This window comes from Cryptomeria japonica, chromosome 8 (genome assembly GCF_030272615.1).
Source record: "Cryptomeria japonica chromosome 8, Sugi_1.0, whole genome shotgun sequence".
Lineage (NCBI taxonomy): Eukaryota > Viridiplantae > Streptophyta > Pinopsida > Cupressales > Cupressaceae > Cryptomeria > Cryptomeria japonica.
The window spans coordinates 308,768,857-308,913,035 of NC_081412.1; the positions used below are offsets into that span (position 1 = coordinate 308,768,857).

The 144,179-nt window shown below is 35.7% G+C and overlaps 2 protein-coding genes across 2 annotated transcripts; both read left to right on the top strand.

The window, feature by feature from the left end:
- Positions 1–17,790: 17,790 nt before the first annotated feature.
- On the top strand, positions 17,791–102,168 carry LOC131060589 (cullin-1-like). Its single transcript, XM_059210342.1, has 3 exons — positions 17,791–18,021; positions 101,092–101,572; positions 101,693–102,168. The coding sequence occupies exons 1-3, from the start codon at positions 17,791–17,793 to the stop codon at positions 102,166–102,168; spliced, it is 1,188 nt and encodes a 395-aa protein (XP_059066325.1).
- Positions 102,169–102,252: 84 nt separating this feature from the next.
- On the top strand, positions 102,253–103,322 carry LOC131060590 (cullin-1-like). Its single transcript, XM_057993881.2, has 2 exons — positions 102,253–102,720; positions 102,816–103,322. Exons 1-2 carry the CDS (start codon positions 102,253–102,255, stop codon positions 103,320–103,322), a joined length of 975 nt encoding a protein of 324 aa, XP_057849864.2.
- Positions 103,323–144,179: the final 40,857 nt, after the last annotated feature.

Consider the following 144,179-nt stretch of genomic DNA (forward strand, 5'->3'; position numbering starts at 1 on the left):
ATAAATTTTCGATTTAATATAAATTCGATTTAAAAAAAGGGACTGTTTCGGTATCAAGTTTCTTTGGTGATTTTCATCCTTCCCAAATACAAAGGGCTTTCAAACACCCAACAAGAAATGAGGGATAACACACCTCAATTAAATTTATTTATTTATTTATTTTTTTTAACAAAACAAACCAGGCATGGCAAGAAGAACCATTTTAACACAATGATACAGCCATGAATTTTCTTGAAGAACATGAGCTAACAGCATAGATCTAAACCCATAAATCCAAATTTAAATCTGATAACAATATTTAAAAAGATTGGATTTTGACAACAATCAATTTCATTCACCCAACAGACCATTTTCATAACAACAAGGAAGAACAGTTAAGGTAAATCCTACCTCCATACGCATTCTTGGAATAGCTGAAGGAGAGCCCAATCTTGCCAGATCCAGAAGAACTTTCTTCCTCCCCCAAAACCCCCAATTTCCTCCAAAAATGTTTTCCAACCAAAAATTTTCCAAAAATATTCATCCTCCCAATTTTCCCCCAAATTTTAGGTTATAAGGAAGAGTTGACCAAAATTCCATTTTTGGAATTAAAATTTTTATTTAAAAATAATTCTCAAAATTAATTATTTTCTAACTATAACAACAAATTAAACTGCCTTTCAATTTCCAAATTGATTTCCTCATTTAATTCCATTTAACCTTTCTAATTTAATAAGCCAACAGAATACAATTAAATCTATTGCACTTAAATACAAAACTTTCCTTTTTAACAGCATATACAAAATGCATTTAATATTCAAGATCAGTCATTTAATCGAACTTACTCCCAATTTAAAACAAGCAATCCAATATCAATGAAAATCGCATAACGAATTCCTGATTAATTTAGTCCATTAATCTCTAATGCACAAATACATATTTAATCAAGATAATTACTAAGGACTAATCAATCAATTTAACCATACACACCAAGCACACAAATCGAGAAGGTCAACCAAATAGACGACTCGCAAACCCAACCAAAAAGGGAACACCGACGATGACTGACGATGCTCACTTGAGCACGACAATGGTCAACTAGGGTCTTACGACCACCTAATCCAACTCTAAGGATTAAAAGAGGTACACTCAAACCTGCAAATCCAGGTGAAGACGAACCTCACACTCATGCGGCGTTGTACCTAAAATCTCCTGCAACCAAGAGTCATACATGCATATATATATAAACTTAATGAAAGTGTTAGCCTGATATTAATACCACGAAATAGGAACACCGAAAAACTTGCATACAACTAGTGTGAAAACCACATCAACAGCTATGCGTTAAATCAAACATCTGACTATAACATTATATTAAGATAAACTAACCAAGATTAAACCAAGATTAGAGATTGATTAGGGTAGGGGTACTACAACCTAGGTTGATAACCATGCCATTACCTACTACATCCTCCATGCCAAACACTTGACAATAGTGGCTTTACTAATTTCAACCAGGTTCCCATAAATTGATTAATGCACTTTGTATTGGGATTGTATTACTTTAAAATTACTCGAATTAAGTCCACATTTACAAAGACATTTGGGACTACCAATCGATCCAAACCTAGTCTCCAGGGATTACACTTAGGCTCTTCTCTATTTTATTTGCTATAAAAATATATGAAAAATGTTATGGCCTCTAATTGACATATAAGCTTCTTTACAATTCCTTTGAGAGCCATGAAATCTCTCAGCATACCCTAGAGTTCTTGGTCTTTGAGAAGACCTTGATAATTAAGCAATTAGGTCATCATAGAATTTTGACTCCTTTTGTCTTTTTGGTTTAGGGCCCTCTGGTGCAGAGGCTTTCAATGAGGTTGACATGTTTTCTGATTTCTTAATTTTACCGAGGAACCCCAAAGAATAAATCAATGCTATGCCTATGGTTTCTAACTTATTTAGCCTCTAAATTTTGTAAATTATAGAAAAATACAAGAAAATAGGAAAGAAGGCAACTCACTATCCAAATTCCCTTGTCTAAAATTCTTCTTTAGCTTCTTTGCAACACAATCTCTAGAGCTCGAGCTTTCCTTTTCTTTTGCCTTCAATTGAATTTTTGCTCAAAATTGAGAAAATATGCTTGAATTGGTGCTTTTATCAACTATCTATCTGACATGTTTCTACCATTAATATCCTTCATGCTAGCTTTCATTCCTTAGAACAAGCAGTTGAGAAATTTTAAAACTCCACCGTTGATTTGATGTGATCGATGGTCGTTGGAAACAAATGATTTTTTTACCAATGGACAACTTTGTAGCACTTGGCATCATTGGGTACTTGAAACATTTCAAAACCATCACCAATGAGTTTTGATTCTACCAAAACCCAATTAGGAAATGCCACTCTATCTTTTTGTCTTAGCTAGACGTAGAACTTTCCCATATGTGTCATCATTGGTGGCTCATGGGAGTCAAAAATCTCTCCCACTGATCTCCCTCCCAGAATCATTCTATTGATTGCACTCTTTGATGATGTGGATGCCACATATTTGTCATCATTTAGAAACCTCCTCCATCATTGATTGGTTGGGATGTGTAAGAATATTTTGTCGATGGTCATTTCTTTTGATGTGTACATCCATGTATGCATCAACAAGTCAGCAAGATGAAATTTAAATGTCCCTAGGATGCAAAATCTCACCAAAAATATTTCTCTTTTTGAGTGTCCATCCACATGTGCATCAATGAGTCGACAAGATAGAATCAGAGCCTCCCCTAAGCGCAAGATCTCACTAAGAAGCTTTCTATTTTTTAGTGTCCATCCACATGTACATTAGTAAGTCAATAAGATATAATCAAATCCTCCCCTAAGCGCAAGATTTCACCGATAAGAGGTTTATCTTTGAACACTAACAACGTTGGTATCATCAATTTGTTTGGATCGAAGAAATCTCCTAGTGAACCTTTGACATCATTCCTTCATTGACTCCTTATTGAGAGGTGGGCATTGTTAGGTCATTGAGATTTTGAGAAGGATATCATTGATGCCACCAAAAGCTAATTCTGTTATTTATCTATCATGATGTAGACTTCCACATCGTCTCAACGGATTGGTGGAACATGATTTATACTTCTACGACAACTCCACCATGACTTAGGAGTGACTTAAAGCACATGCTTTGAAGATGAAGTGATTAGGACATAATAGGGGACCAATATGTGGTAACACATGAATTAGGAAGAATAAAAGCATGCACACAAAGACTTAAGGAAAATATTTTGATCGACAAAATAACGCTAGCCTAGGCACATGGCCGGTTAATGCAATGACTTAGAACCCTTAAAGATAAATTAAGAGGAAAATGTTACCAGCCAAGTCGATCAACTTAAACATAGATAGAGTGGAATTGAAGGTGATTCGGCTCTAGTTATTGGATATCCTAATTTTGTTTTAGGCATACACCATCAAAATTAGGTAGTATTTTTATTCATTCTCCTCAAAATTCATTTTTTCTCATTTAATGTATGGTTTAACTTCTTACATTCTTACCTTCCCCTCATACATGCCGATGAACAAATGATATACAACATGATTAAGAATGATTATTTTTCCTACAGAGAATTATTTTTCCTACGGAAAGGATATGTTTTCAGATTTCTATGACCTCTACTCATGTCACATTTATTCCACATTTATGATCTCTTTCTCAATTATTTCAGATGAAGGGAGTTAGCCTTCTATATATTTATTCACAACTTCTCTTTTTGCATTCCACTTCAATTCCTTCATTTGCTTGCCATTTGTCCTTGCTTCTTTTTTCTAGTTTGCATCTATGGATTCTCCTATCCGATTGACTTCTACCAAACAACAAATGCCTTTTCTTGGAGAAATTTTAGATAAGTGCCTCTTAGGGGTTTTGAATTATTCCAACCCCCTCATCATTTATGCAATCAAAAAAAATATTGGGGGAGGATTTCATCATGACTTCTCGTAGATACAGAGTGAATACAGACATCCCTATTGTGTTACTAGCTTTGATTATCAAGGCGGGAGAAGAAAAGGTGATGGCAATGCACTTGTGTGAGAAGCTCTTCGACAACACTTTTTTGGGAGAAATTGAAATAGTCATTTCTAATATTGGCAACCATTTCAACATTTCATTCATGTGCAGGAATGAGGCTTCACTTAGTAAACTTGGGTTATATCATGTGTGTTCAAGGCATACTAAAGATTCCCCCTATTTTCAAAAAATATTGCCCTAAACTCCTTTTTTTCACCCCCTTCCAATACATAGCCTGAATTAAAATCCCCCTTTTTGCTGGATATTGTATTTTTTCATAGACCAAATTAAAAAAACCCCTATTTTCATCGATACACAATATATTGTACCCTCATTTTTGGGATATTAAACCCCCCAATATGAATGCATGTGATATAATATTGCCAAGCCAGTGAAGCCTCCATGCATGCAGGACTATTTTGCATCTCATCATGGGGGTCGGCAAGTTCACAAGATGCCTATTCTTTCTGGAGCATTTGTAGATGTGTTTGAAGAAAGAAGATCAATAATTCTCAAGCATATGAGATTCGTACAAAAAAATTGGGTCTGAAGTTCAACAAAGGCAAGGTTTGGTTTGAGGAATACATCAATGAGGAAGGGTTTAGCATAAACTATGAACCTAAGCATCATGGGTTGGTTATTGAAGAACAATTTTGGCTTTCTGATGGTGAACCATAATTGGGCTACTAGGTGTGGCAGGGGCCAACATTCTAGGACCAATCCATCACTAAGGTCTAAGGGATGCTCTGCCCCTTCATTTCTTCTACTTGCATGTCACTAAGAGTTTTAGTATTCATTTTTTTGTTTACAATTTGAAAAATGTATAAGGACTTTTTTGGTTTTCCTTCTGGGTTATGTTAATCAATTTTGTTGACTATGATGTATTTTGATCTAATGTGAACTTTCAAAAAAAATGGAGATACTATAGACTAGGGTGTTTAGTAATTTTTTTGTATATGGTTCAATGGTTATAAAATACTGATCGAGTAGACAATGCACATATCTTAACTTTTGTATACTATTCTCAATATAAAACAAGCATATGGGTTATACAGTAAATCACTTGTTTTGATATGAGTCTTTCCAGAATCCTTACAAAATTTTGTAATACTATTAAAAGTAAACAATATTGCCACTTGACTATGTTTTTCTCATTTAGTATGTATTATGATAACAATATTAGCTCTTATCATGGTAGAAAAAGTAAGTGAAAATGTTTCGCATTCCCTAGTTTATTCAAATTACAAACCTACCTAACTAGTAGTTGTCAATGAGTCTCCCAGCAACTCCATCTACTTTATTCATATATACATATGATATGATCAATGATTATAGATCATTTCTACCATTGATAACTGATAAGCATTATAATAAATCTAACAAGTTTTATTTTTATTGTCTTTATTTAAGGTTTTATCTACTAATTTATAATTACAAATGCCTTAATATATTAAGCCTACTATTATTTTAAAATGGATATTTCTAATAGAAAATAAATTTCATCCCCTACTTCATTTAACTTGTATACCCTACATTTTCTTTCTTCATCTACAAATTCTTTGATCTCATTATTTGGATGTCTCCATCTACTAGTCTCTATTTAAGTAATCTAATTGATTGAAGTGATAAATTTCAATCGAACCTCATTCTCAGTCTAAAAATATACAAAAATTAAATTAAAGGGAAAAAATGCCTTGATACTCTCGGCATACTTTATATAGATTAAAGTGAAGATATAGGCTAGTATATATCTCTTGCAAGTTTGCTACGTATTTCTGATAAAAAACAAGTGAAAAATTACACTGATTGTGAATACTTATATTTTACTTGGACAATTTAGCCCTGTAATGACTGTTGATGTTATCAACCAATAGGAAGATGAAGGAATCCTTTTATTAGAATTATTTAAATGTTTAAAATTTTGGAAACTTTAGGAATGTTAAAGTAATGGAAAAATTGCCTACAATGATTGGTTGATTGAAAAGAAGAATTGTATCCAATGGATGTAATAGTATCTTGCCTATTAGTTGGATCTAATAAAAAAAAATTATGTCAATGGCAATTCCTTCTGATGTGTCCATCCACATGTGCATCAATGAATTAGCAAGATGAATTTTTAACGTCTCCAGAACACATAAGATACAAATATAAAGGGGTATGAAAAATGTTAAAGAAAAAATTGATACATACAATATCTAGTGAAAATAGGGGGGGGGGGGGGGGGGGGTTTAATTCAGGTTGTGTATTGGGAGGGGGTGACAAGAAAGGAGTTTAGTGAAATATTTTTGAAAATAGGGGGATTCTTTAGTATGTCACAAATGCACATGATATAACCCAAGTTCACTAAGTGAAGCCCTATGTATTATTCCCACAACACATGGGTGCCCAACTCTACCCATTTACACATAACAAGGAAAAATATAATAATTATTCATATACACATATAATTAATATAATAAATACATTAGACAAATATTTACAAGGGAGATATCACCTAATCCCAATATGTATTTTGTCTTTGATATAATACAGCCATGAGTCTGTGCAATGGAGAAGCATATTCAACATCAACAAGTTCTTCCAACCATAAAATTTAATTTAATTTTTATGACACAAAACAATGATGAAACAAGTAAATTATCATATAAGTGATCAATATTTTTAAACAGGTGATTGGGTATTTGAAAGCTACAAGCATCCAAATAGGAGTCTCTTAAGTAGTAAAATAATGATAACATGCTTTATAATTTTTAGAGGGTATTATAATATATTGGTAGTGTAGCATACAAATTGAAACTCTTACCATGTTTAAATAAGGGAATAAAATTCTAGTATAAAAGGAGTTTCTAGATCTTATGAAGAAGGAAGAATAGTCTAGGAGTTAGAGATAGTCCCTAAATAAGTAAAGGGGTTGAATACTAATTCAATTATAAAACATCTTATAAAATTCTCAACTTGGACATGAAAATTGAGTATTGTAACCTGTTAAATGTTATAAGTCAGTCCCATATGAGTTGAGTCATGATTTATGATGCCTACCTTGGGATATGGACTGTTATGGGGAGTTACAAGTCAAAGATGCTATCTATTTTTGGTATGAAGGTTTTTTGGTTACTCATGGCTTGATGGGAGTTACATTTACTATTCTTTTAAGAGCCTCTTCATTGTAGACTTGGGGTTTTTTTATTTAATCATGTTTTGATGATACCTTACTTTGAAAAACCATTTATTGAATTCATCTCCCATTTATCTATAAATTGGAGGTTTGAGATAATAATTTTATAAATTTATTCAATAGATATATAAGTATTATTAGAGTGTCGTTAGAATGAAAAAATATTTTAGTGTGCTATATGTATCTCTTTGTTGAATTATATTGTATATACCTTTCTTCTTTCCTAGCACAATTATTTTTTTAAAGGAGATTCTCCATATAAATCTTGCGCTCATATGGTTTGTTGATTTTTTTCTTATTATTGATTTTATGCAATCATATAACCATCACATGGTGGTACTTCAATAGACAATTATATTTTAGTTTTTCTTGCAATTGTAAAGTTTTTTTTTGTTTTTTTTTGATAAAAGTGGAATACTCCACTAAATTTTATTTATATCTTTTTCTTTTTACATAGGATTCAAAGAGCATACCGGAGGAAAGAACCCTGGAAAGAAAACCTCTGGTCATAGCTCGTAAAATAAACCTATACTAAGAGTTTATAAAACCAGCCGCTTTAAAAAATGCGGCCACATATACAAACAGTCGCTTAAAAAATGCGATCACATGTGAGAGATAATTTACATAATATCTTATGGCACATACAAATCCACCGGAGATTTCCTACAAAATAATAACTCTGCTTGCCAAAAGAAGGAAGAAGATAGATTAAACCAGAGCCCTGCTCAAGAACCCGCAGACCAAAACCACCAACTCAAATGCTCTGAGAGGCATGAACAAAGTGCAGAAGCCCAGGAGCATGATGTCAAGGAAAAGAATACCAAGAACTAGGCCCTTCCAATGGTGGAGAAGAGGGAGGCACCATCTGAATAGGAGAGACCCAAACTGGCGAAGAGCGAACAGTGGACATTGATTCTAAGAGGAAATGAATTCCTGCAAATATATTGACAGTTGCAGCCAAATAGTCTGGTGATACATAATTGTAAAGTATTTTTATTATAGTAGTTTTACCATATTTCTCATCATTCCTTTCTTTGCAACAAATTTGTATTGATTATTTTCTTCTAATGTATTTTGTCTTTAGCTTTCATAATTATTATCCAAAGCTATTGAATTTCTAAATATATGAATGTTATGTGCTAGCCATGGTTCCAAGCACTCATAAATCTATAAAACCACTAGGTCAAGAGATTCTACTACACCAAAAACATGTAACACTTCTAAGAAAGATAATTATTTTTAATCAACAAATACATGTAAAAACAAGTGCCACGTAGTGGCTAGTACTTGTCATTTAGATTTGTAATAGTAATTGAGTATGTTTTTTTGCAAACAATTAACAAATAGAAGAGGTTAATAATTTTGTAAACGTAGCTTTAATTGAATCTTAACCCTAATTAAGTTGTAATATTATTTGAACCCTAACTATAATACCAATTGAATGTTAATTATAAATTTAATTGAATCCTAAATTTAATGTAGAATAATCCCTAACTTGAATTGAACACTAATCTTAACCCTTGCCCTAACCCTATTTTAACTCTAATAAAAATATTCTCTAATTCCAATTATACTCTAATCTTAATTGAATTGTATTCCTAACCTCTTTGAATCCTAACCATAATTTAACCCTCCCTAAATCAAATTTTTTACCTATAAACCTAAATGATCCTTAACCCTAACTCCAATTTAACTTTATACCTAACCCTTGCACTAATTAAATCTTTACCCTAACCATGTTTAAACTATATCCATAATTTAATCCAAACTCAAAAATTTATTTTATAATTTTAATTAAACACTAATTGAATCATAGTCCTAACCCTAATTGAACCCTACTCCTAATTAAACTCTAACACTAAGCTATAAATCAAATCCTAATTGAACTATAATCCTAACCTTATTTGTAATAGCAATTGAATATGTTTTTTTTCAAACAATTAGCAAATAGAAGAGATTAATAATTTATATTGTATGAATTATAATGAATGAATAGGTAATCGAAGAACTCAATCAAACTAGTACATATAAATGTAGTAAATAAATCAAAAGCTTCGTAAAACTCTAAATTATATAAACAATATTAAGTTTTTTTCAATTAAGAATACTATAGCTCTTCTAAAATTTAATATTTATTTGAGAATGTGATTTGTGAACAAATCATAAATTATACTTAAATAGTAGTAAAGAAAATTTAAATATTTACTGTAGCAAAAGAGATGGAAGTGAGAACAATTTTTATTTATATTACATTGTATTAATATTCATTATATTATTTCCCATTTGTATGGTTGGAACCATTCTTCCATCTTATTTGAGAGAATCGAATGGTGTAACAAACCAATGAGATAGATAGACCCATTAGGATACACAATTTTATATTACATTGTATTAATATTCATTATATTATTTTTAACTGACATTCATTATATTATTTTGTATTCTCTTACATTAATATTTATTCAATGAAATGATCTTCAATCTTAAGCATAATCTAATCTTATATTTTATTTGTATTATAAAAATGTTAATTTTATTTAATTAATGTTTAAATTATTAGATTATTATTTTTTATTAATCTAATTACTAATATATTATATTGTTGACTTATTATATTATTATCAATATTTTATTTTTATTTTTTGATAAAAGTGAGCAAGCCACTAAACTTATATTTTATTAATTTTGAATTTTGAAAATACAAACGGGTTCAAAGGGCATAACGGCAGGAAAGAACCCGCAAGAAAACCTTCGGTTATGGCCCAAAAAAAGTAAATAAAATTCATATACCCAATTACATATCTGATTTTGATCACCCTCCCATTACATGGCTTTGAAAGATATACATATCATTATCCATTTAAAAACCCCATATACCCAATTACATATTTGATTTTGATCACCCTCCCATTACATTGCTTTTCGAAGATATACATATCATTATCCATATGACCCAAAAAATTATGAGGAGTAATCTGTAGAGGAGACATACAGCCTCAAGGCTTCCCAAGCTTGCCAAAAAACATATCAACCGATCAGAACCCTGCATCAAAAAAAGACATCAACATATCTGCACATATAGTTAATTCTGAAACCAAGAACTTGGGCTCTCAACAGGGGGCTCTATATCCATGATCAAAGGAGGAATGATCTGCAAGGAAGATTCTAACCATGGAGGAACTAAGGCCAAAAAACCAAGAGAGAGAAAAGAATGTAAACCCATAAGCACCACTAATGCTTTATCCACAAACTAAGAGGGAACTGGTTCCAACAAGGATTCAAAAGCATTCAAGGTGTCCCCCAATCTATCACATAATAACCCCATTCTCAACTCGAACAATAAAACTCCACAATGCCCATTATCCAACAGATTAGAGCGAGGAAGAAAACCCCCATAATTAAAAGAGCCCAACTCAAAATGATAATTATCCAATGCAGAACTAACAAGCTGCCAGGAGCAAATCGAGGGAGAGATAAACGTATGAACCAAGAGATGGAGTAAATCCTAATCAAGCAAAATGTCATAGAAAATAGTAAGAAATCAAGACAAAATCTCAGAGCCAGAAAAGGAAGGACCAGACTGCAACTAGAAAGATCCCAACAACCTGCGAACCTCAAAATCCACCTAAGGAGTAAGCAAACAGAACACTTCCCCAAGCATTTCAGAATTATTACTGGGAGCCTCATTTTCCCTCTCAATCGGGCATTCGACAATGACCCTATATCTTGAAAGAGAAAAAGCACTCGACATATGAAACAGAGCTTGAACAAGAATAATTCAAGTATTTACTATTGTATTGAGAATGAAATCAGCTTTTAAAGACCAGTCGCCACCAAAAATATGAACCGAGAAAATCATGGTACTTCATGATTATAAATAAAGCCAATTAAAGAAAGATTAAAGCTCATACAAGATAACACATAAATAATGGACTTCGCATGAGGGTGGCGGCTGAAAAACAATACTTCATATCCTAGCTAGTGCCACATAACAAGCTACATACTCCTATCATAATGGCTTCATAAAAAACTATGAATGATTACAACCGAAGCATGTTTCCTTTGTACTTCATAGAACAATAAAGCCTTTAAAACACAGGAGCGAGGACAAAGTAGATTAAACATACCAAATCATAATAACCCATATCGAAACAAATCTGCTGACAGGGCACCACCTTAATACCATAACAGGTACCCACCCTTGCTTCTTATGACAAATCATAAGCATACTCAATAGCCAACTAGGAATTTCCTACTAAGCATGCTTACCACCTGCGCATAAACCCCAAACATGCTTACCTCTCAAGGCATAAGGGCACTAAAAGATTTTTAATGAGAACATAATTAGGAAAAACCAAGAAGATTTAATGCAAATGTTTCAGAAGGGAAGGCAGGATCTCATCCATACTTATATCCCACAAATTTGCATTAGTGTTAATGGCTAAGTTTTCCAAAAAATCTATTATTATATTAATTTCTTTGAAGCAATGAGTGATCAAGAAGGAATCAAAGAAAGCCAACTATTGTAAAATTAACTCCAGAACATATTGTAATTTCCAACAGTTAGATTTCTTCTTCATAACACATTGGATGGTTACCATCGAATCCCCTTCAATTACAAGATCCTTTATGCCCAAGGATATAGCCATGTCCAAGCCCAGAGACAGGGCCTTAAATTCTGTGAAGTTATTGGACTTATACCCAACAACATGACATCTAGCCTAGACAATATTAGCATAATGATCAAAAATTACCATACCTACTCCTGCCAAACCAAGGTTTCCATGAGAAGCACCGTCAAAATTTAATTTAAAATGCACATAAGGAGGGGGCTTCTAAATAGCTATATGTCTTTTGGTTAAAGCATTACTATTTTTCAAAATGGAACCATGAGAAGGCAAGATAGATAATAGCTTCCAGACCCTAGTCACCCTACTATCCTAGTGCAAAAAAAAAGAGAGATTTTTGAGGTTCTTGAAGATATAAGACAAGACAACTTCTAAAATAGAAGATTCAATTTTTTAGTAAAACCTCCTCAAGAGAAGAGCTAGTCTTTTTAAAGATCCTATTATTCCTTTCTAACCAAATATTCTCTATTAAGATAGAAGGGGAAGCAATCTAAAGACAAGCATAGAAGGATGAAGCAAACAGAATAGGCCAGGCTCTGAAGTGTGAAATAAGATCTTTCCCTATTACAAAAGATAGGTTTAATTTGTCAAAAATCTACTGCCAGCATTGAAATGTAAAATCACAGTGAAGGAAGAGGTGAGAGGAGGTTTCCAAATTTTTTTTGCATAGCACACAAGTAAAAGCATTAGTGATACCAATGATAACTCAATGATGAATAGATAGTACCAAACCAGTACTGAGAGGGAGGGGTGAATCAGTACAGACAAAAACACAATCCTAAACCGGTTTGTCAGCAGACACTGTGCTTTGACAGACAAATAGTAACACCGGTCTTAAACAGAGTACAACCGGCAGAACCCAGAATAACTGAGACAAGCATAAACCGGTTGACACTTATCTTTTCATACAATCTAATACTTCATTTCCATTTCATCCTAGTGCATGAATAGGTAATCTATCATCAAAGTCATATATATAAATAGCTAGATCAACATGATTCACTGCTTGACAGAAAACAACATATCATCTCATGAAAAGGACATCACATATGACACATATATTTTTCACATGGAAACCCAATTGGGAAAAACCACAATGGGGATGAATACCCACAAGTTGTTTTTAAACTCTTTAGAAGTCCGCTCTGTTAGGAGTCGTGTCCAGTTAAAGACTGATACAACAAGTTCTGTTAGGAACTGATCTTGTTAGGGATCACCCGGTTAAGGGATGGCTAGAATACTCGGTTAAGAGTTAAACCCTATTAAAGGTTACCTTGTTAGAGGATTTCAAGAACTCAATGGTTTTGAGTCACCCAGTTAAAGGATTTACAGAAAGCCGATTAAAGCTACCCTGTTAAGGGATTTCCCAACTATTGAAGTGGTTAGAGATCAATAGGTATTACAATGATCTGGTAACAACGCTCAATGCCAATGCAGATTCGCTTTAGCTCCTCTTCACCTTCTACACTTACACTCTGCAGGTATCACTTCTCTCTTCTAGTCTAGTAAGAATCATGTATCTCTTCTCTTGGATACACATAGACAACTTTTGCCAATAACCTCAGAAAGAAACACAACATCAACCTTATAGGAAAACAGATAGGTCGGTAGCATAAACCCTAAACCTATTAGGTTAATGAATTCAAATGGTTCAATCTTGACTGTTGAGCATACTACATTAAATGCAACAGTCTTGATCCAATCTCAAGACATTCTCCATTATTTGTTTTCCATCGATTTCATGGCAGCTGATAACTCATCATGCGTTATCACCATTTACAGACTTCGCACATTCCCAAGGTAGATGGGAACAATCTCCTTCATGCAAGATCCTTTACATGCATAAGGTTGATGTGGCAACACGATCTATTCTTCATTACAATGTTAACTCATCACACAAAGTCACTAGTTGAGCCACACAGGCTTGAAGCACTTCAACCAAAAACCTTGAAGTTGAGACTACCAACCAGTAGTCATACAAAGCTTCCATGTGTCGGTTCCCATAACCATATGCCGGTTCACCTTGAACAAACACACCGCTTCACTTTGCCACAAATGTCGGTTCACAGTGTTATACTGGTTCTCTTCTCTTCATCATATTGACATCAATGACAACACATAATGTCATTATGTCCTCATACCGGTTCACATAATGCCAACAATCTCCCCCTTTGGCATTGATGGTAATATACAAAGATATCTCTCTGCTTCACATCTTCTCCCCCAATTTCTGCAGATATCTTCTCCACTTCTCTTCTTCTCCCCCTTTGACAACAATGCAAAAGTGGAGGCACAAGCTTCCATGTTCCATTATGTTGCTCCCCCTGAGGAGTAGCATCCTTCAACACATCAATCCTGAAGAAAAATTTGACTATGCAATACCTGACTGATGTGGAACATATACCTTTAGTTCACCTCCTGAAGGGGCAACACCCCTAATTCACCTCTTAAGTACATAAATGTAGCCTTTGGGAGAGGCTTGGTGAATATGTCTGCTAACTACTCCTTACTAGAAACATGTTCCAGTGCAATCTCTTTGTTCTGAACTCTTTCCCTCAAGAAATGATACTTAAGCTCAAAGTGCTTGGTTCTAGAATGCAAAACTAGATTCTTGGAGATGTTAATTTCACTAGTATTGTCACAAAATATACTTACCGGTTTAGATACAGGAACTTTGAAGCCATTTAATACATGCTTGATCCAAATTGTCTGAGTCCAGTTCATGAAAGCTGCAACATACTTTGCTTCTGTTGTAGACTGAGAGATACAACTCTGCTTTTTACTCATCCATGAGACCAGTCTACCACCGAGAAAGAATGCACCACTAGTTGTGCTCTTCCGGTCATCTACATTACCAGCCCAATCAGCATCAGTGAACACTCTCAGATTAAAATCATTATTGTATGGATACCATAACCCATAGTCAATAGTTCCCTTCAGATACCTAAGAATCCGCTTGACTGCAACCAAGTGGGATTCTCTTGGACTTTTCTAGAACCTTGCAGTAATGCCAACTACATGTGCAATATATGGTCTGCTATGCATTACATAATGCAACTTACCAATCATTGATCGGTATTCCTTCTCATCAACCAATGTTGAGTCATCCTCTTTGGATAGTTTACAACCGGTCACCATCGGTGTACCAACCGATTTTCTATCTTCCATGCCAAAGGTCTTCAACACCTCTTTGACATACTTGGACTGAGTGATAAAGATTCCATCTCTCATCTGCTAGATCTGCAATCCAATGAAGAACTTAATCTCCCCTATGAGTGACATCTCAAACTCTTTCTTCATCTCATCTGCAAACTCATGACTCATCTTGTCATCAACAAATACCTCATATATCAGGATCTGATCTCCTTCAAACTTCAAGTAGATATTGCTATCTTCACTTGTTCTCTCAAATCCAATTTTCACAATATGGGAATGCAGGCGTTCATACCATGCTCTAGGTGCTTGCTTTAGACCATATAAGGCTTTATGTAGACTACACACCATGCACTATCTTCAGATAGGGCAAACCCATCTGGTTGCTCTATATACAGTTCCTCTTCAAGTACAACATTTAGGAATGTAGATTTTACATCCATTTGATATACTTTGAATCCTTTAAAAGCTGCATATGCAAGAACCATACTAACTCCTTCCAATCTGGCTACAGGAGCAAAGGTTTCTCCATAGTCTTCTCCTTCTTCTTGGGAATATCCTTTGCACACCAGTCTAGCTTTGTTTCTAATCACTGTGCCATCCTCATTCAGCTTATTTCTGAAAACCCATTTGGTACCAATGACATTTTTATGCTCCGATCTGGGTACCAAAGACCATGTACCATTTTTCTCTATCCGGTCAAGTTCCTCTTCCATTGCCTTGATCCAGACTTCATCTTTATGTGCCTCTTTGAATGATTTAGGCTCAAATTCAAAGATCATACATGAGTTTTCTCTGACCTTCCTTCTTGTAAGGATTCCTACATCCTTATCTCCTATGATTTGCTTAGGATCATGATTCAACTTGACATAGTCTTGATAGATTCCTCTTTCTTTTCTTCTTCATCCTCATCTCCATCAGTATCAGCATCTACATCTACCGGTGTAGGAACATTGTTACTGGTACTTGGTTGACTGACAACCAGTTCCTAGAAGGTTACAACCGGTTCATTTATCGCTTGCTCACTGTCGGTTTCCTCAGTTTTCTCAGAGGTTTCATCAACGCTTGCATTGATGTTTTCCATAATTCTCTGAGCCCTAATATTGAAACACTTGAGAGCTTTTCTCTTGGTGGAATACCCTAGGAATATTCCCTCATCACATTTTGCATCAAATTTGCTCTGGTGTTTGCTCCTCTTGATATAAAATTTGCTACAAAACACTCTAAAGTAGCCAACCACAGGTCTCTTACCATTTTAATACTCATAAGGAGTTTTATCCTTACCTTTCTTGATGAGTACTCGGTTCATTGTGTAGACTGCAGTGCTCACCCCTTCTCTCCAAAAGGTGTGAGCTACCTTTCCTTGAATCAACATGGTTCTAGCTACTTCAACCACAGTCCGGTTATTCCTCTCTACTAGGCCATTTTGCTATGGAGTCCGAGGGGAAGATAGTTTCCTCTTGATGCCATGTTCTTCACAGTACTTGTTGAATTCACCGGAAGTGAATTCCCCTCCTTGATCAGTTCTCAGACACTTGATCCTTTTACCGCTTTCCTTCTCCACTAATGCTCTGAAGCTTTGAACTTTACAAAAGCTTCAGACTTATCTTTCAAGAATGTGACCCACATCATTCTTAAGTAGTCATCAGTGAGAATCATGAAGTACCTATCACCCTGCACACTCCTAGTTTTCATAGGACCACACGAATCAGTATGCACAAGATCAAGCAAATTGTCAGCAGTGAAAGGTTTACCTTTAAAGGTTGAGGAAGACATTTTCCCCAATTGACATTCTCTGCACAAGGTATTGTCCAGTTTGCTTAGCACCGACAACCCTCTAACTACCTTGATGTCATGCCCAAACTCTAGGGCAAGAACGAGATGATTTTTTTTTTTAAATCACAACTTAAAACATTAAATTAGCAAATATGAAATGCTCTAACATATCTTGTCTTAACTATGTTTGAGTTAACTTAAACACTAACTCAAGTAGACGAGAATAATTTAGAATTAAATGCGGAATTACTAAAGGATTTAATTTATTATCTCATCGACTTTACTCAATAAACTAACTAAATCAATTAATTGACACAGATAAAATTAATCTTCCATAGCCAATAATTTATTTTAGGAACTAATTAAATTAGTTCTAACACTTAGTTTATAAAAGTCTATGTTTTATTTTAACGTTAATTAAAGTGTTTTAAACCAAATCGTCTAAGCGGTCAATTAAACTCAATATGGAATCTGTCTCATAAGTTTAATCTCAAAATCTATATTTAGGTTAAACTCCAAATTAATAGAAAAATCTAAGACCCCTTTTTTTTTTATATAACCTTATGTTTGTAAGAAAACATATTTAAAACAAAATAAAACCACTAGTAAAATAATAGACCTACCACTTGCCATTAAGCAACATTATTAATAAATGTTTAAACTAAAATAACATTAATTTAAATAATTAATTATGGAACTCTTTAATATATATAATTAAAATATATATTTTTTCCTTAAACAGTATTATTATCAAATTACCCAATTTTGTTTATATTATTTTAGTTCTCTCTATGTTTATATATATATATAAATGTATATATATACATATATATAATTATATAAGTATATATATATATATATATATATTTTTCCATCTAAAAAGTCCATGAAACCCTAATTTTATTTATATACAAATAGAGCCCCTTTTTATTATATTCATTCTTATTTCTTTATTATCTTTCCTTCTTCTTTAACCCTAGCCGGTTAGGCTAGGGTTTTATCTTTTGTTTGCGGGGATGGGCTCATCCAAGGCGGCCATGGTGGAGGATTTTCTTAAGGCAGTGGAGGGCGGTGGCGTTCCCATGGGCGTCGCTCACCGTGGGTTTCCACAGTGGCGGCGACCATTGTGGCCTCCCACAGTGACGACCCTCGAGTCGTTCACTGTGGACGCCACAGTGGCGTTGTCCACTGTGGTCGCCCACAGTGGTGGCTCTAAGCCTGCGCCAACCACTGTGCAAACCATAGTGGTTCGGCTTTCCTGCCGACGACTATGCTGCACACAGTGGGTTCGGCCCGAGCCTAGCCACCGATTTTTATTTTTTTTGTTTAATATTTTTTTTACAAAAAAAAAAATTAATCTTGTTTAATAATATTTATTAACTTATATATATATATATATATATATATATATATATATGTATATATATATATATGTATGTATGTATGTATATATATATATATATGTATGTATGTATGTATATATATTTATATATATACATTTGTATATTTTAATCAGTATGTTTTTCTTTTGAAAGAGTCTCATTTAAACATTTTTAAATGTAAATAAATTTATTTATATATATGTATAAATCTATTTTAATTGAGTATCAGATCTAGGGCATTTTCTTTGTAAATAAATGTTGAAATATCTTTATTTTGAAACATTTTAACAAATCAAATAAATTCTTGAGTTAAATTAATGTATTTAATTCTTTGTAATAACATCCTAGTTGCTTGAATAAAATAGATAGATTGTTTAAATATATATTTACTTTCTACAGGAAGAAAGTAAATAATAGAATTTAATATACTTAGAACAACAACTATAAAAAAAACTAGAAAATTAAAATAAATCTTTATAGATGTTTGTAATAAACTTTTTAGATTTTTAGTTTTTTCAAGTTAATAAAATGACAGAATTTGATAAATCTAACATCAATTATTTAACCTATAATTTATTAAATAAAACCTTAGAGATGGCTATCATATTTTTTATTTCATTTTCTGCAAATAATTTAAATAACAGATCTAAATAAAATAACTTTTACATTTCCATGTATAGATCTAAATGCTTTTATTTTCAGCCTACTTCATGCATGCTAAACCATTCCATTTCCTTTCTAATATATTGTTTTAAATGCATAAGGGAAATAAACAATTTTCTTTCTTTTCAAAATATCCTATACACACAATGTTATTTTTTTTTTTTAGAACCATAGAAAACTAAAACTAGAAAATACTTATTTCTTTTCTGCCATTTAGCATACTAAAATATTACAACTCTTTAAAAAAATGTATTTCAAGGACTTTATTGTCACTTTACAATGAGTCTCTCATTCCTAATAAAAGAGGACTTTTCAAAATAATAAATTACATATGCAAATATTTTTCTACAACAAATTACTTCAGCAAACTTCCACTTGTCCTATTCTTTCCTTCCGACCACCTGCAAATAATCAAAGGATATGATCATGGAGAGCTCACCTCCCAGCCTAGGCTAACTGGTAGCCACCCCCGAGCTTTGAGAACCAAGCCCTAGATAGGTAACACACATGCAACCCCAATAAACAAGGGAAAAAACCAAACACAATCACATTCCCAACCTAGGGCTACACTGCACCACACATTGTGATGTCTTTTCAAGGGTGGTAGTGGACCAAGTACCCTGAGGAGACTACAAGTATGGTAAAACCTATAGCCACCTCATGGAAAATCAAATACATTATAAGTATAACAACCCCACATCCTTATGCCCCCCAAGGCATTCATGCCTTATTTGCCCCTTTATGACCCCCAAATGCATAAACAAGCCTTGTAGCAAGGGTCACATAAAATCCCTTGTGATCACTCTCATAACAAGAGCCTCTCACTCAAGGGCTGTCACTTCTACCACCCACGAGACCATCCTCTCTCCTAAGAGTAGGAGGCCTTGATTACTCCCAAAGCACATAAAATGCATACAAAAAGTAAAACATAGAACACAATAATTTTCCAAGGAAAACATACAAGAAACTAGCCATTTTACACAAGCAAATCCTTTCAACACAACATGCAATATTAAACAATACAAGGAGAAAATATGACCAACCTTCAACTGCCCAAAGGTATGCTAGATTGGTTGAAGATGAGCAGCCCAATTCCATAAACCCTTGCCTCTCTACACTTAGCCAAATTTTCTAAAAACCAAATCTGTCTTTCTTTCAAATTCTTGTCTCCAAAATTGGAGAGTGGGTGATTACCCACAAAATCTCTTATTCTTGCTTAAGAAGACCCTAGTGAGAGTTTTCACAAGTTTCTAAAATTGAAAAGGAAAGGTAGGAGAAAATGGGAAAGGGATCTCACATCCAAAGGGAAAGTTTACAACTTAGATGATCCTTCTAATTTCAATTTTCGCACAACTTAGAAAATTCACTTTTTAGGGTGTCTAAATGGTCACATGAGAGTTGGTACATGCCTAAAATTACTCATAACCCTTAGGTATACCTTATGGGCTTTAGGAAACCCTCTTAAACTACCCCTAGGTGTCCATTTAACCCTTTTTAAACCCATCTGAAGTTAATTTTCGGGTCAAACTTAAGTTGACCATCCCAAAGATTCTTTTCCCAAGGCAATTATGGATTCACATTAAATTAATTGAAAAAGCTATAGTTAAACAACTCCCTCCAAGAGACAAATTAAAAAACTCAAACATAAATCAACACATGTGTCAAGTGACACAAAGAAAATACTTTTACAAAATTATACATGAAATCTTGTCTCTTATTGGATTTCCACAAATAAACAAAATTCAATTTAACATTCATGCAACAATCACTTTCACGAATAAAATACGGTACAAACAGGGTGTTGTCTCTCCAAATAGACAAACCCTGGTTTTACGAACGTACATAGGTCTAGGTTTGGTTCTCCATAATATTTCCATGGTCACATGGATAATTTTCCTGCACATCTCAATTACACATTAGTAATTCCAAATAACCTCATATAATATAAAACATACGAATACGAATACACATCAACAATTTGCATACAATATACACTTAAACAATTCGATACATCTTATATCCAAATAAATCCACATAAGCAATTATCATAATTCTCATAATTTTAATCCATACATAAAACATGCATCCTATTTCTATCATCATAGTAAAGTTCTACAAATCTAGATATAGCTGACATACGTTAGTTCAAGATTATCCAATCAGTGGATCCTTCAGGATTTCAAATTCATAATACATCAAAATGTATACCACAAGGTGAAATAACTCTATAACTTGGTTCAATTACTTTTCTCACCAATCTATCTGTCTAACATAGCCCATTCTATTTAATTATATAACATTTATTAATAGGGTCAAACATGGTCAACTAAGTTAATCAAAGCTTGGTTGGGGAGGGCCTTACACTTGATCTTACTGGCCTTCACAATGTTATCAAAGTTTACATGGCAGAGTCTCCTATGCCACATCCAGCTATCATCAAATTTAGCCATAAGACATGTACTTATATTTGCATTCAGCTGAAATAGGTTACCTTTGGTCTACATGCCGGTGGCCACCAATTCGCCATTCTTTCCTTTGATTCTGCACACTCCATTCTTGAATTCCATAGTGAGACCACTATCATTCAGCTGGGCAACACTCAGAAGGTTGTGCCTGAGACCATCAACCCAATACACATTGTCAGCACTACTCTTTCCATTCATAGAGATGGACCCTCTGCCTTTGACCATGCATGGTGCATCATTTCCAAAGCGAACCACACTACCATCATACTCTTCCAAAGATAGAAACTTGCTCTGTTCACCAGTCATATGGTGAGAACAGCCACTGTCAATAATCCATTCATTGGAATTATCAAACCGGGAGACAAGAGACTTCTTGTCTGACACATCTTCCTTGATAGCAACAAACATAATATCTTCATATTCTTCATCTTCTGATTCCTCATATGTGACACCTTCATCAACTGCCACAAAACAGTTTCTCCAGTTTCCTCCTTTGAATTTCTTGAACCTTTCTGGTTTGTCCTTGTTGTCACCATTAGGACAGTTTACAGCAATATGTCCTATCCGGTTACAAGAAAAGCATTTCAAAGGGAGCTTACCTCTGTATTTGTCGGTTCCTTTAGGAAGTTTCCTGGCAAGAAAAGCTTCAAATGCCATCAAAATCTCCTCATCATCCATTTCTCTACTCTATCTTGGTTCACCACTAGTGCTAGCTTCTTTTCCTTTTTTGGATGGTACAGCAAAAGCTTTAAAAGCTGATTCAGTCTTTTGAACACTGCCATCAAAACTATTTAGCTCATAGGATGTCAACTTTGCAATGATGGAGTCTAGGGATACCTTAGTCTTGTCTATTGATCTCAGCTCCTAAATAGCAACAACCCTTATTGCATAGACCGGTAATAAGGATCTCAGGACTTTTCTTACCACAGTGGAATCTTCCATTTTACCACCTGCACTCTTGATATCTCTAACAATGGTTTTGATTCTTATTCCATACTGTTGAATGGTCTCATCTTCAACCATCCGCATGTCTTCAAACTTCCCTCTAAGGCTTTCTTCCTTAGCTTGTTTTACATGCTCATCACCGCCATAGATATTTTCAAGAGTATCCCATACCTCTTTGGGATTTGCCTTATCTTAGACATCAATAAACTCAATGTCAGATAAACTACTAATTAGGGCTTCCATGACTTGCCCATTCTCCTCCATCTCTCTCTTTTGGTCATCGGTGAGAGTACCGGTAGGAGCAACATAGGCATTCTCAACATAACTCCAGTGTTGAGCACCCATGCTTCTGATGTATATCTTCATTTTGTCTTTCCATATACTAAAATTTTCTCTATTGAACTTTGGACCTTCCCTCTTCATCATTAGATTGGGATCTTTACCTCAAGCGGTTAAGCTTATAACACAGAGGACTTGGAGGATGCTTTGATACCAATTGATAACTCAATGATGAACAGATAGTACCAAACCGGTACTGAGAGGGGGGTGAATCAGTACAGACAAAAACACAGTCCTCAATCAGTTTGTCAGCAGACATCGTGCTTTGACAGACAAACAGTAACACCAGTCTTAAACAAAGTACAACCAATAGAACCCAGAATAACTGAGACAAGCATAAACCGGTTGACACTTATCTTTTCATACAATCTAATACTTCATTTCCATTTCATCCTAGTGCATGAACAAGTAATCTATCATCAAAGACATATATATAAATAGCTAGATCAACATGATTCACCGCTTGATAGAAAACAACATATCATCACATGAAAAGGACATCACATATGACACACATATTTTTCATGTGGAAACCCAACTAGGAAAAACCACAGTGGGGATGAATACCCACAAGTTGTTTTTGAATTCTTTAGAACTCCTCTCTATTAGGAGCCTTGTCCTGTTAAAGACTGATACAACAGGTTTTGTTAGGAACTGATCTTGTTAGGGATCACCCAGTTAAGGGATGGCTAGAATACCCGGTTAAGGGTTAAACCCTATTAAAGGTTACCTTGTTAGAGGATTTCAAGAACTCAATGGTTTTGAGTCACCCTGTTAAAGGATTTACAAAAAGCTGGTTAAAGCTACCCTATTAAGGGATTTCCCAACTGTTGAAGTGGTTAGAGATCAACATGTATTACAATGATCTGGTAATAGCACTCAATGCCAATGCAGATCTGCTTTAGCTCCTCTTCACCTTCTGCACTTACACTCTACAGGTATCACTTCTCTCTTTTGGTCTAGCAAGAATCACGTATCTCTTCTCCTGGATACACACACACAACTTTTGCCAACAACCTCAGAAAGAAACACAACATCAACCTTATAGGAAAACAGATAGGTCTGTAGCATAAACCCTAAACCCTAAACCTGTTAGGTTAAGGAATTCAAATGCTTCAATCCTGACCATTGAGCATACTGCATTAAATGCAACAGTCTTGATCCAATCTCAAGACATTCTCCATTGTTCGTTTTCCACTGATTTCATGGCGGCCGATAACCCATCATGCGTTATCACCGTTTACAGACTTCACACATTCCTGAGGTAGATGGGAACAATCTCCTTCATGAAGATCCTTCACGCACACAAGGCTGACGTGGCAACATGATCTGTTCTTCGTTACAATGCTAACTCATCACACAAAGTCACCGGTTGAGCCACACAGGCTTGAAGCACTTCAAGTGGAAACCCTAAAGTTGAGACTACCAACCGGTAGTCATACAAAGATTCCATGTGCTGGTTCCCATAACCATATGTCGATTCACCTTGAACAAACACACCGCTTCACTTTGACACAAATGTCGGTTCACAGTGTTCTACTGGTTCTCTTCTCTTCATCATATTGACATAAATGACAACACACAATGTCATTATGTCCTCATACCAGTTCACATAATGCCAACAACCAAGTCTATCCAAGCGCATGCTTGTAAGTACCCTATCCTGGATTGCTAACCAAGCGAAAACACTAGCTTTCGGAAGACAGGCTGAATGCCAAAAAGGCTTATGTGGTCAAGAGGAAGAGTCATTGGCCGACACAAGAGAGTTATATCCATCCTTAATCGTATATTTTCCCGAGATGTTCCTAGTCCATACAAGTTCATCTTCAGAGTCAGATAGGATAATCGTTCTTTCTTCCAAAACCTTTGCAAAATGTAGCTTGAGATCTTTCTCAACATCCAAGATTTCAATGGACTTCCATTTAGCCAATTTCAGATCACCATTATGAATTACCTCGAAGTAATCTACCATAATACCCCCAAAGGGAAGAAAGGGTAGATATCAAATGGGACCAATCCCTTATATTTTGTAAGGGAGTATGACCATTCCACATCTCATCCCAAAATCTAACCTTTTTCCCATTATGAACAATCCAAGAAAGATGTGGCAAGATAACGTTCTGACATTTGCAAATAAAATTCCACATAACCGAACCTAAAGGTAGATTTGAAATCTGAAAGACATACTCCCTAGGTCCATTATTCAAGTATTTTGCAAACATTATTTGTGCCCAAAAAGAGTCAAATTTCTCATACAACTTCCAGACCAATTTAGCTCCCAGAGCCATATTTTGTTTATACAAATTTCTAATTCCTGTACCCCCCTGTTCCTTGGGCAAACAGACTTTATCCCAAGCTACTAAGGGTAGTTTTTTCTTCCCATCTTTATTACTATTCCAGAGAAAGGACCTAAGAGTGTTCTACAGGCTTACTAACACCGATTTAGGGGTTCTTACTACTGACATAAGATAAATAGGGACCGAATTCAACACAGTTTTAATCAGTACAATTTTTCCTGCAAGGCTTAACCATTTATGGCTCTAGGATAAAATCCTCTTTGAGATGACCGAAATGAGCTTATCCCAAAAGGATAGATTATTTTGTTTAATGAAAAAAGGTATACCCAGATACTTACAAGGAAGGATACTAGGATCAAAATCCCAAAAGGTTTGGAATCTCTGCTGAACTAATTGTGATGTGTTAAGGAAGAATATTTTTGACTTCTCAATATTGACTTTTTGGCCAGAAAAAGGTGCATACTTTTGGATAATCCCGTTTATAGTATTAGCCTCCCTTAAGGAATCTTGACCAAAAAGCAGAGTGTCATCTGCAAATAAACAATGTGAAATAGGAACATGAATCCCATGGATCGCAATCCCCTTCCATAAACCTTTTGATTTTGCAGCCTTAATTGCCCAGCTAAAAGACTCAGCTAAAAGGATAAATAGGAAAGGGGATAGAAGATCCCCCTGCCTCAATCCTCTTGAAGAGGATAAAAAACCACAAGGAGACCCATTAATTAAAATCAAAAAATCTGGCAGTGGAAATAACAACCTTTATCCATTTGACCCAAGCCTTGGAGAAACCTAATTTGAGAAGAACACAACCTAAAGCCTCCCACTCAACCCTATCATAGGCCTTCATCATATCCAATTTGAGAATCATAGATGGGACCTTCTGAGTATGGATAGAATGCAGCACTTCGTGAGCCACAATGGCTCCCTCTGGTGTTTCCCTACCAAGAACAAACCCACCTTGCTCTAAGGAGATGATTTTGGGAAGAAGTTTTGCCAATCAAAGGGAAATTGCCTTAGTAAATATTTTATACAGAGTATTGCATAAAGCAATAGGATGAAAGTCAGCAAAGGTCTTAGTGACTTCTTTTTTCGGGATAAGGGCAATCAAAGTGGTATTAAGTTCTTTTAAGATTGACCTATTTCTCCTAGCCTCTTCAAGAGCGAAAAGGACGTCTTTGCCCACAAAGTCCCAACACTTTTGGAAGAATAAAGTGGTAAACCCATCAGGTCCCAGAGCCTTGTCAGAATTCATATCAAAAATCTCATATTTAACCTCTTCCAAAGAGAAAGGAGACATCATCATCCTATTATCTTCCAAGGACACTATAGGGGGAATATCTGAAAGAAAACCGTTCGATCCACATCCACCTTCTGAGGTCAATACTGATTTAAAGAAGTTAACTGCTTCTGATGCAATGTCTTCTGATTCAGTAAGAAGCTTCCCATTGGGATCCTCTATGCAAGATATCTATTTCTACTCCTTTTTAGCTTGGTGGAAGAGTGAAAAAACTTTGTATTTTTGTCCCCATCTGAAAGCCACACTTCCCTAGATTTTTGTCTGCAATAAGATTCTTCCCTAGCTAATACTTCCTCTAATTCTGATTTTAAGGATTTTAATTCATCAAACACATGTGAAGCCATACCATGAGTAAGCATGTGCATGTTTAAACATTCAATCATATCCTGGATTCTTTGTTTTTCATGAAAAATATTCTTAAAATGTGAATAATTCCACTCTCTAATATTTTTCTTCAAAAAACTAAGTTTCTTAACAATCTGAAACATTCGAGACCCAGGACAAAAAGGATTATTATCAATATTAATACTTTAATTATTAGAATATTTTTTATTTTAAACTTTATATTACTATTTTATAATTTTATGACTATATTAATATTGTTTTATATTATATTGTGTTATTATTCTATTATTGTTTTAATCTTGTTATGTTATCAAAATTTAATAGTATTAAATTAGGTGAGCATAATGCTAACCTAACCAACCAAGAGCTATTTATAGATTACTTAAAAAGTAAAAGATTTGTTAGGCAAAATTTCTTTGTCGTCATCCTTACTAAAATAAAGCTTTAAAAGATTTAAAGATTTGGATACAGATTCTAAATAATTTGAAAAGAAAATTAAAACATACTAAATATTATTTTAATATACCTAAAAATTTGTCTAAAGAGATTGATGTAGAAAGTGGATTTGGGAAATGCAAATTATTTGAACCAATTAGATTCAAGAAAAACATTTTTGTAACTTGAAAACTTAAAAATCGTGCATCTTAACTATTTAAAAATTGAAAAAAAAAATCAAAAGAAAAAATTCATAGATATAATTGATGGAAAAGCAATTGAATAATAATGAGTTAATGAAAATTGGGTGCAATAGTTGCAATAGTACTAGTCTAAGTACATGGAATACGTGACACTTGCTTAATAATTAAATTGATTGTATATGATTTTTAATATTTTAATTAACATATTTATTGATTTTTTTCTTTAAATTTTAAATTTAGTAAATAAGAAATTATATTAATAATTAAATATATTAATATTATTATAAAAAACTTTTATTTAAATATTATTTAGAAACTAAAAATAAAATTCATATTATATTTTCTTTAAGAAAAAAAATAATTATTTTCAAAAAAGAAATGAAATTGCATGTCTTAACGCAAGTATTTAAAACAATATAAAAATTCCTGTAAAGTAACGGACTTTTAAGAAAAAGTGGATGTTTTATGTGCTTTTTAAAGCACATACCCTATTTTAAAACTAAAATAAAAGTAAAAGCCTAGGCACGTGAGTTTAGAGAAGTTTGTAGAAATTAAATAAAAAAGTGTCACTAAAAATAATATTGTTAAATTCACTAAAAGAAAACATTATGTTAGTTGTTTTTAAACTTAAAAAGTTGAAATCCGCATATACCTAGTGCATTCTACTTAACCTTTATGAATTTTACTTAGTACTTTTCATGCAAGGAGAGGACATCTAGGGAAACCACAAATAAACTAATTCCAAACGGTAAACTAGGGAAATAGAGAAGTTTGTAGATATTAAATAAAAAAGTGCCACTAAAAAATAATATTGTTTTTGATATTAAAAGTAGCCAAAACAAGGGGGCTGACCTAGGTACAGAACAAAGAAACAGTGGCGAGCCAACTATCAGCAAAGCAGCAACAAAATTACAGCCCCCTCAACTTTCCTCTATCAAAAACAATAATCATTCTACGCATGTTCATCAGATATATAAAAGTCTTAATAAACATTTTAAACATTTGCCACGTAGGGCAACAGGTAGATAAGTTCAAACATAAACAAAAATTAAAACTATAAGCCCGGAGGCTACTAGGGCCGAACAAAAAACCAGAGGTCCGATACATAGAAGTGAACTATTTCTTTTTTCCATGGCTCCTCTTGGGGAGGAGCTTCCTAGCCCATTCCTTGGTGAGGAATTTGAAGAGGGACTAGTAGTCATCGTCCTCCTTGCCTTTGCCTTTAATAGTAATTTCCTACAGAAGACACAAAGTGTTCATCGAGCAATGCATACGTTCAAAGAAAACCTGGAGATATCCTGCAGCTTGTTTTCCATGGCCTCCATTCTGCTAGTGATTTCCTGTAAATTATCAAACAAACCCTCCACTTTCTTACCCAACTCCGCTAGGTTGTTGTCCTCTTCCTCCTTTATGCTGCTCACTTCCTCCATCACCATCATCTTATCGAACCTGAGAATCAGGGAAGGAGATTTTGTTTGGGATTTGGGGCCAGCCTCTGGACTCATGGAATTTTTTGGGCTCTCAGAAGCGTGGGTGGAGCTAACAAAGTGGAGGGTCGAGGTAGACTAAAATGGGGCCACATTCTTAGAGGGGATGGAATTCCCAGATTTATGGGATGAGGAGGGGTCTCTTAAGGATTTATCAGGGGGTTTGGAGGCCAATCTCACAGAATGGCGAGGGATGTTGGCCTCATCTATAATCTCCACATCGGAATCAATCTCCTGAATTCTAACTTTCTTTGGGGTTCTAGCATCCTTAGGATGGCACTTTTTGTTCTTCTTATTGCAAGAGCCAATTTCAGGCAGCCGAGGAGAGCTTGTATCGGGTTTATTAGTAGCAATGGCTAGGGGAGAATTTTTAGTCACATTCTGGATAGAGATTGTGCGGGGTGGGAAAAGGGCCAGGTGGAAATTATAGAGGTGAAGGATGAGTCCTTGGTGTAGAATGGGAAAGTCTTTTCCTTTTTTATTGGCCTCGACAATATCTTTAAAATTAGAGTCTAGCGAGTGCAATAGAAAAAAAGGAATGAAGATAAGATCTTTATTCCTAAGATGGTTAAGGAAAGGGAGGTGATAATAGTAAAAGATCCCATGCCATCCTTCTAGAGTGAAGTATTTAATAATGATATAGCAGACCTCGTCCCACGGTGGCAGAAAATCCTCCCCATTGAAGTCGCTTGCCCTCTTCACAAGGTTCTCCCCTTCATGGAAAAATTGGTTCAAACTAGTGGTATCTGAAATGTGGCTTTGTTTCTTCCATTTCCTCCCCTCCATGGACAAACCCATCACTTGAGCGATCACCTCTTTGTTGATTTTGAAGGAAATACCGCACATGGTAACCCTTCTATCCTCCTAGGAAGCCACGAACTTCTTAGACAAACTCTCATCATTTACTTTCATGCTTTCCATAAATTTATCAATCCCGCCTTCCAAATAGACAAACTACACCGTCGGCTTGGCTTTAAATTTGTCTATTTTTCCAGGTTCTATTCTTAGCCTATCACCCCACATGGTCATTTCTTCCAACTTAGTAGAGCAAAAGAGAAACAAGGTATCAAAGAAACAGAGCTGAACCAAAGCAGAGGCAAAGTCAAGAAAAAAACTTAGCCAACTCTCGGATAAAATCATACAATAAACGGTGTGATTATTGCAAGTTGTGCATAAAAAGATTTCACTTTCACAAAATCTATTACACTCATGCCAACCCTCAATCCAACCAATGTGATTTGGCCAATCCCAATTGTCGCCTTTATCACCGCCAATTATATTTATCCGGATGATAATTAGGAAATTACCATTCCCGATATTAGTACTATAACAATAACTATCATCATTATTAAACCCCCTTTGTGGATGATGACAAGGCCATACATAGCTACATGGCAAGCCCAACCCATGATGGGCGGGTTTCCCCTCCAAATTCAAATTTCAAAATTTGGATCTCTTCATCTGGTGATAGTTATATGGGTTCATCATTAGACTTGATTTTTTCAGTCTCCAAGATCTCCTTAGTGATCATTGGCAGAAAATCGGGGTTCCTCCAGCATCGTAAGCCATTTTGCAGCCTTCCCACCATAGCCATAGAGTTAGCAACAACATTCCCTTCTCTGAAGATGTGGCAGATGGTGAAACCATCAAGGTTAGCCAGAAGAATCCTAGCATCCCTCAAAATGGAATCCACTTTCCACCCAGTAGCAGATCTACCACTAACCGCTTCCACAATGATCTGCGAGTCACCTTCAATTTCCATATGTTTAATACCAATAGTAGTAGCAAATCTTAGACCCTAGAGGAGAGCCATTCCCTTGGCTTGACTGATAGTATAGTTCTCTAGGTTGCTCAAATAGGCTACAACAATATTCCCCTGGTAGTCATGGATGACTCCACCTCCCACTTGGCAAGCATTTTGGGCAGACCCATCATAGTTCAATTTGTACCAATGGGGGTTTGGGGCTAACCATTTGGTCTTTTTCCTATCGATCTTTGCACTATTGTTGAAAACTTCAAACTTCGGGGGGAGCTTCCATAGTTTAGCAATTCTTTTGTCCATTGGGTTAGGAGGATTGGGGGGGTTTTCCACTTAGTCACTGATATATTATCCAAAATCATTTTGAAGCAATTGTAGAAGACTTCATTCGAGGGGGATTCAACATCTCTGAAGATTATGTATTTCTTTCTTTCCAGACACCCCAATAGATATGGGAAGGGATCTGCCTCCATAATTGGAGAATCAAGGGGCGGTGGGAGGGAGGTGTCCATTCAGTGACAAACTGATTAATGCTATCCTGAAAAACCCATTGCATACCACATTTTTCAAGGGTTATGGTCCACAAGTGTCCAGCAAAGGGGTAGTGGATGAAAAGATGGTCAATAGTTTTCTCTTCAACTTTACATAAAATACATCTATTGGAAAGTTGGAAACCCCTCCTTTTTAGATTGTCCTGAGTCGGGATTTTTCCATGCATTAGGGACCACCAGAAGAAGTTGACTTTTGGGATCAACTATGAGTTCCATATCTTCCTCCAACACTCAACATTGCCAGTGGGTCTCAGGAGTTGTCTATATGCAGACTTGACCGAGAAAGCCCCCGACTGGGTCCCCTTCCAAATGAATATATTTTCCTGGGGAGCTAAGGGAATTCTGCATTCCAGCATAAGATCCTGCAGCTCCAGAGTAGTGGGTAACAGGTTAGGTCGATTAGAAAATATCTGGGCTATGTTCTTCCATCTTACTCTTCATGGCTCCATGTAATCAACAATGTACTCCCCTAAGTGCTCCTTTAGGGGATACATTATTTGGCAGAATCAAGAATTTGCTAGAGGTTTGTCATCCACCCAAGAGTCTTCCCAGAACCTAATCTTCCTTCCATTTCCAATCTGCCATTTCAATCCTTCTCTGATAACTAGTCTAAGTTTCAAGATGTTGTTCCATAGTTTAGATCCATGAGGTAGGTCACCAGCGCTCAAATTACAATAGAATTGCTTCCTTTCCAAATACTTGGCCCTGATAATGTTACACTAGTCCGCCTCGCCTTTAGCTAGGGCCCATCCCACTTTTGCAATTAAAGCCTTGTTCAAGGCATTTATCTTTTTGATACCAAGTCCTCCTATGGATTTGGGTAAGCAAACAGTGTCCCACTTTACCAGAGAGAGGCATTTCTTTTCCTCTATTCCCGTCCAAAGAAAGGTTCTTTGGATCCTCTCAAGCTTTTCCCCCATAGCACAAGATATTTTGAACAAGGAAAGGAAGTATATCGGGATGCCTTGGAGGGAAGCAACAAGGAGTTGGAGCTTTCCCGCACTACTAAGGAATTTCCCTTTCCAAACAACAAGTTTCTTCTATATTTGCTCAAGGATAGTATTCCAGAATGCAGGAGTAACCTCTTTAACAGTGAGGGGGAGACCCAAGTAAGTCCCTGGAAGAGTAGTAGACTTACACCCCAGTATAGAGAGGATTTTAAGTTGAAGGTCGATAGAGGTGTTGAAGAAGAAGATATTACTCTTATCATAATTGATACATTTCCCCGAGGCATAGGCATAATCCTCCAGTAAATTCTTCTATAGTTTGGCCTCAATTATTGAGGATATACCAAACAGAAAGGTATCATCAACAAATTGTTGGATCACTAAGGGGGGAATAGTAGAAGCTACTTTGAATCCTTGTAGTCTGCCATTGATCATCATATCAACCACATTCCTACTCAAGACTTCAGCAATCATGATGAAAATATAAGGGGAGAGAGGGTCACCCTGTCGAATACCTTTTTCAGCTTTAAAGAAGCCCCTAGGGGTCTCGTTGATCAAGACCGAGAACTGGAGCATAGGAACACATTCCCAAATCATGTCAACAACCTTATGGTTGAAGCCCGGTTTTTAGAGAGTTTTAAATAGGAAGCACTAGTTGACTTTATCATAATCTTTTGAAATGTCGAGCTTGAAAGCTATACCTAGGATTCTGCTCCTATCCATGGAGTGGATTATTTCATGGGTGGCAATGCCTGCATCAAGAATTTGATGACCAAGGACAAAACCTTTCTGGGAGGGTCTGATCAACTTTTCCAGAAGTGGCTTAATTTTATTCATCAAGACCTTAGATATTGTTTTGTAGATAGAATTGCAAAGGCTTATGGGCCAAAAGTCCTTCATGCAACTACGGTTCAAAGACTTGGGGACAAGAACAATGTAGGTGTTATTCAATTTTTTCAATAATTTTTCAGTCTTAAAGAAGTTCTTCACCGCTTTAGTAACATCATAACTAACAATGTCCCAATAATCCTAGAAGAACGTCAGGGGGAAACCATTCGGGCATGGGGTCTTGAAATCACCCATCACAAAGACCACCAAGAAGACCTCCTCTGAGGAGATAGGAGCAAGGAGCTGACAGTTATCCTCCTCCACAATGGCATTAGGGAGCTTACTCAAAAGCCTATCCTAGAGAGATACATTGTTTCTTCCAAATTTAGTATACATACGGATGAAGAAGTCAGTGGCAGTTTGGCCAATTAGGGATTCTGTAGTGATATCCTGATCTGAGTCATCCTTTAGACATTTGATAAAGTTTCTCCTTTTATGGATGCTCACTGAGTAGTGGAAGAAAGTCGAGTTTTTGTCCCCCTCTTTTAGCCACTGAATTTTGGATCTTTGTTTCCAGTAGATTTCCTCCTTAGAAAGGATTTCCTTCCAATTCTTATGGCATTCTTCTTCCTCAACCAATAGAGAGTGAGGGGGTCACCTGCAGCCATATTTCTTTGGAATTGTTCCAGTCTGGAGCACAACTCCTTTTTCTTCTTGAAGATGTCACCAAAGGTTGCCTTATTCCAACCTTTAACTTCCCTGTAGATGAGTTTTAGTTTCTCAGCAATTTTGAACATTGCAGTCCCTTAGATCGGGGTAGCCCACTAGCCCTTGACCATGTCTCTAAAATATGGGTGGGAGTCCAACATAATCTCATAGCAAAAAGGGGGGGGACCCAGGCTAGGTCTATCCTTCCAATGAAGCAAGAGGGGGCTATGATCAGAAGCGATCCTTGGGAGAGTCTTTAGGTAGGAGTTGTGACCAATATCCCAGTTGGTAGAGACAAGAAATCTATCTAGTCTGACTTGAATTAGATGATTTCCTTTCTTGTTTTTCAACCAAGTGTAGGGGACACCCTGAAGATCAAGATCAAAGAGGCTAGTAACATTAATAAGGTTAGCGATATCTCCCATGCTATACTAGGCCTCCACATTTCTCAGAGGGGTAGAGGGGGGTATTAAAGTCTCCTGCCAACATGTAATGAGACTTCTAGTCTGCAAGGATGAGTTCAAAGATTTCCTCCCACACCAGACGCCTTCCCACTTTGGAATTGGGGGCATATATATTGAACAGGTGCTAGTAGTGCTTACCATACTGAAAAGTAAACGCTAGGAAGTTTTGAGTGCTAACATAAATCTTTCCTTGGACTTTGAAGGGGTCCCAGAGGGTAGCGATTCCCCCAGATGCCCCCAAAGCATCCACATACAAAAAGGCAGCCCCCAGCCAAAGTTTACCAGCAATGGTTGCAAAAGTTTGGTAGGACATTTTAACCTCCTAAAGAAGACAAATATCAAGTTTCATTTCCAAGATATATTGTTTAATAGCAATTTGCTTCTGGGGACTGTTAAGACCCCTTATCTTCCAGGAGAGGAACTTCATTTCTTATTTCTATTGATTCCATCAAGAGTCAGTTGTCTGCCCCTTGCAATAATTTTATGTCTCAGCACCCTCTTTGTTGGTCTTCCGACTTTACTTTCAGTACCCACATCTGCCTTCTTAGCCTTGGATTTCTTCTTTTGGGTCAGCCATTCCTTATTATCCACCAAAGGAGATCTGGGTGGTGATAACTTCATAGGAGAAGTCGGTATGGGGAATTTAGCTACTTCAACAGATGACTCCGCCTTGCTAGGGGAACAAGGAGGGGTTGTGATTAACAACTTTTTCTCACCCGAGGGGGTCATAGCACCACAGGGGTTGGAGGGTTGAGGGATTGTGGGGATGGAAATAGCCAGAGGCTTGGGGGAGAGGTAGCCATCACCAGTAGCCAAGGAGGGGGAGGGAGACAGACCAAGGGATAGCCGAAGACTTGTCACTGGGGTGATTTCACCCTCTTCCAAGGGCACAACTAGGTTATCTTTCTTCATTGGATCAACCGGGGTTTTTAAAATGTCAAGGATCTTGTCGGTGTGGGGGTAATCATCGGGGATTTCACTCACATTAGGTAGTCCCAAGGGGGGATGAGGAAGAGGGAGCACTTGGGCTTATGGGTTCATCTACAATAGCCTTTTCTTTCAGCTTGGGTTCTGTAGACACCTGGTTCTTACACTCAGCATACGTGTGCCCTTGTTTAGCACATTTCTAACAAAAAAAAGTAGCATTTTCATAGAGAATGGCCTGAGACCATTTTCCCCACTTCGAGTTAAGAGAAACAAAATTGGGGAGAGCTTTGTTAATCGCAACATTGACACAAAAATGGGTATAAACCAAACTGTATTTAGCAAGAGTGACCGAATCCATTGTAACATAGCTGCCGAACGAGTTTCCAATCTAGTGGAAGATCTGTTCATCCCATAATTCCAGTGGGAGGCCAGGGAGTCTAACCCAAACAACAGCCATGCGATTGAGTTCAGCTGAAGGGTCAAAACTAGGCTTCCATTTAGCCAGAGTTAGAAAATGTTTCCCATAGGCCCAAGATCTTGAGAGGTCAAAACCAAGCTTCCATTTAGCCAGAGTTAGAAAATGTTTCCCATAGGCCCAAGAGCTTGAGAGGATAAAGATCAGGTCTTCCTCCATAGTGAACTTGAAAAGGAAAAGACCTCCTGGCATTGCTGAGATGTCAACACTACCCTTTAGTTTCCATCTTGATTTAGCCTATCTCCTAATCATGTCAATAGATGGCCTAAAGGAGAAGAAGCGTCCAACTATCGCTAGGTGAAGAGATGAAGCAATTTTATCCATGAGACTATCTGGGAGCTTGATCTTTGTTCCTTTGTCAGTTTGGGTAAAGTTAGCCAAAGTCACTTCCAAATTCATATTAGTGGACCCAAGAAGGGCACTTTTCTAGTTGGATTTGGAATCTTTCTTACCAAGCTCCGCATTCTTCTATCTGGTAGCAAATTCCGGCCCGGGGGGGGGGGTATATTCTTCTTATTTGCTTCCAGGTTATCTAATCCTTTGTCTTCATCATTCAAGCCAGAATCCGTCAGTACCAAAGATGAAGAGCAGGAAGGAATATCAATCTTTGCAGTCTTTTCCGTATGATCCGCAGACAGTGGGGTCCCAATAGCGGAACCAGTAACATGTGAACTGACTGTGGTATCGGGGGGAGGGGGGGTCTAGTTGTAGGGAGGAAGGGACCTCCCCAAAGGGGGTGGTCATACAGACGGTTTAGATTCAAACGCTGGCAGAGGTGGGAAAGTTGCAAAGCTCTTTGCAAGCAGAGGCAAGAAAAAAGGCTACAAAAAAAAAAATGATTGTTAAAGTCACTAAAAGAAAACATTATGGTAGTTGTTTTTAAACTTAAGAAGTTGAAAACCACATATACCTAGTGCATTCAACTTAATCTTTATGACTTTTACTTAGTATTTTTCATGCAAGGAGAGGACATCTAGGGAAACCACAAATAAACTAATTCCAAATGGTAAACTCGGGAAAAATGGGTAAATAAAAATAAAACCGAAATATCAATTATTTATATTTATGTCTAAATAGTTGTCATGATAGAAATATTAGAAATAAACTAATACTAATGTTAGAAATATTTGATAAGGAAAAGTAAACATTTTTTACAGATATGTCAAAAAACAAAAATATTTTTCCTGTGATTGGATTAAACATTTTCTCACATGGTATTGATAGTTTATAAATTTAAAGTAATTTTTTTTTTAATTTTCAAACTAAATTGATTGATTTCTTCTCATGTAAAACTAAAATATAGATATTTATTTATTAATATTTATTAATCAATTCAATTTGAAACATTTAAAAAAAATTGTTTTAAATTATATATATATATACCAGAGCATAAAAAATCAATTAAAGAATTATTTTTTATTTTGAATAATTAAATTTAAGCGAAATACATAAGAATTAATAAATAGGGTTTTTTGGTTTTAATAAGTAAAATTAATTTTATTAAAATCATGATAATATTTTACTTTCACCTCCACTTACTTCCAATTATATTTATTAACCATGTTTCATAAAAGTCGTCAATTTAAGTATGATTATTTAAATCAAAATCAAAATCAGTAATAATAATATAATTTTTTCAATAATTAAATTTAAATTGAAATTTAATTCTATGCTCTCCTATGCATCACATGAAAAATAAAAAAATTACTAAAATAAAAAAATAATTTACTTTCACCTCCACTTACCTCTAATTATATTTATTAGTACTTGTCGTTAGGCAAATACTATTGTAATGAGTTTTTATTTTTTACAGTTAACTAGTTATTAAAAAATTTAATTTGAACCAATTACAAACAAGGTTTTATTTTTGTTTTTTAAAATATTTTTATTTTCTAAAGTTACTTGTGCAATTTTTAAGTTTACATATTATAAAAATTATTTTTTTCTATCCTGATTGGCCAATACAACTTTTGTTGTTATGAGCGGTTTTTTCGGAAATCTAAAACAAATAATGTTCTACAACAAATAATGTTCATATAGGTATAGATTATTTTTTTACTTGAGATGGAACTATAAAAAAATAAAAAATAAACCTACAAACATCTGTCCTATTAAATTTTTTTCTGATATGTGAAATGCCCAACAAACTTTGAAGGATTTGAAAACTTTTATGACTTTACCCAGATCATTATTAAATCATAATTATTATTAAAACTATACTAAAAACAAGGCAAGTACTAGCCACTATGTGGCACTTGTTATTACTTGTTGTTAGGCTGGTACTATTGCAATCGGTTGCACTCAATTTTGGTTAACTTGTTATTATTCAATTGTGTTTCCACCAATTAAAACTATTAATTTTTTCTTTTGATATTTTTTTTAATGATTTTTAAGTTTCTAAATTATAGAAATTATTTTTCTCCATTCAATTGTTTTGTTTAAAACAAAAAATATCATGTAAATTAAATCTTATTAAATGAAATACACAAGAAATAATAAATTATTATTCTTTTGTTTTCAATAAGTAAACATAATTTTATTATATGATTATTTAAAATTCAACTATTAAACCTAAAAAAATAAAATATAAAAAATCAATAATAATAATTTTGTTGAGTAATCAAATTTATATTTATTTTAACTATTGAATAAAATTTAATTATAATAATTTTTAAATAATAATAGTAATAATATTACTAATTAAATAGTAATAAATATTAAATTATTATTATTATTATTATTATTATTATTATTATTATTATTATTATTATTATTATTATTATTATTATTATTATTATAAAAATAAATAAATTACTAAAATCATAAAAATATTTTACTTTTACCTCCACTTTTCTCCAATTATATTTATTAACCTGTGTTTAATAATTAAAATGCATCTATAGTCCAAGGGGTTGAGCTTAATTGGTTAAAACATTGGGTTCTCACTGTGGAGACCCAAGTTCAATTCCCAATAAGGACATCTAAAATGAATTCTAAGCTGTGACTCTTGACCTTCCATAAAAATGGGGAAGGTCTAGGGTCAATCTAATCAAACATAATAATAATAATAATAATAATAATTCAAAATACTGCGGCTTCAGCCTATTACCTACCAAAAAAAATAAAAAATTAAAATTAAAATGCATCTATACAAATCTAAAATTCATTTTCATTTAATTTATTTTGTTCATATTATTTGAACAAGTTAATTAATATCTACATTTATTCTCTTCTCAATTTTTTAATTTGTCAAATTCAAATAGCAAAACAATTTTGGTTGTTAGGATTAATGATAGTCCCAAAGATACTTAGAGGGGGGGGGTGAATTAGTATCTAACCGGTTTACAGAATATTTACCCTTATTAAGTATTTTGCATTCCAAAACAGTGTACCGGTAAATAAGAATTAATGCAGTAAATAGGAACAATAAGGACAGCATACAAAACACACCATAACACAAGATGTTTAACAAGGAAACCCGGTGTGGGAAAAACCTCGGTGGGATTTGTGACCCACAATATTCACTCACTGGCCAATGAATAAATATTACTTACAATGAGGGGCCTGCACATGCAGGAAGGCCAACTACCTAGAGCTCGCTGCTCAATCTACAAAATAGAAGTCTCACTGACTTACAAAATGGATTATGAAAATCCAATACAATGTACTGCTTCAAATCAGCATCAACTATGCCAGGTTCAGTACCGGTTTAAGCTCATACTATAACCATAAACCTTATACAAAATATGTCCTATGCATTCACATATATCTTCCTTATTATTTTCTCATTCTTATCTCATCTTCTCTATCTTCTATCAAAATGATTTACAAGATCTCATACATATATGAGTCTATTACAATATGCCATGTCGGCTTTACAAAAGATAATTACAATTAAATACAATAAACAAAAGTTTATTCCTGTTGGTTGGGGTGTTGGTATGCATTGTTGTCGGTGTCGGTGAAGTGTCTGTCGGTGTCGGTGCCTGTCAGTGGTTTGCCAGATGAATGCCACAAGGTTACTTGAAGGTTGCCAGTAGGTTTCCAGTAGGTGACCATCAATGACAACACCATCATTTCTCACTAGAGTGTAGAATGCCAACAATCTCCCCCTTTGGCATTGATGGCAACACTCATGAGAAAAATCCAAAAACTGTTTCCAAAAAGTGAGGTCCAAAAATCTACCAAAAATATGTGCTCCCCCTAAGCAGATTATCTCCTCTAAATAGCCATTTTTCTTTGTACACTACTCCCCCTTTCACATCAATGACAAAGGTTGTCAAAAATTGTCAAACGAGTGCAAAATTTCACCTTAAGGTTTGTAACCGGTTGGTTACAATCTGAAATATATCAGCCAAAACCAAATTTAAACTCTGCATGAATCTATTGCTATCATTCATGGTTGCCTCAGTTTGTTGGATTGTGCCAGTGAGATGATGCATATGTTCCTTCGATGATCTTTCCCCTTGAATTAATGCCTTAGATATCTCATTTCTCAGAGAGATAAGAGTATCCAACTTAGGACTAAGTTTATACTTAAGTTGTCTGGCATTTGCCTTGATGCTTTCTTTTTCCTTCTCAAATTTCTCCAACTTTTCCTCAAATCCTGTTATTTCTTGCTCAATAACTGATATAGGTTTGGATGAACCAATGATGTTATCAGCTATATCATCAATTTCTTTTTGTACTCTGCTTATTTCTTTTTCAATATCTTGGGTCAATAGATGTGGCTTGCATGTTTCTTTGTACAGTTCCTTATACTCCAAAATTGTTGTATTCAGTGCCGATAAAAGTGTGTTAATATGTTTAGTGCACTTCTTTATTGTTTCCTCAAAGAATTTTTCTTTTTCAATTTTCTCTGTGAATGTATCCTCATTTACTTTATCCACTGTTATTACATTTCCAGCAATAAATTTAGACAATGTGTCTAACTTACCTAAAGAATCTTTTACATTATCTACATTGCATTTTGGTGCAATCATCTTAAGAATAGGTATTGTATCATCAATTTCCTTGTAGGCCAATGCATTATAGTCAGTTATCTTCTTAATTGAGTCCAGAAGTACATCTATCACATTAGTAGGTCTGAATTCAAATGTCTGACCAACTACCCTTATTATTTCAGTACTTCCAGTTTTAGTAACCAATTTTCTTGTATCAACCTTTGGTGGATCAGTCTGAGTTTGTGTTTCAACCTGTAGTGGTTTGGGTTTCTCAGTGATTACCGGTTCTACTATCTCAATGTGTACCTATTCTTTTGTCGGTTTCTCTGTTGGTTTCTTTATGTTATCAGTTGTCGGTATCTCTGTCTCTGTCGGTTTCTCAATGCCATCATCTACACTACCAGTATTCATTCCACTGTCCAAAGGTTGCTCTGTATGCTCTATTTGCTTTGTATGCATGTCAACCTCTAGATTTTCTGTCGGTTGCTCAACAATGTTTCCACTACCAGCAATATCATCATGTACCTTTGTGTTGTCCTTGTCCACAATAATGTTCACTTCTTGAGTATCAACATTCATGGTGAATAGAATTTTTGATTCAGGGTTAGTGTCATCATGTTTTATGTCCACATTTTTAGTAGTCGGTGTATCAGTATGTATTGGTGTAGTATCCAAGGGTCGTGGTAAGTTGTCAATTATTTTGATGTTTGGTATTCCACCAACTTTACCTTTCCCTTTTTCCTTGTCCTTCTGATAAACTTTAAATGTTTTTTTGGTTCGGTTTAATTCTTCTTGTTTTTCCTTTTCCACAAAAAAGATATCCCATTTGTCAGTTGTTTCCTCTGCAATTTCATTTACTCTACCAGCCATTAAGCTCACTTGCCGGTGACCACTAGCAAAAATTGATATGTTAGCTTCACAAATTAATTCATCAATCTCCTCTTTTGAGTTAACTAGATGTACAGCTAGAAGTTTTTCAACCTTAAGTTTCTTGTCCAACACCATTACTGCAATCCTCTTTGCATCTAACCTTCTACACAAATCATTTGGCAAGTCATCTTCTACTTCAATTAGCACTTTCTTGTAAATGTCCAGATGTAGAATAATACTATTTTCAACACTTTCCTTTTCTGAATCAGTGAATGTGTTATACAACTTGCTCACATTTGCCAAGTTACCGTCATCCGTGATTTCATTCAATAAATTATCCAAAGGTGGTATCACCTATTTTTGTTTCTTTTTGGGTGTTAATTTCTTTGCCGATTGTCTTACTTCTTGTTGCTTCTTTCTCAGAGTTCTTGTTTTCTTGGGTGGAGGAGAGGGTACCGGTGAAGGTTTTCTCTTCCTATCAACTCTCTTAAATTCAACAGGTATCTCACTGTCAGATGATGTGCCAATCGGTGAGATATGTGCCTCTAGTTCTAATCCTTCTAGTTCACTTTCCTTTATTCCATTAAGGTTCATAACATTTTCTTTTATTTCCTTTACTTGTTTTGATGCACTCCTTATGTACTTTTATCTTTTCTTTCTTTGTTTCATTGTTTGTACATCACTCTCAATTGTTTCTGCACTGCCAAAAACTTTTTCAGTTGGTTCTCTAGGTGCTTCTAACAGGGCTTTAGCATAAGTCTCAATAATATTCACATCAGCCTCATACCCCATTTCAGTTACCCATATAGTTCTAGGAAGAATTGCTTCCATCCATCTTTCATCTTTCTTAATCACAAAAGAAATTTCTTTATCATATTTATCTACTATACTTTGTGGTAGTCTCTCTCTGGTTTTCATTTTGGCTTGGAAAGCTTTGAAATATTCAGTTAAATTGTTTTCCCTAGGAGTACCCATGCCGGTGAAGGCTTCTTGCAATTGTTTGCCTACTGGTATGTCATATCCAAAATCTTGTTGTCCAATACCGGGAATTTGTTTTGAAAAATACAACATAAGGCATACCAAAAGATTACCAAAATGAAATGTCCCTTTCTTGTCTCCTTTTATCTTTTTCAGATTATCAACTATTTCATCCTTCAGCCATTCACACACATCTATTTTTGCATTGTTATTTACCATATCATAAGCACTTTTAATGCAAAGACAAGAAACTAAGTTAAGTCAGTTTGCATGTGTGGTCTTATAGCCTAGAATCATACTTATGAATCTCGCATTAATATCCTTGATGTCATTTACTCTTAGAGATCTACTATCAGATGTTGCTCTTATTAAGGTCATGACTATGTTGTTGGGTACCTTCTTTGTCTTGTCTGGTTTAGTTGTCGGTTGAGGGTAATCATGTCACTGCCCTAATTGCTTGTCGGGTGAATTTGTAGACTGAATCTAACCAAAGAAAGTATCCATGTTCCCTACTTAGGACAATTCTCACTACCTCCTCCGGAAATTCAGGGATGTTCAAGATTTCTACAAAACCTAAAGTCTCAATAATCTGGTGCTCGGGTTTGACATTTCCATTTTCATCACAAATTACAGTTTTAAACATCTTTAATACTACCATAGAACCTAATTCATCAATATTGCAGTGAATATAAATTCTAGAGTCTTCAGCATAAGCTACACCTTTAGGAATTTTTGAGAATGCATCTATGGAATCATCTTGCTTAGCTATCTCGGGAATAATTTTGAAAATGGGCCTAGGGCATTTTATAATTTCCACAACAGTAGCGTTTGCAATAAATTCGAGAGTAGAAGATGAAGCCATTTGAAAAATACCTTAAGTTGCCTGATAATGTTTGAGTGCTTGAAAGAAATCACTTCACTTCTTCGCCTTGAATGCCTTTGCTCAGATTTTCGTGCTCTCTACTAGTTTGAATGTTTGGTGATTCAAAAATGAAGGAAAACAGATGATTTATAATGAAATTTCTCTCAACAACTGCAATAAATGCTCGTCGGTTAAGTGAAAAATTAACACATCTGCTGGTAAAGAAGAAATCTATCATCTTACCATCTACCGAGGGTAATCTGCATGATATTCAACTTGTTGCAATACCCCCAAATGGTTACTTCTCAGTTGGATGAGGAATATCCTGTCGGTGGAGTAATACTCTATTCTACTAGTGAAGAAATAGTCTCATCAACATTCTGATCTATCTTTCTAATCCATTGTTTTGAAAATTCTTGCTTTACCTCATCAACCTTTTCTTTGCCTTTCAAACTAGGTCCTTTATTATTTGTCGGTGAAGTCTTGCTTCTACAAAATTTTGCAATATGTCCAATCTTGTTACAAGCATAACAAGTCACATTATTCTTCTGAATAGCCTTTCCATATCCTATGCTGGTTTGTGTTCTGCATTGATTAGATAAGTGCCCAAATCTTCCACAAACATACATCTTACATTCATTCTCCAATTTTATGAATTATGACTAACTTTGTTACACTTGGAACATTGACCGATGGGTGCATTAATGTTCTGATTGTTTCTAGATCTACACTGATTTTCTCTATGACCATACTTGTTACAGTTAAATCATTTCCCATTAAATTTGTAAGCATTAGGTTGTCTTACTGGTTTACTGTGATCATGATTGTTTGCAGTACCGAAACTTTCTCCAATTTCAAATCCAAGTCCACTAGTATCTCCATTAGGTTTCTGACTTTCTAGCATATCATCAAGTTCTTCTGAACTTTTCTTGAATTTCTCTTTGTGTTGATTTGCAGTAGCCAACTCATTTTCTAGAATTCTCATTTGGCTCATAAGTTTAGTTTTATCATGTTGCATGTGAATCAGATCTATCTTTAACATATCATTTTCATGACTGAGTCTTAGATTTTCATTTCCATCATCATTGAGTCTCCTATTCAAGTCATCTTTATTCTTCTTCCTGTCTTCAATGTCTTTACAAAATCTCATAGTCATATCTTGCATTTCATTTCTCATAGTCATGTTTTCTTGTCTCATTTTGTTCACAAGCTCATTAAGAGTTTCCTTTTCATCATTGTCATTCTGCATCTTCTCATGAAGTTCTTTTCTTTTATTTCTAGCAATAGTAAGATTCTCCTCGAGTCCTTGAATGAATTCCTATGCGGTCCTCAAATCATCTTCAAGTTTGATATTATTCAACTTCTCTGAATCATAGTCTACAAGAGCTCCTTCCAATTTCTTTCTTAAGTTCTCCATCTGTACCAGTGGCAGAATCTTCATCAAGCTGTTAGGCTTTTGAAAATAGAGGACCAGGCTCTAATACCAATTGTTAGGATTAATGATAGTCCCAAAGATATTGAGAGGGGGGGGGATGAATCAGTATCTAACTGATTTACAGAATATTTACCCTTATTAAGTATTTTGCATTCCAAAACAGTGTACCGGTAAATAAGAATTAATGCAGTAAACAGGAACAATAAAGACAATATAGAAAACACACCATAACACAAGATGTTTAACGAGGAAACTCGGTGTGGGAAAAACCTCGGTGGGATTTGTGACCCACAATATTCACTCACTGGCCAATGAATAAATATTACTTACAATGAAGGGCCTGCACATGCAGGAAGGCCAACTGCCTAGAGCTCACTACTCAATCTACAAAATAGAAGTCTCACTGACTTACAAAATGGATTATGAAAATCCAATACAACATACTACTTCAAATCAGCATCAACTATTCCAGGTTCAGTATCGGTTTAAGCTCATACTATAACCATAAACCTTATACAAAATATGTCCTATGCATTCACATATATCTTCCTTATTATTCGCTCATTCCTATCTCATCTTCTCTATCTTCTATAAAAATGATTTACAAGATCTCATACATATATGAGTATATTACAATATGCCATCTCATCTTTACAAAAAATAATTACAATTAAATACAATAAACAAAAGTTTATTCCTGTCGGCTGGGGTGTCGGTATGCATTGTTGCCACTGCCAGTGAAGTGTCTGCCAGTGCCGGTGGTTTCCCAGATGAATGCCACAAGGTTACTTGAAGGTTGCCAGTAGGTTGCTAGTAGGTTGCCATCAATGACAACACCACCATTTCTCACTAGAGTGTAGAATGCCAACATTGGCGAACTTGGCAGGAACTACGTTGCAACATGACCTTGATTATTTTCATATTTCCCCAAAATTTGTCTATAATAGCTAAATTGTTAATTTTTATATATTTTAATTATTATATTGTTAATTTATTATGATTATAATATAATATTACTATATAAATTTTTATATATTATTAAATTTAATAAGGATAATTAAAACTATATATATTTTAAATAATTAGATACATATTTTAAATAATTTGATAAAGAAAATTTAAACTTATTAAAATATTATTTTAATGTACCTAAAAATTTGCCTAAAAAAATTCATTTAGATAGTGTATATGGAAAATCCGGTAATAAGATGCAAATTATTTGAGTCAATTATAGCTTGGAGAAAAATAATTTTGGAAATTTAGAAACTTAAAAATTATGCATGTTAACTATTTAAAATTTGAAAAAAAAAAAACATCAAAAGAAAATTTATAATTCTAATTGGTAGAAAAACAATTGAATAATAACAAGTTAACAAAAACTCATTGCAACCGATTGCAATAGTACTATCCTAACGGCAAGTACTAATAACACCAAAATTTATTTAAAAGAATCATTTAGAGAGAAAAAATACACCACTTAAAAACATTGAACTTATATTATATTAATCAAGAAGAGATCAAAACATTGATACAGTCCACTTTATCTTCTTTAATCTAACTGTAATGCCCGCCAAAATACCCTAGAGAAATAAACATAAACTAACCATAGATAGAGATAAAAAAAAATTAAAAACATCTACTAATCAACATATGCAACTGTGATTAACTACCATATACATATACAATGCATCATTTACTATCCATGAGAATGCATAGAACATCATGTAGGAAGGGAAATGATAATAACATAGCAAATAACATCTCATTACTTATTTTCATTATACATCTATTTCCTAGAGTATCTCAATGTCACTACTTACTAGTAACATCTCAATAGAATACTATGATAATTATCATGTATCCCTATTCACTAAATTTATTTTATTACACCAAACCAAATGTTCCTAATTATTCTTCTCACATTAATCATCTAACATAACATGAATCCACATAACTATCTCTACAAATAGGACTAGTTATCTCCTTAAGAATGCATTACATATCATCAAGATAACTAATCACATGCATATGCATGAATCATAACAACTAGTATTAACCTTTCTAGTCACATGATTCCATTTAAGTTACATATATCAATTCTATCTCAATCTACACATAAGGATGATTTCATAACATAAACCATATAAAGTAACATCCTCTTATTACATTCCAAATCATAGTCTTTACTACATCATATTACATGATACAAGAGTACATAATCTTCTTACAATTACATCGCCATCATAAATACAATATTATTCAAATTACATAGAAATTAGCTCCATATAACATCCGAAGTGGACAATAGAAATCCATATCCACGCATGCTATAGCCAATGAAGAGAATCCCAATGAAAGAAGGCATCAAACCACTCAACCATGTAGAACCAAAGGAATCAGCCCCCATGCTAGGAGATGACATGGAGTTCCAACTCACACTCAAGACCTAGGATGACACCTAACAACTAGGGACTCATCATGGCATAACAAAGGAATACAACACATCAATAACCAAATCACATCAAATGGCTAAAATCAAATTAATAAACTCTTCCAGAGGCACAACAACAAATAAACAAGGCATAAGGACCATGGTCATATGTAGAAGTGGAGTTTCATCACATGTTATCCTCACAAAGAAGGGAATATGGCCAACCCTAATAGACACATCTCTATGTGCTATCCTCACAAAGAAGGTAAATATACACCCCTAGTAGTCATGCATTCTATCTTCACAAAGAAGAGTAATCTGAACTCCTGATAGACACACAAGATACTCTCACAAAGTAGGGTAAAATAAATCCCTTGATATACATGTGTAGCCATCTCAACCTATGTGAGAACAAGGGAGATCAGCTTTCCATCTCAATGGCCTCAATCCAATTATTAATATCTTATTAGGTGAATCCCAAACCAATAATTTTAGTTAATAATATTATCACTTGTTTATATCAAGAAAACTTTCAATGTGCCCTAGCGGTCTAGGTATCAAACAACCTATCTCACTTGACCCTGGTCATCACATGAAAGCACACTCCCTCTACCATATGCCAAGACCTTAGGGTAAAAAACATTAGGTAGAATCATAGACACATAATGAAGGCTCACAAGAAACATAAAAGTGCCCATATCATAACTGAGAACATACTTATCATAATAGAATACATAACCAACAATCAAGGCAAGAGCCTTCACCAAAGCATAACAAATCAAGAGCTAAATCATAAACATCATGTAAAGGCCATTCCATAACCATATCAGATCCTCAATAGTGAGGCATAACACATCCCACTGGAGCTAAAATAAACTATACTCAACAACAAGGAAATTCTCCCTCTTGCTCAAGCAATACAATATATATGCAATCTCCTCTACGGTAAGACACAAAACCTCTTATCGGAGCACAAAATGAACTCATAGAGATCCAAATGAGATCATGTAATGCCCACCAAAATACCCTTGAGAAATAATCAAATATCTACTAACAAATGAAGATAATATTTTTTTAAACATCCATTAGTACTATGTTATCATTAATATGCATTGAATCCAACACTAACTGTTAACAAGATCACATAAATCAACATGAATATAACCATAGAACTATATTATGCAAGCAGAATAAAAACATTTAAACATCAATATATCACCAAGTATCTCTTGCAACCATAATTATTCCCTAGGGTATCTCAAAGTCACTACTTGACATCATACCATCTATCCATCTAGAACATCATAATTACTCATTATTCAATTAACCATTCGCTTCCTTAAGTTCATTTTAAATTAGTAAACAAATGTTTATAACTATTTGTACTATCATCTATCATAAATAATCATAGATCTATTAAACCATTCATTTAGAAAACTCTTATTTACTCAATTAGATTCAAGACAACCATTACTATTCTATCAATCAATCCATAGGATGACATATCTCAATTCCATTTAACTAACTCAATTGCAACACTTTACATATAAGTTAGCTCATTACATTTTCACATAGAACTCATAAACTCATATTACATAAAGAATATCCATTACTTCAAAGAATAATCAATGAATTCTTCTCCTAATCACTACCTCAAGTCCAATTACAATTACACTTACAAATACACAAAGATACATAATACAAGGGTACATATCTCTTTTTCACATACAATACATCATGATGCAATGTTTCCTTTTTCCAATACATATACAATAGCTCCATGATAATATCCACTTAATGAAGAATCCAAGAGTCGAATCCACACACACAAGAATCCAATGAAGAGAATCCCAATGAAAGAAGGCATTCAACCACCCGACCATGTGAAACCAAAAAGGAACCACCCCCCATTCTAGGAGATGACATGAGGTTACAACTCACACTAAAGACCTAGGATAACACCTAACAACCAAGGAACTCAACTCAACAACCGCATGACGACATCAAGAAACCAAGATCAAACACAACAGCTGGCTGAACCACAAGAAATCCTCTAGAGGCAAAATCAATCAAATTGACACTTAAGGAACTAGGACTCACATGTAGGGAAGAGTGTCATCACATGCTATCAAAGGATATCCTAGAATTCAGTCCCGACATCCATGATACACATGCGGAACCGTCTTAACCTTTGAGGAAATCAAGGGAGTTCAGTTTATCTGGTTACCAGATCTGCCACCTCACATGGGTGCACTAGCAATCCAATCATGAGATGGGAATACACACACATAATTCTTATCTTATTAAGGTGAGTTTCCTCTACCAAACCCACCTATGATTAATTTATTATGTTATGACTTGGTCATTACAAATAACCTCCAATGAACTATCCAGACGGTCTAGACCTCGACTCCACAACACAAGGAATCCTAGCAGTCTATTCCTCATGACCTCGGAAGACTCATGGAAGCCCACTCTCCCTAACCATGCTCCTAGGCCTTAGGTTAAAACATAAATCCAAAGAACATAATATAACATCAATAAGGATCACAAATGATATAGAAACAATCATAACAGATTGAGAACAATCTACCCATGAAAGAACACATAAATCCATACACATGGAAGAGAGCCTTCACCAAATCATCACAAGGGAAAAACCAATTATGAATGTAATCCATAAATTGAATCAAAACCATATCAAATACTCTATAGTGAGGCATAGCACATCCCACTAGATTCATACAATCAATCTCTCAACAATGAGGGTCTCCCCTATTGTCAGAGCCACATATCGCATATGAACACCTCAATGGTGAGGAATGAATCCTCCTACTAGAGTACAAGAAACCTCATAAGGGGTCAAAATATATCATGAGAGACTCAAATGGACTCAACACAAACCTCCCATGCCCCTGGAGAATGAAAAATGACCACCTAAACATGCACAAACCTCAAACTGGACCTTTCAGGACCTCCTAAGTAGTTTAGCTCCCTTGGCACATTGATTAGTGCTCCTCGAATGAACATCAACACCCTTGGGATGCAGAGTGACATCCTTGGAATGTTATATAGCATTTTTGGGCTAAACAATGGCGTTCTAAGTGCCAAACTGGACCTGAAACTGATTCAAAACAACTCAAATACAAAATGGAGTTCTCAGACTAAACATTGGCACTCCTAGGGTGTAGAGTGGCACCCCTAGTTTCTAGAATGGTTCCCATAATACCCAGAATATTGGCCTTTGGTGTTTGGGTAGCGCCCTTGGGAGATTGATCCAATTTGCAAGAAAAACATGCTTTCAGGTCAAAACAACTTCCCAGATCTGCTAAGGGGCCAAAAACAACAATCCTAACTCAATCAATGCGCTTGACGAATGCAAAATATAGTATACACAAACAAAAATGGCATGATGCAATCACAGGAAAAGAAAGACAGTTAGAAAACTATCTCCCACAATGCTCAGATTCAACCTTAAGGCACCTAATCACAAGGGGAGATGATCAAATCACCAAAAAAAATTACAAAAGCCACATAATAACCTAAAGGGAATCCAAACATGAATGCAGACACTTTCTAAAGGTTTGTTCTTAGAAATACAAGTCACAATTAAATCACAGAAAGCATAATGAAGACATAGAATCAAATTTGCATATCCCCCATTCCCAAACTTGCATAAACAAATTGAAATCCATAAAGGAAAATCATTTCCTCAATCAATCTAATCGCCAAGAGAAATCAAAACTCAATTTGCAGACACGGAGAAGACAATATTTTCCAGAAATAAAATGCAAAGGAAAGAAGCCACCAATCTGCAATTCATGAAACCAAAACTTGAAGATGAAATCTAAAATTGCCAAGCCTTCCCAAATCCAAATCACAATCCAATCTTCAATCCAAATTCAAAAACCTTTTGCAATGATCTGCAGGATGATTAACCCATGCATAGACCAGCAAGACAAAATAAGTACAAAATTTAAATTATAGACTATAGTTTTTCCCACCAATAGGAAAATTCTATAAACCATATATCATACCTACTATTGCAAAGTTTGAAAAATACATAATATAAATATATATTTCTTACCTTCTCAATCAAGCCGACCAATCAAAAATATAGGTAGGTAAAATACATCAAAACTCAATTACTTTAGTATAGGAATGACAATCAATTAGGAAATACAATTATCTCCTCATAATTAAATGGTAGGTAGAAATAATATTATTTACAAATAATATTCCATATTTTAATTAAATAATTCCCACACAATAATTTATAAGTAATTATCATTATTTATAATAACACTAATAAATAAAAAATATAAAAAAAATAGAACTCAAATAAATAATTAAATTAAAATCAATAAATAAAAGTCATCTCAATAATAAATCAAACAAATTAAATAATTAAATAATAAATGAAGCTTAATTAAATATCAATAAATTAGATGAAATGGATTAATTAATTAATTAAATTCTTAATAAAATGAATAATCCAATCATGCAATAAAGCCAATATCAAAGCCATGATTAGCAAAATAAGAAGCTAGAGAGATTTGACCTCATGATCTATGAAACAAGGTGGAAGAGACTTAACCAATACACCACATCTCTTAGTTGACCCTAAAGGGGAGTCAACCAAGAAAAAGACATCAAGATAAACTAACAAGTGTTGGTATTTTGGTATGGTTTTGTCATTGATGTCAACACCTACTAAACACTTATCAACTCTGGCACTTTGGAGAATCAACAACATTCACCGGCAAGCGACTCATGCACAGTCACCGGTATCTAGTACACCGACAAGATATAATGATCACTGACACTTGGAATGATATGGAAAACACATGGTTATGTCGAAGACATCATTTGGACATCTTGTCCTGGAGTTTTGTTCATTGGTATATTCATATTTGCATATTTGTTGTTACCGGCAAATAGGTCCAGGGTTACACCGACAGTTTTATCTTTTCCAGATCAGCATGGCATGCTATGGAGATGATTAATTATTATTGTAAATGCATTAAGTTGACATGTTTTTGATTAAGTAAAAATAGGTTTTAAGGGACCCAAAACCTGATTACATTCGAAAGATAGACAAGAAGGAAACAAAACAAGACAGCTGCAAAAGACCAGCACAAAAATCAGCAGCAAAGAAAAAGATAGCAAGAGGCCAGCAAGAAATTGGCCCCAAGCCCAACATTACAAGTTAATTAAAAACTTTTAATGGATTCTTTAGCATTCTAAACCAAGAGCATCATCACCTTGGCCGCTTCCCTCAGGTCGTTGCTTTCCTTTCCCAGCTGGCTCTCTTTCATTTTGGTGTCCTTCCCAGTAGTGGTCTGCCTTGTTCTGCGTCTGGGATTCTGGTGGGCGGGGCTAGAGGTTGGAATATCTTCTATGATTACCAGGTTCTTATCCTAATTTTTCCTTTCCAAGTGATCCACCAAAGCATTCATGTTCTGGGATGAAACTTTAAGGACCTGGACACTATGGTTCATGAAGCTTTTCAGAGCCTTCTCAATGCGGGCAACCTGGGTGTTGATGTTGTCTTTGTCCTCCTCCACCCATTCCTTCAGACTTCTGATAACATCCTCTAGGTGTTTCTGGTCCCCTTTGATCAAATCTTTCTCCAGCCAATCCTCCATCTCAATTTTCTCCTCATCTTCACTATTTTTTGTATCATCATTCTATTTCCCAGAGTTTGAATCCTTAATCAGCGTATTAATCTTATTTTCCAGCTCCCTTTTCTTACCTTGCATACTAGTGATGTTGTTGACAACCCATTTCTGGAAATTGAAGGACTCCAGAGTGCAGTTATGGGTAGTGTTCAAAATGGTGTTCATAGAATCCTTGGCCTGTTCAGAGCCCACAAAGTTAGGGTTGTCATCCTTCTTAGAATTCAGAGCAGCATTCTCACTTTCTAAGCCATTAGGGTTAGAGTGAGGGTTTTCAAAGTTACCCCCTTCCTCCCCTTCACCAATGTCCTCATCCTTATCATGCTCCATTTCAGTATCAAAATCCTTACCCTTTTCCTCTTCCTCATCATAGTGCACCTCCATTTCCTCATGCTCTGTTTCAACTTTCCTTTTTTTGCGGGTAGGGGCATTAGGCTGATCCTCATCGGAATCAAAGTCTTTGCAACTCTCAGATATATGAGCATTAGTGATTAGGGGGCCATCTTTGGTTGCCCTAGCCTTGTCCTTTAGATGTTCATAGATTAGCAGAATAAGCCCCTGATGGGCTATAGGGTAAGAGTTAGGCTTTTTAGCATGGTCGGCAAGACTCTCATTTAGAGAGGACACTAAATAGAAAGGCGGGGCTATTTTAGCCCCATGACAGAAATGGTTCAAAATTGAAAAATGATAGTTATAATTTTTTGTAAATCTACCATCCACAGTCAAATACTCCATTAAGACCCTAAAAACTTTTTGCTAGAAGGGCTTTACCTACTGGGGAATGTAGTAGGAGATGTTGTCTTTCTTCACAAGCTTGCCCTTCTCATCCTCCAATTTCGGGAAATTTTTGAAAGCTTCAGTTGCATACTTCCAGTCCCTGTAGAATTTAGTACCCTCCGTCTAAAGCCCCATGACCTCTGCAACCAGGTTTTCATTAATTTTCCATATCTCCCCGAACAAGGTGACTTTATTGTTACTCCAACTTCTGGCAAACCCATGTGACTCAGAGTTTCTGCTTCCATGAAGCTTTTCCATATAATCAGTAAAGTCGTATCTGTGAAGCCTTCTCCAGACCTTTTGTTCACTCTTCCAGTTTTCACATCCTGGAGGCTCGTTCCTGTTTAGGTTACCACCCATTTTAAGCTCCAAGTAGAGATACCCACAACTACAATTCATAGTCCACAGATGAAACCCCAAATGCTTGTAATTTCAGGAATTCCAGTGCAGAGACTCTTTCGTTGTTTTGAAATTAATGTTTTTGGCCGCACAAACCCAACAATTATTAGTATAATCTTCCTCATACATATGATCATGGAAATGATGCAAAAAAACACTCATTAACTGACAGTTAATCCACCCCCAAAATCTGTCTTTGGAACCCATTCCCCAAAACGGAATCATGAGATTAACTTGACCCATTGATACGATCAAAATATAATTGCTCTTTAACCTCCCTTTTAATGTGAATTTCTCCAATGTATTTGACCTCCTTCTCCAAATTGACCCCTTCATTAGCAAGGATATCCACAACCTTATTGCCTTCTCTAAAGGTATGAGTTATGCGAATACTAACATAGTTAATTAATAGATATTTTGCACTTTTGACTAAGTTAGTAACATTCCAAGAAATAGAGCTTGTACCTTTGAGGGCTTGTATGATGTTTAAAGAGTCCCCTTCGAGCCAATTTTTTTTTGAATTTGAATTCCTGAGCTAGCTGGAGGATTTTTAGCATGGCCAGAGCTTTAGCCACATGGTTATTTTGGACCCCAAAAGGAGAAGCAAAAGTAGCAATGCAGATTCCTTGATGTGGAAGGGCATGTGCAGTTTCTAAAGAAGGTTGCTCGATCATGACCTGATGTCTCCCCGAGCACACCCTGATGCTCAATCTGGCGATCATCCCTTGCAACAAATATGTGATGAGAACTCCTTGCATCACCAACAATGGGCTCTGAAGCTGCTGGCCTCTGAACTAACATTTGAGTAGGTTGCCGAGAACAATCCCTCATGTAATTTACCTACTAACCACAAGTGAAACAACTCCCTCTACTAAAACCACGAAGAGTTGGAGGTGCACTAGATTGTTGGAAACTTTCCTTATAACAGTTCTATAGAGAACGTTGTGCTGGCTAATTGGCATGAAAGTAAATAGCACACTACCTACTATGCTCCCTATATGATGATGTCCTATGTCTATGAGCAACATTATGTCCCTAGGAGCTCTCTTTCTGTCAAGAATGTTCATCCTTGGATGATGGAGGATGACTCCTAGAAAATCCTAACACTTGAGATTGTATACCTCTCGCCATTGATCTTAAAACTTGAACAGTAACAAAATGCACTCTTGTGGTTCCTCCTGATGTCATAGACAACTTCTCCTCAACTAACCATTCTTTCTCCACAGCTACCTCCATAGACTTGGGAGAGAAAACCCGAACATTGCCACTGATGCAGTCATTAAGATCTATAACAAAATGTTGCACAAGCATCGCATCATCATCCACTATCCCAGAATATTGTCTAAGCTCAAAGAATTTCTTATCGTACTGCTCAGCTATCATGTCTTATTTCCTCAAGTTGTGAAAATCATCAGACCTACGTTGTCTCCAAAGATCTGATAGTAAGCGAGCACAAAAATGCTCCAAGAACAACTCCCAATAAATCATCACAATGTCCAAATGAAGCTTTTGCTCCTCTATATGCCACCAAGTAGAGTCAAAATAAAGAAGGTGCATAATTGCACACCTAGCCTTGGTGTTAGTACCATACATATGCATGGAAAAACACATACCCATATTAAGCAACCAAGTCTCCACCTCCAATCCACTACTAGAACCATCAAAAGTAGGGGGGTAGACCTAAGGAGATCTCTTATATGACCAACTGCAACAACATCCTAATCAGGTACTATATCAACTCTCCTCTGAGGTGAACATGAGTGCTCCCTCACTCTCTCCTGTTGAACTTCTCTATGAATAGAGTGACAAGATCCCTCTTGTTGATTATCCTCCTGCCTATTCTCCTATTGTCCTAGTCCTAAATGATCAAGATGATTCTGAAATACATTGACCAATTGTGGAATCCCATTACCAACTTGCACTCCTTCCTCCTATTGATCTTGTTGCAGCTCCTCATGATGTGACTCTTCAGAAACCTCAGGATGAGATTCCATCAAGTACCCATATGACCACCATGACCATGACCTCCACCTCTAGCAAGAATCTTGTCTAACCAAGATGCAAAAAGAAACTATGAGCTAAATTCTAATAACAAGCAGGTGTAAACTATTGATCTATCTCGTGCTAAATGCTAATATGCACAATGGGTTAATATAAAACTAGAGTACCTAGTGTATGAACATGGGCTCTTATACTAGATGTAATGCCCGCCAAAGTACCCTAGAGAAATATTCTAAAATCTACTAACAAATGGAGATAAAAAAATTTTAAACATCCATTACTACTATGTTATCATTAACATACATTGAATCCAACACTAACTATTAACAAGATCACATAAATCAACATGAATATAACCATAGAACTATATTATGCAAGCGGAATAAAATCATTTAAACATCAATATACCACCAAGTATCTCTTGCAACCATAACCATTCCCTAGGGCATCTCAACGTCATAATTACTCATTATTCAATTAACCATTCACTTAACATGCATCTAGAATAACACATCCTATTACATTACATCTCCTTAAGTTCATTTTAAATCTCTAAATAAATGTTTATAACTACTCCTACTATCTGTTGGAATCCAAGAACACTAAGAGCGGGGGGTGAATCAATGTTCTACCGGTGAGATCAATTTTAACCTTATTAACAAAGTAATTTAGTAACCGGTAACCATAAAATAATATAACAGTAAGTAGAAATGATGCAACCACAAGAACATACACCATAACACAAATATTTATACGTGAAAAACTCAAAGAGGAAAAACCACGATGGGGTTGGTGACCCACAATATGTATCCATTGGCTAAATGAATAAATATTACAATAGGGGCCTGCACATGCAAGAAGGCCAACAGCCGGGAGCTCATTGCTCATCACAAATGGAGCCTCACTGACTACAAACACCAAATACTAGTTTATAGACAAAATTCTTAACTCAAAGAATGCATCTACTATGCTGGATGAGTTTTGGTTCAAGAACTATCTGTACTAGTTTTCATTGTGTCCTCCCTTACCGGTAACTTACTTCGCATCCCAAATCTCTAAACCAATAACCAAGACTGACTACATAATATTATATTCGCATGTAGTCAATCAATATTGCTCACACAATATCACACCACTATATATTCCTTCTCTCTATATGTATATCCAAACTAACCTAACCGGACATACTTAAACACCCTTCCCAATCATAAACATAAATGACTTATGTCGGATTACAAAGATATTACAATTTATTTACATGTCAGCCTAGACAAAAATAAATACATTGAACTTTGTGACCGATGCCACTGATTGTTTCCGTGTAAGCCTGTCAGATCAATGTCCTATGTTGGCCTCATATACTGGTTCCTAGTTTTTCGGTTTTCCTTATCTGTCGAATGACTTGAATGTTGATTGTCGAATCATGAATACCAGTGAGTACCGGTTAAGTGTCCAACTCAAAATAATGTGTGTTTCCATTAATGGAAACACAACTAAACCATATGAGTGTCAATTTCTAACAATCTCCCCCTTTGGCATTGATGGCAACACTCATGTGAAAAAAATGGATCACTGAAGTGTTGTCTCTGTTCCTCCCAAAACTAACCATGCTCCCCCTGACCTATACATTACTTCTTATGTCCCTTAACATTTTTCACAACAACCACTCCCCCTTTGACATTAATGATGAAGGATGGGGCAAATGAATGAAATAATGAAATCAAAATGTGTTTACTGGATCTATATGTGCTTGAATATATCCGGGTAAGCACCCTTCAAAAATCCTAAGTAAGTATCGCAACCGGTTTTCAATGTTCCCAAAATAGATACAAACCCATTAAGAATGTATGCATGAAGTTATTCTTCAGTTAGGTCTACCGGTGTGGATTTATCCATCAATTCTATACTTTCCTACATATGAAGTAATAAAGTGTTCAACCGGGGACTAGCCAATCCTCTCAATTCCCTTGCATGTCAGATTAATCTGTTCATATCTTTCTCCAAGGCTGATATCTTTTGTAACCAAAATTTGACCATCAATAGCACTGGTCATTGATTGAGTACCATCAAAATTGTTAGCAAGATGTTCCAACCGAGCCTTTGTCGCTTTTATTTTTACCTCTAGGTCGGTTGTAAGTTTGCTGGTGTTAGTACAAGACCTGTATATACAACTGCACTGATTAAGAGCCTCATCAATCTTTGTTAGTCGCTTTGTCATCTTGACCTTGTCTGATGTGATCATATTGTCACGGGTGACCTTTCTAGATACATTGGACCTCTCTATTAACAATCAGTTTGATATCTGTTGAAGAGTTTAAAACTCTTTTGCAATGTGTTCAGTCAAAATCTTAAGCTTACCAGAGGGGCTAGCTACCAGACTAGTGTATCCTGGAACTAGCTGCTGCAGAACCGAAATGGCCTACTCAATGACTTGCTTGTCTTCTCTTCCTTCCTTCCTTAACTTCTAAGCTGCAACATACATCAATTCAAAACTTCTCAGTTTCTCAATATTTCTCTATCTAAAATCAACTTGACCGGATGAGCCAAGTGCCAACAATGAATTACTAGACTCTCCAACCAGTTGACTGGCATCGGTGGCTTCGCCACTTGGTACAGTAACCTACTCAACCTTAACCTCTTCTATATGTACATTTTTTGTCGAAGGTTCAATATCCTCAACCTATTTATTTTTTGTATTCACATCTGGAATGTTCTATTCTGGTGTATCCTTCTTATCATGCACAACTTCAATGTAATCTACCGGTTTCTCTATATTATGTATAGGTGATACTGTCGGAGGAATATCCTCTGTTGGTTTCTGTTCCAAAATTAGTGAATCCAAATCTAATATACCTTTCCCCTTACCATCAATTTAGATGTCTTGAATACCAGACCTTTCATGGTTCCGTTGCCTCCATCAATGTTTCATCCTTCTTTACCATAAAGAAGATTTATGTAGAGTATTTATCAACAATATGCTTAGGCACTCTTTCTCTTTTCTTCATTATCTTCTAAAAATATTTGAAATAACCCCATAAAATGGAGTCTCTCTCATTGTCCTATCCCAAGCCTCTTATAGCATTTTTTATTTGGTTCCCTACCGACATATCAAATGCCCATTGTGTTTTATTGGATCCCAATAACTCATTCAGAAAGAAAAGCATCGGTAAATAACAAGGTTGCCATACCAGAAAATACCTTTCTTCTTACCCTTAATATTCCCTAGGTTTAAAATTAGCTCTTCACGCATCCATTGACATAGATGATACCTATAATTTTCTCTGACCATCTTATGAGCACAACAAATGCATGAACTGGAAACAGAGTTCAATCGGTTTGATTGGGTTACCTTGTAACCGATGATCATACTTGCAAATTGAACAACTTTGTCTTTGATAGTGCTTATCCTCATTGATCGGCTGTCAAAAGTTGCACCAGTTAACTTCTCCACCTCATTGTTAGAGATTTTATTCTTTTTGAGAGTCTGACCAGTCTGGGGCAAACCAGTGATTACCCGAATAGCCTCCTTGGTGATTTTGTAACGTCGATCTAGCCACATGAATGCCCTATGGACACGACTCAACACATACCGGATCATTTCATCTTCAAATTCTGGCATCTCTTAAATGTCTGTGAAACCCTAATGCTTCAGAATTTGGAATTCCGGTTTCATCGATCCCTTCATGTCCAGCATATTTGTCATGTACATTGTTTTGATTTTAGCAGAACCTAAATCCTCTAGAGTGTAGTGGATATATGCATGAACATCTTCAATATACAAAACTTCGTCTGGAACCCTAGAAAATGCATCGACTGAATCATCGACCTTTGCAATCTGAGGGAATTTCTTGAAAATCAGGTGTGGATGATCCTTGATCTCAACAAAAATAGGGGTATCCAAACCTACCGGAGTGGGAGCTAATCCAAAATCCATTGCAAACAAAAGATAGCACGAAAACTGATAAATACCTCACAACCTTTGCCAATGAAATCTCTTGAAAATCCACTCGAAATACACTGAAATTCACTTGAAAATGCTCTTGATCACCTTGAATCACCTTAAACTTGCTCTACTTTTCTTTGAATGCTATGTGATAAGAAATGAACCAATATTTCCCTCTTATTCTATGAAAACCCTAATTTCACATTGACATAAATCCATATTGGCCTATCATACCGGATTCAAAATCCATAATCTTAGTACCGAAAAACCTTTAGACTGGCTTCTCCAAGATCTGAAACAAGATTTCAGACCGCTACCAGGGGTAATGCAATATATATCATTAATTTGCCTCCCCCTAAGACTAATGTCTTAGTTACCGGATGAGTTTCATGCTGGTGCAGGAACATTTTGTTGTGTCGGTTGAGTAACCGAGTTGTTTGTCTTTGTCGGTTGATCTTCAGATTTCTTAACCCATTTCTTCTCATGATCCTTTCGGATATCATCAACCTTTTATTTTATTTTCTCATCATTTCCTACCGGATTATTCTTGCTTCTACAGAATTTAGTAATATGTCCTATTTTGTTGCATGCATAGCAAGTGACATTATTTTTCTAAACTGCTTTATTGTATCCTTGATCATTCCTTGACCTGCATTGATTAACCATATGTCCAAAATTTCCACATGCATGACATTTGACATTCATTCTACAATCTTCTGTCTTGTGACCATACTTCTTACAATTTGAACATTGACCGGGAGCTGCATTATTATCCTGATTTGCTCTATTTCTGCAATGTCTTTCCATATGACCAAATATATTGCAAATAAACATCTGCCATTAAATTTATGTGCATTGGGTTGCCTTACTAGTGATTTGTGGTTCTGGTTGATAGATGGGTTCTCCTTCTGATCAGTTGCTTCAACTTCATTTGCAGTACCAAAGCTTTCTCCATGCTCAAATCTAAGACCTCTAGTGTCTCCCTTGCACCTTTGATCCTTCAATAGCTCATCAAGATTTGCAGAACTATCCTTAAACTTGTCTTTATATTCATTTGCAGTATCCATATATCCCCTTAGCACTATTATCAGTCTTTCCAACTCCTACTCATTATTCTGGGTTCACACCAACTCAGTTCTCAACATATCATTCTCATGTGTCAGCATAATGCATTCCTCAGATCTGTCTTTAAAAGATTTGCCAAGATTTTTTGCATTCTTCTTCCGGTATTCAATCTCCTTGGACATCCTCATAGTTAGGGCTTGCATTTCATTCTTCATGACACTATTCTCTTGACTTAGCTTCTGACATTTTTCTTTAAGGGCATTCTTTTCTTCATCATCCTGATTTTGTAAAACTTCTTTCCTTCTAGCTTGAGAAGATGACAACTTCTCCTATAGGATAAGAATGAATTCCTTTGCAAATTTCAACTCATCTTGCAACTTCAAGCTCTTCATCCTTTCAAAATCATAATCTTCAAGTGCTACTTCAAGTTGTTTCTCCATACTCATCTCCATGGATTTTGGATTCAAGATCTTCCTTAAGCTATTAGACTTACTCAAAGGTACCAAGCTCTAATACCAATTGTTGGAATCCAAGAACACTGAGAGGGGGGGGGGGGGTGAATCAGTGTTCTACCGGTGAGATCAATTTTAACCTTATTAACAAAGTAATTCAGTAACCAGTAACCATAAAAGAATATAACAGTAAGTAGAAATGATGCAACCACAAGAACATACACCATAACACAAAGATTTATATGTGGAAAACCTCAAAGAGGAAAAACCATGGTTAGATTGATGACCCACAATATCTAACCACTGGCCAAAAGAATAAATATTAAAATAGGGGCCTACACATGCAGGAACACCAACAACCTAGAGCACAGTGCTCATCCCAAAAGGAGCCTCATTGACTACAAACACCAAATACTGGTTTACAAAAAAAAATTTGAACTCAGAGAATGCATCTACTATGTTGGATGAGTTCTGGTTCAAGCACTGTCTGTACCGGTTTTCACTATGTCCTCCTTTATTGGTAACTTACTTTTCATCCCAAACCTCTAAACCAATAACCAAGATTGAATACAAAATATTATATTCGCATTTAGTCGATCAATATTACTCACACAATATCACTCCACTATATATTCCTTCTCTCTGTATGTATATCCAAAATAACCTAACCAGACTAACTTAAATACCCTTCCCAAACATAAACATGAATTCCTTATGTCGGCTTACAAAGATATTACAATTTATTTACATGTTGGCCTAGACAAAAATAAATGCATTAACCTTCGTGATCGATGCCACTGATTGTTGCTGTGCAAACCTCTTGGATCAATCTCCTATGTTGGCCTCATATATCAGTTCCTAGTTTGTCAGTTTTCCTTGTCTGTCGAATGACTTGAATGTCGGTTGCCAAATCATGAATACCGGTGAGTATTGGTTAAGTTTCCAACCCAAAATGATGTGTGTTGCCATCAATGACAACACAACTAAACCCGATGAGTGTCAATTTCCAACACTGTCACCTATTATAAAGCATCATAGATCTATTAAACCATTCATTTAGAAAACTCTTATTTACTCAATGAGATTCAAGACAACCATTACTATTCTATCAATCAATCCATAGGATGACATATCTCAATTCCATTTCACTAACTCAATTGCAACACTTTACATGTAAGTTAGCTCATTACTTTTTCACATAGAACTCATAAACTCATATTACATAAAGAATATCCATTAATTCAAAGAATAATCAATGAATTATTCTCCTAATCACTACCTCAAATCCTATTACAATTACACTTACAAATACACAAAGATACATAATACAAAGGTAGATATCTCTTTTTCACATACAATACATCATGATGCAATGTTTCCTTTTTCCAATACATATACAATAGCTCTATGAGAAAATCTACTTAATGAAGAATCCAAGAGTACAACCCACGCATGCAAGCATCCAATGAAGAGCATCCCAATAGATGAAGGCATTCAACCACCCGACCATGTGGAACCAAAAAGGAACCACCCCCATGCTAAGAGATGACATGAGGTTCCAACTTGCACTCAAGACCTAGACTGACATCTAACAACCAATGTACTCAAGTCAACAACCACACAATGACATCAAGAAACCAAGATAAAACACAACACATGGTTGAACCACAAGAAACCCTCCAGAGGTGAAATCAATCAAATTAACACCTAAGGAGCTAGGACTCACATGTAGGGAAGAGTGTCATCACATGCTATCAAAGGATATCCTAGAACTCAGTCCCGACATCCATGATACACATGCAAAAATGTCTCAACCTTTGAGGAAATCAAGGAAGTTTGGTTTATCCAGTTACCAGATCTGTCACCTCACACGGATACACTAGCAATCCAATCATGAGATGGGAATACACACACATAATTCTTATCTTATTAAGATGAGTTACTTCTACCCAACCCACCTATGATTAATTTATTATGTTATGACTTGGTCATTACAAATAACCTCCAATGAGCTATCCAGATGGTCTAGACCCCGGCTCCACAACACAAGGAATCCTAGCAGTCTAATCCTCATGACCTCGATAGACTCATGGAAGCCCACTCTCTCTAACCATTCTCTTAGGACTTAGGGTAAAACATACATCCAAAGAACATAATACAACATCAAGAAGGATCACAAATGATATAGAAACAATTATACCAAACTAAGAACAATTTACCCATGAAAGAGCACATAAAGCCATACACGTGGAAGAGAGCCTTCACCAAATCATCAAAAGGGAAAAACCAATCATGAATGTAATCCACAAATGGAATCAAAATCATATAAAATCCTATATAGTGAGGCATAGCACATCCCACTGGAGTCATACAATCAATCTCTCAATAGTGAGGGTCTCTCCCTATCGCTGGAGCCACAAATAGCATATGAACACCTCAAAGGTAAGGCATGAATCCTCTTACCAGAGTACACAAAACCTCATAAGAGTTTAAAATAAATCATGAGAGACTCAAATGGACTCAACAAAAACCTCCCATGCCTCCGGAGAATGCAAAATAACCACCTAAACATGCACAAACCTCAAACTAGACCTTTCAAGACCTTCGGAGCAATTTAGCTCCCTTGGCATGTTTATTAGCATGCCTGGAATGAATAGTGGCACCCTTGGGATGTAGAGTGGAATTCTTGGAATGTCCTACAACATTTTTGTGCTAAACAATGGTGTTCTGGGTGCATTGGATGGTGTTCTTGGTTTTGGGTGCCAAACAGGACCTGAAACTGACTCAAAACAACTCAAATGCAAAATGGAGTTCTCAGACTATACATTGGTGCTTGTGGGGTGTAGAGTAGCACCCATGGTTTCTAGAAGGTCTCCCCTATTACCTAGAATAGTGACGTTGGATGTTTGGGTAGTGCCCTTGGGACATTGATACAATTTGCAAGAAAAATATGCTCTCGGGTCAAAACAACTACCTAGATCTGCTAAGGGGCAAAAAACAACACTCCTAAATCAATAAATGGGCCTAAGGGATTCAAAATACAGTGTACACAAACAAAAATGACATGATGCAGTCATAGGAAAAAAGACAGTGAGAAAACTATCTCCCACAATGCTCAGATTCAACCTTAAGGCACCTTATCACAAGGGGAGATGATCAAATCATCAAAACAACTTACAAAAGCCACATAAAAACCTAAAGGGAATCCAAACATGAATGCAAACACTTCCTAAAGGTTTGTTCTTAGAAATACAAGTCACAGTTAAATCACAGAAACCATAATGAAGACATAGAATCAAATCTGCATATCCCCCATTCCCAAACATGCATAAAAAAATTGAAATCCATCAAGGCAAATCATTTCATCAATCAATCCAATCCCCAAGAGAAATCAAAACTCAATTTTCATACACATAGAAGACAATCTTTTTTCAGAAATAAAATGCAAAGGAAAGAAGCCACCAACCTGCAATTCGCAAAACCAAAAATTGAAGATGAAATCTAAAATTGTCAAGCCTTCCAAAATACAAATCACAATCCAATCTTCAATCCAAATTCAAAAACCTTTTGCAATGATCTACTGGATGATTAACCTGTGGACAGACCATCAAGCCAAAATAAATAGAAAATTTAAATTATAGACTATAGTTTTTCCCACCAATAGGAAAATTCCATAAACCATATATCATACCTACTATTGCAAAGTTCGAAAAATACATTATATAAATATATATTTCTTACCTACTCAATCAAGTCAGCCAATCAAAAACAAAGGTAGGTAAAATACATCAAAACTCAATTACTTTAGTATAGGAATGACAATCAATTAGGAAATACAATTATCTCTTCATAATTAAATGGTAGTTAGAAATAATATTATTTACAAATAATATTCCATTTTTTAATTAAATAATTCCCACACAATAATTTATAGTTAATTATCATTATTTATAATAACACCAATAAATAAATAAAAATCAAATAAATAATCAAGTTAAAATCAATAAATAAAAGTCAACTCAACAATAAATCAAACAAATTAAATAATTAAACAATAAATGAAGCTCAATTACATATCTATAAATTAGATTAAAAATATTTTTTTTTTTTTTTTATAAAAGTGGAGAACCACTAAATTTTATTAATTTTATAATTTTTATAGCCTGGTTCAAAGAGCACTGGTAGGAAAGAACTAGGTAAAGAAAACCTCTGGTCTTGCTCATACACAATAAAACCAGATAAGAGGCCAACCCAAATATTACACAATCACCATAATGGGCAACAAAAAACCCAGCCCCCTAGAATGAGTACAAAATTTCTCTGAATGAGAGAATTACATTAAATATGTAGAAACCAAGAACTAGTGCTTTCCAACAAAGGATAAGAAGGGGGGATACCATCATCATTGAGAGCTATAGGAGGCACCATTTGAAGAGGCAAAACTGAAGTTGGAGTAGACATTACCACTTTCATCGAGTCCAGAAGAAAGTGAATACCTGAAAATATATTGATAGATGCGGCCAAAACATCTGGCGAGACATGATCTAACAAAGCTACCAAGGCAAACATAGTATCATCATAAAGGCTAGAAATCAAGCCATTTCTTATAATTGAAAGAAGTTCCTCGTGCCAGCCAGAAGATAGTAATTGAGAACGAGATAGGAAACCACCATAAGCAAAATTGCCAAATTCAAAATGATAGAGAGACAATGCATTATCCAAATCAGCAGAAGACTAGAAATAGGGATGGAAGTATACATCAAAAAGTGCCCTGACCATAGAAGAATCCAAGAGCAAGTCCATACAGATAGTGAAAAAATGAGATGCAACCTCAGCAAGAAAATAACCTGCATTTTCCACCAACCATCGTTTTCCCAAAACCTTGAGAAAAGCTAGAGAGAAATCCAGAGAAAGAATTTGAAACAAACGGCCAAGCTTTTCATCATCAAAATCATGAGAGTCCTAGAAGTCATGCTACTTAATAGGCATCAATACTCTATATCCCACATACTCCATAAAAGAGATAATGCAAAAACAAAGAGAAATTGGGATTATAAAGACAACAATTGCCATCATAGAAGAACAAGCTCAGCCACCAAAGGACACGACAGATAAATCAGCACAAGCAAGCCCACGACAAATGTGTGAAGAAACAACCACATCCCGCCACCTCAAGAAGAATGATGAGAAATTCTTCTCAAAAAGAATGACCATAAACAAAATAATCATAACAAATAATAATACAAGATTGTCACATGAATGAGATCCCCCAAATGCAAAAGAAGTAATTCCAAGCCTGCCACTGCAAAGGAAGTAATGAAACAATTAGTAAAACTTCAAGTGAGCCACCCGGACAATAAGCACAAGGCTTCAAAGATAATCATAATTAAAACCACATGCAAGCTATACAAGAAATCATACTTCAGACAAACAAAAAAAACCCAGGCAGCAAACACATGATACTATGAAAAGCAATATTACAAGGCACCCCCGAACCAAAAAAATAAATCCAACCTATTAAAACAAAAACCCCAACCCGTACCCTGGCTGGAATTACAAACAACAATGCAGACTTAATGAGGAGATATGAAAGACCAAGAAGACCACCAACACCACCACATTAAACTACATACCTGAATATAATCACCAACAAGATACGAGGTCGTGACTTAGCCAATAGGTTAGGATCAATTAAACTGGATGAGGGGGTAAAACACTGGAATCCACATCAACCAAAGAGTGGATATCTTCATCTAATGTTTTATTGGCCAAGAAGTCTGCCACCTTGTTAGCTTCCCTGAAGCAATGGACTATAGAGAAGGAATTAAAAAAACTCAAGCTGAGCTAGTATCTTATCCAACCAATATTTGAGATGCCAAGAATGTGAGGAGCGATTAGTGACCATATAAAAAACAACCTAAGAGTCACCCTCTATAACGACATCCAGCAAGTACAATGAAAGGAGAAAATCAAGCCCAGTAGAAAGAGCATGAATCTCGGCCACATTATTAGTCCCACTAGCAATACATTGACATTGTGCTTTAATAAGACAAGCCCTATTATCAAAAACCACAATACCAATGGCATATTTCCTAGGGTTACCATGGGATGCTCCATCAAAGTTCAATTTGTACTTAGAAGCCGGGGGAGGCAGCTAGACCACCTCTTTCTTATTCATTAATGAAGACCTTATTTTAGAAATGGCCCCAACCAAAGGGAGTGACTATAAAGTTGGCCACTGCCTGGTAATCCAATTGTCCCATAGTGTAAAAGTATTGTGCAGACTAATGCCCTTGTAAATGAAGACCAAGACAGTCTCAGAGATTGATTTTTCAATACAGAAGAGCACATCTTGCAAATTGGAAGAGTGTTTCCTAAAAATCTTGTTATTCCTCGCAAGCCAAATCTTCCAAATCAGAATAGAAGGAGCAATTATCCAAAGACAAGCATAGAATGAAGATGGATATAATAGAGGACAACTTATGAAATGAGACCTAAGGTCAGTGCCTAGAGCAAAACTCCAATTTAACTTATTAGATAGCCAATGCCAACAATGAGAAGCAAAGGGGAAATGAAGAAAGAGATGATCAACTGATTCAAGAGACCCTCCACACATAACACAAGGAAAAACAATAGTAATGCAAAGCCTATCCAATCTCATGCCAGTTAGAATTCTATCCTGAACGGCCAACCAAGCAAAAGCCCCTGCTTTCGGAAGACAGGCAGCATGCCAAAATAACATATGGAAAATCCTCCCCCTTAACACCTGCAAACAAATAATTATACCCTTCTTTAACTGAATATTCCCCTGATTTTGAATAGGTCCAAATAAGCTCATCTTCCTCCTCTTAAAAGAGCAATGGGCATTTCCTTAGCTCATCCACAAAAGCAGACTTAATATCTTGGTCCACTGGAAGAGAATCAATTGATTTCCATCTAGCCACATGTAAGAGGCCTGAGGAATCCACAAAAAAATAATCAGCCACAAATATACCCCAAGAATATTTGAGGGAAGGCATAAGAGGCGACCAATCCCTAAGGCTAGAAAATGTAGGGAAACCATTCTAGACTTCCTCCCAAAATCTAGCCTTTTGACCATTATGGATAAGCCAGGACAACCCTAGAAAAATGACAAATTTGCACTCAACCATGAAATTCCAGATTATAGACCCTTTAGGGAGCAAAGAAGCAGTAAAAATGGCCTCCCCAGAATAGTTGTTCAAATATTTTGCAGACAAAATAGATGCCCACTTGGAAGAGGGTTGTTTATATAGCTTCCAAACTAACTTAGCACCAAGAGCCAAATTCTGCTTACCAAGATCCTTAGCCCCTACACCCCCTTTATCTTTCGGAGCACAAACCCTATCCCAAGCCAATAGAGGGATCCTACCTTTCTTATTAACATTGTCATTCCATATAAAAGACCTTAATACTAAATGCAGAGCAACCACAACTTTCTTGGGAGCCTTCAAAATAGATAATAGATAGATGGGAACCGCATTTAAAACATCTTTAATAAGCACAATTTTTCCAAAAAAAGATAACCACTTATGAGACCAAGAAAGTATTCTTGAAGAAATGGCCCCTGAAATCCGTTCCCAAAAATTATGCTTCTCTGAACCAGTAAAAAATGGAATACCTAAATACTTACAAGGGAACTGGCCAACAGAGAGACCCCAAAAATGAGTCAACCTAGACTGCACCAAAGGGGAAACATTAAGAAAGAAAATTTTAGACTTGGCCCAATTAACCTTCTGACCAGAGAATAAAGAGTAGTCCACAATGATCCTATTGATGACCTTGGCTTCCCCCATAGTAGCTTTACCAAACAATAATGTGTCATCTGCAAACAAACAATGAGTATGATTAGTAGCCATGTGAGGAATAGAAATCCCCTTCCAGATGTCACTATCCCTAGCTCCTAAGATGGCTCTACTAAGAGCTTCAGCCAGAATAATAAACAGAAAAGGAGACAACGGATCCCCTTGCCTAAGCCCTCTAGATGAAGCGAAGAAACACATGGAGAACCATTCAAAATCACTGAGAACCTGGTCGTGCTAATACATGCATGTATCCATTTGACCCATTTAATCCCAAACCCAAATTTCTTAAGCACACACAAGAGCGCCTACCAACTTACCCTATCATAAGCCTTTATCATATCCAACTTTATAATCATAGCCGGAATAGACAGCTGAGAGATAGAATGCAGGATCTCATGGGCCACAAAGGCCTCTTCTGTCATTTCCCTATTAGGGACAAAACCCCCCTGTTCACCTAAGACAATCTTAGGAATGAACTTGGCGAGCCTATTAATTACTCAATTAAATTCTTAATAAAATGAATAATCCAATAATGCAATAAAGCCAATAACCAAGCTACGACTTAGCAAAATAAGAAGCCAGAGATATTTGACCTCACGACCTATGAAACAAGGTGGAAGAGACTTAACCAATACACCACATCTCTTAGTTGACCCTAAAGGGGAATCAACCAAGCAAAAGACATTAGGATAAACTAACAAGGTATACATCTTAGACCTAGAGTGCATAAGGGAAACTATGTCATCTCTGACAATTTGTCACTGGAATAGGACATGCTCAGACCTATGAATCCAGGCGAAGTCGATGTCTGGTACCTGCAAACCTGCATCAAAGGATAAACACAACATATACGATACATATACATCATATTTAAATAGGCATGTGATAGAGAATCACGATGACATATCATGCTCATAATGAGTGATATGACATCGTCTCTACTCACGAAGACAATCACACAATATAATACCAAAACACCGCATAGAATCATCATCATGAAATAGGGTTAGTATCATCATAAATCAAATAATCCACATGATCAATGATCACATATAAATCCATGAATCATATAAATCAATCCATCAAGGTGATTATATGTACTAACATCCATAAAAACCATTAAGTATCATATATCGTAAAGCATGTCTAACATCATCAACCATATGAATCTCCAAAACATAATAAGTCATATTGAGTAATCATAAATCCACGTAGAGTCCTAGCATCAATGATACCATCTAAGATAGAAGAATAGTCATATATAGTCATCAAAACATCCACTATAAGCATAAAAAACATAAATAGAGTCATAAGTATCGATCAAGATACCATCAATAAGTCTAACTAGGTCTATCTGGACAACAAAATAAGAGATAAATCCGGGAGGGACACTACACATAAAAACAATTCTAAGAACTCAATTCATTCATGAAAAAGCCTCTTGAGAGTTCTCATAATTAGTCAAATCCAATACAGGGGTCGAAACTAACAAAACCTAGAAACGAGAACAGTTTAGTACATACAAAATGTATTTTTACACATTGGGGGTGAAGAGTGGAGCATATTCCCCAAACATTAGCGCATCCACCCCACACTTTAGCGCATCTAAGGCAAACATTAGCGCATCTAAGTTAAGAAGCCAAAATGAAGTTTTAAGAAGTCTGCAACCAATAGGTGTGCCTAGAATTGAACATAGACTAGAAAAACAACTCAAAATCACTCCTAGATGGTGAGAGAGATCGAAATGATAGTAAGGAATCACTTAAAAATAAAGATTACAATCATTCCAAGAGAACTCAATAAGGATTTATAGCCACAACTGCACTTAGAAGTGCACAAAAAGACTCCTAGCTCTCACAATAATAAGAGAGACACAATAATGAAATAAAAAGGTACCAAAGAGAAATACAAAGACTTTCTAAACCTCTAACATGTCATAAAACTATCACAAGAGGAAATACTCAGAAATTGTATTACATAGGTGATCAAAATAACACCTAACAAATCACAAGTTTCTCCAAAACAACTAACACAACCACAAAACCAGGGAGATAATAAAAATACAAAAGGGGTATAAACATAACCTCTAATCATAAGATATATATAGAATCACAGTAAAATCTAAACAAGATTCAAGCAAAGAAAGTCACAGGAAGGCCATTCCCAACAAACAAATTTTCCCAAATCATGAAAATCAATAGGATGCAATCTTTTTCAAAACCTATCCCAAATCCAAATTTAAACTTCAAAATAACAATTCTAATTCCCCCAACAAAATTTTAATTAGAACCAGAAGACAATCTTTGATCAAACACAATGCATACATTCTCTTTCCGGAAACCAAATACGAAAGATGAAGAAGCCAACCTAGAAATTGCAATCCAATAATGGTAGATTCATAGAAGAGCAACAATCCAATACTTCAAGCAATCCAATCTTCAGCCAAGCTCCAAACCAAATCCAAAATCCAAAATGCAAATCAATATCTCTCGGATGGTAACCCAACAACATTCATAGAATGCCCAATAAATAAAAATTAAACCTCAAACTATAGGAACATTCTAACCAATCAAAAAATTCAAAAAAATAATATATCATACCTAACATTACAAAATTCGAGGTAAATATTATTTAGAAATATTATTTACTTACCCATTCAAAAACAACCAATCAAACACAAGGGTAGGTAGATTTATATTATTCCCATTTATACACATAATATTAATGTAACAATATAGTTACAAATAGATCGTTAAACAATGATAAATAATTAAATAATAATTTCAATAATAAAGCAATAAATAAATAATGCAACTATATTAAATCTAATAAATTAATCTTCAACAATAAATTAATAATTAAATAAGTCAAAACAATAAATAAATCAATAAAAATAAATCATAAATAAACCATTAAACAATAAATCAGTTAAATTAATCTCAATTAAATTAACCAAATAAATAACCAATGATCATACTATAGGATGAATTAATTTAAACATTAATAAATTACATTAGCCCATTAATTAATTAAATATTAAGCAAACACTCACATACTGAAGCAATCCGATGAAAGGGGTAACATTGACACAAGACTAGCCACCAACATATGCCACAACGTGACGGACAAGGTGAACAACTAAGCCTAGAGTGAGTGAGGCAAACCCATGCCATCACCAACAACTTGCCATTGGGATAGGACACGCTCAGACCTGTGATACCAAGTGGAGTCGATGTCCAATATTTGTAATCCTGCAATCACCACTGAAACACAATACGATACACATACAACATATATACATCATGATAAAAAGTCAAGTGAAAAGAGAATCACAAAACCTTATCATGCTCGCAACAAGTGATAAGGCATCATCCCTTTCACAAAGACAGTCACACAATACAACATCAATACATCGCATAATACCTTAATCACAAAATAGAGGTAAGAATCATCTCAACATCATAAATCATATAATCCACATAGGATTATCTAGTGCATATAATCCATCAATGTAAATCCATCCATCAAGTAATCTAGAATGTATCATTAATCACATGAATCATCAAAAGCATATGTTCATATAAGATATCTAGCATAATCAGTATTATGTAAATATGAATATAATTGTAAGTAAACATCAAAATATCATCCATATGTCTAAATAGGTATATCAATTCATAAATCAAAATGTAAGTCTAGGAGGGACACTACAGTAACAATATTTTAGAAACAAAATATCACATTACTTACAAACCATCATAAGACAACTATCATGTGTCTACAACATATAGAGAAAACTAGAAAGAAAAAAACTTTAAATAGTTTATAAAATAGTGGCAAAAATAATGGGCCCAAAAATAGATGTCTCTCTTCCATGTGAAGAGCATACGTAGAAATAAGGCCTGGATTAACCGACACACTCGAAGCTTTGACTGCTTTAGTGTGTTGGGCCCATAGAGCTGATATTTCTCGTCCACATTATTTCATTTTCAGAATTTTTCTTTCCAACATTGCTTTTGGTAAGGTTTGTTCCCTCTTGTCCATCCGGTTCCAATAATAGTCGCCATTAACATTTGAATTTGAGAACTTCACACGCAGAAGTTTGAAAGCGTTAGATGGCATTAAAAAAGTGGACACTCTCATTGTTTCACTGTCGTCATGGAAGGCTTTTGTTAGGTGCAAAGATTTCCATCACTACTAGAATGCTTATGCGAGTGGTTTCTTCGGCAGACAAAAGACATGGGCATGCTCATGATGTTGTTGATAAATGGGAGTTTTGGAACAGGGTATACGTATCCATTAAAGTTAACAAAAGGGAAAATATTGTCAGATATTACAATGGGAAATACTCTAGTAGACATGTATCCAAAATGTAGAAGCATAGACAGGGCATATTAACTGTTTGACCAGATGCCTCAAAGAAATGTGGTAGCATGGAACTTATTTGATTGCAGGATATGCACAAAATGCATTCCTTGAAAAGGATTCAGCATATGTCAACCAAATGCATTTGGTAGTTGTAAACCTAGATGTTGAAACCTTTGCCAGTATCTTCCCAAGCCATACAAAAATGAGAGCTTTATGTATGGACATCCACCATGAGACACTAGAAATGAATTTTGTCAAATGTAGTTGTAGCTACCTTGATAGACATGTATGCAAAATGTGTAAGCTTCGACAAAGTACGTGAACTGTTTGATAGAATGGCTTAAAGAATTATTTGACAGGGTGTCATGATTCAAGATACACAAAACCTGGAAGCATAGGTAAGGAACATGAATTGTTTGATGAAATGCCTCAGAAATATGTCCTCATGGAATACCCTGATTGTAGGTTGTGAATGTCTTCTTAGGTTTATGACATGCCAAAGAAATTTTTGAGAATCTTAAATATTTAAAATTTTTATTCAATATCATGAATCTAGTCTTAGTGTCACAAAGAATATAAATTGAAGTAGACCTATGATATTTTCCTTTGAGAGGAAGAGTAACCACATGAGTAATGTTGTCAACAATTATTTCAATGCTATCATACTCTTATGCAAAATGTAATATTGTCTTATAGCCTTGGTAAGTTCCTTGCCACTAATGAGGGTATAGATATTACCCATAAACATGAAAGAGATATAAATGTTGACATCTTGTCAAATAAATCCTTTGATGAGATCTATACCAAGCATTTCTAAAATGACAGCCAAGATATCACCACCTAGGAAGAAGGATTTGTTTCTCAATCTAACTTTATTGATCTCCGCAAGGATGACCATCTATTGTAATTCACCACCAAAGTAAATTAACAACTCCATTGTGAGTTCATAGGACCACAAAGAGCCTATAAAGGAGATAAATAGTGAAACAAATGATTATCATATAGCTAAGGAGTGAGAAGCATCTAACAAAAAATAAGTATGCCAAAACCCTCTTTAGCTAAAACAAATGTGTGAGAAGTATCACTCCAACATAGGTACTGATTTGTAAATGATGCCAAGGAATTCTAACAAAAGGTGGAATGATTGTACCAACATCATTATTAAATGTGTTATTAGTACCATATCTTGCTAAGGCTATGCCAACCATTGATAGCAACATGTGAAAATTGAAGATGTTAAACTACCTAGCATAACACAAACTTCATTCAAAGTGATGCTTATTCTCTAATTAAGTGAGCATCTTTTCTATATATACATAGAATGCTTACCATGTGTATATGGTGAAAATAGATATCAACAATGTTGAAAGACTAAATGAATTCAACCACAAAACCCTAGCCTAACAACAACAATGATCCACCATAACATATGAAGATTACCTAAGACAATGCAAATCAAATCAAATCACAAGGATTATACCATCACATGTCCAATAGGGTTTGGATCTCCATTCTTCCTATCTCCATTGATCTTGCTTGATATATTTGCTCTCAGATTTTAAGTGCACAAGAGCTCAACAAAGAATAGAAATGTGGTTGTAAGTAGGATCGCATATGAAAAGCGTAGTATAGTCAAGTGCATAATTGAGTTAGCCAGGGTTTGATAATGAAGGAAGCATCTCCTTATATAGAAGACACTATAAGAAATGGAGGGATAAGATTGAGAGGTGTAAAAAGAGGTCGGCTATGATTAAAGGGTAGGTAAAGGAAATAAGAAAATAATAAAAGGGTAGGTAGTGTATGAATTAAGAGATGAATGACATGTGTCATGGGTAGAAAAGGCTAATGAATTAATTAAATAAATAAAGATTTATTTAATTAATAGAGGAAGTGGGATCAATTAAATAAATAAGATATTTATTTAATTTAGGGAAAAGGATAATTTAAATAAATAAAGGTATTTATTTAAATGAGAAATAAGGCTAGAAGAGAATAAATGAATTAATTAAATAAATAAAGATTTATTTAATTAATAGAAGAATTAGGCTAAAAATAATTAAATAAATAAAATATTTATTTAGTTAGACATGACAATTTTAGGTGTCTACATTTTGCCCCTCTTTGAGACAATGTGGCTTGTCGTGTTGTTTCAAAGAAGATAATGTGAACTCATACAAAGTTGCCCCAAGATGGGAATGATATGCCCCTCGAGAGATTGGATGAAAATGTCTGGAAAGATCGTAGACAATCTCTCGATAAGAAAGAAAGGCTAGAATGGACTGCCCGAATAGGATAGAGTGACAGAGTCACGGGATAATTAAGACTGACTCAGGAAATGAGGGCTAGGGCTAGGGCTAGGTTAGTCTATAAGATAGACTACGAGGGGAAAACATCCTCATTGTCATCCACACATCCAAAAGATCAAAGTGCAGAGTGAGATAGAGCAGCAGCAGTCAGCAGCGATGGCATTGGTGCACAGATTCAATCGCGTTCGCCAATTTCAGAGGCCAGCAAATGCAGGAGAGTCGGTAAGTACCTCAAAACCTCCTTGTACTTTGTCACAATAAATGTTGTCATAAATGCATGTTAGGTAGGGAAATAAATGCATGTTTAGGAAATGTCAAAAATGTCCAAAAATGTGTAGGCGCATCTACGTAGGTGCTAGGCGCGTCTATGTTGGCTAGGCGCGTTTGTGTTTGTGCCAAGCACGTTTATGCTGGGAAAAGTGTCTGTGCCAAATGCGAGCACGTCTGTGTTGTTCAAGCACGTTTGTGAAATGTGGGCCCGTTTATGCAGGACAGGCACGTCTGTGCAGAGCATAGGCATGTCTGTGTATTTCAGAAGCGTCTGTGCAGAGCAGGCGCGTTCATGCAGTCTATAAGCTTGTTTATGTCATTAAGGTCAAATCGGCAGTTCTGTGATGAACATACATTGTCGATTAGATAAGTTGTTGAGAGGATACACTCAAGTAGGTCCTCTAGGGAAGACTAGGATAGCAAATAGGGCTTGTATTGATAATTCTGTGATAGAACATATGTTGCCAATTAGGAAACTACTCCAAAGGATACACTCAAGCAAAGGCCCTAGGATAGGATAGATCAAGGCACTTTGTGATGAACAGTGAGTACCAAGACATAGTACTTTGTGATGAAAAATATGAGCAGCACTTTGTGATGAACAGGGAGTGCAAAAACGTAGTACTTTGTGATGAATAAGGAGTACCACTAGGATAATCAGCAACACTTTGTGATGAATAGTGAGTGTCACTAGAATAGAAGCAACACTTTGTGATGAATAGTGAGTGTTACTAGGATAGAGTACCATATGCACTTAGATAAAAAGTAGCATTTTGTGATGAACAGTGAATGCCACTATGACTGACATGATTGATTTGCTTGACTGCAGGAGTATTTGCTTATGCTGGAGTCACGAGAGAGATTCCCATCGACTCAGAGGTTGCGACTAGAGTTGACATTCGAGGATAGAGCTACCATTGAGGGTATGGGCCTGCGATATATTATGTATGTGCCTGAGTTTCAGGAAAACATCGAGTTGTTGATTGCGTTGGTTGAGAGATGGCACTCAGAGACTTGTACGTTTCATTTACCGATGGGTGAGATGATAGTCACCTTAGAGGATGTTTACAGGATTCTGCAGATACCGATCGATGGGGAGCTGATTCCTTATGATCGAGTGTTTTAGGATCCAGGCCTAGAGATGAGAGCTGGACACGTGGCATGGGACATGATGACAGTGATAGGACTGGCACTACCAGCAGTGCTAGGAGGAGTGATAAGTGGGTTCCTATGTCCAGACAGGGTGACACAAGGGTTGGCTATGGGCTAGGGGAGCACCTTGGAGACACTGGTTACACAACACACCAGATATGCTTGGGGACCATGTGTGCTGGCACACTTGTACTATGAGCTGCATCGGTTTGTGTATCATGGATCCATAGGATTGGGCTGCGGAGTTACATTGTTGCAGGTATGGGCCTATGAGCATCTGCCGGTTACCCGACCGATACACTTCAGGGGCAGGAGTCATGGACATAGCTTTGTTCATTTATACGATATGATTACATCACAGCCACGAATTGGCAGGTTGGAGCATTGGTGTTGAGTCCTGGATGAGATCGACATTATGATATGGAGGTTGTACCGTGAGTGTGAGGAGTGGGAGGAGGACGTAGTGGATCTACCTTATACCTTCCAGAGCAGATATCTAATTGGGCAGATGCCCTATGTATTGGAGAGATAGCTGGTTGACAGGGTATGCAGGCAGTTTGGTCGTATTCAGCGGATTCCATGGGGTTTCGGGATGTATGCTTGGACAGTCAGGGATCAGGCACACTTTGGGCCATTGTTGTCATATGATCAGGCTATGATGCAGCTAGTGGAGATGGTTCCCTTGCCATGGGATATATGGCCGGATATTGAGGATGTAGGTATGGATGCAGAGTACATTGTATATTGGGCTGAGCATCCATTCCCACGACTGACAGACCCAAGGGAGGTGATAGATGGAGATGGTGGGGGGGATGGAGATGATGATGGAGATGGTGGAGGTAGAGGCCGACGGAGGAGGCGAGGTGCAATTGGAGAGAGGAGAGTGGCTCCACGGAGAGAGGGTAGGGAGGAGAGACAGGCTCGGGTGGTGAGGGGTCATGGTGGATTTCCATTACAGGTGCCAGCAGCACAGGGTCCTAGATAGGTGCAAGGATAGGGGCAGAGGTAGGTACAGGCACAAGGGGAGCCACAGGTAGAGGCACAGGGGGTCAAGGAGGATGAGGATGAGTTGCTTGAGCTGAGGGAGATATGCCAGGGATAGGAAGATGAGATTCAGGACCTGGAGAGGGAGACAATTAGGCCTAGGAGGTGACTGAGGGAGACAGAGCATGAGCGGGATCAGGCTATCCAGCTCTATACTGAGGCTAAGATAGCGCTGAGGGCTGGGAGGCAGGCGGTAGAGGATACAAGGGCTGGATATGCCTATGTTCTATGGGCATGGGAGGAGATAGGTTACTGGTGAGACCTATATTACGGGGCAGTGCCACCAGAGCAGTGGGCAAGGAGCTTCCGCAGACCATCGCGGACAGCGACAGCTACGGGAGTGAGCCAGAGGAGATAGGAATCTAGCAATGGGGTTATGGGTCCTCCACCACCACTACATAGAGGGGACAAGAGAGATGATCCTAGGGCGGGTTCTTCTAGGGCTCAGACTCCGTCGAGGCCAGGCGGCTCCGAGGGAGGGAGTTCATCATAGCCTTAGAGGGCTCCCTATGTATCAGTGTTTTGTACCATTTTGTATTATGATGTAGACACCTCCGGGTGATTGTAGCCATATGATTTTGACATCATTGTATCATGACACTTATGATTATATATATATATGAGATGATTCATCTTTGCGGCATCTATATGCATGTGTACCTATGTGATGTTGCTTTGATGTGATTTATGATGATGATTATGATATGGATGCAAATACGTATATGAGGAAATGCAATATTTTTGTTCTTTTATGTTTTTAATATGTTATACATGATGAAAATGTGAATGCATGAAATGCTAATGAATATGATAATGCAAATGATTATTTACATGATGAAAGTGTAAAATGTGCTAACATGTGTTGTGTGCAGGATGTGATGCATTTGTGATATCTGTATGTATGTATGAATTAAATGCTTAATATGTGGCAATGCAGGTGCAACTACATGAAATGCAAATGTTTTTTGGTGTGTCATTATACTCAGTCGTGTGATAGTAGGCTACGTGGACTCAAGAAGGATGATGGAAGTTAATCAAGAAATGGGGATGGAAGATAGAAGATATGAAAGTGAAAAGAGCTTCTTGTGCATTATCATCATTGAGATTATTATGGCAAGTAGGTTATGACAATCGAGGCATATGTTCGACCTAGAAAGTCATTGTACCTGTTTGCATGGAGATAAGACAGTTACAAACAAGGAATGCCCTAGTTCATACTAGACTCATAGTGTCCTCATATCCTTGGACAAGTCATAGCATTACGAAGAGACAATATACAGACAACAAAGAAAAATAGGTGACGATACCCCATCCTCGCCTTTCTAGTCAAAGACATCCTGGAGATAGGATCTCTAGTCAGAGACATCCTGGAAAAGCTAAAAGACATGTCACCAAAAAGATAAAATCAAAAGAAAACCAAGACTCGACACCAACATTCACTGTAGTCCTCAATTTTAGTGTCTCTTGTCACTTGTATATGTCTTATTTGATTGTGGTCACAATGTTTATTTTCACAAAAAAGGATAGATAGCACTGAACCATATGTTGTTTGAGTCTATTGAAAGATTTGATTTGTTGAAGCCCATTGTTGCTTCTGTCTCATCTGAAGCTGACTAAATCCATGAAACTAATACTTTATTGTGGAGAAGACGGAACTTTATTGTAGATTGTGCACGGATAGACTGAAGAAAAAGTGGAAGAAACTATACTCCTCAAAACGTGTGATGTTCTTAGTTCCACACCCATCACTAGATGTAGGATTTGCCTTAGCCACAGATAGGAGCTGATTTATTATGGATGGAGAAAGGTGAAAAGGGAGGTTTATTATGAATGTCTAACCAATCTTGGGTAGATCAATGACAAGCCATGATGGGAATGTGTAAAGTTTATTATGAATGAATAGGTCGTGAGTGTGTGCAAAGTGAAAGGATGAAATGGAATCCTGAAGGAGGGAGGAGCAATGTCTCTACGCATTGCACTGGTGACCCAGTTTTCATCGTGGTACTTGCCCAAGGTGCCACCGAAGTGGTTTTCACCGTTGGATGAAATGTTTTTCTGTTTTTCAATTTTTTTTGTGTCACAAGGCGCCTGTTTGCCAGGTTTTCACCAAGTAACGATTTTTTTTTTTATGATTTTTTTGTATTTTGAATTAGGATACTCCGAAGAGCTATGTGTAAAACTTGTGAAGGTGCATGTTGTTGATAGGATCCTCTAAAGGTTCGCCCTCTATGGTTGAGAGCTGATATGCACCAGATCCATATGCTGTTGTAATGATGTAAGGACCAAGCCAGTTTGGTTCGAACTTGCCCTTCTTCTCTCTATCTTGCTGATTTTTGGGGCTTTCTCTGAGAACCGAATCACCTACCTCAAATGTGTGAGGCTTGACTTTGTGATTGTAGCTGTGACTCATTTGTTGTTGATAAGCCTTGAGATGATTAAAAGCAGTTTGTCTTCGTTCATCCAATAGTTCAAGTTCTTGTAAGCGAGAGACCCTATAGTCTTCATCACTGATAATGTTTTGCAAAGAGACTCGTAAAGAGGGTAGCTCGACCTCAATAGGCAAGATAGCTTCAGTACCATAGACAAGTGAATAGGGTGTAGCTCCTATAGGTGTGTGGATGCTTGTGTGGTAGGCCCAAAGTGCGGGATTAAGTTGGATATGCCAATTAAGGCCAGCGTCGTCGACTGTCTTTTTTAAGATTTTAAGGATTGTTTTATTAGACGCCTTATCTTGACCGTTACCTTAGGGGTAATATGGTGTGGAGAAATGATGGGAAATATGGAAGCGGTCACAGAGTTCATGAATATCCTGATTTTTGAAGGGACGCCCGTTATCGGTGATAATGGAAACAGGAATACCGTATCGACAAATGATATAGTTGAGAATGAATGTAGCAATTTATTTTCTAGTGACTTGCATGAGAGGCACAGCTTCGATCCATTTTGTGAAATACTCTATGGCAGTGATAATGAATTTATGACCATTGGAAGAAGGAGGGTGAATCTTGCCTATGAGATCGAGTCCCCACTAACAAAAGGGCCAAGGAGTCACAATTGGTTGAAGTTCTTGTGCTGGCGCATGGATGAGGTCTCCATGAAGTTGACATTTCTTACATTTCCTGACAAACTGATATGAATCTTCTTCCATATTGGGCTAGTAATATCCAGTCCTGATAAGTTTCTTGGCTAAGGCAGGACCACTAGAATGTGGACCACATATCCCTTCATGTACTTCATGTAACGCAATCTGAGCTTCGTCGCTTTCTAAACATCTAAGAAGAGTGCCATCTAGACCTCGACGATATAGGATATCGGCTAAAATGACGTATCGAGAAGATTGGCGAATGAAAGTATGACGTTGGTTATTGGATAGGTCAGGAGGTAGGATATTATCACGAAGGTATGTGAAAATGGAACCATATAACTGGGACTCAGGACCGACGACACATATTATCTCAGTAGGAGTGATTTCATATGAAGGAACCAAAAGGTTATCCACCAAGAACTCATAGTGGGTCTCATTCGGAGGTAGATCGATCAGTGAAGCAATTGTAGCCATGGCATCTATGGCTTGATTCTGCTCCCTTGGTATCTACTCAAAGTTTATCTTCATGAAATGTTGTTTCAGGTCATCCACCATTCTTTTATAGGGCATTAATTTATCATCCTTTGTTTGGTAGTCATCAATTGCTTGATGAATTACAAGTTGAGAGTCCCCAAAAACATGAAGTTCTTGGATCTTCCACTAAACTGCTATTCGTAATCCAGTTGTTAATGCCTCATATTTTGCTATGTTATTAGTGTAGGGAAATGATAATCGGTATGATTTTGGTATAGAATCCCCTTGAGGAGTTATGAAGAGGATGTCAGCTCCTGCCCCATGCTGTGTGTATGAGTCATCAAAGTAAAGTTGCCAAGGCTTTGCATGTGACACTGTTAAGATGGATTCGTCTGGAAATTCTGAAATTAGAGGAACATCATCTAACATGGGAGCATCTGTTAACTGATCTGCAATAGCTTGTCCTTTTATTGCTTTTCTGTCCACATAATCGATGTTGAATTCACTTAGGAGCATCACCCATTTGGCTAGTCGCCCAGTAAGTGTTGCTTTATTGAGAAGGTATTTCAATGGATCGATCCTTGCAACCAACTTAGTCTTATGAGTTAGCATGTAAGGTCATAATTTTTGCGAAGCAAAGACCACAACGAGACATGCACACTCAATTGGTGTGTAGTTTAGCTCATATCCCACCAATGTGCGACTAATATAGTATACTGCCTTTTCTTTGCCCTCAGCAACTTGTTGTGCTAAGAGTGCCCCCAGTGCTGTTGAAGTAGCTGATATGTATAGTAATAAAGGCTGATCTGGAACTGGTGGTATCAAAATTGGCGGATTCAGAAGATAATCTTTGAGTATCTGGAAACCCTGTTGATAGTTATCATCCCATTTGAATTTGATGTTTTTATGTAGCAAGTGCTAAAAAGGATTACACTTATCTGCAAGTTGTGCTATGAATCTTCGTATGGATTGAAGTCTCCCTTGCAAGGATCAAAGTTGACTGATGTTTCATGGTGGTTGCATCTCTAGGATGGCCTTGACTTTTGCTGGATCAACTTCAATTCCTCTTTTTGATACAATGAATCCTAGGAGGTTCCCAGAGGTTACTCCAAAGACACATTTCTTGGGATTTAATCTTACTTTATATTTTTCCAACTGATCAAAGACGACTGAAAGTATGTCCAAATGTGTATCTCTATCTATTGATTTTCCCAAGAGGTCGTCAACATAATCTTCCACAGTAACGTGCATGAGATCATGAAAGATAGTAGTCATGGCTCTTTGATATGCAGCGCCTACATTTTTTAGCCCAAAGGGTATGACATTCCAACAGAAAGTTTCCCAAGGACAAGTGAATGTCATTTTGTGCTGATCCTCGAATGCAATTTTTATTTGATTGTAACCAGAGAATCCATCCATCAAAGATAACATCGCATGACCTGTTGTGAGATCGATGATCAAGTCAATATTTGGTAATGGAAAATCATCCTTAGGACAAGCTTTGTTGATGTCTCTGAAATCTGTACATATTCTGATGCTACAATCTGGTTTACTGATAGGCACTAAGTTGGAGATCCATTTAGGATAATCAATTGGGCGTATGAATCCGACATCCAATAATTTCTCAAGTTCTTCTTTGACTAATAATGCCACTTGTGGATGCATCTTTCTTAATTTTTGTTTTACTGGTTTTTCCCCCGGTTTAACTATCAAATGATGCATTACCAAATCTGGATCCAATCCAAGCATATCAGCATATGACCATGCAAAGTTGATTTGTCATTCTATGAAGAAACTTATGAATTTTGACCTTTCTGACTTTGTCAAAGACTGAGCTAGGAATATGTTGCGTGGAACTTCTTCGGTGCCAATATTTGTTTTGATAGTCTCTTCTACCAGCATGGATGACTTTTCTTCATATGATGTCAGGAGAATGTCGAGCCTTCCATCTTCGAGTGCCTCAAAGAGGTTTTTGCCCTTAGATACGTCCTTTCTTTTTACTTTTTTGGGGTCAGACAGCGCCACATCATGGTTTTCACCATAAGACCCTTGATTTGTTTTTATTTTTATATTTTTGCGACTGGAAGGTCCGACACCCTCACCAAAATATGCCACGCTGTTGAGTTCTATAGTGTATCCCACTTTATGGTCCCCAGGGGGAAGATCCTCTCGTATGCCAAGATAGTCAATAAGGGCTTCATCATTTTGGAATGTGTCAAATTGTGCAGGTCCTTCATGGTCCCAGTCAATAAGTTGGTGGTGAACAAGGGGAAGGCCTTTGATGTCTTCAAAGTTAGCGTGGTTAAGAGTGAAGATGCAGTTATATTCAGGTATGTCGAGGTAGTTATCGCGGTCATCGTTGGCACTCTCCTCATCAGTCTCGATCGTGAATGAATCCAAATTATCATCACTAGTAGCGCATTCCGAGACAGGTGTTCTCATTCTATGTGATTTCAACCTAGGACCTAGAGGCAAAGACTGTATGGGATCCTTTGGGGTTGTTTCTTGACCAACTTTGAATTTTCTATTAAATTCCTCTTCTTTTGTTGGTTCACCTAGTTCTCTGAATGTCTTGGTGAGCTCATAGTCACTAGAGGATTTGTCTGAACCCCATTCCCATTCATTGGAGTCTGTGGAATAGCAATTTTCTTGTTGAATTTTGGCAACTTTGATTTGTAATGATTCTTCTATCTTTTGAGTATGAACCTTGGAAGACATGAAACCAAGTCCTTTGGAATGTTCCTTTTTGAGTGTCAATTCAGGTTGTAAAGGCTCAATGATGCCTTCTTTTCTTAATCCAAGAGGACTTTTGCCATCATACCCAAATTTTTGTAGGATCTTGAACCCTTTGCCATACTTTTCACATGGTATGATGATATGATCTTGTGTATCATTTTCAGGGTCTTTGTAAAGCATTTTGTATAAGTCTTCCTCTTCTATTTCACCCCATCTTTGAAAGATAGTAGGGTCCCATTTGAGTATAATGATAGATACCTGCTTATTAGGATGTGGTCTTCCATATTCTTTTGGTGAACTCATGACTTGTTGTAAGTACATGGTCTGATTCAAAGTGTATTCACCCATACCCTTATCCTGGAATTTCCCTTTAAGCTCACCTTGTTTTGATGTCGAAGGTTTTAATGACTCAGGATCAATGTATGCAGAAGAAGGAACAACTTCCCTATTACTTGGGATGATCGTTTTAGTTTTCAGTCTCAAGTTATTGTAGTATATGAATGGATTAGGATCTCCATTAACTGTTATTTCAACTCCATTGTGAGGAAACTTGATGCATTCGTGATATGTAGATGGGACCGCCCTCATTTCATGAATCCAAGGACATCCTAGCAATATGTTGTATGTGAGATCAAGATCTAGTACTTGACAAACCACATCCTTTGTAGCTGGCCCAACTCGAAGAGGTAAGGTGACTATGCCTTTGGATGAACGCTCTTCATCATCATATGCTTTGATGGTAATTTTGTTTGTAGAATTCACAGCTTTGTCGAAATATCCCAATTGTTTAATAGTGCTCAATGTACAAATGTTTAGACCTGCTCCTCCATCTATCAAGACTTGTTTGATTCTATGTTTGTGTATAAAGGCTTCAATGTGTAATGGTGCATTATGTGGCTGACTTACGGGGGCATCATCGGCTTCTATGAATGTAAGAGAGTGTGGAATGGAAAGGTATCCCACCATGGCTTGAAATTGGTCCATGTTCAGATCAGTAGGAACGACAGTGTCTGTCAAGATTTTGTTAAGAATAGCTTTATGTGCGGGGGATATGCGTAGGAGCTCTAGGATGGAGATAAGTGCGGGTGTCTTCCCTAACTGTTCTATAAGGTCGTATTCAAGCTTGGTTGATGAAGAAGCAGTGTTTTTAGCTGGAGCACCTTGCAAAGTGAATTTACCTCGACGAGTTGTAACATTACATTCAGAGGTAGGTTCGGAAGAAGATCCAACGCCTTTTAGGACAATTTTGGGTCTTTGGGTAGAATTCTCAGGCATTTTGTCCTTGATGATAATGGTAGAGACATAATTGTCCATCGAGATGTGATTAATAGTTGAATCATAGTTATAAGATTCTCTAGTATAGTTAGTCTGGTCATCTATGGCTGTAGTTTTTCCCTTGTCATGTTTTGGGAACGGTTCCTTAAACATCTCATGTTCTTGATTGGATGAGTGTCCTTCAATCTCAATGTCACCTCTATCAATGAGATCTTGTATGATGTTCTTCAGTTGATGACAATTTCCTGTTTTATGACCCTTTCTCTTATGAAACTCACAATATTCATCATCATTCCACCAATTTGGTTTGACCTTTGGTTCATATGGAGGAAAATCTAGAATGGTGATTACTTTGTTTGCCACTAGCTTTTTGAAAACTGACTCAAGTGGTTCTCCCAATGGGGTGTACTTCCTTTGTGACTTTGAAGTTGTTTGAGTATTCACTTGATTGTTTGTAGAACTTGATCCAGAAAAAATCATTTTTGGTCATACTATATTGGCATCAACAACACCATCATTGACTGTGTTATTGTTTTTATTCCAAAATCTTGGCTTATCTTTTCCTTTAAAGTCATCTTTGTTTTCCTTGAATATCTTAATGACTCCTTGTTCAATTAGGACCTTTTCTATCACTAAGCCTTTTTCAATGACATCCTTGAAGGTGGACAAACAAGCTTTCCTTAGATCATAGCCAATGTCTTTGTTAACATTCTGGGTGAACATCTCTACCATTTGTTTTTGTGGAATTTCACAAGAGCATCTGCTGGCTAGATTTCTCCATCTTTGTAAAAATGATGAAAAAGATTCTCCATCCTTTTGCTTGGTGTTGCACAAAGTGGTGACTGATATGTCTGTCTCTATGTTGTATGAGAAATGTTGGATAAATGCCTCTGCTAAGTCACCCCATGACTTAATTCCGGGTGGAAGTTGGGAGAACCATTCCATAGCTTGATCACCTAGGCTTTGTGGGAATAATCTCATCAAATATGTCTCTTCTGAAGCTACCTCAATGCAAGTTGTGAAAAACTGTCTTATGTGTGCCTTAAGATCCCCTTTTCCTCTATACCTATCAAACTTAGGTATCACAAAGTGTGTAGGAAATGGAGGCATTGGAATGCTCTTGTCAAATGGATAAGGACATATGTCTCTCATTGTGTATGTTGGCTTTGGTGTATTTATGTCCTCCATTTTCTTTTGTAAGTCCCTGATTTGTTGTTCCAAAGTGTTCTTAGGTGGAGATCGACTTCTTGGACCATACCCCATGCTTGAGGCACCAATTGGAGGAACATGTTGCATATAGGGACGATATTGATCATACACATGTTCATATGGAGGAATTCTATAATGATGTTGCGTATATGGACCACTTGGTATAGAGTCATGTTGAGGAATGGAATATCTACTTTGTCCATGTATACCATACTCTACAGGCATGTCATGAGTTTGTTCTAGTGTGTTGCCCCCAAATTTGACATGGGGTTTCCTTGTGTCCAAATTTTGAGCATGCCTTTGAATATCCAATTGCTTTGGTGGTTCCTTAGCATTGGTATGTGATTTAGCATATTTTTCTGCATAAGACTTCCATAATGGTCTGCGGAGATGAGTATCATATGCTTGTCCATGTGTGTATGGGACCTCTGGTTTTTGAAACAAAGATGATGGTGATTCAGGCACAAGATGTGGTCCTCTATTGCCTCCACTATTAGGCCTCCTTTGATCCATGTTGAGGTGAGTTTGTTGCAAAGGTCAATTTTCCATTATTTGAGACATGTCAAAATCATGAGGTATCTTGGCTCCACTTTGTGCCATCATTTGTAAAAAATATTGTCTATCCCTCCTCATTATTTCCTCAACCAATTTATTGAAACGGGGATCTATAATGGATTCTTCCGCATCTACTGAATGTACTGAAAAGTTGTCCATATTGTCATTGTGTGTATCATTGTTGTTTGTAGTGTCCATGTGCTCAACATTTGGAATGTTTCTATAAGCATCCATGTCAGGTAATGTGTTATGATCAGAATTGAAAAAGATATCATTGTCATACTCATAGGAGCTCATGTTTGCGGACTCTTGAGCCTCTTTAGTTTCTCTCTTAGATTTTTGGGAATGGGTTTCAACCATGAACTAGGTATTGACCAAGATGTGTGAGACTAGATGAAAATGGAAAAGAGTATGGAAGACCAAGAGTTGGATGGAATGTAAATGAATCTGAGGTTTACTTGCAATGTCCAAAATGTAAGACCAAGTATGTATGTAGTAGAGTAGGTGTGACTTCAAAAGAGAGGATAGTTTCTCTTGATGAGGTAAGTTGACCTTGACTCTAAGTAAGACCAAATGAGACCCAAAGGTGATAGACCTTGATGAGGGACCACTTAGCAAAATGTTGTTGTATGTAATGTGTTGACAAAGTATGATGAGGACAAGCAAGTGACCTTTTGACTCAAGTTTAGACAAATGTGAATGTAATGTAAGGTGTAAAGAAATGATGGACTTTGTGAGACCCAAAGATAGGTTGAATGCTTGATGAAAAACCTGAAGAGATAACCTAGGAAGCTCAATAAGTCTGAAACTGACTGTTCTTGTTTGCTGAATTATGAAAGTTCTCAATCCTGAACACAAACGTGTCTGTATACTTCACAGACGTGCTTAAATGACACAGACGCTATTCTAACAGACACAAACGTGTTTATGAGATGTTGTAAATGCAAAGTTGCTCAAAACATAGATGTGTTTCTGCCCTTCATAGACGCGGTTATATGACACAGACGCTATTCTGTCAGACATAGACACGTTTCTACAAAATTTGTGAAAAAAATTTCTTTTTCAATCTATGAAGTTGCTTTACGGTGACCAAATCTGAATGTTTGATTTTTTTCGTGACAAGAGGACACAGTGTTGATGAGGACTCAATGTTTGCAAGTGTTTAGACTAAAAAATGACTCAAAGAAAAGTGTGTTTTCTGATGTAAAATTGTTTTGCATACACTTGAAGACACAAAAGACACAATGTTTTGATGTTTGGTCTTGAATGTTTGAATGTTTAAAATAAGTCAAGCACAATTCTTATGGCTGGCCAAGACAATAGTTGTTGATCCCACATGGAGTTTCCCCCAAGGCTACGCTATTTAGAGCGGATACTTAGATGCTTGACCCCACTAGCTCCACCCTCGGCACTCACTTCTTAGGGCAGCCAAGCATCAGTCTCCATGAAAACTCCTCACGGCGAACTTTGTATCTCTACTAAGAACCATATGTGTGTGGGCCGCTACCAGAGGTCTGACCTCCTGCCCCAACAACTAGAAGGATTTTGGCTTCTAAAACAAAAAGGTGCTAGTAAGGGCATCCGCTCATGTGGCCATACATGCGGCACTTTTAGCTCTGTAAATACAAAAGGCTCCCAGCCGGTAGGGGTTACGCCCTACAAATGATCAAATAAATTTGATCAAACGGGTTTATGGGGAGACATAGTGTCGGTATGAACTAATCAGCACACGGTATTCATAGTTTTCACCATGAATATAGTTATTTATAGTGGTTTGGAAGAAGATGGCTTTTCTTTTGCTACCACTTGGGTCGTTCTCTCCTCACTAGTAGTCCTAATGACCACACGGGGAGACAGGCCCTCTAAAGATTAAACAAAAAGAGCCTATTGCTCAAGACAAAAAAGACAATGATTCAATTTTAGTGCACCGATTGAAGTGTTTTCTAGTCTATGAAAACAAGGCACACAATAAAGATCAAAAACCCTTGCCAAGGTCCTGCAACAAAGATTTGTTAGTAATTTGGATTGTTTCAAATGATCACCCCTTCCTGCAAGCACACAAGTTAGGTAAATTTTAGATCCAAAAGACTTTGTGAAATAGAGACAAGCTACACCAATTTTGTTAGCTAGATCTGAAAATGTTAGCTCAAAATAAACCAGATCTGAAAAATTGAATGACTAAAAACTGAATCAATGAAAACCCCAAAATGAAATCAGTGCACATAGACGCGGTTACCATAAACACAAATGTGGCTTCTGGACATAGATGCGCTTCTATGAAACATAGATGCAGCTCTGGAATGCAAACGCACCTAAAAACCCCACAAACACGACTAGGGAACATAGACACGATTTCTAGAATCTGCAAAAAAATAAAAAATACTGTTGAGTGTGTGGATGCAATCCTAGATGTCGCAGACATGGTAGAAAACCAAAAACGCGATCCGAAAGTACGCAGACGCGAAAATACCAAAATACTATCGAAAATGCCAGATCTGCAACTTCAAAACACAAAATCTGCAACAAGGATTTTAAATGCAAAAGGGACAAGAGTCCCACCGAGCATGCCAAAATGTATATGGTGAAAATGGATAACAACAATGTTGAAAGACTAAATGAATTCAACCACAAAACCCTAGCCTAATAACAACAAAGATCCACCATAACATATGAAGATTACCTAAGACAATGCAAATCAAATCAAATCACAAGGATTATACCATCACATGTCCAATAGGGTTTGGATCTCCATTCTTCCTATCTCCATTGATCTTGCTTGATATATTTGCTCTCAGATTTTATGTGCACAAGAGCTCAACAAAGAACGGAAATGTGGTTGTAAGTAGGATCGCATATGAAAAGCATAGTATAGTCAAGTGCATAATTGAGTTAGCCAGGGTTTGATAATGAAGGAAGCATCTCCTTATATAGAAGACACTATAAGAAATGGAGGGATAAGATTGAGAGGTGTAAAAAGAGGTCGGCTATGATTAAAGGGTAGGTAAAGGAAATAAGAAAATAATAAAAGGGTAGGTAGTATATGAATTAAGAGATGAATGACATGTGTCATGGGTAGAAAAGGCTAATGAATTAATTAAATAAATAAAGATTTATTTAATTAATAGAGGAAGTGGGATCAATTAAATAAATAAGATATTTATTTAATTTAGGGAAAAGGATAATTTAAATAAATAAAGGTATTTATTTAAATGAGAAATAAGGCTAGAAGAGGATAAATGAATTAATTAAATAAATAAAGATTTATTTAATTAATAGAAGAATTAGGCTAAAAATAATTAAATAAATAAAATATTTATTTAATTAGACATGACAATTTTAGGTGTCTACACCATGAAATTGTCCTTAATTATTATTTTGTTAGTGATGTATGATTTAAACAATATCAAGCCATACAAAAGAGTTTCAATTTTGAATTCATTCTAAGATTGATTACGTCAATTTTCATAGAAGCCAACTTTTTCTAATATTTTCATGAGGAATCTCCAATTACTTCATCATATGATTTGCTAATATTAAGCTTGATTATTATGATTTTTTAGTTGTATTGGAAATTGAGTAATCAATTCCATGTCTATTGTTGATACCTTCAATGATGGATCTTTTTAGATTAAGCTACTTTATTATTGGGAATTTAGAAAAGGGAGCACTATTTTTAGATTGTTCTTCCTCGACTTCAAGAGGTTTTTATATATAGTGTTACAAAGGGATATTTTTAAAAATTCGAGAAAAGGCTCAAGGGAAGTATTCTTGGGGATTAGTATAATAAAAGTGCAATTGAGTTCTTTTAGAACCTTTATATCTTTGGGTTTCACCACAACCCACCACAACTTATTTTTCAATATCATAACAACATTCCTAGAAGAAGGCAACATGAAATACATTAGACATTAGGGCTTTATTTGAGCTCACTTACATGGAATCCAAATTGATCTCTTTAGTGAAAGGTGCTATTAAGATTTGACAATCTTCACTTGTAATAATGATGGGAATGAACTATAACAAGTCTCTTATCCCCTAAAAGTTTGAATCCTCCTTACTTCCAAGTAATTCACTAAAAAGGAATATTTATTCAACCATGATGATTTTAGGCTTAGTGAGAGATTCTCTTCTAGAATATTTGATAGAAGTGATTTTTTAGCTCCCTTTTTCCCTAGTTAAGTTGTGAAAATGTTTTACGTTCTTTTCACCTTTAGCTAGCTAAAATTATCATGATTGTTTGTCATTCTACCTATTTAGTCATTGTCTTACCCCTTTGCTAACCTTCCTTTGATATAAAACATAGTTTTTATAACATCAACACATTTTTCAATTATCAATGTTAGCCACAATATAGTATAAAGCCCAATACCACATGTAACGTCATCAACCAAAAATAGCATACTTACAATTTCAAAGCATTAAATAATGGATAAACCTCCATGTGGTACTCAAAAATTATCATCAATGGATCAATAAATCCATATAAATATTAATTTTATTCGATTCAAGCTATAAATCACTTGCCACATGCATGAAAATAATCCCAACTATACATAGCTATACACATGATAAATTCTCTCAAACTAGTTGACTATCTTCTTTCTTGTGAAATTATTCTCAAATTTTAATATGACACTAAAAAATCATAACTTAAACTATTCCCAAAATTATAAAATCCAATTTCAAGTTTCCCCATAGATTAATAACTACAACTAACAAACAACCAATTGATTAAACTAAAAAATTCTACTTTTTCATAAATATTCAATGTTACCACATTATGTAGGGATTCTCTTACATTACTTTTTTAGAGGCAATGAGGCCCATAACATTCAAAGTTAGGATCATTATTGTAGTAGTGGGATTGCTTCCTCGTACTTTGATATTTATTTTAAATATCAAAATTTAGTGTAGATTGAGAACTAGGTTTGATATCTTCAACTAATACATCTTGAACTATCTTAAAACTCTTTCTTATTTTTCTTGAAAAACAAAGTGAATAAAGCTTGCAATATTAAATTTCTTATGTGATTACAAATCTGAAAAGATTACCAAATTTAAAATCAACATATCATTGCACCATTCAACATAAATATAAAAAACAACCATACAAAAATAGACACTAGATTTACTTAGAGAAACCCTTTCAGGAAAAAGCTCCACCAAAGAATAAGGGCAAATATATTATTCATTACACCAGGAGAGCAAGTCATCTAGATGGAAATAGATGGGCTAATTTTGGCATAATAGTTATAATCTCCCCATTTCCTAAAATATTTTTTATTGTGTGATTTTTTATTTGAAGATTTAGTAGGCTCAACTAATGTTATGATTGATTACAGTGAGAGAGGGCCTGAACCCTTAACATAATAGGGAGGAACTCACAAGTAGTGAGACTACCAACACCCAAAAAGAGGAAACCCCTTTTTTGAAAGAGAGGCTTTTGATCAGAGCACCCAACTAGTGGGAACAAGGGTCTTGAATCCTCAACATGCTTACATTTTTAGAACATAGGGGTTTAGGAGAGCACCCTTAACCATAATCCAAACAAAAACTCTTGCACTAACAATAAACCAACAAAGGAAATAGAAAGCTAATAGAAATTTTTGAAAGGATTCTTGCAACATTTTTCTTGAGGGACCTCCATGAATAGAAACATTCTCCCAAATGGGAGGAGACCACAAAGGCCTCAAAAATAGCTGGTTTTTTAAGGCACCAGAAACCTCATGATAGTAGAAATACTTATCCATTTCAAACAAACACAAAACAAGATAGTCACATAATGGACTAGAGTAGACAAGCCTAAAGGGTTTTGAAAGGTGCCACTAAACCTTTTACTAGTAGGAATCCCCACAGGTAACACATCTTGGACCACCTCAATAGGTCCAAAATCTATGACAATAATAGTCAAAGTGAAATAGCTAGCACTAGTAAGGGTACCACCATCCTTCGAGTCTCACTTAGCCATAGAAGCCCACAATCTCCCTCTTACAAAGTATGGAAGCATGAACAACCAAAAAGGAAAGCAGAAAACGCACAAACTCCCCAAAAACAAAAGAAAGAGGAGAAGAGAGGGTAGAGAACAACGCCTATGAAGGGCATCCAAACCCAAATCCACCCAGGAGGGGGTAAGAGATCCCATAGAAACAACATCCATGAAGGGGGAAAAGGTCTTACCCCTCTAGCAGGTGACATCCAAATCTCTAGTTGTATCCCAACCACCACAACCCAACATAGTCACCTCTGCCTCAACAACCAACACAACCTACCATAAAGTTGCAGCCATAAATGTATTGGAAAAGAAGGAACGACAAGGGACAAGGAGGCCCAAGCCGATCCCAAGGGAGAGAAGAACTAGAGAACCCAATGGGAAATGAGTTGTAGTACTCCCCCAGATTATAACACCAAAAATAGGGCATAATCTCTAGCCACAACACGAAGAGGACACAAAAATCACATAATCATAAACTAGGGGTGGACAAGAGGAAACCAAATGACTCAAGAAGAAGAATACCTAGATCTCTCTAGCCCCCTAGAGAATGAAACACATGATCATAAAGGAACCACATCAAATCCCCCAAGCATAGCCATACCATCATCCAACTCACTATCCACCCAAACAAATCTAGGGCCCCAAGTACCTCACCCAAAGGGGCATGAGAAAGGGTAGAGGAACTAGATCCCAACCCCTCCCCATTTGCATCTACTTTCCCATCCTCACTAGCAGTGTCCCCATCTCTAGAAACCCTGCCTCCTCCTCGTCCACTCTTACTCCCCATCTCATATTAGGAAACTAATGTTTAGGGATATGGTTTGGTTCCTATTTACTTGTTGTGCAATATTATGATTCTGGTTGTTTTGTAAAAACTACTGAAGAAGTTGAGCTTAATATGTTATCAAAAGAGCCATCTAAAGTATATTGATACTAATTGCTTAAATCTACAAAGGAATTATTTTTTTCCATATTTACCAACTAGCTTACTTTCATCAAGATCTTATGTCAACGACTTACCTAAATTTTGTGCTCTCCATTGATCTTGTTACCTCCTTGTATTAGCAAAAAACTCCTCTTATTTGTGTTGATATTTGAATATTATTTCGATTTCCATTTCTAATTATCTATTGATATCTCCTTTTGGGTCTAATGTTTAACAAATTCACCACTGTCTAAACTGGGAAAGACAATATTTCTTTACCGGCTAATATCTTTAAATAATCACTTAAGGATGGTGACCTTTTTTGCTACAATGGGTTTTCATTAACTAGTGTCTCAAAATGATCTTCAAGTTTTTATACTTAACAAAAATATTAATTTGTTGGTGATCAAAATTGTGCCTCAAATACCTAAAGGTAAGACTCCTTATTAAAATGTAAGGGCGCCAAAACTCAAGTAAAAACTTCAACCTTATGATCAAGTAGGGAAGTTTGGACCCATTATTAAGGTGGATAAAACTTTCTTCACTTCTAGCTATACTAAAACAAGGGGATTTTCTTAATACATTGTAGTAGAATGAAATCAAAAAATATAAATAGTTTCATAGTTGTAGATCATACCCAATGTATAGTGTACCCCTATTTTGATTATTGTGATGTACTTATATGTTATTTTGATTATGCAAGGTCAAACACCTTTACTTCAATTGATGTGGGATACCTTAGGTAGTGTTTGAAGATATGAATGTTACAACCTCTATTGTTATTATACACTTGAATATATGGAGGTTGGTAAATACTAAACATTACACAAATTGATAATCAATAAAATGTTTTGCTTGTTTTAGTGTGTTAATGAGGTGATGAAATATAGAGAAAATAATAGAATGATGTTTCTATTCAAATAGGCATAAATTTACCGAATTTACTTAAATGATGCAACTATAGAAACCAAAATTGATATCTTAATGAAGATCCCACAAAGGGCTATACAATTTTATTTATATACAAGAAAACTAGGTTCTTTAGGTATGTTTTAAACTATATAGATTTCTAAGCTATTAGAAGAGAAATACTTAGTAATACCTACATAACATGAACATTTGCTTTATTATTTTGAAAAGATACTTCATAAAACATTGTGAATATTTTACAATCTTCTAGTTGATTAACTAATCACAAATACATATAGAAATGCATATGCTATTGAAACGCAATAAAATGGACGTTAGTATAAACCAATAAGAAATACATTAGTAGCAAGATTTCAACCATAAGAAAAACATGAAGACGTAGCCATTCAATTCATTATCAAAGAATATTAGTAACACAAGAAGCTAATTAGGAAATAAACAAAATGAAACATGAATACTACTCCCTCATGATGCTCCCAATGCCATGGCTCTTCCTTGTCCTCCTCCTCTCTAAGATCTTTCTGCTATGTGGAGTATGCCCCCAGCTTGAGCACTAGCACAATGGGATGTCAAATGGAGGATGGGAGATGGTCAATTATGGTCAAGTGTTGAGTGATGATGTAAATGAAGTGTTAATGTAAACTAGCCACTCCAACTAGTGGAAGAGCTAAAACATAACACAAATCATTCAAAATCTAAGAAAAATAACAATGCATGGATAATGCTTGTGTGTGTGACCTTTAACAATGAAGGAATGAGCCCTATTTATAGAGAAAATGAGCAAATGAAGGGTTGAGATTGAGTTGATTGAGGAAAGGTTAGGATTTCTTGAGGAAGTGTTGATCCTCAATCCATGTGCTCCCCTTCAAGCCACTCACATTTTGACAAGTGTCAACAAGGGAAGGCTTGAGAGGAGAGGGACAAAGCATTAAATGCTTGAAGAGACGTGATGGTTACCATGGGTGGTTAGGTTAAGGTTATGTTAATGGATAAAGCTTTTATCCAAGGGGTAAATGAATGTGCAAGGGTTAAAGGGTTAGATTGGCCAAAGCCTTTAAGGCTTGAGGGGACTTGAGGGTTACCATGGATGGTTAGGCTAAGGGATAAGACTTTGACCAAGGGTTGGGGGAATGTGCAAGGATTAAAGGTGGTTTAGGCTAGTCAAAGACCCATGTGGGTTATCTTGTTGAAGGGAAAAGGTTTTTAATGCTTTGTAAGAGCCTTAGATATTTTGAAAAGTGACTATTCACTAATCCCTTAGTTTAGGAATGTGCAAACACTTAGAGGGTTATTAGGCTAATAATAGGGGTTTAGACATGATGAGAAGAAGGGTTAGTGTGCAACTTGCATTTTCTAGAAAGTGCAAGTGGGTGAGGGATTTAGGAATTTAAATAAATATTTATTTATTTAAATGTTAGAGATGGGATTTAAATAAATGTTAATTTATTTAAATGCAAGAGAGGGGTTAATTAAACAAATATGCTTTATTAATTTAATTAATTGTTTGAGTTTGGTTAAGTGAATTAAATCAAATAAATTGAATAATTTATTTAATTAATAGGAGAAGAGGGTTAAGATGAATTAATTAAATAATTTAATTAATTGTTGATTGATGGATAAATAATCAAATAAATACTAAATATTCATTTAATTAAGTGGATGGATTTGGGTGTCTACAACTACAATTGGATACACTATGTCAAGGTTGAATATGCACTTTACATTCAATATTTCTAAGAGGTTGCAAGGAATTTATTACAAGATTCAAACAAACCCACATGAACATACTCTCAAAATATAATACTCGAAATGGAATTTGTACTTTTCTCCTTCCATTGGTTTTGTAAACACTCTCTATCTTTTATTTTCATTCCCTTTATAAATGAGATTTTTCACATTAGGTATCCCCAAAAAATTGCTACCAACTCGAAGGGGGCATTCAAATTAGCATTAAACTCATAAGTTTGATTATTATTTTGCAATAGTTGTCCACATCTTTTAGACATTTTGTCTCCTTGGATCACTCTTACAATCATGTTGAAAATAATTCAATTTACGCGCAATGAACAAATAATACTTTTTTACTAATTTTTTACCATTATCAATATTAATGGGGATCGGATTGGAGTACCTAGCATGCTAAATTACCCATAAAATCTATAAAAAATTGCCTTAGTAGGTTACGTGGCATTACTCCTAAAGACTAAAAATATCTTAGGATAGGAGAGTTAGATGAAATAGTAGAGTATGCCTATATTTTACATTTTGTTGGCAAGGTTGTATTCTTCTTGTGTATATTGCTCTTGAATAACATAACTTCACGACCTTACAACATTTTTCCATACAAGAACAAACACCTCTCTATGTTGAGGGATCCTTTGAAACTTAAGCATTCTGAACCAAAAAATAATAATTAAGGGGTCCAAGATTAAATAATTGTATTATTGATTAATTTCATAAGAGATTAAATTCATTTACCTAGACCTTTCAAGGTTTTTGATGATTTCAACAATGAGGGCCCATAAAAAATATTATTTGATCTAATATAAGTGTTGGACTAAGATAAAGCAAGGGTAACAAAGGAGATAAAACTTTAACCAATTATAAAATTTAGGGGCCTCACAAATATTAATACCAACACTCCTTAGGTATGAAAAATTTGGATACCATAGTTCTCTAATGCTAATTTTTCTTTCCATAGTTCTCTAATGCTAATTTTTCTTTCCATATTATTACATCAATTTTGTTCCTTGATCCTCAGCATTAATGATCATTTTCTCTTCTTTTGGTTATACACAAAACCTCTGTGAATTTCTCCAAACCTTATAACACCCACATGATATCCATGGAGAAACTCATCTTCACTACAAAATACTAGTCATCATACCACACATTTGCTAGAAGACTAGATATGTTACCACACCTTGCAACTTTCCCTATTCCACTAATGGCTTTAGCCATTGGCATTATTCTTTTTGCTAATTTCTTCCAATTACATACCACATTATTCACTAAATTAAACTTATCATTTGTTCTAGTTTCAACATTAGCAATATTACTAATGAAATAAACAACTTCTGGATTTGATTGTGTGCAATTTTTTTATCATCAATGTTTCGAATCACACTCCGTGATCCATCACCAGTATTAATGAGAGTTCAAGGAAATATTTTCATCTCCTTGTACTCTCATTTGTCTTGATGCTGGATCACGGAAAATGTTGATGATAAAATATTTGCACACAATCAAATCCAGAAGTTGTTTATTTCATTATCATGGATTGTGGAAATCTGATAGAATTGAATATTACTAGTATTTTGTCTTTCTTGACTAGTCATTTGTTGCATATAGGGCATCTTATTCTTCACACTATTTAGATTTGGTTTTCTTAATATACCTTAATTGTTCCTTAGTATAATCAATTGTTTCCTATAGTGAAATTGATTTTTCATTTCATTTGATGTTAGTTGTGTCACCATGCATCTATTAGCACATCATGCATTATTGATCCCTTTTCAAATTGGCTTAAAAATAGAAATCCAATTTGCAAAAGTGTTCATGGGTTCTCTTGTGTTCTTCAAAATGTTACATCACTTCTATCTAGTTTTCTAAGTGACCAATTTAGAGAAATATGTTTTTCATGATCTCTATCAGCTTTTCATATTATTTTCAATTTTCTTCTTCATGAGTCTCTCTAAGCTAGAATGTATAACTTTGCCTCTAACCATGTCAATGTTCTAGTCAACATCTTGCCAAAAAGGCACCCCAAGTTACTTCTTAGTTCCAATTACCCTTTACATGAAATTTACTCATATACCTCTTGAAAATTGCTTCAAGTTTGGTGCTTGTATTTGCTCACCTTTCTCACAAGTCAAACTTCCAAAAAATGATGTTACTCTTAAATCTTGCAAATTGGTGCTCAATTTGATAGTTCTCCCTTTTAAAAAACTATATCTAATGCCAATTAGTGTTCATTGTTTCACCTTTAGTGCTTTGTTAACAACCCTATTCAAAAACTGTGGTACTAGAGGATATTTTATCCTTTCTCTCAAATGCATTTATTCCAATCTAATGGAACCTCTACCAAACACACTTGTTGGAGGATGTTTACACATGCATATCTTCTACCTAACATTTTAGTACTAAACGACACTTGCACACTCTTTATTTGTGAACAACCTCTCTTATGGATCACCTATGAAGTCATATGCTCATAATATTTCTTTATGAGATTTCTATGGATCATTTATATTGCAACACACGATATTTTTAATGTGGGGTTATCATTTTCTCCCATGGTAACTCAAACTCCTATACTATTTGATGTTGTCATACCTAAGAAGGCTATTAAAAAATATCCAAAATACACAACCCTGACAAATAGATAAACACACGAAAAAAAATCAAATATACAACAAATGCATAAAAAATAATATCTTTATTTCTGTTCATAATATATACATGAAGCTGCTAAACATCATTACAATAATAATAAAATCTTCCTCTATAAATGTCAGGAATCGACAAGTCAGTTACAAGTTCTGTTAGCTGTAGAACCAAACACGAACTTGAAAAATGATGATGCTTCATTCCAATCTATTTGTAAAGAACTTACAATATCATACACCATAAATTTGAACTACTTTTTTGTGTTTCTTGTGAATTAAATACAACAGCAAATGCTATGGGGTAACTTGAAATAAGACGAACTGCTTCTTCCATTCCTCATAAATGGTAAGATTCCAATATACCTAGACTGCCTCTAATAATAAGGTCGATTCATCTACACAGAAAACCCCAGATTTCATCAGAGCGGAGTCTGGGTTTACAACCACCAATCGCATTTTGGTTGAGATTTGCTTAATTCTTTTCAAGAAATGCATTTCGTGCATATCCTGCAATCAAATAGGTTCCATACGTCGTACGGCCTGGGAAGATACTGGAAAAGGTTGCAGCGTCTGGGTTTACAACTACCAAATGCAATTGGTTGAGATATGCTGAATCCTTTTCAAGAAATGCATTTTGTGCATATCCTGCAATCAAATATGTTCCATGCTACCACATTTCTTTGAGGCATCTGGTCAAACAGTTAAAATATGCCCTGTCTATGCTTCCACATTTTGGATACATGTCTACCAGAGTATTTCCCATTGTAAGATCTGACAGTATTTGCCCTTTTGTTCTCTTTGAGGGATGCGTATACCCTGTTCCAAAACTCCCATTTATCAACAGCATAGTGAGCATGCCCATGTCTTCTGTCTGTTGAAGAAACCACTCACATAAGCATTCTAGCAGGGATGGAAATCTTTGCACCTCACAAAAGTCTTCCATGGCAGCGGTGAAACAATGAGAGTGCCCGCTTTTTTAATGCCTTCTAACGCTTTCAAACTTCTGCGCGGGAAGTTTGAAAATTCAAAGGAACGAACGTTACCAAAAACAGTGTTGGAAAGCAAAAATCAGAAACCGGAAGGCTGTGGATCAAGGAGGGACTTAGGTTTTTTTTAACTCTCCTTGGTAAGATTTTCATTTCTGAACAAAAGTGGAAATGTCAACAAAAGTGGAAATGTCAGCTCAATGGACCCAACACACCGAAGCAGTCCAGGCCTAGAAATAGTATATAACTAACATGAGAAAATAAACCTCACCATGTTAAATTACTTTTAAGGATTAAGTGTAGTTGAATATAAACATGTTAAAGCCCATTATGCCATACGTCATGGCGTTCGAGCCTGTGACTCATGCCTTGTGGGTCAATTTATATATGTTTGGCTCAAAACTCATAATCTATTGTGGTTTCCGTTTACCTGTAAACATCCATAAAGAGTGATGGAGAGGGAGTTTTGCAAAATGCAATTGCAAAGGTTAAGCGAATCGTCGAAGGGAAGATCAAAATGGGAACTGAGGAATATATAATGTTTTATACTGGAAGCTACAATAAGTACCATAGAGTTCATGCCACTTTGATGCAGGTTGAATATGAGAAAGCCTTAGAAGATCATATTAATTCAACAGTTGCACCCGCACTGAGGGAGAAAGAAGATGAGTTTCTTTTGAGAGAAGTTGGAAAGCAATGGGAATATTACAAACGAATGGTTAGATTGCTATTGAATTTTGTGTTTTTTAATGTAGCCAAGTTTGCTATGATCAAACCAAATCCCAGCGAAGCTGCTCAGAGATGCTTTCTTGAAATGGTCTACAATGATGTTTTGTGCAGTAATGTGCAGGCTGCTATGATGGTTCAAATTAATAAAATGCGAGAGGGTGAGAGTATTCTTGATGGGACTGTATTGAATAATGTTGTGTGTATGCTGTGGGATTTCGGAATGGACTATTATAGAGATTTAGAGTTGGCCATTTTTTAAAGAACCAACATATACTATTCCAAAAAGGCTAGTTCATGAATATGTGAGTATTCTTGTCCAGACTACTTGTTGAAGGTTGTGAAGTATTTAACGCTGGAGAAAGAAACAATTGCAATGCATTGTGTGCATCAGAGTAGCCAATCTGGGTATGTAGAAATGGTAGAAAATGAACTTCTTTGCAAGCATGAAACTCAACTTTTGAAGGAAGATTTAGATTGCCATCCATTGTTGAAAAATGACAAGATGGATGATCTTTCAGAGATGTTTAAGTTGTTTTCTGGATTTGGTAAAGGCATTCAGCTCATGGCCAAAATATTTAGACACCATGTTACCAGGCATGGTACATCAATTGTTAAACATGGAGGGCAAATGGTGGCAGAGGCAATAAAGGTAAATAATAAAAAAGAAGTGATTGCAAGTGAGAAAGATCAGTTTATGAGAAGTGTTATCCAATTGCATGAGAAATACTTACAATGTGTGGAGGAGGAATTTATGAACCACTGCCTTTTCAAGAATGCACTCGTGGCAGCCTTTTAGAGTTTTTGCAATCAACAAGTTGCAGGAAACAGTATTTGGGAATTGTTGGTCACATTTTGTGACAATATTTTGACAAATAGAAACATGACTTATTCAGATGTAGAAGATGCCCTTGAGAAGGTTTCAAAGATCTTTCCATGTGTCTCTGACAAAGACATGGTTGCAGATTATTATAGGAAGAAGCTAGCAGATAGGCTTTTTTTTCATAAAAGTTCAAATGCTGATTATGAAGAAAGCATGTTAGTTAAGTTGAAGTTTGAGTGTGGACGACGGTTTACATTTAAAATGGAGGGAATGCTTACTGATTGGGCATTGACAATGAAAACCCAATCAGATTTTGAGGACTACCTCAGTGAGAATCCTCTTCATCCATGTTCTGGAATAGAATTCTCTGTGACAGTTTTGACATATGGATTCTGGCCAAGCTATAAGTCGCCTGATTCAATTGTCCTTCCTATTGAAATGGGAAGACATTTAGAGTCATTCAAAGAGTTCTATAGAACAGAAAACATTCTCTGGGAACATGCATTATTATTGGAAGATTTGACCGAGGTGAAATTCAAATAGTTGGAACACCTTGTCATGCAAGTGCATTATTGTTGTTCAATGCAGCAGAGAGGCTAAGTTTTTCAGAAGTTAAATCCCAGTTGAATTTGGAAGTTGAAGATACAGTTGCATTGCTGAATTCCCTTGCACGTTCAAAATATAAAATTCTGAGTAAAATTCAAGATACACAATCTGTGATAGAAACAGATTGTTTTGAATTCAATGCAAAATTTTCAAGTAAAAAGAAGAAGATCCGACTTGCAGAACCCACATCCAATGTAAACGAAAATGTTGGAAAGACTGTGTTTCAAGATAGAAATCCTTTAATTGATGCTTCGATTTTAAGAATTATAAAGAGCAGAGAAACATTAGCTCATAAGGAATTGGTGATGCAATGCATTGAGCAGGTTAAAGACAGGTTCAAGCCAGATACGAAAGAAGTTGAAAAGAGAATTGAAAATCTCATAGATAGGGAATACTTAGAGAGAGATAAAAGAAAATCCTCGAATGTACAATTACTTGCCTTGACATTGATTCGGAGGAGAGGCCAATTAGATATTTCTAAATTTGATACTTCGCCACTGAACTGTAAATTTTGTAGATTTTAAAATTAGATATGCTCTGATATCAATATAGCACCACGTATGACCATGTATCATGTAGGATTTGTGCCCACTAATATCATGTAGATTTTTGCCGTCACACCAAAAGCATGTACTAGTGGTGGAGAGGGATCTCATCGTCGATATGATCGCTACGCCAACAAATTTTATGTTGTTCATTAATCTTCTATTTTTTTTCCAGACCATCAATTCCTCACCTTGGAAATCTAATATAAATAACAATATATCAACAAGAAAACAATATGATAAAATTTCTATTTTCCATTCATACTTCACAACTTAGTTTAACACTGAACTGTAAATTTTATGTTGTTCATTTAATCTTCTACTTTCTTTCTTTCTTTTTTCCAGGATATCTATTATAAATACAATAACTCAAATATAATAATATATGAGAGAACGATATGATGAAGTTTCTATTTTCCATTCATAATGAATGGAGAAAATTGACACACATGCTGATATTCAGTAGCCGCTAAATAAATAGAATGATTTTTGAATCCACTTGTACAGACTTTTTTGAAATTACAGTTGAACTCCAATGTACAAAGTTATTTTAGTGAAATTGCAAGAAATGTTGCCACAATAGATTAGTGAAACTGTGTAACACATAAGATGACAAGGGATGGAAGTTACCATGTTCATCTCATCATAGTGAAGTCAATATGGCATTGTGCATTCTCTGTCACTCATATCGTATTTGTAGATTTGTATTTGTCCAAACAGCAACGACATTGTATATATAATACTATGACTAGAGGTCATCGTATTTCCCCTTGATGTTGTGCAGACGTGCATGATAGTTTTGAGATTTTAAGAACATTGCAATTGCTTTTGTAAACTTATCTCCAAACTGTTTTTACTGTTTATACACTTGAATTCTATTCCTTTTTACTTTTTCAAATTGAAATTCCTAGACCTATTCTGATGAACTAAAGTTTTGCTCAACTTGATTGACTTTCTTTTTCTTCAATTTTTTCTAAAGAGGCATAAATCTTGCACTGATGGAAGTTATTGCAATATATTTTATTTCTATAGGAAAGAACAATCAATTTTTTTTCCTTTTAAGCTACACATAATTAAATCCAAATCAATTGAAAAAACAATAATCAAATGTCAACTACTAATCATCCAAACTACTTTTCCAATTAAAATAACTAAAGCCAACAAATTCAAACTTTTTAAAGTATAAGAATGAATACCAAAATAACTGTAATCACCTAACCAAAGCCAACAAATTTAAACTTTTTAAAGTATAAGAATGAATACCAAAATAACTCTATTCACCTAACCACTATGCAGGTATGACATGCACATACATAAGTACATTACAATTAAACTTTGACATAATATAACATTTCTAGGCTAGAGGCACAAACCCACTGGATATTGAAGATTCTTAAATTCATTATTCTTTCAACAATTTTATTCAACAAATCTGAAAGTTGATTATAATAGTAGAAAAAAAGCAGTTACAACATTTATCACTCATTTGGATCAGTTAGTTGATGGTGACAGAGCCCTATAGTGCTCCTTTTGTTGTGCTCTTTGCTTCTTTGTATCTCTTTGTTGGTTGAATAAATTTTTACCTCTCTTTTATTTTAACATTTATCACTCATAGAAACAACTTAAAACAGTCATTTACCTATATAAGAAATAAAATCGTATGCTACAATTTCTAAATGACACTTTGGTCCCAAAGGTTTGTCACTAGTTCATAGACTAACCTACAACATAAAAAATATCATTAAGATGATAGAGAGATTATAGCACAAATACAAGATCTAGATATACAAAACATAATTCTTTGGGATAAGAATTATTTTGTTTTGCAATGGATGCTTCTCTAGATGAATTATTGAATCATGAGGTGCATGCACACCACTATCCTACTTCTAAATTACTAGTGAAAGATGTTTTTCATTTTGAGTGTATGGTGGATCATAAATTTTTAGGACCAATGTCTTATTCATTGGACTATAGAGTCTCAATTTATCATGACAAACATCACATTTAAATCAAAACGAAATGCAAACTATGCATATTTATACACCAAAGATATGATATCAAATAATCAATGCAATTAATAATCCCTCTCCAAACTCTAAAAATACATATGCAATAAAAAAGAGACCATTACAAAGATAGTAATGACTTAGAAAGCTACTAAATTAATTGAATCTCTATTACAATAACCAATTATCAATTTTATTAAACATGGTAATGACTTAGAAAGCCACTAAATTTATAGCCAATTATCAATTATAAAGCTAGTTGTAATGGTGGGAAAATGGTGAATGATAAATCAAGAAGGAAAACTATCCTTTCCCTCAAAGAGAGATGAGAGTTTGGCTATCGATTACCATTCAAGCACTTTTCACCATTATATTAGGAAGGGGGAGAAGGATAATTTGCTAGATTCAATCTCTCCACACAAAGATGTTAGATTGAATTCTGAATGAATTGGGAATGCTAAGTTGATCCCCTCTTCCTTGTTTGATTTAGAAAGGAAATTGATTGAATTATGTAGTGCAAAAGTGACAAAGAACTGGTTATAACTTGAGATCGGAATATGGGATGAAGTTGTGCACTTGGATATGGCAGTAAAATGTCAAGATAAAGTTGCCCTGCGAATTTGAAGAATAGTTGCCCAGACCGTGGCGAGAATGTACACGGTCCTTTGAAAAATCCGCAAAATGAAAAGGGTTTTTCCACCTCTACAAATGAAGCCTGAATCCGAAAGTACAACTACACACCTGCAACCTACACACAAAAAAGAGAGGAAAATGGGTTAGGATTGGGGGTTTGGCTTTAGGTCAAACCCCAGTTTTGGAATTAACCAAGTAATGAAAGAAAGTACTTGCGAGTAGATGTAAATGAAAGACTGAATTGTAAATCACCTCAAGGGAGATTGTAGTACCATTGTTGATAGAAGTGCTTGTGTGGAATTGAATGTTGGAATCAATCTCCTCTTCAATGGTTTAATCCATGACTTGAATGCAACACCTAGCCTTGAATGGAGACTTGAGAATGCTCAATGCTGGAAAAGAATGCTTGAATGCTCTTGAATGCTTGATCGCTTGTGAATTTTCCATTCATCCAACTTATGCCAATGAGAGAGCAAATGCCCCCTTAAAATACATGTTGGTGGATTTGAATTTCATCATGGAGCGACATCGAGGGAGTTTCCCTCCTGTGGCACAACCCATAATGCATGCTCTAGAAATGGTCCTGCCTCAAAATAGGGTAGGAACAAGGGCTCTCCACCCCTATTCAAGGGGGGACAGTGGTGCCATGCCCCTGTCATACCCCTTTCTTTAGGGCAAAATGCGGTCAGGGTGATGCAGAGGCCAAGGAAGAAGTTGTTTCTGTAAGTCGAGCAATCTCCAGTCTCTGATCAAGCTAGATGATTCGAGTTCGCATGTGTGAGGACCCTAATATGGTTGAAAATTGCTAGGGTCGCCATTTTATGACACTACATTTAGCCCCCACTTTATCAGGAGTATAAGCGTACACCCATACTGTCGGTAAAGTTCAAGGAAACATGATTGAAAGACTTCTACCACGTCAAGGAGGCAAGATGCGCCAAGCCCCCAGTAGACTTAGGATCTTACGACTTTGATTGACAAAGTAAAAGGGAAGATCGAGAAGGGGAGAACCATGACTACAAGTAGAAAATTTCTCTTCACTATGAGTCATGAAAGCAAGGATACCAAAGATTACAAAGCAAAACAAAGTTCACTAAGTAATTCTAAGCATCACAAGAAGAAAAGTATGAGCGAAGTGTATGCCCCCATGTTAAAGCAATCACACGCGCCTTATCAAGAGCGATTTCTGTAAGGTAGGATATACCCAAGAGAGAGAAGGAAGGAGCACGTTATCGCAAGGATTTAGCTCCCAATCGAGGAATAAATCCAAAGATAATGAATACAAAATATGAGGCAGTGTCGCTTTCCTCGGGGTCAGTATGTTGTATGATAACTCATATATATCATGTATGTATATGCATATGATAATCTTCATTCCTCAAAGAAGGACACTACCTTAGAAGAAAGGGAAGAGAGGATGTCTTTTGAGTCAACATCAAAGAGACCAAGAAAAGATCTCAATGCTTTGCATCGTCCCCAAGCATACATTAAGGGAACAATAGAAGAACATGGATACACATAGAAGAATGGTCACAAAAGAGAAAGAAAGGAGAGAGAGAAGATATACAGTGCTATTATCACTAATATAGCATGACATCTGCGTCCCAATCTTTCTTATCACTATTTTGGGAAGGCAAGCGACACGCCAGAGGAGTGACATCGAGCACAACAAATGGACGTATCACAAGATCCAAACAAGGACTATGCTCATGTTGTAAGTCACTTTGTTCAATTCTAGGAGCTAGGATTAGGGTTTATGAAAACTCATCTGATAAATGTTTGTCTTCATCAACATACTCATACTCACTATCAGAAGCATTAGGAGTTGCATTGCCATTATGAATAACATTTTCACCCATTTCTTCATTGAAGTTTAGAGAAAGAGGAGCAAGGACACCAATATAAGTAGAACCATCACATGTTTTATTGCTACAGAGGATACTGGTCTACAAACAAACCAATAGGCAATACTTGTTATTTCCACAACTTGACCTTAGAATCCCTCAAGGTTTTCTAGTCTTCTCCTTCACCAAAGAACTCAAATTTGGGTTACCAACTCAAGCAAACAAATTAATCATCACCTAGGTTCCTCACATGCCCCAACCAACTTGCCTCAACTATCAACACATCCCCATTTTCTTGGTTTACATAAAACCTTCTTACCTGGGTGCAACCTAGGCCTACTTCTAGTAGCCCTGCCCGACTGGTTTTCCCCACTTAATTCAAACTTCTCCCAAAACACTTACAAAAAAAATTAGACTTCCAGATACCCTTTTGGAAGTTTCATAACATATGTGAAACTCAACTATGGTTCCTTTGGACGAAATACCCTAACAGTACCCTGCTACTCACCGACTAGGCCCATTTAGCCCTTTTTTTAAAAGAAAGTGCCAACAAATGGTACAACCACAACACCAAACCAAAAAAAGTCTTGAAAAATATTCCAAAAAAATAGATTTTCCAACTTTCAAGGCAAGACACACTCATTTGACAGGTTAGATATCAAACCCTCCTTTTTAGGCCTCCTAACCTAGGGCTCACTCAAAACCAATCCTCCATTCACTTCCAAACTCAACCAAGGGTCATTTCACCTTGCATTCAACCCCCACAACATCTTCCAGCATAAAAATACCACCTTGTTAAGCTACTTCTTTTGCTGCTATACTCATGCCTCCATTTTCATGCTTTTTCTCACACAAACAGTCACCTTTCTTGGTGATCACCTATTCAATCTCTTTTCCTTGCATTCTTGTCATTGGGTTAGTTAAAAATACATTTATAGGGTCTCATTCCTCAAGTAACAATAAATACATAAATAGGAATGAGCCCTAACTTCTCATTTTGACTCCAAACTAACACAAAATGTGCACCTACAACAGGGTTCTTTTGGACAGTCAAAATAAATGATCAAAATAGATGTAAAAACCTTAAAAATAGATTCAAATTCTCATCAATACCCAAATGTATCACCTGCAATCCATTGCCAATCCTCAAAATGAAAGAAACAATCCAAATCAAGCAAGTAACTTTCAGATTTTGTATTAAAAAAGAGTAGTCTGTTCAATGCAATTGTGATTCCTTTCCCAAACTTCAATCTTGCCTCTCTAGGTCGTGTAGCATGAGTTATAAACCAATACAAACCTTCCCAAACCGACCATAACCACCTTTCCCTTAACAAACACTTAAATCTCTTGTTTGGCTAACTAACCGTTGGGTTTTCAAATTTGAATTTGACAACACTAGACATAATCCCCTTAATCCCAATTTATCAACACCAAAGGCTTTATTTGAGCCTTATTACATCAAAATGACTCAACACAACCTAATTAAACTCATTAGGCATACTTTGTGCCATTTTTACATATTTAGACTTATTGACCCCTATTAGGTCCATTTACACTCAAAACTCATTTCATTCTTCCTACTAAATTCAAATGCCTTAATAGGATTTATTTCATCATTTTTAGGTCCTTTAGACCATTGACTCCATGTGCTACACCAAAATGGCTTCATGTACCTCTATGTCACAAGGAGTGCTCCTGCACCATACGCCCCCCTATGAAAAATCTATTGTCCCAAGAGAATAGGGGTCTTGTCTGTATTCCATGCATCCTTCTAGAAGGCCACTTGCACCTTTGGTCTCTTGCAAACTTCTGTAGCAATAACAACTCATGAAATGAGTTGGTCTTCCACCTATTACCTGTAGCAAAGTCATGATCAGATAAAAACAAATCATTAGATATTTGGTTTAGACAGTCACATATGGACTATTGCTGCACCATTTTCCTTGCCTTTGTGAGGTCCAAATGACCCCCTAACTCCATTCATCTTTGAAGGACTATCACTATCCTTAATCTGCATACCTAGAGAGCACTCAACAATCCCTACCATCACACTAGTCTGCACCTTCCTTTTGATGTTAGCAACAGAATGTTGTTGCCCTTCTGAATTCTTTCCAAACCCCCGATCTCTGCCTTGTGTTCCCTTCACATTAGGAACCTGCATAATCACATACTCCTTCCTACCAAAACATATTACACTGGATTCAAAGATCAGTTTATTCTTTAAAGGATTTAGTGTAAATTTCTTACCATCTTTGTGAACAACATATGTGTTCAAGAACCCATCATCTAATGTCCTTCTCTAATATTTTCAAGGCCTTCTCAAGAGTACATGACAACATGTCATAGGAACAATGTCACACAATACCCTATCATGATAATCACCAATGGTAAACTCTACATATACTTTCTCTTGGACTACTAGATTTTGTTCATTTGTTACCCAAGTGGCTTTGCAGGGTCTATTATATGATATTCTTATTAAATTCAACTTGTCAACCATCTCTTGAGAAACCAAGTTATCAAAAGAACCTGAATCGATGATCATCCTACATACTTTACCATGGCTTAAGCATTGAGTTCTAAAAATGGATACCTAGGGTTGTACCTGTTGCAACTGTTGACATCTTCCAAACATCAGGAAGTCACCTTCAAGTTCTAGAGCAATACCAACTTTCTCTTTTGCTGGTTGTTCTTCCCCTTGGGCCAACTGAATTCTCTTCTCAATCTTCTTGCCACCTTGTTCATTCATTGGACACTTGAAGGAAGTGTGCCCAACTTCATTACATGTGAAGCACATTCCCGTGAAGACTCCTGATCCTCTACCTGATCCAAATCTACCTCCACCTCTGTATCCACCCCTCTGATCAAAAAATGACTCCTTACTCTTATAATTTATGCCTTGTCCTTGTCCTTCATTGTTAAGCCTGCTGGCCCTTCCTCTATTTGCATTACTTCTGCGACTTCCTCCTTGTCTCTCTTGCTTCCTCCTTACCTTTTCTTCAACCCTTATAGCCAACTGAAAACACTCCCCAAGTGTCTTTGGTATACTCAAACAAATCTCATCTTGCAAGTTGTATCTAAGCCCATTGAGATATCTTGCAACCTTCTCATCCTCATCTTCCAATCCACCTCTTATACTCAACTTGTGGAATTGATCAGTGTAGGTCATCACATCCATGTCTTTTTGTTTCAGATTTTGTCTCAACCTCTTTGTCTAAATAGCATAATCAGATGAAAGGAATTGATCCTTCATCATGGCCTTCATCCTACTCCATGTAGTGATCTTAGTCATCCCTCTTTCAACTCTCTTTGTCTGCACACTACTTCACCATGTTAGAGTAGTACCTCTCAACTTTGTCTTGGCAAATTTCACCTTCTTGTCCTCATTCATGTCTTCATACTTAAAGTAGTTTTCTAGGGCATCAATCCACCCCAATACCTCTTCACTATCCATCTTGCCATGATAGATAGGAAAATCAATGGTTGTCTTACTACCACCTCCTTGTACTTCCTTCAATAACCTCACCACCATTCTCTCTTCAGAGTCTAGTTCCCCTTCTCCATTCCATTCATTCCGATTCTCGCATGCTCCATCATTTGCTTCAACATCTTATTCCTCAATTTTTTGGTCCTCTTCTAGATCCTCTCTCCAAGGCTTCCAACATTTCTTGAAATGCTACATTCTCCCTTCTCATTTGTCTCATCTCTATATCCCTTTTTGCTTCTTGTTATCTCCTTTCTCTCCTTTCCATCTCCAATGTCTCTTTCAACTCCTGGTTCTCCCTAGCTATTTGTTGTTTAGGAGACATCTTGTATATACCCCAACTAGTGCACAACTTCTCCCTCTTCCTTACTTCCCTCAAGAACCTACTAGTGGATCTGATGCCACTATTATGCAGAGGATATTGGTCTACAAACACCCCAATAGGCAATACTTGTTACTTCCACAACTTGACCTTAGAATCCCTCAAGGTTTTTTAGTCTTCTCCTTCACCAAGAACTCAAATTTGGGTTACCAACTCAATCAAACAAATTAATCATCACCATGGGTCTTCACATGCCCCAACCAACTTTCCTCAATAATAAAAACATCCCCATTTTCTTGGTTTACACAAAACCTTCTTACCCAGGTACAACCTAGGCCTACTTCTAGTAGCCCTACCAGACTGGTTTTCCCCACTTAATTCAACCTTTTCCCAAAACACTTACATAAAAAAATAGACTTCCAGATACCCTTTTTGAAGTTGCATAACATATGTGAAACTCAACTATGGTTCTTTTGGACGAAATACACTGACTAGTACCCTGCTACTCACCGACTACACCTAATTAGCCCTTTTTTTCAAGGTGAGTACCAACAAATGGTACGCCCACAACACCAAACCAAAAAAAAGTCTTGACAAATGTTCCAAAACAATATATTTTCCAACTTTCAAGTCAAGACACACTCATTTGACAAGTTAGATATCAAACCCTCCTTTTTAGGCCTCTTAACCTAGGGCTCATTCAAAACCACTCCTCCATTCACTTCCAGACTCAACCAAGGATCATTTCACCTTGTATTCAACCCCCACAAACATATTCTAGCATAAATACAACACCTTGTTAAGCTACTTCTTGTGCTTCTATACTCATGCCTCCATTTTCATGCTTTTTCTCACACAAATAGTCACATTTCTTGGTGATCACCTATTCAATCTCTTTTCCATGCATTCTTGTCATTGGGTTAGGTAAAAATACATTTATAGGGTCTCATTCCTCAAAGAAAAATAAATACATAAAGAGGAATGAGCCCTAACTTCTCATTTTAACTCCAAACTAACACAAAATGTGCACCTACAACAGGGTTCTTTTGGACAGTCAAAATAAATGATCAAAATAGATGTAAAAATATTCAAAATGGATTCAAATGCTCATCAATACCCAAAGGTATCACCTACAATCCACTGCCAATCCTCAAAATGAAAGAAACAAACCAAATCAAATAAGTAACTTTCAGATTTTGTATTAAAAAAGAGCAGTTCATACAATGCAATTGTGATTCCTTTCCCAAACTTCAATCTTGCCTCTCCAGGTCGTGTAGAATGAGTTATAAACCAATACAAACCTGCCCAAACCAAACATAACCACCTTGCTCTTAACAAACACTTAAATCTCTTGTTTGGCTAACTAACCGTTGGGTTTTCAAATTTGAATTTGACAACACTAGACATAATCCCCTTAATCCTAATTTATCAACACCAAAGGCTTTATTTGAGCCTTATTACATCAAAATGACTAAACACAACCTAATTAAACTCATTAGGCATCCTTTGTGCCATTTTTACATATTTAGACTTATTGACCCCTATTAGGTCCATTTGCACTCAAAACTCATTTCATTCTTCCTACTAGATTCAAATGCCTTAATAGGCTTTATTACATCATTTTTAGGTCCTTTAGACCATTTACTCCATGTGCTACACCAAAATGGCTTCATGTGCCTCCATGTCACAGGGAGTGCTCCTGCACCATTTATACAACTTGTTGGAACCCTAAAATTTGAAGATTTTAGAGTTATAGATTCATGCCAAAAAGCAGATTTCTCAATGCAATTATATGGACTACCTATACTCAGCTCTTGAAAACCTATGAACATGTTAAGATGTCAATTTCCAGGTATGCATATGTATTCAAAAGTTGAATTTTTAGGTACGTCGTTCTGAACCATAATTTCTTTCCATCTAAATGTTATTATGTCAAACTAATTATTCTTTTGTATTTTGTGTATATCCAAGTACCTTCGTTTCAAATTTCAGATTCAAACTGTGTCATTTGATATGTTTTATAAAGCTAACTCAAATGCTCTTTTCTTGAATTTAAAGTATACATTTTTAAATTTTTTATCAAAATTAGTGCATTTGGATATTAATAATTTTCTCTTGCAAGAACATTACATTGATTGGATTATGCCTATGAATTGTTTATATCATTATATGACACCATGCAGAATCTTGAAGCCTCGTGATTTCATTTGATATTTTTAGGAAATCCATTTTATTTATAATTTATTTTAATTTTCCTAAAAAGTATAATATTAATTTGAAGTGTTTAGCTTTGGATATTATATTTTTGCTTCAATTAATATTATAATGTTAGTTATTTAAATTATTTATGTTGCAAGGTAACAAAGGTTTATATGACATTTTTAACTAACAAGAATTATAGTCTTGTTACCTCCACATAAAAGAAATAATGAGTTTATTTTAAAAAGAATTAAAATTAGCTCATAAAGATTAGCTGAAGATAATAAACAACAACAAAAAAAAATGCATTCACGTTTTTGTAGTTCGGGCCATCTTTTGGAGCTGGATATGAGTGATTAATGATGTTTTTAGTCTTAAAATGATTGCCCTGACCATATATCTCACCTTGGAGGGCCTTTTTATGATATTTTTATTGTTTTCAAAGTGTCGGTGAATGTTTCCCCAATGACATATGTTACTCCGATGACAATCCACTATGAAGATAATTAAATCATGTTCCCTTGGCACATATTGCACAGGAAGTGTTTTTTACCCAAAGGCTTAATATAATATTTGGAGATATATTGATTTTTATTTTTGCAAAAAATTCTTTAAATCTTGTCTCAAATATAACATTTTCTCACTCAATGTTATTTTGTAATATTATTTACTAGCAAGGAATATTTTGTCAAGGGAATTACATTTTATTTTTAAAAGCCTTTTGACATATAGTGAAAATAATGAATAACATTTGATTATCAAATGGTTGATATTTTCTTTCATCAAATATATTTACCCTAAGTAAATAAATTGAACATATGCATTAGGGTAAATCATTTATATCATATGAATAATGGTTTGATTGGTTTTTTGCAAGTATATATATCATATTTCCAAAAGAATTGAAGTTGCCCTAAAAGGTGAAAATGTATTCTTATCACGTTATTGTAATATTTGTCCACGGATATCATTTTCAAAAGGGAAGTATATTATTTTATGAATCATATGTTATTATTTGAAAATCTATACTAGGGTAAATTAATATTTTCCAAAAGGGTTGAAATACTTTGATTACACTAACCAAATATTTACATGCAAGAAAAGGTTATTAATTTTTCGAAGCCAAACCCTAATCAAGGGTAGAATATGATTAATTCTTAAATCAAGGAATTTGATTGGCTTATATTATGTGCAGGAGATCTTTGGGTGATAATGAATATTTTAAGATTTGCACGATCAAGTCGGGGATCTTTATCAAGGTGGAAAATAAAAGAACATTATTAAAGCATTTATTTAGTATGTATTTTAGGGTTTTCATTTGTAATTGTTTCTTAAACCAAAGGGTGTGTCCTTTGGGAATGAAACTGTCTGCAACTATCCCTTATGTTTATAAAAGGGAAGTCACACAGAACAAAGGGGGCACAATTTTTCATCTTTCAGATAATTCTGCCGCTCGCTGGGCTGAAAGTGTTATGTTTTAGAAAGGTCTAATAGGAATGATAAGTTTATTCTGTGCAAACTGAATGTATTGGAGTATTTGTAAGTGCAGTTTTTGTGTACATTCTTATTCTAGAAGTTAATATACAAGATTTCATGTTTTTATCTTCAGATTGTTATGTGTAATTTTGTGTTTGATGGAATCATATGTCCTCTTGATAAATCTTTTAGATTTGATGTGATGTGTCATCACATGATGTTGTATTGAATGTAAAATCGGGTTTTTATTGTTCATGTAGCACATAATGAAACCTTCACAGTGACGATCTTATAATTGTCTCTTGAGTTGATAGTGATTCTTGTTCACAAAGTTATTCATTAACTGTCTGATAAAGGCACTAGTCTGTTATTAATCTTTGTTGAATAAGTTTGTATGCATTAGGTCCTTATCAAAGAAACAAATCTTCTAATTTCTATAAGTACTGCTCTTTTTCATAATTGCTTGAAGTCCTAATAGTATTCTTTTGCATAACACAACTATATTCACACTTGTTTTATCAGTTTTAAAGGCATTCAATAAAAAACACTTATGTTAGCATAATTGCAGGAAAACCTTTTGCCATCCCTGCAATTGCTAATTCCCACAGTTTAAATTAACTCAAAACAAACCTCTTTTGTGCTTGAGAGTGTAAGGTGTACCCACCAGGGTTTAGTGGAGCCTAAAGTGCAGTGGAATTTGGTCTTCGATCATTCTTGTTCGCTGGCCAAGGCTGATTAGATCAAGTGAGGATTAGGCAAGTCTTTGGTTTCCCAATATGTGGTTTTGGGCACCAACACAACTTATGATTTGGAGATGTAGGTTGAACATCTTACTGAGGAGAAAAGGGAATCATGTCAAATGTTGGAGTTTGAGGAGATTGGGTATTTTGAGTGATAGCTTCACAAGTTTGAACACGACGTCTTCATCGACGTTCTCTCGCACAACGATTTCGTCGAGTCTTATTGGAAGGCTAAGAAGGAGGAGGAACACTTGAAAAAGTAGGAATGCTTCTCTCCTTGATAGTGGAAGGTTTAGGTTGAGTTCATTTTGGTTGAATAATAGGATAAGAAGGCCTCTTCTCTCGATAAGAGGAAGGAGGTGGAACTGTGCTATAGAAAGGAGGAACATTAGGTGTAGGAAGGAGACCAGGTCCATCACGAGGAGGAGGTATAGGTCTAACCTTAGGAAAAATATTGTTGTTCTTCTTAAGAGAAGGTAAAGTCACATCCATAGGGGTAGGTGGACAATCTTCCTTAGGAGGGAGATTAGTTATATCTGAGAGAGGAAGAAGCTCATCTTGAAGAATAATAGGAATGTCAAGTGTTAGAGATCTAGGTATACTTAAAGATAAGATCATATCATTCTTCCATTTTTTATAAGATTGAAAAAGAGCATCACTCCTTAATGGAAGAGATTGAAATTGTTTAGGCCAAAAGAGATCAATAGGAACACAAAGGCTTCTCTTGAATGGATGAAATAAGATATGGTTCACAGTTATGATTTCTCCATTGTGAGGAAATTTAAGACACTTGTGGATTGGAGAAGAAATATCCTTCATGGAAGATAGCCAAGGATAGCCCAACTTCACATGGAATTGCTCAGAAGAAGGTATGATAACAAAGTCAACATCCATGGATTTAGCATGAACTTCAATAGGAAGGGTGATAGAGCCAATGGTAGGATAAGAGAAGCCATAAAATAACTTCATAACCACATTAGAAGTATCATAAAGTGGTTTATGCAATCGTAAAGTGAAAAGATACTCTTCGGTTATGACATTAACCATGCAAGAGGGATCAATCAAGGCACCGCAATAGTGGATATCCTTAACCTTCACAACTATGTATAAAGGGCCATCAAGTGCTCTAATGGTCTCACTAGGGTCAAATGTAATACAAGGATCCTTAGGCGTATCTTGTATTTCTACCATATTAACTAAGCTTGGAGCCATAGAGGTGAATTCTTTTGAAGTGAGAGAATTAGGCACAATCTCAATAACATTAGAGGTATGAGATGGCAAGGGATTATTGAAAACCTTAAGATTTTGATTAGGAGGAGCCACTGATTTATTCCCTTTATCATTCACACCTGCCACATATATAGTATTATTATCAATCAAATCTTGAACCTTATTTTTCAATGCAAAACATTTCTCAGTATCATGACCATGTTGATGATGAAATTGGCAAAAGCAATTGTTATCAAAATAAGGGGAGGCAAGTTTGGAAGGATCAATTTGTTTTATAGGAGGAAGTTTGATAACATTTACATGCAACAGCTGAGACATAATACTATGTAAAGATTCATTCAAAGGAGTAAACTGTCTTTCTCTTTGGAATAATTTAGAAATAGAAGGCACACCTGTTGTAGCATTCACATGGTTGTTGTTGATTGGATCATTGAACTTGATGAATCTTTTTGTTGGTTTGAACTTTGCAAATGATTGTTGAACACTCTCCCCCTTATCACTTGGAGCCATAGGAGTGGATTTCTCCATTTGACTCACAACCAGTTGATAATTATGGAGTGTTGCACATAACTGCGAAAAAGAAGCAAACTCAGACAAAATAATTTTTTCTCTGATATCTTTTTGTAAATTAAAAAAAAAAATTATTTGAATATCATTATTAGGCACATGAAAAGAAATTTGAGCACACAAATGCTTATATCTACCAATGAAATCAGTCACATTTTCTTTAACACCTTGTTTACAATGCATTAAATCAGTCAAAGTGATTTTAGGACCAATGTTGTTTTGAAATTGTTGGATGAAAGCATTTGCTAGTTGTTGAAAGGAAGTGATAGAATAAGAAGGAAATGAGCAATACCATTGTAAATCCTTATCTCTTAGTGTTTTTGTAAACAATTTTGCAAGCAATTGTTGATCATAAGCAAAATCAATACACAAGGTTTGAAATGTTTTGACATGCATAAGAGGATCATCTTTTCCATTATAGAGTTCCAATTGAGGGATGTCCATATGTTTGGGTGGCATGACTTTAAAAATATCAAGAGAAAGTGGGCTCACAATATCAAAGGTAAGCACACTAAACTTGGATTGACTCATAGAAGCAATTTGTTGTTGTAAGGAAGACACGGTTTGAGCAAGATTGTTAATTGTCATTTCGGTAGACGAATTGATGTTAGACATAGATGATTGAGAAGGTGGTGTGATGTTGTTGAAAGAAGGAATGGACTGAGAATAAGGTGGTGGGACATTATGATAAGTAGGATTTGGTGATGATTGGGTAGGAAAAGGGACACTTAAAGGAGGAATAAAGTTGTTGAAGGAATTGCCCCCTTGTGTAACACTGATTGGTTGAGGAATAATAGGAACACTCATGGAAGACATAGGTAAAGATGGAGGATTAAATGAAGAAGAGGGATTTCCCCATGACCTATGGTTGCAGGGATGACATAAGTAGCCATAATGTTAGATGTGAAAGTAGTAATACTAATCATAGGATTAGTCAAAGGAATAGAGGAATTGACTTGTGTTGAAGGTTGTGAGTAACCTAGGGTTTCGACACAACTCTTGATAGGCATGACATTAGAATCAACAATATGTGCAATGCCATGCAATATATCAATTCCATTCTTATCACTTTGAAGCATGCGCTTAAGACCTTCAATTAATGGAAAGGATTCACTATTAGGGTACTCTTGGGACATCCATTGTTGAAAGATGTCAAATTGATTGTCTTGATCTAAAGAAACCCTAGTTAAAGCTTCTTATTCATCATGAGATCCATCAATAAGCACATGATTAGGATGGGAAGAATTAGCATGATCCTCATTAAAGAAGTCACCCAAATTAGGCTCCATCTCCTCGGTAATTAACCTTGGGAAGCCTTAATTCTAATGCTTTGTCTAACGAGGATGTGATAGGTAGGACTAATAGTGGTAAAACTCATGCAATAGAGGGAAAAATTGAATTTTAAATTGTAGAACAAAGTTTACAAAATTGAATAATGTAAAATGCAAGGAAATAATGATTACACAATTTCCAAAAATAAAAGGAAATTGGAAATTTTAGAATTAGGGCCAAGGGAATACCACTTAATTTTAAAATTAGAATTTTTAAAATCAGGGCAAATAATAATTAACCTCTTAATTTTAAAAATTTTCTTGAAAGTTGAAATGTTGAATTTTGAAGGTATTTCTGATTCTAGAGGGTTCAAAAATCGATAAAATCAACCAATCTTCCAGATTTAGGCTATTAAATATAGTCATAACAGTCTCCCAAAATTTCAGGAAAAAAAACGAGGACCATGGCGGGAACACACATGGTTTGACCAATTTTTTCAAAAAATTTCAGGGATGGATATTACAATGATTTTAAAGCTAACCCCAAAAAATTGGCGAATTTTATGATCTCTAGATGGGTGAAATGAAGGCACAAATGTGAAAATAGGACCCTATTAAGGTTTTGAAGAAAGAGAGGAATTGAATTGCAATTTTGAAAAGGGTCAAACCTAATGGATAGGGACACCTTGGGAAATGTTAAGGGTTAGATGACCTAACCACTTAATTTTGAAATTTGAATTTTGGAAAAAAGGGGGGAAATTGAAAATTTGAATTGTAGGTTTGAAGACACATCTAAAAATTAAATGGAAATCCAATTTGTGCACAAGTTCAAGATGATTTTTAAAAATTAGGGTTTTAACAAGTAACTATAATACCCTAAAATTGGTCATCTAAACCATGGGCCCCTAATTTTGACAACATCACCAAGGTCCTAACCAAAGGCAATTAAATCAGCTTTGAGCACACAATTAATTAATTATTCAATCATTAAATGTCACATGGAAAGTGAATTATTCTATATTAATTAAATATTTATTTAATTAATTAAATCATTCCAAGAAAATCATTTTGATCAATTATCCTATTTAATTTATTAAATATCCTAACATATTTAATTAATTAATAAATTTGCCATTTAATCATAAAAAAGAATTAATTTATCACAAAAGAGGAATTAATCACAAAGCAAGAGTTAAATTGAAAAACAAATAAAAGAATTGAATTGAAAGAGGAATCAAACTCGAGATATTATTTCTTTCTTCTAAATTGAAAACTTGAAATCAGAAAAACAATTAAATGAATTTAATCATTCTCTAAAAGTGGAACTCAAAGCTTTTGAGAAAAGAAGTTCAGTTGCATTGAAAAGACTTTTTTCTTGAATAAATCAAAGAATTACCTATTTTTATCTCAAGTGCATGGAATTAATTGAATTATATCTCTAATGCCAACTCAAACTTCTTTTCTGAATGCATTTCAATTAAACTATAATTGGAATCTATCTCAAGGTTAACTAAATCTAATTTCTCAATTATTTCAATTATCCTAAATTGTGTTTTTTCTTGATCTCTCTTATGATTCACTATAAATTTAGCCTTCATCTCTCATTCAAAACACCCTGGAGATTTATTAATTTTAAGCATTTTTTGCTCTGGAATCATTGAAGATATTGTGCTTGCTTTTTGAGATTATTGCATCTTAGTTTAATTTCTTTTTGCATATTTCATGATTTCTTTAATTCATATAGCTTACTATTCATCCATCTAGCATAATATTGCATCCATTTATCTTAATATCATGCTCATATATATTAAATATTTCATCTTGGTGTAGTCTAGTCGCTGGTATTGCTTATACAAATATGAGAGCAAGTCTATACTCGCATCTTTTAGAAGGCAATTGGTCGATTTGTTATGGTCTTATTATTCATGCTTATATCTGTCTAACCATACATATAATGACTTAATTGAAGTGTTGTGTCTTACAACTTACAAACTTATTCCACTTTTTCACATGCACATTTCTGGTGCCCACCATGGAGCGGAATACTACATCTTTCGGCCTCGGAGACTAACCTTTTTTTTTTTTTTTTTTTAGATTTTCGTCTGTACAGTTTCTGTGAATTATTGTACGAGTTTTCCCATAGTGCCAAACAACAAACTGCAATTATCGTGCGATATCGTACGATTCATTGAGAATTGTAATACAGTACTCTGTGTTTCTTGGTTAAAAAGCAGATTTCTTTCTTCGGGTTTTCTCATTCAATTTTCATCATACTAACGCTGACCTTGGCTTGTTGTTCATATGTCTGAGAAATTTTCACAGCCTAATCAGTTTTTGCAGAACGCTTGTCGAAGAATATGCTTATCAAATAAAGACAATATGACTACTGATTCATTGTCTTTGCAGGTTGCTTGAGGAGATTCGAGCAAACATTGTGTATTCATTAAATTCATTTTTTAGGCACCTAACTTGCTATCTAGTTAATGAAAAAATCTGTCTTTCATGTTTTAAGAAAATTCTGAGAGGTAGGAGATTATGCTCTTGTCTTCATAGACAATCAGAAATCTAGACCCTTGAGGTATTTTTTTTTAAGTTTGAGATTTGAATATCTTTAGCAGGCCTGCCCTCTCAAGGAGCTAATAACTCGAAGCCATTATGACCGGTGAGAGGGGAATGACCCAAGTGGGAATGGTTAAACGCCAAGTACTCCAACCCCCTATAAAATAAACTTGATTTGATGAAAATCAAGTCAACGACAGTGCTCAGGAATAGCTCTCCTCTGTACCTTTGGGTATATTAAACCTTGGTTTTCAAGGGTAGGAGACCTCTTAATTGAGTTTATACCCCAACACGTCGAATGGATCCCTTACTAGTTCCAATTAAAATTAGAAGATACCCAGTTCACCTCCGAAAGGGGGGATAATATTTGTGCAAGAGAGATAGTAACTCTCCCAAGATACTTGTCATTTCATGCCCCCATTAGCATTTGGAGCTGCCTAATACGACGTTGAGAATCCATTGTGTGAGACTTAGCTGTTGTATTCTGATTAGCTATTGGGTGTGTACCTGAGTTTGCAAGCAAAAGTTTTCTTCTCTCACCAATTTCCATAGGGTTAGCATGTTGTGATTGGAGTCATTATACATATTGCATGTTTACTGTGTTTTCGTCCCTGAAATTGAAATTGAAATACCAAAATTAGAGAAAATAATAAACAACTCAGTAGTCAAAACTCTGTCCATGTCAAAACTAGTCTATCCTAGTCAAAACTTTGTCCATGTCAAAACTAGTCTATTCTAGTCGAAACTTTGTCCGTGTCGCAAACTAGTCTATCTCAACTATCCAAAAGAAAATCAGTCCATCTCAAAACTGGTCGTCATCAGTCATTAAAAACTCAGTCTGTCAGAAATTTTGTCTCTATCCAATAAACCGTCGTACGAGTCTTTTGATTTATCGTCCTGCTATATATCTTCTGTTGTACGAAATTTCATCAGGTCTAACAGTTTGTCGTCCGAGTCTCAGTTCTGTGTCATACGAAACCTAATAAACTGTCGTCCTGCTTAGGGAAGTGTCATCTGACCCTTGATTCTGTGTCGTACGAAACATCATCACATTCATTAGTTTGTTGTCTGAGGTATACCCATCTGTCGTACAAACCTAGGCAACAACTCGTACAAAATATTGTTTCTGTCTTCTTGAAGCTATTAAATTGTCATCTGGTCGTGTAAACCCTATCATACGAATCTCTGATTTTGTCAGTCCAGAACAGTCAAACTTGCCTAAAATAGTCTACAGTGAGCGTAAAATTGGTTATTATCATTCTGAATATAAACAAATCTGAACAATGCACTTTTGTCGTAGTGTTGCACGATTTTGTCGATAATCTTTCAGCTAGTTCAATCAACCATTATATCAAATTTAAGTCACTTAGATAACGTCTTACACAGGATAGATCGTTCCTAGAACCAGACTGAGTCTTAGTCACTTCTTTTAAATCAAACTAGGTAACTTAGATAAATTTCTTACACAGAATAGATCTTTCCTGAAACTAGACTAAATCTTAGTTGCTTCTCCCAATCGATATGTTAAACGAACAACTAGCTCCAAATTTGATCTTGACTTCTGCATCACAAACAACTTTAGCTCACATCAGTCAATAAAAATGCCTATTCAAACTAGAAGTTCTCATAAGAAAGCTGCCAAGGACAAAGTACAATCCTTTTCATATCAAGATAATCCATTTTATGTAAAGGATCCTCTCACTGATAAACCTTCATCATCAGATATGCCAGTTTATGATCAATCCTTGTCTCCCACCATATCTGGAACAAAACAAGAAAGACAAGCTACTAAACACAAAACTCATGATGATATTAGTATCCATGATACCGACAGTGATTCCTCATCAAGTGAATCTGAAGCCTCTGAACCTCTAGAAACTCATATTCATAAATGTCACAAGGATAAAGATTTCTGAAAAATGATGAAGGTTATCATGGCTAGAGAAAAAGAAGACTATTTTCTAGAACTAGCAAAACAAGGTGCTAAACTTCCTACTGGTTATAACATTGAGACCCTTGTCACTAAAGAGGAAGAGACACCCTTAGCAATGGTACACATACAATTACAAGTGTTACAAACTGAGATCACAAAACTGAAAAACAAGGATAAGTCATCAAAACAATATTCTTTGGACACAATATGCCCATTTCCATTTGACAAAAACATTTACATGCCCCCATTTCCTTCATGAGTGGAGATCTTGAAATTTGACAACTATGATGGTAACTCAGATCCCCAAGACCATATCAGAGAATTTTGTGCTTTATATATGGAGTTCATGCATGACCAAATGTATCTCATGCGCCTTTTCCCAAGAAATTTAGGAGGGCAAGCTATGGAATGGTTCTCAAGCCTACCTATGGGAATAAAAACTTTTGAAGAATTAATCCAACTGTTTCTACAACAATACTCCTATAACATTTGTCACTATAATAGAGCTTTGCAATACCAAACAGAAAACAAGAGAGCCCTTTCTCACTTTTCTCCAACGATAGAGAAAGATGTTCTCTAGATATTCATGGCCTATTCCAAATTTTGAGAAGATGGATATCTTCATCAACAACTTAATCCCTGAATTGAAATACAGTATCCAAATGCAAGTGCACCCTTCATTCAACAAAATGGTAGATAATTCCCTCAGGATGGAAGATGTGCTTATAAAGAAGGGAGATATCTCACTTTGGAAAGAAACACAACCAGGATCTAGTTCCAAAGAAAAGAACAAATATTGGAAATATGGCAAAGACAACAACAAAAACATTGTTAATGATGGAGTGGTAGACACTGTTAAAGAAAAATCAAAATCCATGATATTTAACTTGGCTAGTGGCACACAAGCACTCAAAGCAACTGAAACCACAACAAAAAATCCTCTGAAGAAAGTAAGAGAATGGTTTAAAGAGAAACCTTGGCTTTCAAAACCTAAACGCGACTTCACTCCTCTGGAAGAATCATACGAATCCGCTTTCAAAAATTTATTGGAAAATGATCTGATAACCTTACCAGACAATTCTAGGCCATATGATTTGGAAGTTAAACCAAAATGGTGGAGAGAAAACAAATACTGGGAATACCATCGAAACAAAGGTCATAATACAAACAATTGCATGAAGCTTAAGCATGAGATTCAAGATCTCATTGACATTGGCAAAATTGTTGTTGGAAATCACACAACTAATGTTGATCACAAATCTTTCAAATATCCCTTACCTGTTTATGAACAAGGTGATTCCTCAAAGTCAGAAGGAGGTGTCAAAGTTAATTATACCTATACCAGCAATGACAATGTGATCAACATGATTGAGTCTTCTCAACCTGAATATTGCAATGTGATTATAATCAAAGATAAACAAAACGAATCACAAAATGCAAATGCTGTGACCCACGCTCAAAAGAAAGTCACTCTCCAAGGAGCTAGTTCTTCAACTCCTGCTCAAACAATGTCAAACCTACCAACCTCATCAAACAAACAAAAAGATACAACATTTGATAAATTTAAACAACTAACTTCATCATCATCCTACGGATATAGCATTGTCGAACAACTGAAAAGAATGAATGCTCAAATCTCTATCTTTGAATTGCTCAAAATCTCTTTTTCTCATAAAGAGATCCTGGACAAAGTGTTGCTAACAACTAATGTCCCAAAAGATTTAGATATCGATCAGTTTCAATCTATGGTGGGTCACCTGACTTCTCCTTATTATCTTACTTTCTCTGAAGAAGATGACAACTCACTGAATCACCCACATAACCAACCATTGCACATTGAAGCTATGATCCATAAACATCAAGTTAAACATGTTTTGATAGATGGAGGCACTGGGTTGAATATTTGTACCTATAATCTGCTTACACAGCTGGGCTTTTCTGAAAATGTCATTGATCTAGCCAAGAAAATAACAATCCAAGCTTATGATGAAGAAGAAAGAACCTCTAAAGGTCTGGTACTATTACCAATCAGGGTAGGACCTGTAGAAAGGGATTTTATTTTCCAGGTGCTTGATCTTCCTCTGTCATACAACATCTTACTGGGTAGGCCATGGATTCATGAAATGAAGGCAGTTCCATCTATACATCATCAGTGCCTAAAATTTCCTTATAATGGGGTTGAAGTCAATATTCATGCTGATACAAACTCCCTCTATAATGCATTGACAAAGAGTGTTGATACCTTTGTGCCTCATAATAGAGCAGCCTCTACAGTTGAAAGTTCAGGATCCTTGATGAAGGACTCAGAAAAGAAATTGAAAATCACAGATACTGGCATGGATGGATACAAGATAGAACCAGTAATTTCACTCATTTCTCTTCCTCCATCACCCAAACATGGTCAGGAAAACAATCAATGGTTATGAAGCCACAAACTTCTGCCCCAAATGTCATATATGATGGTCTCTTTGTACAATCCTCTACTTCCCTTGCAGATGAAATAGAAGAGGATATTGTTCTCAAATGGCTTTTCAAAGAAGATAGTGAAAACAAATAAGTAAGACATTGTGAGATTTCTCCAGCACAATATGGTCCAAGATATAAAATGATTCAACACATAAGATATTCAGGTACTAGTCCTCTAGGAAAAATAAAGAAGGTATTATTGAACCCATTTATCTACAAATAAAGTTTGCAAATATCAAAGTTGGATTGGGATACTATCTAGGAAAGACATCAGACCAAAAACATGCTTCTAAATCTAAGTGGAAGAAAAAGACACTGCCTTCACTATCACATGAAGTAAACACTCAACAAACTCAAGAAGAGTATGAAAAAGAACAAAAAGAAATGATAATCAGGAGAGTGGAAACAACCAATGATCAAGTTCTAATGGTATCAGCTACAAAATTACAAGGAGTATAAATTCCAGAGGATATGAGAGAAGAGGTAGAAAGAATCAAGGAATTGTTTCACCACTGAAAAATTCCAATCACATACACTGGTAGACAATAAGGAGATGATTCAAAAACTAACTCGAACGAGTATGAATGGGGTCCAAATCATCTCTTAGATACATCTAGTACAAAAACTCCAGAAAATTCCAATGGTATCACAAATGAAACACAAGAGCTTATACGCTTAAAACTACAAACGGAGATAGAAGAAATCATATTAAAAAGACAGGCAGACTATGAATGAAAGTTGAAAGAAGGAAGGACACAAGAAAATTGTTTACCTACTATGTCTCTCTCTAATAGGACAGAACAAATCAGGTATGGCACTACACAAGAATAATTGGAAGCTACAAAAATAGATTCAATCATTAGTCCAGAAGAAGCTGAATAGAGTAGAAGACGTAAATTCATAGAACCATCAAGGTTATGTCAACAGGTATGTTAGATACAAGTGATAAATGAACCAAATCACAAAGGAACTTGTAGCATCAAAGATGTAGGTATTGACACTATACATACATTCACTTAATCACTTGAAGAAGAGTCAAAAACTTCCTCTTATGACTCTGATGACTCTGACAACAGTCTTATTGATGACAATATCTATTCAGCATTAAACTCTGACTCCTCTGTCATGAATGTCGAGAATCTGTCTACTGATCTTGTTACTGTCGAACCATTCTATGTAGTCCAGTCTGGCATAGAAAATGATGCTACGAGTAGGTCTATTGGATTTGGTCAACTAAATATTAACATGCACTTCAATAATCATGTTGTAACTATTCCTAGTCTCGAGACATTTAAGCAAGATAGTCTTTTAGAACTCGACTTGTCGGTCTGAAGTTATGATGATAATGCCATGAACTCTCTTGAACCTATCCAAACTTTATCTTTGGTACATCTTGAACTAATTGACTATAGTCTCCAAAACCAACCTATGAATGTACCTATCTTTGCCAATGACTATACGTTAGCCTACTACCTCAATGCAGTTGAACCAATGGAATCTTCCACCAGTGAACATAGTGAGAACATGACTGAAACAGATATCAAGTATCTTAGTTGTAAAAATCAAAAGGAGAAAAATAAATGATCTAATGGCAAAAATCACATTGTGGCGGTGTCGGAATCAAAAAGAGAAAAAATAAAGGATGTACCTAAGGGTGAAAACCTCTCTGAGGCACTTGAAGGTGAGATACTTGATATACTGGCAGGTCATTTCTAGGAAAGGTCTTCTATATTGATTGAACCAACTCAGCTAGTAAATATTGGGAGTCAAGAGACACCACATATCATCCACTTAGCTCAATCATTATCAGTAGAAGAGTTAGAATATTCCAGCAATCTCTTCCTAGAAAAGAAGATCAACTTTACATGGACATACTCTGATATGCTAGGTCTAGATCCTGATCTCATCATGCACCATCTTTCTATTAAACTAGGAGTTAAACCAATCAACCAAAAAATCCGCAAGATGCACCCTCATGTGGCACTATTAGTCAAAGTTGAGCTAGAAAAATTGCTAAAAGATGGATTTATCAGAGCAATAGACTATGCTGAATGGATTTCAAACATAGTACCTGTATCAAAGGCAGACAAATATATTAGGGTTTGCATAGATTTCAGGGATCTCAATAAAGAATGTCCAAAAGATGATTTTCCATTGCCTAACATTTATATGATAGTAGACATGAATGCTGGATATGAGATGTACTCACTAATGGATGGATTCTCTGGTTATAATCAGATCAAAATAGCTCCTGGGGATCAAGAAAAGACATCTTTCACCTGTGCATGGGGAACCTTTTGTTGGAACGTCATGCCATTTGGGCTAAAGAATGTATGAGTAACTTACCAAAGAGCAGTAACTACTATCTTTCATGATATGATGCATAAAAACATGAAAGATTATGTTTATGACACTTTAGTAAAGACTATGAAGAGATCCACACATATTCAAGAGCTAGGCCTCATACTAGATAGAATGGAAAAATTCAAGCTCCGACTAAATCCTAAAAAGTGTGCATTCAGAGTGACATCTGGTAAACTTCTTGGTTACATCATTTTAAAGAAAGGAATTGAGGTTGATCCTGAGAAGGTCTAAGCTATAATGGAAATTCCACCTCCAAAGAATATCAGTCAAATGAGAAATCTACAAGGATGTCTCCAGTCAATCAGACGCTTTATTACTCAGCTAGTAGATAAGGCTGAACCTTTCATAAAAGTATTAAGGAAAGGAGTAACATACATCTGGGATCAAGAATGTGAACAACACCTTCAGCAAATCAAAGAATACCTATCTAATCCAACAATACAGATGCCACCAATTTAGGGTAAACCATTGATCTTATACATATCAGCTATTGATTCATCATTGGGGGCACTTCTGGCCCAACGGGATGAAAATAAAAAAGAGAGAGCTATATATTACATCAACAAAACATTGGTGTCTTATGAAATGAACTATACTATAATAATAAAAAAATGCTTGGCATTAGTCTTTGCATCACAAAAATTGAGACACTACATGCTAGCACATTCCATCAAGCTAGTAGCTAAGATTGATCCGCTCAAATATCTTCTCAACAAAGCAACACTTACATGAAGATTGGATAAATGGGTCATGGTTCTTACAGAGTTTGATATTGAATATGTAGACTGCAAAGCCATCAAAGGGCAGGTGATTGCAGATCAACTTGCTGATGCTCCACTTGAAGACACTCAACCTATGCATATAGAGTTTCCAGATGAATCAATAATTCACCTTACTCAACAATCATGGAAGATGTTCTTTGATGGGTCTTTCACTCAAAATGGTTCTGGTGCTAGAATACTTTTTATTACTCCTCAAAAGTATTCAATCCTGAAGGCTTATAAGATTATTTTCCCTTGTACAAATAGCATTGCATAGTATGAAGCTTTGGTAAATGAGATCAAGCTGGCTATCAAATGGAAGGTTCTAGAATTACACATCTATGGATATTCTCAGCTAATCATCAATAAAATCAATGATACATATCAGACTCAAGATGAGAAATTGATGCCTTATAAGAGAATGGTGGATGATCTCAAGAAATATTTTACTTTTGTATCATTTCAGCAGATTCCCAGATCCACAAACAGAGCAACAGATGCTATGGCCACCATGGCATCCATACCAGAGTTACAAGAATCTAATTTTTGCTTTGAATTCCTGGTGGAAGAGTTACATTACCTTGCCTATGATTCTCCTGAGTCCTAGATGGTTTGTTCTATTATTGGACATGACTCATCTCGCTACAACCATATTTAATCTTATCTACAAGACCAAATTGTCCTAGAAAATCTTACCCATAATGAGAAAAGGAACCTGATCCAAAATGCTTCATGGTACGTCATCATTGCTAATGACCTATTTAGACGAGGTTTGGATACTACTTTGCTTAGGTGTCTAGAAACTGAAGAGTCCCAACGTGAATTATCGAAAGTCCATGAAAGTATTTGTGGATCTCATTCAAATGGTCTTACTTTAGCTCGGAAACTACTAAGGGCTGGCTACTACTGGCCAGACATGGAGAAAGATGCTATTAAGTTTTCTATAACTTGTGAGAAGTGTCAGCTGCATGGGAATGTTATACATGCTCCAGTAAGGGACCTCATACCCTTCATTACACATTGGTCTTTTTCAGAAATGGGCCTTTGATCTCATTGGTCAAATATATCCTACATCATCCAACAGACACAAGTTTATCATAACTCCCACTGAGTACTTCACTAAGTGGGTAGAAGCAATTCTGTTCATCAAAGCAACCGGTAAACAAGTAGCTATGTTTGTCCTTAACTATATCATCTATAGGTATGGGATACCTTCATTCAACATGACTGACAATGGAGCACAATTCAAGAATAAAGATCTAGACGAGCTCTATGAGAAGTTCAAAATCAAATAGCATTGGTCATTCATATATTACCCTCAAGGAAATGGACAAGCTGAAGCATCTAACAAAAACCTGCTGACTATCTTACACAAAACAATGAACAAATTTGGGAGGGATTCGCATTTTCATCTCAATCCCGCACTATGGGCTTATAGAACAAGTATTAGAAGTAGTATTACCTATTGAAGTGGAAATACTATCTTTGAGAGTTTCTTTGCAAGGTCTTGGTACTGATGAAGACTACAAAATATCTAGATTGCAAGAACTCGAGTTGCTGGATGAACGTCGGTAAGTGGCATTTGATCATCTGAGAGTGTATCAAAAGAGAATGTCTAAAGGATATAACAAGAAGGTTTGATAATGATAACTTTAGGTCGGTGACCTTGTTCTGAGAGAAAATCCTAAAAATCAACAGTTTCGAGACAACAAAGGGAAGTTTGAACCCAACTGGTTGGGTCCCTACATTGTTACTACAGTCTTTGGCTCTGGTGCCTATTAGCTCTCAACATCGGAAGGAGACAAACTCTGTGAACCGATTAACACCATCCACTTGAAAAATTTCTTCACTTAGTATTCTCTACTCCAGCAAACCTGTACAGCTGAAAAATGTCCTGAAAAACAATCTAAAAATAAAATAAAATAAAAATAGAAAAGAAAAAAAGAAAAAAAAATCTTTGCCAAGTAGGTGAAAACCTGGCAAACAAGCACCTCTTGTACTCAAGCGCTCCATCTATCAATGCAACATTGGCATTTCCCACTTTCTCGCATCTTTGATTTCGCTTGTACATATCTTCTAGTCACTTTTGTGACATTCTGGTTCTTTTAGAACCCTCATGGCTTGAAACTAATCAATGTCCTAGTCTTAGGGTAATCGATTGAGAAATTTATGTGTCCTAAGCAATGTCAACCAAGTCATTATTCTGTTAGTGATACCCAATCATCCACTCTAATTCAGTCACTTGTCTCCTAACTACTAAAGAGTTTTATCACTGAGTACACAAGAAAAACAACATTACTAAAAACAATCATTAAACAGTTTGAGATATGCATGAAATATTTCTTTGTGTGTTGTCTTTTATATTGGTTTTCAATTATTATTCCCTCTGAGTAACTCGAGGAAGTATATCTTGACTAAGAGGAGCAAGGATTGGGGGCATAATATTTTTATTTGTTTTCTGCTTGTAGGAATGATTCTGATGATCTGGAAACATCTAATTAGCTGGGTGTCTATGATAAGAGCCTTCACATCAAGGTGAAATTGCCACACATACCTCGACTCCACTTATTTGTATACTACAAGGAGGTTGGCATCATTTCTTTGTCTATTTTGAGGGAATTTCTTTAAATGTGCAATCCGGATGCATGCGTAATCTATCCAAGGATATGAAGGAAAAAGGGTCATTGCAGTCAAGATAATTAATATTCCACATGAAAAGGAAGGAACTCTATCTGCCTGCTGTAAAGCGGAAAATCGCGGTCGAACCCTAGTTGTTCTCCCCTCTTCTGACTCCGAGGAGAGAGAAGGGAGGTTCGCTAGGATTCGATGGGTTTTCACTTAGGGGGAAGACTTTACATTCAAAAGAGGGGTTGAAACTCATAAGATTCAATCCCACACAATGTAAGATTGGATGCTAAATGAATTTCAAGGGTTAGGAAAGCAAGGCTACCCTCTTTTGTAAAGAATGTGCATAGAAGAATTAAGCTAAGCATGCATAGAAAGTGACAAAGATTCGCTTATAAACTGAGTTTAGGTTATAGGATGAAGCTGCGGACCTGGAACTAGCAGTAAAATGTCGATACGGCGCTGTCCTGCAAATTTGAGCAAAAGTTGTCGGGACGATGGCGCCCGGCGCCACGGTCCTCCAAAAAATCCGTCAAACGAAGGGGGATCGGTTCGTCTCTGCACAAGGATTCCAGATCTTCAATTTCAGTCGCGTACCTGCAACCTACACACAGAAAAGCGAAGACGATTGGGGGGTTAGGGATTAGGGGTTTGCCTTTAGGTCAAACCCCGGTTTTGGAATTAACCAAGAAATGAGCAAGAGCTGTAAATGTAAATGACTGTAATGTAAACAAGTACTAATACCTTGTTCTAAGGATGTTGGTATCCTTATGTGCGAAGGTTTAGATGTTGTATGTTGTAGTATGTAGTATGTTGTATGTAGCATGTAGTAAGTGATCTCCTCTTCAATGGTTGAATCCTTGTCTTGAATGCAACACTTAGCCTTGAATGGAGACTTGAAATGATTGATTGCTTGAATGCTTGAGTATAGTTTCCATGCTTTGTCCACATATCCTCCTCATCCAAATGAGAGAGAAAAATGTAGTTTATATACTTGTCAATTAGGGCTGATAGACTGATTTTCCCGACCTTAGGCCGACCAGGGAAGTATATTTCCAAATTGCAATAAAAAAGACCCGATATCACTTAGGAGACTGGGCCCAAAATAGGACCCAGGGACCAGGGCGCTGGGCGCCCTGGTCCTGAGGGACCAGGGCGCTGGGCGCTCTGGTCCCACCTCCGGGACAGCGGGGTGCAAGGAGGTTCAGGCCAAGGTGCTTGAAAAATGCAGTTTTTGGTGTCGTGAGCAAGTTTTGGGGTCTCCATTCAGGTTGCGTGTTGCGTCGCCATCGTGAAGACCAAAATGCAGTCAAAATTGCAAGTGTCGCAATTTTAGGACGCTACACCTGCTATGTTTGTAAATGCTCAGTGATGAAAATTAAGCATTCCAAATCCAATGACTAGTTTTAAGTTGCATTAATTTTACATTTTATGCATTTCGAGTGATTTCTGCATGATAACAATGATCTCTTTATCTTCTAAATGAGAGTTTGAAGTATCATCATTTCTAAGCTAAGTGGTATCTCTTTTTCATCATTTCTCTGATCAAATACTTGTGTATTGAGATGTTAGCTGCATACATACACATCTTATATAGATTCATACATTCATTTGCATTCACATTATTGCATAGAAAGAAAAAAAATACAATTTGCATTACTTCATCATTTATTTGCATATGAAAAGAAACAAAAACAAACATTCATATTCATTTGCATTACATACATCCATACTGAACAGATATGCATACATATAGAACAAAGCATATAGAAGAAAGCATCTCATAAATCAATCGACACAAGTACAATGAAATCAAATCAAGATCTTGTATATATTCATCAATATCTCAAGGTACAAGTGATATAACTATCATATACAATCTCCCATCGGAGAAAGAATCATATGGGCTACAAAAAATGGGGTATCTAACAAAATCTAAGAGCTATAAGAAATCTAGCTCTCTGCCTCTCCCTCATCGCCAGGTGGTGGAGGAGGTGGAGCCTACTGACCGACATCCTATCTTGGTGCCCGAGCTCCCTCAGATTGTGCCATTTATTGAGAGTAGGGGACAACCTATTGCACTATAGGAACAACTACACTATAAGCCGCAACATAATAAGCCGCCTGACTGGTCTGGCGCAAAACCTCTTGTTGAAGAGCGTCTCGCTCTACCCTCATCTTTGTGACTTGATGATCGCGCTCTTCCCTAAGCTCCACAAGCTGACAATCACGGTCGGCTTTGACCTCAGCTAATTGATGATCTCTCTCTGCTCTAAGGTATTCCAGCTGCCAGTCTCGCTTTGCAAGTTGTGTCTGAGCCACTATCAACTCTAACTACAGACCTGCTAATCATGCTCTCATCGACCGTGCTACATCAGCTGCCCCCTACTCCCTCACAGGCTCTCTACCTCCATCTCTACCTCCATCTCCACCTCCGACTCCACCCTGCTCATCCCTCCTCTGCTGTACCTGCCTAGGAGCTACTCACTCCTCCTCTCCTACACCCTCTATTGTCCTAACACCACTCATCCGCACACCAAAAAATCTTAGAGATCTACCCTCTCCTCTCTGCTGTTGTCTCATCCTGGCTGGTACCTTGTTGCTACTCGCACTAGGATCACCACCTACCCACCTAGGAGCCTCTTTTCTCTATCCCTGTCTCTCTCCCTTTGCCTGTCCCTGTGCCTATGCAGGGGCATCATCCTCAATCTCCTCTATAAGAGGTGCCTGCTCCGCTGGATCCATAAATCTAGGGAATGGATGCTGCTGGAACCAATCCCTGTACTAGGGCAATACTCTCACATCTGAGATATCCTCCAAATAATCCCACCGAAGTCGCTATAACCCTATCAGTGCCTGCATGCTCAAAGCATATGATAACCTAGGGGCCCATCCTCATCTACATAACAAGCATATGCATTAAACTCCTGTGAGATCCCCTAAGGCCTACCATACTACCTCATGACCCGAGTAACAACAAAATGCTCAATGACTGTCATAGATCTGCCAATGAGAGGATGAGTTATGAACATCTCTCTCTGCACAACTCTCCAGTCATCCTAAAGCCTGAGACCCCTGTACGGTCTTAATACGATAACTATCAAGTCATCCAGCTGCCATTCCAGTACTCTATCTTGCCCAGAAGGGGCTAAGTAATGTATTCAAAATATCTATAAACAATTAGCTATTGTGGATCTCTGGCATCATCCACTATAGGCCTACAAACTGTGATATGCTCCCATGCTGATATCTGTAAAATCAATACCCTTGCAACTATGCTCTTCCCCTCTCTGTATACAATCTCATGCATCTCACAATATATGTGGGCTAAAACACATGAACCCCATCCTAATCTCTCAGGGTGATCCACAAGCCTTTGCAACATCCTAGCCTAGCTGCATAAGAAACCTTGTTGTCCCCTGTCCAGCATAATGAAGAAACCAATAAATCCTGTCAAGACACAAGCTAGTGGAAACTGCTCACTGTACCTGGTCATCATATCATCCCAGGTGATAGCCTGCGTAAGGATGTCCTCATCATGAAATACCTATCTCAAAGCTAGTAAGCTAGGATGTTGTGAAAAATTGTAATCAACTTTATCCCCAGCGAATGGAATCCTAAGAATCTTGTAAACATCCTCCAAAGTGATAATCATCTCCCTAACTGGTAAATGGAACATGTTATGTTCAACGTGAAATCTCTCCATAAGTGTTGTGAGCATCCCGTGATTCACATGGATATCTGGCATCTGTAGAAGGTGGGTAAACCCACACAAATCAATATGTGCCAAATCTATATCAGATAACTCATTCACTAGCCTCATAGTAGGAGGATAGACGCATCAGAAAAGAACATGTGGTAGTGGAACCTACAGTAATCAAACAACAAAGCATTAGAGAATCATCCAAAATATGTTATAAGACAACTTAAACATCACGCAAAACCAAATATATCAATTGCAAAATTAAAATTTCATGTTTGTACCTTTAAAAATGCTCATTGTTTTTCATACGATATTTCACAATGTGGGCAGAAACTCGTACGAGTCAGGACTAGATATAGGATGACAAAAGACTCTGATATGATACGAAACAATCATTCACACGACAAAATGGTTTATGAAACAAACTCTCATACGACACAAGGGGGTGTCTCGCACAACAAAACTAATGGGTTTAAATGATAAAACACTAGATAACAGTTTGTCATATGAGACAGAATGTCGTCTCGCATGACAAAACGACAAAGACTGAGTTGAACAAGACTAAAAATTCAAAAAATCAAAAAAATTTAAAATTGATGAAATGAAAGGGCTAAGAATTACTCTTACCATTGGCTCATAGTTCCGAGGCCAATTATAATGTCTCTGGCACTCAAATCGGTGCTCCTGGATTGGAATGACCATTTTTCTTCACAGAAGGGTTTCAAATTTTCAAACTTGGAGAGGTTAAAATGAATTAAAAATGACATGTTGACCCCTTATATAGCCAAAACCCTAATTTTTCAACTTACTCTGATGGACATGAAAATTGTACCCATAGCTAATTTGTTTGTCCTGACTCCATTTTCGGGATCGAAATCGAAATCCAAGATCCTTCTTCTAGTCAATTTTGCACAACCTAGACCACTTAGCACTCAAGTTCTTCTAGTCAATTTCCTCAAATGCTCATTCTTTTCTCCAATTTTGCGTTCAATTTCACATTAATCAATGCTAAATCTTCAAATGTTGCTCTGAATCAATCTTTGTGCTCAAGTCATTATCATCGCCAACAATTGCCTATAATCATCATGTACCCTCACTATCTTTCAATTTCGCTCCTGAGGGGGCATACTCGTGACCTCATGATCTCACATCTTCAAAGTCGAGAAATTTTTCAAATCTTCATCAAAAGTCGAGAAAAATATTTTCAACCAAAGAAACTCAAACAAATTCTTATTTATAAGGGGCATCTCAGCTTCATCGCTTCATATCAAGTTGAGATTTCTCATCGAACTAGGGGCATATTAGTTTCATCACTTCAAATCAAGATGATATTTGTCTTCATCTAAATCAGTCTCTTGATGTTAATCAGTTTTATCTCTTTTCATCAAGCCGATTATTTGTTTAAACTCAATCAAAAGTTTAAAGAGTATCTTTGATCACACACTCAATCTAAGCAGGTGTTCAGTTTCATCGCATCAAATCAAGTTGGATAGTTTTTCTTCACTCATCATGTCTTGATCCATCAAGTTCAAGATCGATTTTGTCTTCGCTCACTGCATCTAGTTCAATCAAGTTCTAGATCAGTAAGATCTGCTTCTTGATCAATCAAGTTCAAGTTCGATATGTTTTCTCTCTATCGTTCCTACTTCAATCAATTTCAGGATCGGTTTTTCTTTAATCAACTATGTTTAGCTTCATCACCTCAAATCAAGCTAAACACCTTGCTCTTCATCTGGTTCATGATCAATCAAGTTCAGAACTGGTATCTCCTAGGCACATCAACTATTCTTTGAACCAACGCGCTTCTCGCACATTAATTCAAAGAGGGGAAAATGTAATACCCTACAATTGGTCATCTAAACCATGGGCCCCTAATTTCGACAACATCACCAAGGTCCTAACCAAAGGCAATTAAATCAACTTTGAGCACACAATTAATTAATTCTTCAATCATTAAATGTCACATGGCAAGTGAATTATTCTATATTAATTAAATATTTATTTAATTAATTAAATCATTCCAAGAAATTCATTTTGATCAATTATCCTATTTAATTTATTAAATATCATAGCATATTTAATTAATTAATAAATTTGCCATTTAATCATAAAAAAGAATTAATTTATCACAAAAGAGGAATTAACCACAAAGCAAGAGTTAAATTGAAAATAAAATAAAAGAATTGAATTGAAAGAGGAATCAAACTCGAGATATTATTTCTTTCTTCTAAATTGAAAACTTGAAATCAGAAAAGCAATTAAATGAATTTAATCATTCTCTAAAATTGGAACTCAAAGCTTTTGAGAAAAGAAGTTCAGTTGCATTGAAAAGACTTTTTTCTTGAATAAATCAAATAATTACCTATTTTTATCTCAAGTGCATGGAATTAATTGAATTATATCTCTAATGAAAACTCAAACTTCCTTTCTGAATACATTTCAATTAAACTATAATTGAAATCTATCTCAAGGTTAATTGAAATTGATTTCTCAATTATTTCAATTATCCTAAATTGTGCTTTTTCTTGATCTCTCTTGTGATTCTCTATAAATTTAGCCTTCATCTTTCATTCAAAACACCCTGAAGATTTATTGTTTTTATGCAGTTTTTGCTCTAGAGTCATTGAAGATATCGTGCTTTCTTTTTGAGATTATTGCATCTTAGTTTAATTTCTTTTTGCATATTTCATGATTACTTTAATTCATATAGCTTACTATTCATCCATCTAGCATAATCTTGCATCCATTTAGCTTAATATCATGCTCATATAGATTAAATCCTTCGTCTTGGTGTAGTCTAGTCACTGGTATTGCTTATACAAATATGAGAGAAAGTCTACTCGCATATTTTAGAAGGCCATCGGTCGATTTGTTATGGTCTTATTATTCATTCTTATATTTGTCTAACCATACATGTAATGACTTAATTGAAGTGTTATGTCTTGCAGCTTATAGACTTATTCCACTTTTTCACACACAGTAACCTCTTAATTTTGTAAATTCTAATTGCAAATTGAACAAGACAATGAGGAAATTGAATTTGACAATCAAGACAATTTTCAGATCTAAGATAGCCACAAGCAATTTTTACATATCACAAGTTCAATTTTAATTTTAAAAACTAGATTTTTTAATGAATTAACCACTAAGTTTGCAGAAAGTTGAAACTTGTAAATGAAAAATATGCGATTTTGTTCAAAGGAAAGTATGCAAGATATCAGGTTCACCAAAATGTAATGGTGGGAAAATGGTGAATTATAAATGAAGAAGGAAAACTACCCTTTCCTTCAAAGAGAGGAGAGTTTCGCTATTGATTACCATTCAAGCACTTTTCACCATTATATTAGGAAGGGGGAGAAGGATAATTCACTAGATTCAATATCTCCACACAAAGATGGTAGATTGAATTCTGAATGAATTGGGAATGCTAAGTTGATCCCCTCTTCCTTATTTGATTTAGAAAGGAAATTGATTGAATTATGTAGTGCAAAAGTGACAAAGAACCGATTATAACTTGAGATCGAAATATGGGATGAAGCTATGCACTTGGATCTGGAAGTAAAATGTCAAGATGAAGTTACCCTGCAAATTTGAGGAAAAGTTGTCTGAACCATGGCAGGAATGTACATGGTCCTCCGAAAAATCCGTGAAATGAAAAGGGTTTTTCTGCCTCTGCAAATGAAGCTCGAATCCAAAAGTACAACTACCCACCTACAACCTACAATAGAAAGTAGAGGAAAATGGATTTGAATTTTGTCATGGGCCAACATCGGGGGAGTTTCCCACCTGAGGCACAACCCACAATGCATGCTCTAGGAAGGGTCTTGCCCCAAAATAGGGCAAGGAAAGGGGTGTCACACCCCTGTCTTGGGAGGACAAGGGCACCATGCCCTTGTAAAAGGGGGGACAGTGGTGCCACACCCCTATCCTACCCCTTTCTCTAGGGCAGAATGTAGTCAAGGTGATGCAAAGGCCAAGGAAGAAGATGTTTCTGCAAGCCGAGCAATCTCTAGTCTTCGATCAGGATAGAATATTCAAGTTCACATGTGTGAGGACCCTAATGCGGTTGAAAATTGCTAGGGTTGCAATTTTATGACACTACACTAGTAATGACTTAGAGAGCTACTGAATATATAATGATTCAGTGATGCAATGTATTGAGTAGGTTAAATACATGTTCAAGTTGGATTTGAAGGAAATTAAAAAGAGAATTGAAAATATCAAAGCCAGGGAATACTTAGAGTGAGAGACAAAGAGATAATCCTAACATTGGTTCAAAGAAAAGGTCAATTAGATATTTTTGGATTCGATACTTAACAACATAATTTAGCATTCAACTTAATAAAATTCCTCAAAGTTTGAATTATTTTGCTGATTTTTAACTTAATTATGAATCTTGTGTTGTTGATTGATGGTAAAAAATCCAATAACCTCACTCTTTGTTTCCTTCGTGTTTTTTTAACAATGGATTTGAATGTATGATTTTTTATTTTTGTTCAATGGGTAATAATAAATAATATGAACGATTGATTTACTCTGCCACCTATAATTTTGTAGGTTGTACAAAGTTAATATCCAAGAGATACCAATGGCTTTTCTTGCATGAGGTATATGGAATTGAAAAGGAAATTCAATGCACCAAAAGTTTGTCTTGTATCCAACAATTTGTATTACACATCAAGAGTCTTTGTCTTGTATCTAGCTATTGAATAAAAGAATGGTGTCTCAGAGTTCAAGAATATATAAAGCCCTCAAAGTGGTTATTAATAGAATGGGAGGGACACCAAGTGGTAATTGATAGAATGAGAGGGGCACCAAGTGGAAACTGATAGAATGTGAGGGGAAACTATATATAAGGTCATGAAAGTGGCAAGCAGTGATTAATAGAATTGGAGGAGCACCTACGTATAAGGCCATTAAAGTGGCAAATGACAATTTAATAGAAGGGGAAATATATTGTCCCATTTTATTAAGAAATAAGGCACCTATATATGTACCCTCCCATTCTATTTTAAAACAATCTATTTGTTAAGGAACTCATAATTGTAAAAATAGAAACTCTTTGTTCTTGTAGAAATCTTGAATATATAGGACATTACCATTTTTAGAAATCTTGAATATATAGGACATTACCATTTTTATATTTCTCTTTCTATTTTATTAATGATTGATTCTACTATGGATAGTTCTTTCTTGAAATTTTTAAAAAAATTTTATGCCATAACTGCCAAATTAAAAGAGAGGGGTTCATCTACCAAACGAGTACAAAAGTAGATTATTTTTATACTACTAACCAAATTTATAAATGTTGAAGTAAGGCTTGGAGACAACTCCTTTCTAATTAAGCATGTTGTAGAGCCACCTATAGTATTTCTAGTTAAAGATGTAATTAAGTAATAAACAGTTTGTGCCCTTTATCTCTAGCATACAAAGAACACATTTGAAAGTGGCAGAGATTCCCAACTTTTACAATCTAACTTTGTTTAGAATCTGATTATATAGAACTAAAGAATAAAATTATTTTGATTTGGATAGGTAAGAAAGCAACACTTAACAAAGGTTTACAAATCAATTATCTACGAAAGAGGGATGGGTAAGATCTTTAGTAACCTTGCTTTAGTTTTGATGCCATCCATTTTATTTTGGCTTCCTTTGGAGAGAAAAAGGTGTTCCTTTTGGTGACAAGTTTAGTTAGCAAGTGTTTTGGGTTGTTTTGGATATGACAATTATTAATGGTTTTTCATATTTATTTTGAAGGAAAAATACTTTAATTTTCAAAATAAATAATACTTTAATTTAAAAATATTCTTAACTTTTTCACCCAAAGCTTTCCTCAAGTATTATTTTGCCTCTAGGAGATCCTATCTATTTTCAAAAGGTTTATGTCCATGATAGGAATCAAACCAAAAGAGTTTTTTCCTTCTATTATGAATGAACAAAGAGAGATGTGGAGAAAATACATTCTTGTAATATATTATAAAGCTTTGCATATTGGAACCTAAAATTCAGTTGGCTATTATGAATATTCTTTCTCATTCCTATGTAGCAATATTTCTTTTATAGTAGATGTTCACACCATTTTGATTTTTATTTGAAAAACATGTTCCAGTCAAGCTTTGCACATAGGGATAAATAGTGCGCTTTGATGTTGGGAACACAAATGATTGAGCTCACAATGTTATTTTTCCTTCCTCCAAAATAAAGGGATACCAAAATAAATATAGGTCAATTTTTTAATTGAATTTCATATGCTAATGGATTCAAAATTCTTATTTCGTAACATTTGGGGTAAAATTGAAGAAAAAATTTAGATTTTTAAGGATTCATCTTTTGAATAAACATTGAGTAATAATCCATAATTATCATCTTGATTAGTTTTGCTTCCTCATATGGCCAATCCAAAAAGAGTAGTATCATATACAAAGAGAGTATGGGAAATAGTTTTGGGACTCTTAGAATTGATATTCCTTCCATATTTAGTACATTTTTAGCCAATATTGATCTACTTAAATCCTCTAGTTATAATGGAGACATTAAAGTCCTCATCTATTTGTAAGATTTAAAGAAATCTATCAAGCTTATCATTTAATAGAATAGAGAATCCAATCTAATTCCTAAAATTCATGAGTATATCCATTTATACTAGTCATTTGAGAAAGTAAAGTTGTTCCTAATGAAAAAGAAGGGGAAAATAAATTAATGATGAGAATTTAAGGAAGAAGTCTAAGTAGAAATTTGGAAAAGGGTCCATAAAGAAATGGCTAACATGATCCCTGGGAAGGAGACACAAATTGTTAAGAATAGTGGTATTTTATTGTTGGAAGCTTGGGACATCTCTGCCTTTTGTTTTGACACAATCAGAAGGGAACAAGGATATGAGCACCTAACTATTGATGAAGAGGCCCAAGATTTATGTTTTGGATCGGTTTTTGGTTAGAGACATGATGTCTTCAGAATTTGGTTTCTCTTCACTAGCACCAACAAGCCTCAAGTAGTCAAAGCTTCTAGAAAGTTAACTGGCAATCTTATTGTGAAGAGAGTTGGTGATACTAGTGTCTCACAACCTTCCCAATTGACAATGAACATAGTCATGTTAACATAAGAAACTACTAATAAGTTATAAGTTGATGTGCATAGCCAAATTGAATGAAGAAAACAAGAGGCTAAGAGATAAGCTTACTAATGTAACAAGATTGCTTCCAACACCTCAGAAAGCTAGCAAGTCATCAACTTTAGTAGAAACAACAACACTCATGAAAGAGCTAGAGTTGATGAAGATCAAGGTTAGAAACTTGGAAAAAGACCTTGAGGAGAGAAAAAGAGTTGAAGAGAAAACCAAGGAGAAAGGTGAGAAAATAAGATTTCACATTATTGACACCTTACTTGGAAACAAATTGGCTTCACTCTTTAGCCATTTTGATGATGCTTGGCAATAATTCATTGAGGGGCACACGAAATGATCATGATAGGGCTCTAGTTAGTTTAAGGTGTTGGCACACTAATACATTTGGCCTAAAATTTTGACGAAGGTTTCCGACGGAGAAGGTATATTGTGACCAAATTTGATTTTTTTTGAAAAAATGCCCGCATTCGTCAGAATTCTGACGATAATTCAACATTTTGTTTTGACGGAGAAGGAATTGGCAATGAAATTTGTGTTTTTTGAAAAAGTACCCGCCTTCATCAAAATTCCGACGACCACTGGCATTACTTAAAAAATAAATAAAAAAGACCAAGTCATTTGACAAATATTAATCCTACCTCTTCGTCCCGTCGACCTCTGCCATATTCACAAAAAATTTAGGCATTACAAGGAGGGAAATAGTTCTGGATTGCGGTGCCGCCAAGATCCGATTGAAGAAAAAAGGTAGGGTAATCAACCAATTCATTCACAGGATGTTTTCTTGAAGAAAAAATCATTATGTTTGTGACAATGTGTCAAATTTGCTTTATGTAGTGATGAAATTGTTTGAATTTTACAAAGGAGGTTGCATTTGTGTTGGTTGATGATCAAGTTTTATCCTTTCTTATAATGAATTTTCTTGCTCATAATTTTTTTTCCCTATCTCATATTCATTGTCTGGTAGGAAAAGAGATAAATAAGATTGATTTGGATGGTCGATCAATGAAATGATCAATTATCCTCTTTATAGGCATAACCTCTTAGGGCAGACCCTAATTAAGGAGCGAGATGACCTAAACCTGCATGATCAAATGGGGAAAAACCATAGATTGTGCCACGCTTGTATCTGACATTTGTTGGAAGTGGCCTGAACCTAGGCTCTAGTTGAGGAGCTTACCTTGGGTATGGATGTTGGTGTATATGGTTGTGATAGAAACTCCCTACTGCAGGACCGTCAGACCACTGTGTAGTGATCGAGTGCCATTTTTTGTCGGTGTTTTGGAAGGGAGGATAAGCGTACCATGATAGGAAGGTGATATAAAATGGAAGCTGAGAGGTATAAGGTTATGAGGTGTGGGTTATGATAAGATAGGGAGGTAAGTGATGAAGGATGTAATGGTGAAAGAGTAAGTTAGGATATGTTAGGGGTTTGGAAGGTAGGAAAGTGAATGGGGGCAGATAAAATGATGTGAAGGATGAAATGGGGTTAGGTAGGTAAAGTAAAAGTAAATGTGTATGAGGTTAAGG

Excerpts from the sequence above, each read along its gene's own strand:
- LOC131060589 (XM_059210342.1), top strand. The coding sequence starts at position 17,791 with ATGGGCTCATCCAAGGCGGCCATGGTGGAGGATTTTCTTAAGGCAGTG. Across the intron at positions 18,022-101,091 it reads CCACTGTGCAAACCATAGTG|AGTGATGGAGAGGGAGTTTT; the intron begins GTTCGGCTTTCC and ends ACATCCATAAAG. Across the intron at positions 101,573-101,692 it reads TGTATTGAATAATGTTGTGT|ACTACTTGTTGAAGGTTGTG; the intron begins GTATGCTGTGGG and ends ATTCTTGTCCAG.
- LOC131060590 (XM_057993881.2), top strand. The coding sequence starts at position 102,253 with ATGACTTATTCAGATGTAGAAGATGCCCTTGAGAAGGTTTCAAAGATC. Across the intron at positions 102,721-102,815 it reads TATTGGAAGATTTGACCGAG|TTGAATTTGGAAGTTGAAGA; the intron begins GTGAAATTCAAA and ends GTTAAATCCCAG.